Genomic DNA, 134,893 nt, shown 5'->3' on the forward strand with positions numbered 1-134,893 from the left:
TTGATTCCTAGGCTTACTGGACACATTAGCACCCTCCAAGTCTGACTGTGCTCCCTGAGCTATTCCCAGGGAACAATGCTAGGAGAATGCAGCTTGACTCTCTCATCCCTAGGAAGTAGACACATCTCCCTCCATCTGTGCTAGAATCTCTCTGTTGCCCATAATGCACCTTAACAGAATATCCTTCCTCACCCTCCTTCTGTCCCTGTCACAATATCTTTGTTCTGTAGAAAAACAAAATCAATGGGTCAGAAAGGCCCAAAAGATTGTGTATGTGCATCAGTATAACTCATTTAAAGAAGGATTTGTCCAGATTCCAAAGGCCATGTTTAGGAATAGAAAAACAACCTTTGATTTTTACTTAGTTGAGACTTCCCTTTTTCACTCAGTCTAGCTAAAGATCTATGAATTTTGCTTACCTTTTCGAAATACTACTCTGGGCGTCTATGTTAGTCAGCTTTCTTTTGTTTTTGGTACCAGGGATCAAACTTGGGACCTTGTGCTTTCAAGGCAGGCGACAGAACCACTGAGTTAAATCACCAGCCCTAGCTTTCTGTTACTATACCAAAATATCTAAGATATTCAACTTCTAAAGAGAAAAGGTTTATTGCAGCTCAAAATGTTGAGCTTCCACTCCATGATTAATTGTTAGGGGCCGGTGATGAAGCCCACGCAGAAAGAGTGCATGCAGAGCAAAAACACTTGCATCATGGGTCAGGGAGAGAAATGAGAAAAAGAGCAATAGGCCAGATTCCCATAATCCCCTTTGAAGACACACCCCCAATCCCCTAAAGACCTCACGCTAGACTCTTCAACATTCTGGTGCTCCCCAATAGCACCACCCTGGAAACCAAGCCTTCAACACATAAGACTTCAAGACCACACCACAGCATTTGCATGGATTTTTTTATTGCCTTTCTGTGATTTATATTTATTTCTGCTCTAATCTGTACTATTTTCTTCCTTCTGCCAACTTTGTGACCTTTTTCTAGTTCCATGAGGTGTAGATTGTTTAAGATCTTTCTTTTTTCCTAACACAAGTGTTTATTGCTTTACTTTTCCCTCTTAGTTCTGTTTTAGCTGCAGCCCATAAGTTTTGATAGGTTGTGATTTCATCTTCATCTGTCTTAACATATTTACCAATTTCTCTTTTGATATCTTCTTTGACTCACTGATTATTCAAGGGTGTGTTGTTTAATTTGCACGTGTTTGTGAATTTTCCAGCTTTTCTTTTGCTGTTAATTTTTAGTTTCATTCCTTTGTGACTGGAAATTACACTTGATATGATTTCAACCGTCTTAAATTTCTTAAAACTTACTCTGTAACCTAACACATGATCTCTGCTGGGAAATGCCCTGGATACACCTGAGAAGAACATGCATTCTGTTCCTCATGAGTAGAATGTTCTGTAAATCTGTCTGACAGTTCCATTTGTTCTACATTGAGTTCTTACTGGATTTTCCATCCGAATATTCTATCCAGTATTGAAGGTGATATTGTTAAGTCCCTTAAGATTACTGGCCTTTCATCTATTTCTCCCTAGCTCTGCCATGCTTTCTTTACATTTTGGTGCTCTGATATTAGATATGTATATACTTAGAATTATTATTCTTCCTGGTAAATTTTTTCTCTTTTACAATGTTGCTTAGCTTTTACTTAATGTCTACCCATTTGATATAAATATAGCCACCCTGCTGTCCTTTGGTTACCATCTGCACGGAGAGCTTTTCCTCCCCTGTCACCTTCAGTTTGTATATGCTGTCTCTTGGGTAGCCCCTGGAAAAGCTGGACCACTGGACACTTGATCCAACTCTCCCTCTCCTCGGGGAGAACTTGTGATCTGGGGATTTTCACCAAGTCTTGTTTTCCTCATTTTTTAAATTAAAGTAATAATAATGCTGCCTACCTTGTCATTTGTTTGTGAAAATTAAATAAGATGTTTGTGGACATGATCAGGGGATGTTGATTATTTGTGTAAACTTCATTTTTCCATTTTTTTTTGTTTTGTTTTTTAAGACAAAGTCTCACTATGTACTTCAGGCTGGCCCTGAACTCACAATGTAGCTCACGCTACCCTAGAATTCACAGCAATCCTCCTGCCTCAGTCTCCAGATTACAGGCACCACCATCCCTGGCTCTCATCTTTCCAATTTTTTCTGAGTTCAAATGAAGAGTTTTGTAAAAATTCCACTTTGTGAATCAGATACTTGGGAACATTGCCCATGTTAGCCCAGCAGTCATCAAATATCACTTACCTTGTAAGTGCTAAAAGCACAAAACTCTATTTATGAATTTACCAACAAAAATGCAAACTTTAACATTAGCTTACTGGCTGGGATGGGAAGGTTGCAGATAACCATTATCTCTGTCTTCTCTGCTAAGTTCCTGATCCTAGGGGTTTGGTTATCTTATTTTTAGGGTGGTTCTTAAAGAGGACAAGTTCTCTTGATGGAGTAGTATTACCACCAAGGCCAGCTTTCTGGTATTGGCATTGAAATGGGCTCTACGCATTCTCCTGGAATCCCTCACCCTTACAGCTCTGTGCAAGCATTCATCATGATTATGGCAGTATTGCTGATGGTGTTGAGGATGGTGGTGGTGGTGATGGTGATGATGATGATGATGATGGTGTTGATGATGATGCTACCATTTCATGAACACTTGTTATATGCCAAACAAGGTCCTAGGCAAAAATATTCAAAAGACTTGGCACATTTCTCATTTGAGTCTCCCAACAACCCTGGAAGCTTAGCCTGTTATTCTCACTTTACAGATAAAGGAACATATTGAGAAAGGCTCAGAGTTTGCCTAGGATCTAGCCAACTCAGAGTGGTGCTGGACTTTGAACAACACAGTAATAAATGTAGTAATAAATTTAGCCAAGGTAGCAAAAGACTTATATATTGAAAACTACAAAATATACATGAAAGAAATTAATGAAGATATAAATACACAGAAAGATATCCCAGATTCATGAATTACTTACTATTTTTTAAATGACTACCTAAAACAATCTACAAACTCAATGCAATCTCTATCAAAATCCTAATACTATTGTTTCAGAAATAGAAATATGCATCATAAGGTTTCTATTGGGTCTCAAGGAGCCCCCTCCAAAGACAAGTAATCTTTAAAAAGAAAAATAGATTTGGAGAAGGTATAGTTCTGACTATAAAAGCTAATACAAAGCTATATTTATCAAAAAGGTGTGTGGCTGGAATAAAGGCTGACTTCAGACCAACAGAATAGAACTGGAGCTTAGAAATCAATCCCCACCTTCATGATCAAATGTTTTCTGTCCAGGGTGCCAAGACCACTGGGTGAGGAAGGAGAGTCTTCTCAACAGATGGGTGAGAAAGTGAGTCGTCCACCAACACGGGAGTGGAGTTACCTTAGAATATATACACTTACCGTACACTAAATACAAAAATTAAATGAAAAGGGGTCAAAGGCCTAAAAACAAGAGCTACCACTGTTTAAAACTCATAGAAAAAAAAACCTTCAAGGCATTAAAGTCATAAAATTTCTTGCCAGTGACAGGAAAGCCAAGGTATCAAAAGAAAAATTAAATAAAATGAAACTCATCAAAATTTAAAACTTTTTGTGCACTACAGGACTCTATCAAGAGAGTAAATAAGGGAATTCACATAATGGAAGAAAATATTAACAAATCATATAGCTGATGCGGATTAATGGCCAGAATTTATAAAGAATTCTTGAGTCAGGCGGAACACACTGAATCAGCCCACTGCAGACAGGCAGCCACCTGGTTCCACACTACAAAGACACAGAGGACACCAGACCACCAGACCAAGGTACTGAGTCCCGCTGCTCCCGGCCCAGAGGTAGGGGCTTCTGAGCTGCCATACCACTGCTCCTGGTCCAGAGGAAGGGGCTTCCCAGCCACCATCCCTCCCACTTCTCCCAGCCCACAGGAAATGGCTTTTGGGCCACCATCCCTACAGCTGCTCCCGGCCCCTGTCCCACCTCACCCAGCTCAGAGGAGGTAATCCATGCAGGCACTAACATCCCCCCACCCCAGTCAAAATGAGAAAACATGTAAATAAGTCTCAAAACCAGACTTCCAGATCACCTACAGCAACCCCAAAGGGAAATGAGATGGAACACTCTGATACTCAACCACCTGGACCCACTGAACTGGCAACAAAAGGGGATCTGGAAAAAATGAAATCAGAAATAATTTCTCAGATAACAGGAAAAATTGTGCCCCTAGTGCAAGACATGATTAATAAATCTAGAGAGGAGCTCAGGAACATGATGGATTCTTTCTTCGAAAGAATCAACAAAATTGACAAACCCTTAGCCAACCTTGTCAGAAAAAGGAAAGAAAAGGCCCAAATCCATGCAATTAGGAATGAAAAGGGTGAAATTACAACAGACCCAGCAGAAATCCAGAGGATCATCAATACCTACTTCCAGAACCTATATGCCAATAACATGGGCAACACAGAAGAAATGGACAGATTTCTAGATACATATGAATTACCAAAGTTGAATGAAGAAGACCTAAAAATTCTGAACAACCCAATATCAACCAATGAAATTGAAAATGTAATTAAACTTATCAACTAAGAAAAGCCTGGGCCCTGATGGCTTCACTGCTGAATTCTGCAAGACATTTAGAGAGGAACTGCTGCCACTACTGTTTAAACTCTTCAATGAAACTGAAAGGGAAGCAATACTCCCAAATTCATTCCTGGAAGCAAGCATCACCTTGATCCCCAAAGCAGAGAAAGACCCAACTGAAAAAGACAACTATAGGCCAATCTCACTAATGAACATGGATGCAAAAATCCTTAATAAGATACTGGCAAACAGAATGCAGAAGATCATCAAGATCATACACCCTGATCAAGTGGGATTCATCCCAGGGATGCAGGGATGGTTCAATATACATAAATCAATCAATGTAGTACACTATATCAATAGAGCCAAGGACAAAAACCATATGATTACCTCCATAGATGCAGAAAAAGCATTTGACAAAATCCAACATGCATTTATGATAAAAACCCTACAAAAAATTGGAATAGATGGTCTCTACCTCAAACTGATAGAAGCCATCTATGAAAAACCAACAGCCAATATCATACTAAATGGTCAAAAACTGAAATCCTTCACACTCAAATCAGGAACAAGACAAGGATGTCCACTATCACCACTCTTGTTCAATATAGTTCTGGAAACATTAGCCACGGCAGTTAGACAAGAGAAAGAAATAAAAGGAATAAAGATAGGTAATGAAGAAGTCAAATTGTCATTATTTGCAGATGGCATGATACTCTATATAGAAGACCCCAAGAACTCCACCAAAAGTCTTCTAGACTTAATAACCAAATTCAGTCAAGTAGCTGGTTACAAGGTCAACACACAAAAATCAATAGCTTTCCTCTACACCAATGACAAACTCACTGAGAGAGAAATAGGGCAAATAATTCCTTTCACAATAGCATCCAAAAAACTGAAATACCTAGGAATCAACCTAACGAAAGAAATCAAAGACCTCGTCTCTGAAAACTATGGCACTCTGAAAAGAGAGATTGAAGATGATATCAGAAAATGGACAGACATCTCCTGCTCCTGGGTAGGAAGGATTAATATAGTGAAAATGGCCATACTTCCAAAACTGCTATATAGATTTAATGCAATTCCAATTGAGATCCCAGCAGCATACTTCATGGACCTTGAGAAAACAAACCAAAAATTCATTTGGAACAAGAAGAGACCCAGAATAGCAAAAGCAATTCTAGGTAACAGAGACATGGAAGGGGGTATCACAATCCCCAACCTGCAACTCTACTACAAAGCTACTGTAATAAAAACAGCATGGTACTGGCAAAGAAACAGACCTGAGGACCAGTGGAACAGATTAGAAGATGCAGAAACAACGCCAGACACACTCAGCCATCTCATCTTCGATAAAGGAGCCAAACACCCTCACTGGAGGAAAGATAGCCTCTTTAATAAATGGTGCTGGAAAAATTGGGCTTCAACTTGCCAAAGATTAAAACTAGACCTATATCTCTCACCATGCACTAAACTAAAATCAAAATGGATTAAAGATCTAAATATTAAAATAGAAACTCTGAACCAGTTGGAACAGAGGTTAGGTAGAACCCTTGAAGACATCGGTGTAGGAAAAGATTTTATGAACAAAACCTCAGTTGCCCGTGAACTAGCACAAACAATCAACAAGTGGGATCTCTTCTTATTAAAAGGCTTCTGCACAGCAAGAGAAACCACCAGTAGTGTGAAGAGACAACCCACAATGTGGGAAAAAAATCTTCACCTGCTCTTCCTCAGACAAAGGTCTACTATCTCGAATCTACAAAGAACTTAAAAAGATCAGACCTCCCAAATTTCAAGACCCAATCTGAAAATGGGCATCTGAAATGAACAGACATTTCTCAGACAAAGAAGTAGAAATAGCAAATAAATACATGAAAAAATGTTCAACATCACTGGTCATTCAAGAGATGCAAATGAAAACAACGCTGAGATTCCACTTCACTCCAGAAAGAATGGCTGCTATCATGAAATCAACCAGTAACAAATGCTGGCGGGGCTGTGGGAAAAGAGGAACCCTGCTCCACTGCTGGTGGGAGTGTAGACGTGCAAGCACTGTGGAAATCAGTATGGAGATACCTCAAAGAACTAGGACTGGAAGTCCCATTTGACCCCGCTATTCCACTGCTGGGGATCTTCCACAAAGAATTCAAAGAATCATACCACAGTGATATATGTGCGCCCATGTTCATAGCAGCGCAGTTTGTAATAGCTAAAACTTGGAAACAGCCCAAATGCCCATCAACTGGAGACTGGATAAAGAAAATGTGGGTTTTTTTATAAAATGGAGTACTACTCAGCCATAAAAAAATGAGAAATTAGAGACATTTATAGCTAAGTGGATGCACATTAAGGCAATACTCTTAAGTGAAATAAATAGGACACACATGTATAAATACTGAGTAGTTTCTCTGGTGTGAGAAACTGAAAGTGTAAATAAGGACTAAATGTATAATAGGTAATGTGAAATAGGAAGAAAAGGGGCAAAGGGGGAGGAAGTGGGAGGGCTAGGGGAAAGGAAAGAAGGGAATGGGATTAATATGAGAAAATGGAAAAATAGGAACAAAATCTTTGTAAATAGGGAGGACTGGAGGGGTTGAAGGGAGGGCTGGGCAAGGGTGAAAAATAAGAACCAAGAGAGATTATGTAAAGGTGCAAATTTCCAATGATGAATGTCATTATATTGTATACCTAAAATGTACCACTGATTAGAATGAATAATCGATAATGTAAAATAGGAAGAAAAGGCCCAAAGAGGTAGGGGTAGTGGGAGGGGCAGGAGAAAGGAAAGAAGGGAAAGGAAAAATGCTGAGAAATGGGAAAAATGCTGAGAAATGGAAAAAATGGAAATAAAGTCTTTGTAAATAGGGAAGGGTAGAGGGAGTGAAGGGAGGGCTAGGAATGGGGAAAAAATAAGAACCAAGATGCATCATGTAAAGGTACAATTCCCAATGAGAAATGTAATTGTGTTGTATACCTACAATGTACCAATAAAAGAATTTAAGAAAAAAAAAGAAACAATAAATCTAGATAGAATCACCTAACATTTGTTAGATCCTACCATTTTATGTGAAAAAAAAAAAAAGAATTCCTACAAGTCAACAACAGCAACAACAAATGGGCAAAGGATTTGAACAGACATTTCTCCAAAGAAGATACACAAGTGGCCAATGAGCCACACGAAAACATGTTCAACATCACTAATCATTCGTGCCCACCAAAACCTAATGAGACACCCCTGCAACACCCTGGGATGGCTTTTATACAAAAACAAACAAATGAACAGAAAATAAAAAGTGTCGACGAGGGTGTGGAAAAATTAGAACCCTGTACATCTCTGGTAGGAATTTTACACAGTGCAGCCACTGTGGAAAATGTATGATTTCCATTCATCTGAGTGCTTCAGCTCACAGGACAGCATGGCACCATTACTGCTGTGAAGGGGCAACAACACAGGCCCCTGAGGCTTTAGGAAGCCTACGGTGACCCCTTCGGTGGATCTTCATCAGAGCTGAAAGAGATGCCTGTTCTTGATGAATGCTGATGCCATCAGCCACCAGCTCAGATTTGCTTCCAGCACTAACCCAGGTGTTCATAGTGCCAGGGAACTGTGCCCCATAGTAGCCCTACCTGGGGACACATTTCATCCCTCTTAATAACTTAAATCACCTGCAGTCGGGGAGTGTCTTCAAGTGTCTCTTGCCATTCCATCACCCAGCATCTACAGAGTCGGAATTGCAAGCTACTGGTGGGAGTGAGAAAGGGCAAAGTAGAGCAGAGGGAAGCCCCACTGAGAAGGATCTACACACAGGGCAGGAGGGCATGGTGGGGAAAGGGGCCCCTGAGGCTGCCCAGAGCTTCGATGAACAAAAAATCACACAGCTCTGGACCCAAAATCCTGGTGGGAAAAGATGCATCTTCCAGAGGCTCTTTCAGGCTGGGAGACAGCAATGCTGGGAGAAGCCAGGCCCAGGGAGAAATCCAGGAACAGTCGTGGGGAGATAGGATCTGCAGCACCACAGCTGCCCTGCCCTCCGTCCTGCCAGCCACTCTGCCCACCCTTGGCGCAGGGCACCAGGCCAGCTGTCTGCCTGCCAGACAGGGACCGGTTCTTGTCTTCAAGACTCATTGTGAGATCTGACTTGCAGTTGCTTTTATAGTCCTGGAGTGATGAGCACATTGCAACAAATGAATACGAGGAGAGCACCAGGTTGTCAAGAAAAGCGCGTTTATTAGAAGGTGGCAAGGGAGGGCTGGCACTTGGAGAATTCAGCAGCAGAGGAAGAAAGAGACCCATAAAGGAAAGGACGGGCAGGGAAGGGTCTGCAGGAGGCTGGTGGCCAGGGGTCCAGTGCATCTCTAGGCCGCCATATGGGCTGCTCCAGCCACTCGGTTCTCGTTTTCAACCTGCTTTTCTCCAGTGAACCCTGGCCAGCTCTGAGCGCCAGGCCCTGTGTCCTTGCTCCTTTGGTGTCCCTGGGGTCTAGCGCACAAAGGAGTTGCAGGGGCCACAGCGGGGGCGAGGGACACAAGGTGTGCAAGGGGCAGGGGGTGGGCAAGGTGTGCAGGGGTTGGCGACACAGGGCCCGATTGCCTTGCTGCATGTGTTGGTCGTGGCACAGGGATTGCAGGGCAGCCTACAAAGAAAGACAAAGGTGAGCTGGAGGGACACAGATCCTATGCCAGAGAGACCCATGCATGGGAGGCCTCCAGGACTCAGCCTGGCCCAGAACAGGAAGGCCCCCATGCCCCGTGCAAAACAAGCACATTGCTCATGCGTCTGCTGTGATAGAGCAGTGCCCACGGTGCACACAGAAGCTCTGCAACCCTGACCTCTACCCCATCTGTCTGCTGCTAGCTGATGACGTTGGTCGAGTTACTCAGCTTCTCAAGCCCTACCTGCCTTACCTATAGGATACGGAGATGGTAATCCAGCCCAGCTGGTGCTAACATTGAGGCCAGATGAGGGTGTGCAGAGGAATGGACCCTGCACCCAACAGCCAGTACCGCTGCGCAGGAAAGTTTGTATATCAAACAATTCTTGCTCTCAAGCAACTTCACCCATTTAGTGATGGGCCTGTGAGCTCCCTGGGCTCTGACTGGGCCTGACTGTGGGGAGAGCACGACTTCCTTCCCAAGGTGCACACCCCTGCAGAGTCCAGCTGAGCCTCGCACCCACATGAGGCGTCCCCAAAGTCACCACCAGCACCCCACTCACTTGCAGTCCTCGCTGTCCAGCAGGCCCCGGTACGTGTTGATCTCGCACTCCAGCCGCGCCCGCACGTCCAGCAGCACCTGGTACTCCTGGTTCTGCCGCTCCAGGTCAGCCCGGATCTCCGCCAGCTGCGCCTCCACACTGCCGATCAGGCCCTGCACCTGTGACAGCTGTGAGCCGTAGCGGGCCTCGCTCTCGTTCAGCGTGTTCTCCAGCGAGTTTCTCTGTGGGGGACAAGGACGTCAGGGGTTGCTCCATCCCGGCTCCTCCAGGGCCCCGGAGAGGTCCCAGCTTGGAGACCCAAGGCAGCGCCTGGCACAAAGGGTGCCACTGCCTCCCCTCCCGGCCCTGGCTCCCCGCAGGAACCCCAAACGCACCAGGTTGTGCTGGGCCTGCAGCTCGATCTCCAGGGCATTGACTGTGCGTCTCAGCTCGATGATCTCCGCCTGGTAGGACTGCAGCTGCTCCGAGCTTGACACCACCTGCTTGTTCAGCTCCTCGGTCTGCAATAGCCCAGGGAGTACGGGGTCAGACTCTGTCTTCGGGGCCCTGGGGGCTGGGGACCCGTGTGTTGGGAGCTCAGGCGCCCACCTGCATGGTGTACCACTCCTCCACCTCCCTGCGGTTGGTCTCCACCAGGGCCTCGTAGAGACTCCTGGTCTCATTGAGCACACGGTTCAGGTCCACGGTTGGCGCAGCGTCCACCTCTATGTTGAGGTGGTCCCCGAGCTGGCAGCGCAGGGTGTTGACTTCCTGTGGATGCATAAATGCTAGGGTCACTACCCTGAGTGAAGAATGGGCCCTTGGAAAGACAGTGCTTGGATTGGAACCACATTCGTCAGCCCTGATTTTTTTTTGGCGTTTAGGGGAAGAAATGGCTTTGCACAGCCCTAATGCAGCCATGCCGGATCCATTCTACAACTACCGCCCAACACAGGTGCCCAGGAAACCAAGGATGCCTGAATGCTGAGAATATGGATAGGTCTGCTCTCTCTGTCTTCTATCATTGTGAGGTGTGGGTGTTTTTAAAGAAATGAATAAAGACAATCCTCAGCCTCAAGTCTCATTTCAATGCTCTATATCTAAAAGGACACCCTTAGCCTGAGGCTGGCTCAGATGTCTTCATCTTTCACTCCCTGTCTCACCTCCTCGTGGCTCCTCTTGAGGCACAGCAGCTCCTCCTTCAGCGACTCCACCTGCGCCTCCAGGTCAGACTTGCACAGGGTCAGCTCGTCCAGGATCCTGCGCAGGCCGTTGATGTCCGACTCCACCAGATGCCGCAGGGACAGCTCGGTCTCGTACCTGCACAAGGTCAGAGTTAAAGCAGAAACTAACAGCAGTTCAAGACTGACAGGATTGACCCTTGATAAACCCATTCCGCTTGCCTTCCTGCTGCCTGCAAGGAGGAGACTCCGAGACAGAGCCTCTGTCAAGACCCAAAATCAGTCCCCAGATAACACATTGATTTCAGTGCTCATCTATGGCTCTGATTCCTTCACTGCAATCCCCTCCACTCTCCACAGAATCCTTCACACCCAGGAGTTGATGGGTTGTTCAGAAAAGTTGCGGATGCCTCTCTTTACACACAGACAACAAAGAGAGAGGTTGCTGGTGTGGATTCCAAATAACTCACTTGGTCCTGAAGTCGTCGGTGGCCAGCTTGGCGTTGTCCACCTCCACCACCAGCCGGGCGTTCTCAGCCTTGTTGCACAGGATCTGGGAGGCAGAAGTTGCTTAGTGAGGATGGAAACAAATGTGAGCCCATCAGCTTCTTTCTTTTCCATGAAGGGGAAGGGGAAGGGAAAGGGAAAGGCTGGAAAGACAGGAGCAGAGAAGCAAGGTCCCCTTCTCCACCCCCGGAGGAGGATCAGCCCAGCTCCCTCGCTGGGAGACGGCAGCCAGGCCTACCTTCTGCTGCAGCTCCTCGATGGTGCGGAAGTAGGACTGGTAGCTGGGGCACAGCAAGGGCTCCTGCTGCTGGTTGCGCTCCTGGATGCGCCTCTCCAGCTCGCAGTTCTCCCGCTCCAGCTGCCGCACCTTCTCCAGGTAGCTGGCCAGCCGGTCGTTCAGGAACTGCATGGTCTCCTTCTCGCTGCTGTTGAAGGAGCCCTCGCAGAACCAGTTGCAGCTGCCCACATTGGCAGGGATGTTGCAGGCCCCGGGCAGGGTGCAGCCGTGGCAGCTGGGAGGCACGCAGGGCCGGGAGGAGCAGCTGGTGCGGCAGCTCAGGGCGGGCAGGCAGCAGTTGTAGGGCATGGTGCCGAGGGAGGCAGGTGCCGGGCTGAAGATGGATCCAAGCTCTCCACCCCACAGCGTTATGGGGCTCCTTCTTCTGGCTGGCATTTATACACCTTCCCAGAGGGTGTGGGCACAGCGTCTGATGTCCTTTTTCTTTGTACTTCTCCACTGGTTTCCAGACACCCTGACCTTCAGTATGTTATTTGCTTTCCTCAGAAGAGTCCCTCGTCCCATAAAATTCATTACTTGAGCTTCTTGCCCAGTCAGGACTCTTGTGTGGGCAATACACCCATGAAATCAGAGCTCTGTGGTAGACCTTCAGAAAGGCCAAGCCGTCCAGCGTTTGGTAATTAGATGTTGGTCCATCCGATGCCATTCTTTATATCATGTAATCCTGCACACCCACAACCACACTTGTGTCTGGGCCCACCTGGTGTCTCCTGGGAGACACAGAGCCTGGGTTGAGGAGTTTTAGCCCTTGGTTTCCTTTCCCTCTGCTTTAACAGGAGAATCTCCAGATGAAGTAGCATCCCAGGCTGGAGAGGAACGATTGAGGCCAATGATTAGGACGGAAGTTTGGGCCGGGGATGTAGCTCAGTGGTTTCGCCGTCAGCTGCTCAAGCACAAGGACCCAAGTTCAATCCCAGGTACCAAAAAAAAAAAACATTTGTGCCGGACTGAAGTGGGCCATGGATGAAATGAAAAGCTTGAAAGATTGCTGGGGTGTTTTCTAGGGCCCCTTGTTATCACTTAAGACAGCTGCAAAAAAAAAAAAAAAGCTGCAGAGAAGAGAACTTTAAAAGTAGAGGCTCTGATCATCAATGTGAGAACAGCAAAGTTTCTCGGAGAAGAGACATTTTGGAAAAAGGGCTGAGAAATCCACGTAAATGCATTTCAAGGGTCCCAGAAAAGCATCTGAGGCTGACTTGAATAAGGAAGCATCCATCGCGGGTTCCCGCTGGGTGTCCATCTCATCCCAACAGTGAGTGGCTCTGCCGGGGAAAGTCCAGAGAGCCCAAAGGAGCCTGCATGGGGATGACACTGTTTGACCTTAAAACGTCACGTGAATTAATTCGATGTCCATAATATGTCCGGGCCAGGTCTGACATTCACAATGGCTTTAAGTTTCCAGTTAAACCTTCTAACATTTTCCCCAACTCGAAGTGAAAGGGATGCACCAGGACAATGTGTCACGTTCTGTCCCGGGCATCCAGTCCCAGCCCCAAGGGTTCGCATGCACTGCTTTCAAAACTGCAAGCAGAAGGTTTTGTGCCAGAGCAGGGCTGAGATTGTGCCACTGAGCCCAAGGGCCTGGGTGCCCGGAACAGAAATGCTGAGCTGCCGCCAGAGGGGGACTTTGCCAGGCAAGCTGCAGTTGCTTTGGGAGATGAGCACAGGATGAAGATCTGAGGAATGTATAAAAGTTCCATAATGACAGGCACCGCTGGGTACCACCCGGGCTTCCAGAGCTCCTCCCAGCCTCCACTGCGGCTTGGGCTTGGGCTTCGGCTGGGGTCGCCACCTCCCTGATGACTTATGGGCTTCCTTCTCCCAGCAGCTTTCTGGTCATATTTCTGTGGCCTCGGCCAGCTCCCGCCCTGTGCAAGGCCATTATCACTGCTTATTACAATGCCGTTCAGAGGAAAAGCCACCACACTACAAAGGAGCCTTGAACTTGTAATAAAATCAAATTTTCTTTTCTTCCAGCACAACAAAAGGGCAGACAGGCGGGCCCCGAGGAGGTGCCACGAAGACTCTGCAGATGACAGACACAAGACCAGGCAGCGGCTGGCAGCAGGGAGCTCCTGTCTCCTCGTGTCTGCCTCAGATGAATGTGGGTGTGACTGCCACCAAAGTGGAGCCCTCCCTCATGCAGACCTGCAGGGCCCCGCTTCCCTCCAGCAAGGAGCAGCCTCCTCAGCCTGCTTTGGTCTCCGTGTCTCCCTGAGCACAGACTAAGTGCCAGTAGCCTTCTCCAACCACCATGGCCTTCTCCACCGATTGGCCAGTGTTGCCTCGAGGAGCCTTCGATTAGATGCTAAGTCTGAGAAGATTCAAGCGCTGGTTGACCAGAAAAGCAAAAATGGAACTTCCGATGAAGCAGACAGATCAGAGAAATGGAGAAAGGGCTGGGGAGCAGCAGAGATGTGTTTCCTAAGAGAGAAGGACAGAGAAGGAGGAAACCTGAAAGGCTTCTGCGAAGCCATCGCTCTGCAGAGGGGCCAACATGGAGATCACAAAGCTGAGAAGCAGCCAAGATGAGCTGAGCTGACAGACAGCAGGGCCGCCCAGAGTCCCATGGATGGAAGAGGACCTATGGGCCCAGGACCACACGCCAACCCCCAGACACCCCATCTCCCTGCTGGCTGCCGTGGAGAGGAAATGGCACAAGCGTTCAGGTGGAGGCTGCAGAGGACCAGCTGGTGAGTACACCCAGGCTACTACTGTCACTTGTGATAACTCTAGCCTCTTTCTGGGGTTTCCAAAAATCAAAAGACCTGAGTGAATCTGCTGATGAGTTTTGAGGGATGTGGGGCTCCAGGGTGGGAGGGTCCCCGGACCTCACACAGGGTAGGACCGGACGTGGTGTACTTTCTCAATTCCTGGATTGGAATATTGGCGAGACTATTCGTTCCCAGAGAAATGGGGCCACCAGTGGGCCGTCCAGCCCACGCTTCTTCATGCGGTTCACAGTGGGCCAGGGCCCATTGGTGCAGCACCTCCTCCACAACCGGCAGGGAACAGAAACGGAAAATCGCAGTTCTGGTGAAGGCCTGGCTGCTATGGTGAATACAGGCAACCGAGTCCCAAATGTATATGAGAAAGACCCAGAAGGTAAGGGGAGGAGCTATTTAACAGGCGTGAGATGGAAGTTTGGAAATACGTTTGTTTTTAATGTAATTACAAAATCCCACATATGACACGAAGGGCAGCAGTCATTTGCAGAACAACTGCCGTGTGTGTGAGACAGGGTCTCAGGGCAGGGGCCAGGTGAGGAGGGGCACAACACACCCCTGCCCTGCAATAGCTCCAGGTCTGCTGAGTGGACGGGTCCATGACAGGCACAGTGCAATTTACCTGGGTTCTCAACTCCCCAAATTTCCTTCCCTCTCCTCCCCACCCCAGCTTCTTCCCAAACTACTCCTGCCCCAAGCTCCAGTCCAGCCTCTGCTGGGGACATGGCTGAAGTCATGTGATCCTCACTTCTCAAAGGAGGTTCCTCCTCACCCCACCCTTCCAATGGCTCTGATGGGGCTCAGCACCCGACCACGCTGGGAACCTGACGCCCCTCAGCACCTTCTCCTCCGGAAGTCAGGTAGTCAGCTATTCAGAACTGTGGTTCTTGATGCTCTGGAAACCATGGCTGAGCCCTGGCCGTGGCTGTTTGTCAGCCCAGTGGCCTCCCAGAAGTACGTTTTTAGAAACACAAAGGTGGTTGGCAGGTTCACTGGGGGAAACCATTCCAGGGATGCGGCAGGGGCCAGTGGGGGAGGCTTCAGTGCCCAGAAAGCCCTTGGGAAGGAGGAAACAGAAAAGGAGATGAAAAAGGGAAACGGAGGCAGCACAGGTACCTGCGGAGCTAAGGCCCTGCTCTGCCCCTCACGCAGGGAGAGCCCCTGGGGTGGGCGGCTGCTGTGCACCCTGGACTGGCTTGTAGAGGGGTCAAGGCCAGGGCAGGGGCGGACACTGTGAAACCCACCCCAGTGTCTGAGAGTGGCCGGTGTGAAGCTTTATCAGATACCCCTTCTCCATGGGAGCCGGGTCAGGGCGAAGAGCAGTGGGCCAGAAACCAGTGAGCACAGTAGGGTTGTCAGGTGGTTTCTCTGCTCTTCCTCAGAAGACAAAGTGGTTGGCGGGGTGGATTAAGCTTCTTTGGTGAATCCCAGCCTTTAAAATTGTTGGTGACTCTAGAGCAACGCGGTGGAACTTTTCATTGCTCATACCACCGTCGGTGGCACGAATTCTCAGTGACGGTTCCTGGAACAGAAACATTCTTGCTCCCTTGGAGGAGACAAGCCCAAGCAATGGGCCAGTGATGATGCTGTCACCCCACCGACAGCCCCGGGAGACTCCACGTCTCTAACGCAGCGCGGCTGAGGGCAGTTGCTGGACAAAACCACACAAGTCTCTCCTGGCTTCACCACCCAGGAGCTGTGCGGTCTTCACCCGGGCTCCTCGCCTTCAAAACTGGGAGAGAACAGCACTGACGTCCAGGGGTTGCTGTATGGGTCACATGGGTTTATGGAAATCAGCCTCTGTCATTTAGACCTGCACCGGGCTCTGAGGAAGAGCTAGACGGGCGGGCGCGTTCTTCAGAGCCAGTGATGATGGTGGTGACCACAGTTATGACACTGGTGGCAGTGCTGGTCCTGGGGGGCTGCTTGGTGTCCAGAGAGGCTCACACACGCTTTTCACACTCACCCTAAGTGTGTGTGCCTAGCATCTCTCCCCTCTTTACACACCCAGTCTCATCATACCTCTTCTTCCCACTAGAAACCACAGAGCTGTGGGTGTGAACTGCAGGGACCCAGGTCAATCCCCAGGGTCCCCATGTCCCCAGGCCCCAGGAGTAATGGTCATGCTGGGTCTAGACATCCCCTAAAGCCTCAGGCGGTCATAGGTGGCTTTTCCGGAGGTGGCTGGATCTACAGTGTGTGATGCTGGGATTAAGGGCGTGTGTTAATGAATCAGTCCACTCAGCCCTCACCTCGGTAACCTGGATAAGATAAAAGGGGCAGAAAGATGCTGTTCAGGTTCTCTGGTTGCTTCGCTACCTTTGGTCCAGCATGAACTGTCGCCCCTCTGCCATGCCACCCTGCCTTGGAGCCAGCTGCTAATGGACGGGAACCTCTACACACTGTGAGCTAAATAAACCCTTTCCCCTTTAACTTCAGGTGTCAGATATTTTGTCTCAGCCACAAGAGAAAAATAACAAAGACAGTGACTCACCCCCCACCCCATTTAGGAAGAGCTTGCCTACTCTGTCATGGTCCAAGAATAAGTGGGTTTATTTTGCTAGGCACCTTTGAACGTGCTGGATGAAAGGAAGCTACTTAAGTACAGAAGAGGGCAGTCGGGCCAGGTGCTAGATTAGGACTGATCAGGACGGCTCTATTTTTGTTGGGCCTGCCCTTGTGTCACCTGTGCCCAAATGCTCCACCACCTGGGCAAAAGGCAGAGTCACAACAGAGAGAAGGGAGCCCTGGCACCCTCTGATCCTTCTTGCAGGATATCCGGGTGCCCCAGGCAAATCAGCACCATCCACAGGGACAGCAGACCACAGCAGGATTCAGGGGATAAGAGCAGCAGGAGGTGGAACAACCAGGTTCTCAGCTGCTCCTCCTCCTCGGGCCCAAGGCGACAGCCACAGCTGTGTCAGCACAACCACGGTACACCTGTGAAGTTCTCAGCAAGCTGCCTTGACCCCAGCATTCACAGAGCGGAAAGGGGAGGCAAAACCAGCTCCTAGGTTTGCTTTGATGTCTCCACTTCCGCACATGTGGTTTTCACAAGTCCATAAGACCCGGGCGCAGGGAGACCTGGGATGTGGGACTGCGGGACCCTTTCCTACTGTGACACCCTGTACCCTGGAGCCTGTGTGCCCTCAGCAGCCCCGCTGGCAGGGCGGAAAGCCTCAGTTTGAATGTCTCCGAGGGTGGGGACCTCGCTGCTTCCCACCCTTGGCCATAGTAATGGGAAATCCTGGAGCTGTCCAGGGCTCAGCCAGGGCTGCCTACACACAGAGCTTCTGGTCACGCAGCTGTGGCCTGCAAATGCCAGCCAAGGAACAAGCTTGCAACCCAGTGCAAAGAGACCAGTTCAGAGTTCATGTCTTGACGCAGCCCTGGCCTCAGAGCATGGTGTGGTTACATCTAGATGGCCTCGCTCGTGGCGGGGCTTTGGGAAAGTGATTGGACTCTGGGGCCCGGGGCCTCACGGTCAGGAGGCGGGGCCTGGTGGGAAGGGGTGTCAAGGGGGCGTGGCCTGGGAGGTGATCAATGTTGTCTGCAAATATCGATAATTTGTCTTCTTCCTTCCCTATACATTTCCCTTTTATTTTTCGCTCTGGTTTAACTGTTCTGGCTAATATTTTGAGTACTGCATTAAACAGAAGTGGTGATAGTAGACATTGTTTTCTTCTTCCTGATTTTAAAGGGCAAGTTCAGTTGGTAGTAGATTTGCCCTAGTGGGTCTTACAAGATTGAGATAAGGCCCTTCTGTACTTATTTTCTTCAGGGTTTTTATCATGAATGCGTGTTGGATTCATCAAATTCTTTTTCTGTAACTATCGAGATGACCGTGTGATTTTTGTCCTTGCTCCTGTTTATGTGATGTATCACATTTATTGATTTGCCTCTGTTAAGCCAGCCTTGCATCCATGGGATGAAGCCTACTTAGTCATGATGTATGATCTTGTTCATGCTTGGTTGCATTCTGCTTGCCAGTATCTTGTTAAGAATTTTTGCATCTATGTTCATTAAAGAGATTGGCCTGTTACCTTTTTTGGTTGGATCCTTGTCTGCCTTTGGAATCAGGGCAACGCTAGCTTCCAGGAATGACTTTGGGAGTACTCCGTCCTTTTCAATTTTGTTAAAGAGTTTGAGGAGTATTGGTATTAGATCTACCCTGAAGTTCTTGTACAATTCAGCAGTGAATCCACTGGGACCCAGGCTTTTCTTAATATTTTTTGTTAGTGCTTCAATTTCATTGCCTTTTATTGGATTATTCTGGGTTTTTATATCTTCTTGGTCCAGTTTTTGTAATTCTTGTGTATCTAGAAATCTCTCTATTTCTTCCGAGTTCTCCAATTTTTTGGCATACAGGTTTGTGGAGTAGTTGCTAATAATCTTCTGGATTTTCCAGTGTCCATTATAATTTCAACTTTTTCATTTGTAATTACATTAATTTGGGTCTTCTCTTTCCCTTTTTGTAAAATTGGCTAAGGGTTTGTCCATTTTGTTTATTCTTTCAAAGAATGAGCTCTTTGATTCATTGATTTTTTTTAGTCTCACTTTCATTAATTTTTGCTCTGATCGTTATGAATTTCCTTCCTTGTACTACATTTGGGTTTGGATTGTTCTTGCTTTTCTAAGACTTTGAGATGCATCATAAGTTTATTTTTTAGGGTTCACTCTATTTTTGTGATGTGGGCATTCACAGCTATCAACTTCCCTCTTAGGACTGTTTTTATTATGTCCCATGAGTTCTGGTATGTTGTGCTGACATTATTCTTTAATTGTGGGAACTAATTTCTCCCTTGATTTCTTCTGTGACATATTGATTATTCAAGAGGGTATTAATTTCTGTGTGTTTGCATCATTTCTGTGGTTTCTTTTGCCATTGATTTCTAGTTTCATTGTGCTATAATCTGGTAATATGCATGTGATAATTTCAATTATTTTGCCTTTATTTCAGCATTCTTTATAATGCAGTCTATTTAGGAGAAAGTTCCATGTGCTGCTGAGAAGAATGTGTATTCTGTTGTTGGGTGGAACACACTGTAGATGTTGATTAAGTACATTTGTTCAAAACTTTGGTTCAACTGTGATATTTCTTTGATTTTTTTATCTAGTTTATCTTTCTGTCTGTGACAGTGGGGTATTGAGGTACCCCAATATAATTGTGTTGATGTTTATCTGATCTTTATATCCAGTAGTGTTTTTTTTATAAAGTTGGATGTGCCAGTGTTTGGTGCATATATGCTTATAATTACTATCTCTTCCCATTGAATTTTTCCCTTAACCAATAGGAAATGACATCTTTGCCTCTTCTGATCAGTTTTGGCTTGAAGTCCACTTTGCCTGAAAATAGTATAGCTACTGCTGCTTGCTTTCTGGTTCTCCTTGTATGGGATATTATTTTCCATCCTTGATTTCAGTCTATAAATTTGGCAGGGGGTGCTGTTAAATATGTTTCTTGTATACAGCATACCATTGGGTTTTGTTTCTTGATCCATTTTGCCATTCTGTATCTTTTGTTTGGGTAATTGAGTCTATTCGCATTGAGAGGTATTACTGAGAGGTGTTGACTTATTCCTGTCATTGCATTGTTTTCCTGTTGCCAATTTCTTTTTCTTTTCTTTTCTTTTCTTTTTTGCTCTTCTAATTAACTGCTCACCATACCTGGTACATTCATTCTATTAAATTTTGGCATAGTTAGCAGTATTGTCTCTTTGTAGGATATCTTTGGCAATTTTTTGGAGTGCTGGTTTGGAGGTTATGAATTTCTTAAGTGATCTTTGTCATGGAAAGACCTTATTTCTACATCAATTTTGAAAGGATATATCAGTTTTATGGGATATATCAGCCTGGGTTAGAAGTTGCTTTTTTTTCCAGGACTTGAAACACTTCACTCCAAGTTCTTCTGACCTTTAAGATTTGTGTTAAGATGTTTGCTGTGATTCTAATGGGATTACCTTTATAAGTTATTTGTCATTTTTCTTCTAACAGCTTTTAAGATTCAGATCTTGTATTGGACTTCTGGGATTTTGATTGTGATATGTCACGGAAAAGTACTTTTCTGATCATGGCTATGTGGGGTTTTATATTCTTCATTTATCTGTATGTTGAATTATTTCCCCCATTGGGAAATTTTTCTATTATTTCTGTAAATAAGTTTTTGTACCATTTATGTTGTTTTCTGATTTTTCACTAATTCTAATTAATCTTAGATTAGTCTTCTTTGTGTACTCTAGCAGCTGTTGGATCCATTTTTCATATTGTCTTATTGTTTCTTAGCGTATCTCTGAATAATTGGTCTCTAAAACCAGTCCTATCTTCTAATTCCAACATTCTGTCCTCATGTTGGTAGCTTCTGCTGCCCATACTTTCAGTAGAATTTTTAATCTACTGAATGCTGTTTGATACCTTTTCATAGATTCTTTGCTAAACTGGTCAGTTATGTTTTGTGTCATTTTGTTTAGCTCAGCTACCTTTTAATTAGTGTTTTCTGTAAACTTGCTAATCATTTGTTTATTTAGTCTATTATCTGCTTGGTTATATTGACCTTTTGATCTGCTTTTTTATCTCCTCTGTTATCCTTTCAAATAATTTGGTTGTGTGGCTTTTTATTTCCTCCCCCTCAATTTCCCTTTGGGTCAGCTTTGGGGCATATGGGAGTGTTTGGAGGCATTTTGTTGACTTACCTTCTCATGTTTGTATTATTTTTGTTTTGTTTCACTTCATGATGAGGTTCATGGGTTGATTATAGTGGAAGACTTGGTTGCTAGTAAAGAGATCTCTTTACTTAGTGTCTGCTTTTCAGTGACATACTGTGGGTATGACTAAGTACAGGCCTTTGCTTCTGTCCTGAGGTTCAACCACCTCTGTTTATTTAGGAAGGGAGGTTGTATTGTACTTGGCCCAGCAGCCAGTTCTCTTGGAATAGGGCCACTGGATTGTTCATGACACAAAGGAAATCCAGATGGCGACATGCAGAGAAAACCAGTTAATAGCAATAACTACACCCCTTTCACAATAGCAATAAAACCAGCAACAGTAATAGTGTCGAAGACAAACTGAATATTGACATACCCTAAGAACCAGTAATGCACCACCCTTAACCATAGAAAAGGGATCTATCATTGTAGTATGAACACTAAGACAAACAAATTATTGACATAGAGTACATATCTACTAAACATAACAACTGTATCTCCACTAACAATAGAAGCCTATTCAGCAGTAATAGCATAGAGTTAACTAACTAAAAGTTCATAAAGTTTAATGTTTATATTAATAAAGACAGAGGGGTGGGAAACAAGAGAATGAAAAAGGTAAAATTTGAAAAATGAATCAATAAAAGATTTTTTAAACAGAGAAAAAAGTAGACAAAGAATCCTACTGAGTTCAATCCCCTGTGGTGGGGGGCGGGGGGGGAGTAACAGAAAATAACATACAAGAAAAAGGAAAACAGAGTAACATTAAAAAATAGAAGAATTAAAAGGAGAAAAACCCACACCCCCAAAAAACAATGAAGGAAAAGAAATTGATTCCAAAAAATTCCTGTTTTTTATTGAGCAGTTTCTTTCCAGGATCTGCAGTCTTGGAATCCAGGAAGTCACTGTTTTTTCTGTGTAGCTTTATAACCCCAGAGACCCCTCTGTGCATACACCTCGGACTGTGGCAACCACCCACGTCAGGGTATGTCCTTGCTCATGTTGCTAGACGAAGAAAGCAATTAGCCCACTGGTCTCTGCTGGGTGTAGGCAGTGGGCCAGGGGTTAAAGCAGACTCTTGGACTTAATGCCGGAACTTTCAGATCTAGTTGCCTTGGAAAGCTGCATTCACCATGCTGGGTTTCTCACCATGGAACCTGGGGCCTGTGTCCTTCCTGGCTTGAGCTTAAACTTCTCAGGATATCTGTGTCTAACCCACACCCTTTCCACAGCTGTCTCCCCCAGCTCGCTCTCTCATGCAACCACCGTGGGAGGGTGACACTGGAAACCCTGAAGTGGAGCTGTTCTATGGCTCTATCTTAATCAATAAACCCCTTCCCTAATTAAACACCCCCTGACAGTATGGCAGGCATTGCACTGGGTTTCTTCTGCAACTTTAGCCTCCCATGAAGGAGTCACTTTCGGAGTAGAACCTCATGCTGTATTTGTAGTTTACAATAGCCATGGGCTTTTCCTGGAGCTAGTGCTGCTGGTCCAATCCATTGTTTCTCCTGGTGCTGCAGACTTGCTGGGGCTTACATTCTCTCACACCAGATCAGCCTTCTCCATGATCAGGTTGATCAGGTCTGTTGGTTGGTTGCCCTCTCTGCTGCCCCCTTGCCAAAAGGAAAGAAATCACAGAATGGGCTTGGAGTTGGTGGGTGGCTGCTGTCAAGGCATGAAATCCACAGGCACAGAGTTGACCAGGGGAGAATGTCATGGAAATTTTAGGGTTGTTTTCTCGAGTTCTGTGAAGAGTGCTGTTGATATTTTGACTGGGATTGCATTAAATCTGTATATCAATTTGAAAGTATGGCTATTAGACTTTGCCATGAAATGGATATTCTTTTTTAAAAGAAATTAAAGTAAATTCAGTTTTTTCCCCAAAAAAAGCCATCATTGCAAAGTCTAAAACATTAATCAGGCATATTTCAGAAAGGGAAAGAGTCATGATTTCATGTTGTATATGGAGTGCTCAGTTTTAGACAACACTGGTGTGGGCATGCTTGGGGAAACAGGATTAGACTTTAACCCTAATGTTAGAGAGAAGAAGGTAAATGACTTTGATGTTATAGAGGGAATAAAAAGGGCATGGGAGAGGCATGGGATTGAACATGACCTTGCACATGCTAGGCAAGTACTGTACCAATGAGTTACACCAAGAGGGGGTGCTTAAGAAGAGGGAGAGCTTGAAGATTTCAAGGTGGAAGAAAGCACAGCAAGGGACCAGAAAAAACTTCACGGGGTAGAGGATTTTTTTTTTTTGCTTAAATTCTTTTATTGGTACATTTTAGGTATACAATATATAAAAACATTTCAATAACTCCTGGGTCAAAGAGGAAATCCTATGAGAAATTTAAAAGTGTTTTTGGACTGAATCAAAATAAAAATACAATCTATCAACCTGATTTTGCAATTATAAAACAGATGAGAATAGTAGAAGTAGGAAAAACAGCTCATGAATGAACAATGGGGCATTCCTAAAAGATGAAATTATGGCCCTGCATTGGCACCTGTAGGCTAGAGTGGGCAGTGATGAACACTTTGTGGGTCTCTACTCAGGGTCAGCCCCTCCTCTCCTGGCACTGTCCCTTCCCACTGACCCTCTCACTGGACTGAGCACTCCCTTAGCTTGTTTACAGAACAGACACACTCAGCAATTGGGATCTTTCAACTTTTGAAATGTCCTTGTGTTCCTTTGAAATGCACCCATGCAGATTGTCCGTTACATGGGATACTCTATGGCAAAATTTAAATTTTTTATACCTCAGACACCCTCAGAATATCAGAAGCTTTAAAGTCTCCTCTCTTTCTAAAATTCAGTGGCCAGTTGTTCAATAAACCCTGAGAAAGGACAGCTAGCCAGCCTCTGGCCTTTGCTAATGAACACACTGTGTTGATCCATTCCTAGGGTGAAGGGATTCCCCAGGCGGCCCTGAGACAGCTCCATGTCATTTCCTAGGACAGAATCTCCAAGCTGAAAGAGTCTCAAAGTCCTCAAGTCTGGGACCTGTTGGCATCAGTCTCCTCCCTCTAGCTGTCCAGTCTACCATTTTGCAGGATGGCTCATGCCCTCGTTGGGCAGCTCAACCCCTGTGGCTCACAGTTTCCAAGGCTGGGTACAGAACCCTGGGACTGGGAGACAAACCCCAGTCATCTGTGCTGTAGAAGTTTGTGCTATAGGGGACTGTGAGAAAGTCCTTCTTGCAGACATAAAACTACTTCCTGTTTCTTCTGCCTGTTGCTTCCATTTCTTCTTTCATTTGTTGATTGCTTCATTCATGCAATAAGCTTTTACTTAGTACCTACTGTTTGCTCTTTAGCCAATTTATTTCCTAGTTCTCCTCTTAGGGCATATAAGGACAAATTCAATCATTCTGCCACTTGGCCCTCAGCTGTCTATAACAAATGTGAAATTTCCCATTCCTGGTTTTTCATTAACTTAGTTTTAAGTCGCTTGCCATCTTGGGTAGAGTCCTCTTGAAATGGTCCATGTAGCTCCTGTCACTCTTAGGGACATTCTCGGATTTCTAGAGTGGAATTTCTGATGAGTTTAGTTTAAGAGGCTGCCAGTAGATAGCCCTACAAACCTCCTTGCCCAGGACTCCTGTGAACGATGAATTTCTCACCCGCCATGCAGCTGTGAGAAGCCCTCGCCACCCTTCGACCCATGTAGTCAGGAAGACGAGACATCCCTGTTACTACTGTGTGTAGAGGTGGGTGATATTTTCAAGGCTCCAAATATCCAATGTCCATGACCTCTGCTATGTCAAAACCCTTCTGTGGGCACTGTGGCAGGACAAGGGGCCCAGTAAGACATAGGGGACACCACTGCCTCTCAAAAAGCTAAGCCAGGAGACCTAGGTCCTATAACTTGGAGGAAGGAGAGGCCTTGGGCCTTACAGACAGCGGCGAGGCATCAAAGAGACTACCTGGGACACAGAGATGGGGAAAACCTGGGCAAAGAGGAAGAGAGAGTTTTCTTGAATATGACATGAGCACAAAGAAACACTTCAAAGAGGAAATGCACATGGTGGGTTCAGGAGACTGCCCCCAGCTCCGGACCCCAAGGAACAAGTTTGAATGCCACAAGAACGAAGGCCTGAAAAGCCAACCAAGCATTTTTAAACCCCAGGCAACTGAAGTCTGTGCTCATCTGTGTTAAAGAGGTAGCATGCTCCCGTTTTCAAAGTATCTCCCCCAGAGGCTTGAGACCCTCTATACCCTGCACCAGAGTCACCTCACCAAAATGCACATTGCCAGGCCTGGCCAGAGTCTGATTCAGGAAGTCAGGGGTCAGGACCAGGGGTCTGAATTTCTAACACGCTCCAAGTGATCCTGCAGCTGCTGTGGGGCTGGGGACCACAAGGGAAGGACAGATCCCTGCTCCACAGCAGTAGACGGGCATGGTGACACCTGCCACTGGTGTAAATGGACACCAGACAGCAAAGCGACACCTGATGAGTCTAAGAGCAGCCAGTGTCTGAATGGCAGCCTTGACAATCAGCTCTCGTGTGTGGTCCACAGGATGGTGAGAAGTTCGGTTTATTTTCCCAGCTCACTGCTTATCACCAAGGTTTGTTTTATGAGAACATCAAAGATGGGAGAAGAAGGGAGGGACAAAAGAGGAAACCCACACACTGTTAAGCCTATAGGGAAGCGGCCTGCAGAGGACAGATCGAAGTCAAATGAATGAATACTAATTACCATCAACCGTGTGCTGGGAATCAGGCTCAGCGCTTACCAGGCAGCATTTTATTTATTTTTTGTAAATTTTTATTCGTATATGTTTGTAATACACACTTATGATATTCCAGGGAAACTGGTACATATCTTGATCACTTTTACCTGAGCATCTCATTTAATTCACTCTTTCGTTCTCTCTCTCTCTCTACACACACACACACCTATATACTCAGAGTATACACACGCTACCAATTTGACTACCTACTATGTGCCATCCAGTTTTATACTGTGCACTTTACACATAGGCATGTGTTTTAATCCTTACAACCACACTGAAAAGTAATTATGAATATCCCATCGGATCCTATCGGAGACTAAAGAAACTACAGCTTGGAGCGGTTAAGTAACTTGTGAGTGTTCACAGCAGTGGAAAGGAAGCACAAGGCCTGAAATATCGGCCCATATCTGCTGACTGTCAACCCCACATTGTTCGAGGAACTGGAGAGAGGAAGCTGGACACCGAGCCAGGCTGGACAGTAGCCCCCAGGACTTCTATTCAATGCGTTCAGCAAACAGACCCTGCATCCCTGCTCTCGGGCATGTACTCACCTGAAGAGCCACAAATACAGCAGGGGACAGAACAGGGCGCCCTGTAGGTGTTTGGGCAGATGACAGAGATCACCAAAGGATCACTTCAGGAAAATGAGTCTGATGTCCAATTTGGACCTTGAGGGAGGGGACCCTAAATCTCCACTTGGCGGGCTCCCAAGTCTGCAGGGAGGGGAAGGAAGAAAAGACAGGAAATCAGAAGATGTCCCGGTGAGAGATGGACAGGATAGGACCCACAGCACGAAGGACAGGTCTGCCATGAAGGGGACGCGCAGACGGAGGGAGTCCTTGTCCACAGCTCCGCCTCCACTCTCAGCTGTGACTTTCCTTATCCAGAAGTCCTGGTGCAGAGCCCCAGCTGTCATTCAAGGAAGTCTCCCAACACAGAATTGGCAAGTGAGCCATGGGCAGGGATGCCCAGGAAGCGCTGTTCCCTCCTCTGCATTCAGTTGTCTCTGAGAATCGCCTGATAGTCAGGTATGCAGCTTGGCTGCAAGTGGCCCACATCACATATTTGCAGCCCTCACACGCCAAAATCCCCTGGTACATGTTGATCTTGTCCTGAAACCAAGCCCACACATCCAGCAGCACCTGGTACTCCTGGTTCTGCTGCTCTGGGTCAGCCTGGATCTCTGCGTGCTGCAACTCCACGTTGATGATCATGCCCTGCATCTGAGACAGCTGGTGGGCCTCAGTCTCTGCCAGCATGTTATCCAAGGAGTCCCTCTAAGACAAAAGAAAGACCCAACTGTGAGGAGTGAGCCACTTCCCATGGTTCATGTACTGATTCAGAAAGAACCAAGGACAGCTAAGTCTCTGTCTGTGTTGGGCATGATTCCTCCATACATAAGTCAAAAAAGAAAAATAAATGTGAAGAACTCATAGTTCTAATTTCAAAAGTTAGCACAAAGCTCTATTTATCAGAAGAGTGTGGGGCTGGAATAAGGGCAGACTTCAGACCAATAGAATAGAATTGGTAGCTCAGAAATAATCCTCACCTTCATGATTAAATGATTTCTCTGAAGGATATACTACAAAGACAATGATGCTAACAATGCCAAAAGGCCCAAGAGAATGAGTATACAGGCAATCTGAGCAGTTAAGTAGGAGGGGAGAGAAAGGAATCACCAAAAGGAAAATAATGCAATAACAGGGATAACTCAATACCTTTTGGGAATAGTTCTCAATGTGAGTGGTCTCAATTCCCCCATTCAAAAGACATAGATTGGCAAAATAGATAAGAACAAACTCAAAAGTATTCTGTATATAAAGAACACATTTAACCTAAAAAGATGTTCATAGAATAAAAATTATAGGATGGGAAACAATATTCCATGCAACTGGAACCCCAGAACAAGCAGCAGTAGCTATCCCATGTTAGACAAACTGGACTGCAAACTAAAACTGATCAGATGTGGCAAAGAAGGTCATTGTCACTATATATTGGTCAAGGGAACAATTCAACAGGAAGAGATAACAATTATAAACATATATGCACCAAACACTAGCACACACAACTTTATAAAACAAACACTACTGAATGAAAAACATCAGATAAACATCAATATAACTATAGTGCAGGAACTCAATACACTACCACCACACAAAGATCAACTAGACAAAAAAAAAGAAACATCAAAGTTGAAATAAACTTTTCAACAAATAGACTTAATAGGCACCAAAGTGTGTTCCACTCAAGAAGAACAAAACACATTCTGCTCCATAACACATTGAACTTTCTCCAAAAGAGACCAGGTACTGGCCAATAAAGCAGGCTTAAATGCAAAAGAATTGAAATTATCCCATGCATATTATTAGAACATAGCTCAAAGAAACTAGAAATCAGTGGCAAATAGAAACCACAGAAATTTTATAAAAGCATGGAAATTAAATGACAAATTCTTGAATAATGAATAGAACAAAAATAAATCAAGGAAGAAATTAGCTAATTCCTACATTCAAACAATAATGCCAGCACAATATACCAGAACTTAGGGGACACAATGAAAGCAGTCCAGAGAAAGTTTATAGTTGTGAATACTCAATGAGAAAAATAAATAAATAACCCAAATAAATAATCTAATAATGAACCTCAGGTCCTAGAAAAATGAGAATAATTCAATTCTAATAGAAGGAAGGAAATTATAAAGATTAAAGCAGAAATTAACAAAACTGAGACTAAAAAATAAATGAATCAAAGAACCAGTTTATTGAAAGAATAAGCAAAGTAGATGAACCATTAGCCAATTTTACCAAAAACAAAAAAAGAAAGACTCAAATCAATCCAATTAGAAATCCTAAAGATATAATCACAATGGACACTGCAAAATCCAGAAGATTATTAGCAACTATTTCACAAACCTGTACGCCAAAAAATTAGAGAACTTGGAAGAAATAGATTCCTAGATACACAAGAATTACAAAAACTGAACCAAGAAAATATAAAAACCCTGAATAATCCATAAAAGGCAATGAAATTGAAGCACTAACAAAAAATTACTAAGAAAAGCCTGGGTCCCAGTGGAGTTGCCCCTGAATTGTACAAGAACTTCAGGATAGATCTAACACCAATACTCCTCGAACACTTTAACAAAATTGAAAGGGAAAGAGTACTCCCAAAGTCATTCTTAGAAGCTAGCATTGCCCTAATTCCAAAAGCAGACAAGGATCCAACCAAAAAAGGTAACAACAGGCCAATTTCTTTAATGAACATAGTTGCAGAAATTCCCAAGAAGATACTGGCAAACAGAACTCAAGCAAGCATGAACAAGATCATACTTCATGACCAAATAGGCTTTATCCCAGGGATGCAAGGATGGGTTAACATTTGCAAATCAATAAATGTGATACATCACATAAACAGAAGCAAGGACAAAATCACACAATCATCTCAACAGACACAGAAAAAGAATTTGATGAATCCAATATCCATTCATGATAAAAAAAAAATCCTCTGGAGAAAATAAGTATAGAAGAACCTTATCTCAATCTGATAAAAACATTTATGACAAATCTACTACCAGCATCATATTAAATGGGGAGAAACTAAAAACTTTCCTTCTAATTTCAGGAACAATAAAAGAATGTCCACTATCACTACTCCTGTCAAATATAGTACAGAAAACATTAGCCAGAGCAACCAAGTAAGTGAAAGATATAAAGGGGATATGGATAGGAAAGAAAGCAGTCAAAGTATCATTATTTGCAGACTATGTGATCCTCTACATAGAAGATGTTGCTCTCAGTGCAGATGCATTTGATGAAGTGGTGGCCTTCAGTAACTGCTTCTGTTCTTCATCTTCACATTTTTTTAAGAAACCCCAAAAGCTTGTCTTTTAATGCAGGGTGCTTGGTCTCTATGTAGCAAAACAGTTGCAAAGGTTTCATGGCTTTGGTGGATAGCCAGTTGCCACATATTATGCAGAGTGGGCTTGGAGAATGTGAATCACCTGTTGTGATGAACCCATAATTTAAGTAGAATTCTGGTATTTTCTTTTAAATGCAACTTTCTTTTTGTTGGCATCCCAGAGTCTTTCCTAGTCTCAGCGTTAGGTCCCGCCCCCCTTTCAAAGAAGCTCCACAATGATGTTTGTTTTTTACTCGTTTTGGAGAGGGGCTATTAAGACTGTAACTGAGACAAGTGTGCTATGTGGCAAAGAGCCACAGACAGAACGTGCGTGTATGCAGTACGTGTCTGATTCTGGCTTAAAGCTGCTACCAGAGGCAGCTGTCCAATTGAACTACAGCAACTTACTTGCTGCTATAAAGCCTGCCACCAGATGCAGCTGAATTGTCACTTGCCACTCACTGATAGGGTTTTGATGAGTCTCAAGCAATTGACTTAACATGGTCTCAGTCCAGTGAAACCTCTCTGCTAATGCTAATCTGTATCTGCAGCTGCTCCCCAGTACTAGCATCACTGCCTCGGCTCCACCTCAGATCATCAGGCATTAGATTCTCCCCAGGAGCCACAGCCTAGATCCCTCACAGGCACAGTTCACAGTAGGGTTCATGACACACAGAGACACACAGAGACCACGAGGTCTTTCAGAATCACCCAGCAGGTTAGCAGCAGAATTGGGACTCTTGCCCAGAGTTTCTGGAGCCAACTCCTCCAATCTTTTCCATTGTGTGAGATGCCCATTTGTGTGGGTGTTTACTTTCCATGGCTAAGAGAGACTACTACCTAGAGATAGAGTTAGCTTGGCCAGTGGTTCTAAAAGATAGACAACAAGAGCTCTCAGGAGCTTTCTGTGTAGCCAAATGGAGATCACTGTGTTCAAGAGTTTTTTCAAAACCCAAAAAAATAGAATTGTTTTATTATTAATGATTTTCCCAGTTATAGCCTAGAAGTTATAGCCTTTTTTGTCATATTGTAAAAGTTTTCCAAACATAGGAGTAAAAATGTATTCAGTACAATTCAGGGTCCACAAAGCACCTGCGTCCCAGCCACTGTGCCCTGCTCCTGGGCCTTTCAGGAAGCCCCACCTCTGGCCAGGCTTCCTGGAAGAGTAGTTCTAGCCAGGGGCCTCCACTGCCACCCCCCAGAGGAAGGGCAAGACTTTCTAGTGACTCCCCAGGAAAGTTGCATCTTTGAAAACCACATCCTTTCTTTTTTTTTTTTTTTTTTTTTTTTTTGGTACCAGGGATCGAACTTGGGATCTTGTGCTTGCAAGGCAGGCGCCAGAACCACTGAGCTAAATCCCCGCCCTTAAAAAGCACATCCTTTCTTCCCCAATCCCACTCCAGGAGGATCCCTGACACCTACAGGATTTCCTCCAAACATCAGATTTGCCAAAGTTCTCCTTATCTATCTTACCATGGCCCTGCCTACATCTCCCTGTAAACTAAGGTTAGTTAAATCCAAATGTTTCATAGGACGAGGGAGTTCCTCTGAGACCCTCCATATGTGGGACACTCCAGGAGTGCTGGTGCTGGTGAGGCCATGTATTTCCCAAAGTCTACCCCCTGCTCTTTACCATCTATAAGTGAGACGGGCTACTTGGTCGCCCCATCCAGACATGGAAGGTGTTGGCCATCGTGTCCAACAGGGGGCACCCTCCTGGCCCTGGGCTGCAAAGCATGGTTTCATACAAAAAGCTTTACAAGCGATCAGGTGGTCAGGCGGGACTTGGCAAGTTGCAGAGACATGCAGGTATGCAAACAGGGTCTGAGTGCAAGGCACAATATATGCTGGGGAAAGGAGCCTGTGGATGACCCAGAGAGGCCCGGTGCCTGGATTCCTGGCCTGCAGCCCCTGTCTCTGCTCAGCTCTTAGCCACAGCCCAAGATGTAGAGATTCTGAGATGAGTGATCGCTGTGTTTGAAAGGGAGCTTATGTTCCCAGGGAAGATTTACAGCACCTCCTTGTCAGGGAAATGAAGAAGGAGAAAGGGGAATATTTATGAGCCTGAAATCATAATAAACCTCGGTGCTTAGAGAAAACATAAAGAGCTTGGAGAGACCTGCAGGGTTTGGCGCCCAAACACTTGGCTTCAGTTCCCACCTGCTGTTCTGTGCCTGTGAGCACATCTTTCCTTTCCCCGGGTCTCAGACTCCTCGTCTGTAAAGTGGGAGAGGCTGGGCCAGATCACTGGGAAGACACCTTCTAGGCCAACGGTCTAAGGAAGCTGCATCTTCTGGGACCTTCTGTAATGCTGGTCCTGTTCTAACTCTGACACCATTAGCTCCAAGGCCCTAGCGTAACTGAGAAACTGATTTTTCCCCATTTTATCTCATATTACTTAATTAGAAATTAATTATCTCTATGTAGTTAGTGGCTACCATATTGGACAGAACTGAGCTAGGATTCTGGATCCAAAGATCTGCTCTGTCCTGTCTAATGTGTTTATCAAGCAAGGAACGTGGTGGAAACACTTTGCCCAGAAACCATTGCTGCTTGGCACACAATTGCCCTGAGGCCCCCCTCCCTGGGCACTACAGGGCTCTGACACCTTACCCACCCGCCCACCAGGAGCCATAGCAGAACATTCGTGTCTCCACGGTCAGGCCAGCAGCCCTGACTGCCAGGCGGACCTGCAGGATCCTGTCCTGGGAGCCCCAGGCAGCTTCAGATCTAGTCCTCTCTTCATCACTTCTTGGCCAGCCCAAAGGGCACATACTTGATAGAAACATTATCTCAGCTCATTTAGGAAAAGCTACACTCGGGAGGGGGTGGTTCAAAGCGGGGTCCTCTCTCTCCTCGTCCCCCATCATGGCTGATCCTTCCCTGTGTCTCTCACACTGAGCCCGTACTCTTCCTGGCCACTGCTGTTGTCTTGGCTGAGACCCTGTTAGCATCCTCCTCCTGCCTTTCTGCTGCCCGGTCTACGCTCCTCGGCGAAGCTCTCTAAAATACCACTCTGGCCATGTCATCCTTGGGCTCAAATCCTGCCTCAGCCCTCCCACTGCCTTTTGGAGAAGATCCAAGGCCCCCCTCGATCCAATGCCTCCCTCCCATTTGAGTCTGCCCCTCAATCTCTCTCATAGGAACCTGCCACTCTAGCCAGCAGGGCCAGCGAGGCCTCTCGCATGTGCCCAATGGTCCCCTGCCGGCCCCACACAGTACTACCTGCCCTGTGCCCCTAGGTCCTCTTCAAACTCCACAGCCCGAGGCAAACTCCACCAGCTATAAGAAGCCTTTGGGGGCCCCTGAGCGAGCCACCTCTCCCACTCTGTGTTCGTGTTTATTCTTTCTGCGTAGAAACTGGGTGGTGCAGCACGATGGTCAAAATAACACTGCTGTGTGACTAGACTTGGGTGCAAATCTTTGTCCTTGCACATAATCCTGGACAGCTGATTTAACCACCCTTGACTCTTCGGTTCCCCAGGTCTAAACTGGACACAAAGCCAATCTTACAAGGTGGTCGTAGAAACCAAGTTAAATTTTGTAAGATGCTCGACATGGTTCGGTGGACCCTTGACTTATGAACTCAATCTGTTCCCTAGGGCTGGTTGTAACTCAAGTTGGTCAATGAAGGCTCAGGCTCCTCTACACAGCCTTCCAAGTCTCTCTCCTGTACACAGGCAGCTCTCAGAGTCCTTAGAGAGACCCTGGCCCAGGAATTCTCCGTTAACCCCACACAGGAAAGGACGTTGTCATGTTCCTTCCAGAACTCTTTAAGGGTTAAATCTGTTCTGAGACCATCTGGAAGCTCAAGCAACTGGCATTCAGGTCATAACTCAAGACTTTGATCATAAGTTAAAACTAAAATTCTGGTTATAACGCAAGTTGTTCATATGTTGTAACTCGAGGGTCCACTGTGTCCTAAATGCTCAATAAGTGGTCATGATTGCCGTTGCTGGTATATTATTATTATCATTATCAATGTTACCATTGTCTGTGCCCCTTATTGAGGAAGGAGGGGCCTCATGTGCACGTTCTTAGCTCTCCTTCTAGTTCTGCACATCCAGATGTGGGGACCTCCTGCACTTTTGGGCGTCCCCTGAACCTAGCAGTAGCTTGCAAGGAGTGAGACTGCATACGAACTGACGGCATCTCTGGCCCTTGAAGTCCTCAGCTGGAGCCCCAGTCCCGCTAGCTCCTAGCTGTACAACTTTGGGCAAGTCTCTGGGCCTCAGTTTCCTCATTTATAAAGTGAACCGAATAATGACACCTTGCTGGTGGATTGTTGCCAGGGTTACATGAGGCTCAGGGGGACGAGCACTGGGTCAGCCGGCCTCGAAGGCAGAGCCTGCACCTCCTACGCACTCAGAGAAAAGTCCCTGGCTGCATGAACGCATGAATGGATGATACCACTGTGCCAGCTGTAATGAGCCTACGGTGGGTTTATGACAGGATTATTCTCAATTATACCATAGTTTGGCGGAGGTTTCTGGCATAATCATCTGCTCTTCTCTTGATTCTTTTATTGCTTGGCTCTGGTTTTAACTGGATGATGGCATACGGCCCTTTTTCATGAACGCCTCTCAACCCTCAAGGGAAGACAGAAGGGGCGTAACAGCCCACAAAGGATCTGGGCACATGGCTCTCACGCCCAGCTGAGCAGAACCAGGCTATGGCTGCACCAGCGCAAGCGACAAGTGGAGAAAGGTGAACTGGCAGGCCTGTTGCAAGAGGATTTATTTACGGGACATCTAAGAACACAACCCTGCGAGGAGCATGGATGCCCAGAGCCGTCGCCAGACGGCATTGCAGGTGGTCCCGCTTCCAGGCGCCCTTCCCTCTGGGGGCCGCCAGACCCCACGACGGTGAAGCCTCACAGGAGGAGGCACCAGGGACTTCAGAAGTGGCCCAGCACACAGGGCACGCGGACAGTGTGAGGCACGCAGACCGAGCAGGGTGCACTGGGCAGAGCAGAAGGAGCAGGACACGGGCTACAGGGCAGCCTGTGGGGAGAATCACCCGGGCAGGGTCAGCGAGGGCTCCAGGTCAGCGGCCGATCTCGCCAGCCCTACCCCAGACGCCTCCCCGCGGGCCCACAGGCCAGCTTGTCCCCTGGTACCCTCGCTGCGACCTCCCTCACCGTGGCTTAACCAACCCCTCCACCGTCCTTGCCCACCCCACCACTGCCAGCGTGGCGTCCGGCGTGGCCTCCTTTGGTCGCCAAGCCAATCACGTTCCTCCCCTGCCAGGCCTGCGGGGGGAGCCCCGTCGGTGCCTGGGAGCTTCCTCAGTAGGACCTGCGGGTCCTGCTCTGGCCCCAACCTCACCCACCGTCCTGACCCCAGAGCCCCAGCACTTGACCTTCTGCCACTCTTCCGAAGACCACGCTGCCCAGGCCACGGGGCTCTTCCCTTCTTCCCTTCTTCCTCTCCCCTCATGTCTGCTCTTGCCCAAGCGCCCAGCTCACCTGCCACACCCTCCTGGAAGCATGCCCCACCTCTGAACCCCAGTGGCCCTAGGTCCCTCTCCCAGGGCAGCTGGTAACTGTTTGGTGTGGCTGTCTCCCCTCAGGCCCTGAGGCCACACCCAGGACGTGCCACCTTGCCTCCTGACACAGGCCCAGCGCTTAGCAAGAATGTGTTGAAGAAGAGGAAACAACAGACGGTGTGGGAAATACCCACAGCAGAAGGAAACAGCAGACAGGCTGGGGCTCAAGCCCAGGAACAACGCAGATGGAGATCAAATCACTTAGAAGCCAAATGGGCAGCCCGGGCCCCTATACAGCCTGAAACGGATTCATTTGTCTGGCACCAAAAATAAAAAATGTTTTCATCTGGATAACTTAGCATTTTTTTAAGATCCACATTGCCGGCTTTTTTAAATCCTCGAATGAGGCGCCAGCTCCCTGGAGTCTACAGCAGCCCATGATGTAAGCATGCGCGCAGTCAATGCCTGGCCCTGTGCACGTCTGACTTTGCTGCACCTGCCCAGGAGGATAAGATTCTGGATGATGGGCCCGGGGTGGGGCTTGCTCAGCATGCCGGAGGCCCCCGGTTCCATCCCCAGCACCTCTGAAAAAACAGGATTCAGAAGGGCATAGAAGCAAGGGTAAATGTAGCACCGGAAACTGCTACAGCCAGACAGCCCACCGGTGGCCAGAGCCCAGCAGTCTCCTGAGCCCGGACAGCCACACGTCCTGCCCGGCTCCCGGCACAGCATCGAGGGCCCCGGCCTACTTTCCTGACTCGGTTCTCCTCGCTGCCCTCAGGGGTGATCGTCCTGAAACACGGCTGTGAGTGCTCACTGCCTCGCAGGAGAAATACTCCCTGGGCATTACCGTGTGCCGGCCAAGACCAGGGTCCCCGAATCCCCTCCATCATCTCTGCATTCTAGGTGTTTACCACTTGGTGGGGAAATGAAGTGATCTTTCCTACCTGAACAAAACAGCAAGGCCTCTCACTTGCCAATAAAAGTAAAAGGTGGTGGCTCCTCCCACCCACGTGACCTCTGTGTCTCTCTGTAAACGGAGCCACGTTAAGCTGCCTGTTGTCATCTCAAAGTCCCCAAACCTCTCCCGAGTACAAGCCCTGGCGGCCTTTCTGCCAGTCTCGACAACACATGCGAAAAATTTGATAGTGACCAAGTGCCTGCCGCCCTCCACAAGGGCTGCTCCGCACACCCAGAAGGAGTTTGTCCAGAGCGGTCTCCCATGGCCAGATTCAGGGTGACAGCCTGGCCTTTGCAGAGCGTGCCCACTTCCCCACGGCTTCTCATTCGGGACAGGGGTCCAGGCTGATGTCCCCGGACGGTGGATCCGTCGCTTCCCGTCACCTCCCGAGCCCTCGCACACACGCATGGAGCCACCCCCAGCCACTCACTTGCAGTCCTCGCTGTCCAGCAGGCCCCGGTACGTGTTGATCTCGCACTCCAGCCGCGCCCGCACGTCCAGCAGCACCTGGTACTCCTGGTTCTGCCGCTCCAGGTCAGCCCGGATCTCCGCCAGCTGCGCCTCCACGTTGCCGATCAGGCCCTGCATCTGGGCCAGCTGCGAGCCGTAGTGGGCCTCGGTCTCTGTCAGCGTGTTCTCCAGGGAGTCCCCCTAAGACGAAGGAAAGACCCAGCCCTGACGACCGGCTACTTTCCACAGTCCATGGCCTGGTTCTGTGTGTGTGCTTTGGGCATGATCCCAGCTTCCTTAAGTCACTCTTTGTCACTGGGTTTCCATGGAAACTGAGGAAAGACTGAGTGACTTGCTCAAGGTCAGACACCTGATATATGTTTGAACTCAAGTCCTAGGTCTGGTTCTAAATCCCATCTCTCTTCTATAACCTCAATCTGGCTCCGGGCTTTGGATTTGAAGCTCCCCGAGGGCACCACTTAAGACTGCTTCTCAACCCTGGCTGTACATAAGCCCCAGACCCAGGTCCCGTCTGCAGAGAATTTGGTTGTTTGTCCAGAGAAGAACCTGGGTATCAGGACTTTTTCTGTCTCTATGGTGATGCTGAGACCTGAGATTTGGAAGGGCAGACTATGTAGAGAAGCGGCCTGCTTACAGAACACGTTTGAGAGCGTCCCCCTGACCCACAGAAGAATCTGCGCCCTGGTCCTTTTGTCTCCGAGCTGGCTCTTGGGACAACCCTCCCTCCGGGGACGTTAGTGGGGAGCGTCCACGGCGGTGAGACCCGGCCTCCCGCCCTCCCTGAAGGCCTGTTCCTGCGGTACTGCCTCGGACCCAGAGTGAGGAGACGCTCACCAGGCTGCTCTGGGCCTTCAGCTCGATCTCCAGTGTGTTGGCCGTTCGCTTCAGGTCGATGATGTCTGACTGATAGTTCTGAAGTTGCACAGAGCTCGTGGCCACCTGCTGGCTCAGCTCCTCCGTCTGCGGGGGAGGACAGAGATGGCTGGGGAGCCTCTCTGGGGGCCCTGAGGAGCCAGGAGAGGACAGGCGCCCACCTGTGTGCTGAACCACTGCTCCACGTCCCTGTGCTTGGCCTCCACCACGGCCTCGTACTGACGCCTCATCTCCTCCAGCATGCTGGCCAGGTCCGCTGGGGGCGCAGCAGCCACCTCAATGTCCAGGTGGTCCCCAAGCTGGCTTCGGAGCTCAGCCACTTCCTGAAAAGCCACAAGACCCGGGCAAGTGAGAAAATCGCACACTCTCAGCTCTCCTCCAGGGAGATGAAACAGGCGACAAAACAGGTGCTGACGATCTCGGGGTGCGGGGGGCGCTGGATGGTCTCCCAGCTCCAGTGAGACCCCCCGAGACACCCACCGCCTGTCACTGGGGCGGGAGCCAGGAGAGAGGCAGGCTTGGTGTGGCCCACATGGCTGAAACGGGAAACCCATGCCTCGGCTTCACTGTCGCCACCCAGCCTGTTCATCTGAAGGAGGCTGGCAGCACGGGACTGCCCTGGCTTCGAGGCCCTGGTGAGAGCGGCCACTCCCCAGGCGTAGGCGCCCATGAGAGAAAGTTGTCTCCGAGGCCGCCTGCGGGTGCATGCGGCTGTCTCATTAGCGGCTCCTGGTGCGGTGCCCAGCTCTCTGGGGGAAGTGGGGTGAGTCATGCACCCAAGGGCACCCAGGGAGTATGGCTGATGGGCTGTTGCTTTGTGCTCAGCCCCAGGAACCCAGCCAAGATCAGAGACGCGTGTTCATTCAGATCCCAAGCTGAGAGGCTGAGCGTTGACCCGGGGGAAGAGGAACAGACAGCGCAGCCCTGGTGGGCTGTGGGACATCTGCAGGGGATGGAGACAGAGACAGCAAAGCGCTACCCTGTGCATTTGGAAGACAGCGACAAAGCAGAGCAAGGATGAAAGCAGAGAAGAAGAAACCACTGCAGACAGGCTCTCTCCACTCTCCCTACGCTGCACGCGAGGGGCGCAGGGCAGTGACCGGAACTGGGTCAAGTCCCAGGAACAGTAAGTGGCAGGCCTGGGATCTCCAGCCACAACTCTCCAACCCCAAACCCCATCTTCCTCCCACCCGGCCCCCGGGGGCCACCCCAGCTTCACTTCCGGTCTCACCTCCTCATGGCTCCTCTTGAGGCAGAGCAGCTCCTCCCTCAGCGACTCCACCTGCGCCTCCAGGTCGGACTTGCACAGGGTCAGCTCGTCCAGGATCCTGCGCAGGCCGTTGATGTCCGACTCCACCAGCTGCCGCAGGGACAGCTCTGTCTCGTACCTGCACAAGGTCAGAGTCAGCCTGCGAGGGCCAGAACTGCGCACGGAACCCAGGGAGGGCCTGGGGCTGCTGCACCTTCCAGTGCTGCTCCTCGGTGAAGCTGAGAAAGCCCCCCGAGACTGTGGGGAGACGCCCCCCTCGGGCTCCCATCCCCTGCCCAGACTCACTTGGTGCGGAAGTCGTCGGCAGCCAGCTTGGCGTTATCAATGTGCACCAGCAGCCTGGTGTTGTCTGCCTTGGTTAACAGAACCTGCAGGCCAAGATCCACGGAGGGAGTTAGTCCAGGACACAAGGAAGGAGAAAGAACCCAAAGAGGAGAAGACAGTCGCAGAGGCAGCCCTCTTCGCTGGAACTCCAGGACAGACAGACAGCCACCTCTCCCTGGAGAGCTTGAGACAGACTTGTCAAGCACCAGGGGACAGCCCAGCCTCTGACCTGCATTGTCTCCCTGGGTCCTCTTGACCACCCCGTTAGAGAAGAACCATTATTACCCCATCTGCACACTTGGAAACTGAGGCCTGGAGAATCAAAGGGACTCCCTGAAGTCAGCGGCTGAGCAGCAACTTGGCCCAGCGCTCTGCCCACATCAGGAGCTCTGGAGTGCTCAGGTTACCAGAGAACCTCAAGCCCTGGGGCTGGCTCAAGGAATTGGCTCAGATCCGGAAGGCCAGCCAGGCCAGGGCCTCCCAGCATGTGCTGCTGCTGGCCCGCACCTTCTGCTGCAGCTCCTCGATGGTCCGGAAGTAGGGCTGGTAATCAGGGCTCTTCCCCATAGGCGGCTGCTGCTGGCTGGCCTCCCGGAGGTGCTTCTCCAGCTCCTCATTCTCCCGCTCCAGCAGCCGCACCCTGTCCAGGTAGCTGGCCAGGCGCTCGTTCAGGAACTGCAGGGTTTCCCGATCATTTTGTATGTAGGAAACCTCAGGCCACCGCGTATAGGAGCCCATGGAGCTAGAGAGGCTGCTGGGTGCTGGACCAGGAGCTGGACAGGTGGCTCTGGGGGAGGCAGCTGGCTGGTGGGCAGGCGGGGGTGAGCAGAGGAACACCACCCACAGCTCGGGCCAGCAGCTTCCGCTGGAGCAAGGCAGCTCTCAGCAGAGATCGGCAAAGGTTTGGATGCAGAGCTGGGTAGGCTTTCTCCTCCACCACCACTACCAGGATGTCTGCAGCCCCATCCTGCCTCGCCCGTTTTATACCCTTGGAGTCAGCAGACTCTCACTAGAAAGTCATCCTGGGGGGACCGTGATGTTTACACTCAGCCCCAGAGGAAGCTGTTCATTAATTTGTAATTTGGTTTCCAATGAGAAGTTCCTCTCCTCATAAAAGAGCCCAAGCTTGTCATTTGGCTAAAGCAGGACTCGGGGCTCCTGTCCTTGATCACCGGGTGAGAGCTTCCTGACACATCTTCAAAAGGTCAGCTCCGTGTCGGGGCCCTCATTACTGGGCCGCCTCTCCCCTGCCCCGGGGAGGGCAACCCATCCACCGAGAGGCCACTGCCCCTTAACGACCACAGTCCCTGTGGGAAGAGGCCCGACCCTGAGCAAGGAGTCCACGGGTGACAAGAGAGGTGCAGCACCGACAGTGGCATCGGTCCAGGAGGACAGGAAAACCACCCCCCAGGCGCTCAAGGTGTCATCTCCCACCAAGGGGAACAAGAGACAAATCAGACGCCTGAGCCTCGGTAGTGCGAGGTTTCTCTTACACGAGAAGCCCAAAGTATAAATAAAGAGCAAAATGAAAGACAGACGATAGGAAGCAGGGAGAGGTCTTTTGCAAAAGGGAAGAGGGCCGAGAGATGGAGGGGGGAGAGGGGGGACCTAAAAAGAATGAAGATGTGTTCTGTGCTCGCACCAGCTGCCCACGAGGAATCCAATCATCGTATACAGCAAACATGAACTCATAAAAATTTTTAGAGACGAAGACACAGAAAGAGAACCTAGGAATCGGGTCATCTCTTCACTGGATAGCACAGAGACTCTGAGAGCTGAGGCCACTCACCTGAGAAAGCAGGTCAGTGTCAGGCACACCTCCAGGGGACAGGCGTGGCATCCACTCAGGGAAGCCCAGAGCTGTGGAGGACCAGGGCCTATGGTCTGGGAGCAGGCCGGACCCGACCGCTCTTCCCTCCTGCACTGGTGGACGGGAGGCTCTCAGTGGGGCCCCAGAGGCCAAAAGCAAAGTGCATCAGCCCCTGATGGAGGCCCGGGGCCAAGCTCAGCCAGGGGACAGCACGTGTACAATCCCAGCTGAAATCCAGTCCAGTTGGCCTGCAAGGAAAAACACCACGCACCCCTTTCATGGCTTAAGAAAAGTCAAAGTAGAGACACTCGCTGCCTTCTAACTTGCCCCTTGACCTTGGGAAAGTCACTTTGCCTCTCTGGGGTGGAAAGATGCTTTGATTCTCTGGGCCTCCGTGTCTTCATGATGACGGAAAGGATTTAATTACAGAATCCCTCACTTTGGTTTCCTGTTCCAACCGTGATCCCGGTACCTTTGAAAGAAGCTTCCGATATTAAAAATGGAAACAAAACAAATAAATGAACATAACAGTAGGAAGGGGAATTAGGGAAAACAGGTACAAATCAGAATCACACACGTGCATTCATCTATGTATATTTATGTACGAAATAACCTCGGAGATGAGTATAGAAGTCACTTCCCTGGTCACTTCCCTGAGACAAAAATTGCATGTTACAGGCCGGGGAATATAGCTCAGTGGCACTGGGCCTGCCTTGCAAGCACAAGGTCCTGAGTTTGCTCCCCAGTACCAAAAAAAAGAATCGCATGTTACCAAAGAGAAACGAACTGAAGGGCCGGGGATTTAGCTCAGTGGTTCCGGCACCTGCCTCACAAGCGCAAGGTCCTGAGTTCAATCCCCGGTACCAAAAAAAAAAAAAGGCAATGAGAAACAAACTGAGAACAAAAAACTGTCTTTGGAAATAAAAATATAACTGAAACTTAAAATTCGGTTCAAAGGTTTGAACTTAAAAGAGCGAAAAGGCGGGTGCAATGAGGTCTATACACGTGGTCCACGGCGCCAAAGCTCAGGCCTGTGACAGTCGCCCTGAGCCCTCCGCTCCCAGGTAGGCAGCCAAACTGACTCCACCGAACAAACGAGCCTGCAACCCTAGAGAGCCTTCGCACATCCCAGTGCAACCCCCTGAGGCAGCTCGACTGGTGGCCAGAGCAGGCATGAGCCGTTTCTGAAGGTCTCCAGGTCCTCGCATTGGGCAGGCAAGGCCAAGAACACCTGGCCACATGGAAACTGGGTCAGAATTGCATAGCACAAGTCCGAGAAATGTTCTCGACAGGCAGGGTGACACTCGGCCTGCTTATTTCCATCTGGAAGGAAGCTGGGATGGGTCTGGAAGGGGCTTGTGCCACCCAGAAAGCCATTAGGAAGCGTGTGATTTACACAAAACTGACCTCACGGGGCCGTGTGTCAGGGGGGCTTCACGTCCTGCCAACCGTGACGTCCCTGCGACCGGTCAGAGCTGGGACTCGATACTGCCTCAGCTCGTTGCCTGTCCACCCTAGCTGGCCTGCTTTGCCTTGCACATGGTTGCTGCCTGGAAGGAAACCACAGAAGCGAAATTCCAGACATGGAAAGTGTAGCTTCGATCCAGGCACCCAACTGAAAGAGTGAACGTGGACCAGTTTCCAGATGCCCATGGGACGCTCAGCTAGGCACTGGGGACATTATAGGACCGGAAGTGTCACGGTCTCTACCTTTCTCAGGAGGAATCAGAGACACAGAAAACAACTGTGACCTGCTGGCACTCCTGTACCCACTGAGCGGGGCCTGGGACTCGAACCCAGTCTGGCTCCACAGTCACCACCCCTTGGGAGACCCCAGGTGTTCTCGATGCCCTCAGCATTCACCGAGGTATCTCATGGGTGGACGGGTGAGGCACGGACCGATGTGGGTGCTCCCGGGACCTCAGCCTGAGTGTGCTGTGTTCAGAACACCCTTTCCAAACGGACATGTCCCAGGCATCCCAGCAGGGAAGGGCGAGGGTGGACGCAGCTCGCTAAGCCAGCACTGAGGACAGCCCTTCCCCACACCAAGGCCCTGACTCTGCCCCTCCAGGGTGGGACAGGCCGGCAGCAGCAAGTGCGCCTCCTTCCTGGCGCTCCTGTGCAGGGCAGCCCTGCCCCTGGTGCCCGCCACACTGCCTGCACATGTCAGCGCCCGTAGGGGGTTTGGGGAGGGCCTAGACTTCCACCCCCACGTCGGGAGCCTGAGCCCCAGCAAAGCCAGCCAAGCTGGTCGGAGAAGGCGGAAGCAGGGGCAGGGCTCGGCTGCCTGGGGCAGCCCCTTTCCGACTCCATTCTGCACCTCACACTGTTACGGCCTCTGATGTCACCAAGGCCCCCTCGCAAGTGTCCTTGGCATCACCGAAGTGCACATGGCCGGGTGGCGATGAGCAGGCCTCAGCTCACCCTTGTCCCTTCCACCAGGACTGGGAATCGGCCTTGTCTGTTTGGAGAGGACATCTGGGCACAAACAGAGCCCACTCCTCTGCCTGTCACATGCTCATCAGGTGCCCAGTCCCTCAGAAACATACAGGGTCCCCCAAGGGCAAGAACCCTTGGGTTCTGAGTGCAAGTCCCAAGGGCAGGCGCACTGTCTCCTGTGAGTGATAGGAAGCCGGAAGGGCTTCATGATCAGGCTGCAAGGAAAGAGGGGTGATATGAATGTACCCCAGAAAGTACCCTGAGAACAGACACTACACCACGGTGCTCACAGGGGCCAAACATGGGACCTGAGATGCTTCCCGTAGTGCTGACCCAGTCGAACCAGTCCTACTCTGGGGCCCCAGGGGCCAGGCACACCAGGACTGGTCCCACCTGTCACCACACCAAAAACCTGGAGAAACCAAGCAGTGTCACCATCGGCCTCTGCCCACCCAGATCAGGGACGTAGTGACCTTGTCGTCTCCAGGGTCCACTTAATCAGCCAAGTCACCCGCTGACCCCAGCCTGGACACAAACCAACACAGGAACCATGTGACCCAGAGCAAACGCACTTTATTGTTCCACCAGCAGGAGCCTGTGCTGCATATCAAAGTCTCCTGGAACACCCAGGAAGCAAAGCTGACCCAGGAGCCGGCAGAGGGCAGAGACCCTGCGCCTCTGAAAAGCTGGGGAGTCTTGGCCACCAGGGCAGCCACCTTCATGCCCGGCTCCGAGAAACTGCAGTGCGGATCTGCAGCGAGCTCTCGCAGGGCCTGACCTGGGCTACAGATGGAGAGAGGAGATTGGGCTATGAGTCGGGGTGAGTAGAAGCCAGGTCCAAACCTGGACACAGGGGCCTGGGCCTTCCGGGTCAGCTGCTCTCAGAAGCGGCCCCCCGGGCAGGGCACACAAACAGGGCGGGGGCTGCAGGTGGTGCGGACGGTGCCGGGACTGCAGGAGGCCGGAGGCAGACAGGGCAGGCAGGACTTGGAGGGCACGTGGTCAGGGCCACATGGGTTGCAGGGGAGCCTAGGAGAGAGAAAGAGCCAGATCACTGCGATTTCCGGCTGCTGCTCTCAGTGTCTCCAAGCAGATCCCAGAATACCCAAACTGGGAGGCACCTTAAAGATCACCTAGTCCTGCCCCTTTGTTCTGTCAACAGGGGAAACAGACGCAGAGAGGAAGGGGTCCGGCTGGAGTTGAAGGATGACACCGACCAGGATCAGAGGGCCTCCCGGGCCCATGCCATCTCCCCAGAGCTTAGGAGGCCGCAGGGACCCTGCAGCAACACTCACTTGCAGTCCTCGCTCTCCAGCAGGCCCCGGTACGTGCTGATCTCGCACTCCAGCCGCGCCCGCACGTCCAGCAGCACCTGGTACTCCTGGTTCTGCCGCTCCAGGTCAGCCCGGATCTCCGCCAGCTTTGCCTCCACATTGCCGATCAGGCCTTGCATCTGGGACAGCTGCGAGCCGTAGCGGGCCTCGGTCTCCACCAGGGTGGACTCCAGAGCATCTCTCTGAGAGGGCAAGGGTCACGGAGGAGGAGGACTTTAGACCAGGAGGGAGTAAGGAGGAGCTCTGGTTCTGAGAGAGGCTCAGCATCTAAGGACAGGAACTCAGAATCACTTCAAACCATGACAAACCACTGTGAGGTGTCTCATTTGCAAACCCGCCTCTGTGGCCAGCTGCACCCGGAGAGAACTCCTATTTGTGGCACCTTGGAGTAGCTGACCACTGCCCCAAGAGAGGAGCCCCAGCTGGCACGTGTCGGTTGGTCTGGGCATCTTCTCTTTTCCCACTGGGCACTTGTGACTGGGCTCGGCCCTCACCCCTGCCTGGTTCGGAGAAGGCCTGAAGCCCCAGCACTGAACCTCTGGCGCCTACCTATGGTCAGAGCGTGGAGCTGGGGGCTGTGCACCTCGGGGCTCACCATGCTGTGCTGCGCCTGCAGCTTGATCTCCAGGGCATTGACCGTGCGTCTCAGCTCGATGATGTCCACCTGGCAGTTCTGCAGCTGCTCCGAGCTCGACACCACCTGCTGGTTCAGCTCCTCAGTCTGCAACCACACAGAAGACCTGGTCAGGGGCCTCAGAGGCTCAGCCCCAAAGATCCACAGAGCTATTTAGAATCAGGAGTCCAGAAGGGTTTCGTCCCCAGCCCAATTCAGTCCTGGCGTCCTCACTTCGTAGAGGACAGCATCCGGCCCAAGGTGGCACGCTGAGGTCTGAACAGCACGCCTCAAACTAAGGTTTCCTGGCTCAGCGCCAGCGTCCATTCCGTGCACCCCAACAGTGCTCTGTTCCTACCTGGGAGTCGAACCAGTCCTCTGCCTCCCGGCGGTTGTTCTCCACCAGGGTCTCGTACTGGCACCGCATCTCATCCAGAACACGGTTCAGGTCCACAGGCGGGGCTGCGTCTACCTCAACATTGAGCCGGTCACCGAGCTGGCAGCGCAGGGAGTTCACTTCCTGCACACAGACCAAGGTCAGTCCTAAGTTCCCAGGTGGCTGCCTCCCATGCTCACCCACTCCCCGTGCCCACCTCCTCGTGGTTCTTCTTGAGGCAGAGCAGCTCCTCCTTCAGTGACTCCACCTGCGCCTCCAGGTCGGACTTGCACAGGGTCAGGTCATCCAGGATCCTGCGCAGGCCATTGATGTCCGACTCCACCAGCTGCCGCAGGGACAGCTCAGTCTCGTACCTGCAGGCACAGAACGGGAAACCTGCAACTGCATTTCCTTTTGTACTTAGCCCCCGCCCCAGACCAGCCTGTCGTGGGTCCTCTGCGCCTCAGCACTGGGTGTGGGCACCCCAGGTCCGTAAGGCCCAGCCAAGGCGAGTGGGCGCTCACTTGGTCCTGAAGTCATCTGCAGCCAGCTTGGCATTGTCGATCTGCACCACCAGCCTGGCGTTCTCTGCCTTACTGCACAGGGTCTGGGGACATAAAGAAGTGGCTTTAGCACACACAAGGACATTTCTGCTGCTGGGAGCTCCCAGAGCTGGCAGGTGCTGCCCCCGGAGGGAGGCGCTTGCAGGCCCTGGACTCCTGCAGGCTCATAGGCAGCTGCAGGATCAGACTGTGGACCTCCAAGGTCCCCCTAAAGAGGCCATGCATGACCTGTAGCCCGAGCTGGAGAGAAGGCCTGACCTGGTACACTGAGGCTCCTTCCTGCCTGCCTTCCAGGCCACCTGGGGCCCAAGGCAGGTCATTGCTGACAGCAATCCTCCGGTTATAAATGGTCCCTCTCCACACCTTGCTGTGACTTTCAGGGGCTGGGGCCTGGGCAAGAAGGAAACTTAGGGGAAAACTGCCCTGCACTAAATGCATCAAATCCAATATTTGCACCTTTAAAAAACTGAGAAATTAAAGCTTAGAAAGTAGTCAGCAGTGCAAAGGTCACACAGCCAGCTGGCTTCATGGAATGCATACTGAATCTCTGGCTCTACTCATTATCCTTGGGGCCAGTTGAGCAACCAGAGCCCTGGTGTTCTGGTGTGTCCTCCAGCAGCACCAGGCTCCCAGGCAGCCAAAGCCCCCCTGCCCCTCACCTTCTTCTGCAGCTCCTCGATGGTTCGGAAGTAGGACTGGTAGTCCGGGCACATGTAGGGCACCTGCTGCTCACACCACTCACGGATGCGCCTCTCCAGCTCCGAGTTCTCCCGCTCCAGCTGCCGCACCTTCTCCAGGTAGCTGGCCAGCCGGTCGTTTAGGGACTGCATGGTCTCCTTCTCGCTGCCCGTAAGGACACCCTCCCCGAACCAGCCCCCAGCCATGCCGTAGCTGGTGGCAAAGCCTCCGACAGGGAGGCAGGGAACAGGGAGGCAACCAGCAGCCCCAAAGCTGCTTCTGCCCAGCCCTGCTGGGCACACGGAGAAGCTGTGGAGCCCATGGGGCAGCTTGCAGGAGCTGCTGGAGTACACGGTGGCCACGCGGGTGGAACCCCCAGCAGCCCCTCCAGGGCTCTTGAGGGACCCCGTGGAGAAGCTGGCCTTGAGGCATTTGGAAGCCATGGCCACAGCCGCTGGACACGAGCGGAGCAGCAAATGTCTGGCACCAGACACCCTGACACAGAAGCACTCTGGGCCGGGATTTATACCTCCACCCCAGTGGGCGTCGGTTGGGCCTTACAAAGTGTTTTCTCCTCATTAAAGTTAATCCCACTTTCTATCAAAACCCCTCATTAACCTATTAGTTAGCTTCCCGAGAACATTTCCCGCCTCATAAAACGGGAGCCCCGTTGGACGGGTCACTCCCACTGCCCGTGCTCCTGGGAAGACGGAGTCTCCTCAGTTCTTCAAAGGGGCCTGTCATCAGGGCTGCACCTCAGCCCCCTCGTCAAGCTGCGTGCGAGTCCCCACCATCCTGCCTTCTCTAGCTTCATCCCCTTTGATGGGCTGGCTGGGAGGGAAGAGCAGGGGATAGGGGACTTTCAGCCTTCGTGAGCTAAGCGACATAGAAGGCTCTCCAGCTGGCCCGGGAGACCTGGCCAGGGTGACCCATCCTCCCAGTTTCCCCAGGACTGTGCTGGTCTTCATGTACTGTAAGGAGCCTTCCAGCCTGGGCCTAAACAGGCAACTGGTCAACCCCAACACATGGCTGTTGGTGGACAGATCCCTCCCTGGCTAGGAGGTCCGTTCTGGTGGTGATGGAGCCCTAGCTCCAGCCAGAGTGACTGGAGGCCTATCCATCGGGCACCTCCCCGGGTGACACCTAGACCCGTATCTAGCAGGGCATGTCTTCCCCAGCCCTGGGTGGGCAATGGAGAAGTTTGCAGGCTAGATCCTGAGGAGAGGGGACAGGGCTTTGAAGCACGGGTACAGAGCCTGCCCTTCCCAGTTGTAGCTCTGCCAGGGAGGGAGGTGGCCGACCAGGGCCTGGACAGCTTGCCAAGGCATCTACCAAGGGCCTCCTGCGAGTGGGACCTGCAGGAGGCTCTGAGAGCCCTGTGGGACTCTGGTCCCACAGTTTGGGGTCCTGTGACTCCAGCTATCTTCCTGTAAGGACAGCGACTGTGTGCTGAGGGCCGGCAGAGAAGCAGGCACTTAGCACCTCTCACCCTTTTCCCTTCATTCCCAGAACAGCTCTGCTCGCCTGAACTTAGGATTCCCATTGTGAGCCAAAGGGGCCGAGACGCAGGGATGGTGAGCACTCACTCAGGGCCCCCGGCCAAGCCTGGAGTCCTGTCCTGGCTGCTGGACTTGACAGAGGCTGCAGAGAACAGCAAGGGCGTGACGGGGGCGGGCGTCACACCCACTGGTGTCCCGGAAGACACAGTACCAGGATGACAGCTGAATTTGTGGGTTTCAATCCCAGCCCTGCCACAGACTGACCGACTTCACTTCTCTCTGTTTCCTCTCTGTGAAGTGGGAAGAAGATAAGAGGCCCTGCTCCCTAAGGTTGCCACAAGGACTGAGTTTGGAGAATCTCAAGCAGCGTCTGCTCCCACTACATGCTCCCTGGGCCAGCTGCTGTGCCTTCCGGTCCCCACGCCAGTGCTGTCTTGTTGTGCTGAGCCGCTGTCACTAAGGTGTGTGGATGGGCTCCGGGAACACTGGCCACTGGCCCCTGGCCAGGTGCATGGTCTGGGGGCCCGCAGAGACAGAGCTCTCATGAGTCACCTTGCCCTTCCTACACCTGGACCTGGTGTGCCAGCACTGGCCCAGCATAATCCTAGGTCCCGTGGCTGCCTCCGTGCAAAGGACACAGCCAAGCCCAAAGCCTGGCTGAACCCTGTGCAGTGTCTGTGTCTCCCACCCTGTGGGTGCAGCGTCCACCCGGCTCTGCTGAGCTGAGGCCTCCTGAGCACTTGCACGCCCCACCCTGGGGCCATAAGACAGCAGGAAGGCTAGGGAAGCCTCACGCCCTGTGAGTGCAGGGGACATGTGGGATCCTAGGCAGGGCTCCACACTTGTGTTGTGCAGAGGGGATCCAGGAGTGCTTGACTCTGAATGCTCAGTCTCGAATTCAACAGCTTCCTGAGACCCATATCACTGATGGACCCAGTTCACAGATGGGTAAACTGAGGCTTGTGGTGTTGAAGGAGCCTGCCAAGGTTGCCCAGCTAGCGGACAGTAGAGTCGGCAGAATAAGCACCTGGTCAGGTGTGCTGTCAGGTCAGCCCTGCACACCCACCGCAGCCCCGATGTGGACAGAAGGGTGCAGACTCCCGCAGGAACACCCAGCGCTCCTTCCAGCCTTCCGGCTCCAGGCTCAGGCCCATACCCACTGCCTCTGGCCCCAGGCCCAGCCAGTCCTCCTCCCTGGAGCCCACTGTGCCCTCCCAACACCGAGCACCATGGCAGTGACTGGTGGGGTCCTTTGTCCACTGGTCAGCTGGATCCTCTGCCTGTCTTGCCCTTCTGCCCATCTTCCCAGGACACAGGGAGGGGCTGCCCTGGGGACGGACTGGGGCTGCTTTTGAACCCTCTGTGCTGCCCAGCACAGGGCTGGGCTCCTAGGTGTTTCACAGTGAGTGTGGCAATGAACACACAGCTTGCTCGTGGTAAATTGTGTTACGCAAAGAAACAGAAGTGTTCTGAGACTAGAAAGGGAGAGAAGGAAGGGAAGGAAAAAAAAAACGAGTAAGGATGGGTGAGAAAAACAGTCTTAGGGCCGGAGATTTAGCTCAGTGGTTTAGTTGCCTGCTGCGAAGGCGCAAGGACCCGAGTTCGATCCCTGGTAACAAAAAAAAAAAAAAAAAGAAAAGAAAAACAGTCTTCCTCCTCCTTGTCTGGCAGCTCGAGGCTCTGAGCCCGGGAGGGACCAGGCATCTGTGCCATGAGCAGAACCTGCCCACCAAGCAGATCTGTGGTGGGGACAAATGCCACCTCTCCTCGGGACACCACGCCATCAGCTGACCAGAGCTAAAGGTGTGGCTAAAACTTCTTGATAGGATTTTTTAGATAACATGATTTTAAAAACATGTAAGTAATGTTCTTAAAGCTACAGAGCACCCTGTTGATTGTTCTGGTCTAATTCTACTCTTTCTTAGCATTCTTTTTAAAAGAACCAAATCCCCTACCAGCAAGCACGAACACCGTTTAGCAAGTTCCGTAATAACTTTCCTTCCAGATCTTTGCACTCTGCTCAGATGGGGACTGGGCTGTCCACAGAATACCCCATGGACACACTCGGCCATGATCTACTGTAGCCTTTGCCCTTTATCTGCCCTTCTTTGACAGTTTCCATCAAATCCCAGCCCCCTAAAGCCTTTGATCTTGCTCCCCCTCTATAGAGCCCCATGCCTCCTGGCCCCAGTTCCTGCCACGCCCAGCCCAATCCTGGATCGGGGAAACTGGGCCTGTTGGTCACCATGGATCCAGCTGCTCTCTCCCCTGCTGAGCCTGGCAACAGTTAGCCCGGGATTTGCTCCAAGTGGAGTGTAGAGCACACTGCCTCCCCTTTGACCCATTCATGAGTGAGATATGTGGATGAGTAAGATGTCACTTCCAAAGAGGACTAAAAAGATCAGCCACTGTGAAATCAAGTCACTTGGCCACTCTGGGGAGATTTTGTGGGATGCAATGCTTCACACCCTCTCTCTGCTGACATTCCGGAAACTGGAGTCAAAGACTCCAAAGGCATCCCAGGACCGATGCAGGTGCTCAATACAAGTTGGAGCCATGGGGCTGCCCTTGTGTAAGAGCCTGAGCGTCCTCTGAAAACTGTAGGGAGCCTGAAAAGTGACAGTCACGATTCCGCCAGCCATCTGCCCACGCACTTTGGCAGAGTGAGCCGTCCCAGACGGACGGAAGGCTGAGTCCATCTGCGCCCTGGCTGATCCCCCAAGGTGTGAGGTTCTGCACATACCCAGCCTGCACCCGCTTCCCTGAGCCAAGGGCCACAGCTAAGGGCCCAGGGCAGGGGTGGACAGAGAGTGCAGGGCAGGGAGGAGGACCACCAGGACAGGACTCCAACATCCTGCCTCATGCAGAGCAGAGCATGGCCACCCGGTGGGGCTTCCTGCTCCCACCCCGAGTTCGGGGACTTTTCATTTAATACCAACACTAGCACCCACCACATCTGGGGCCACACTGTCCCATTGGAACCTCCCAGATGCCCCATTTCTGGGCGGAACCACTGAGACCAGTAGAGTGCCAGGACATGAGATACCCTACAAGCGGCAGAGCCCGCCCCATGCAGGACGCGTTCTGCCTGCACCCAGCCTCCCCCTGGGGCCCTTTGGCCACACTGCTGGCTGGTCCAGCAGGAGGTGACACATCTGGGCCAGGCTTTCTCGTGGCAAGGCCTTGCTTGGCCTCCAGCAAGGGCCCAGAGGCAGACCTAGATCGCTGGGTGCTGGCCCGGCCTCCCCACTACCCGCTGTGTAGCCTGGGTCAAGCCACCAACTGCTCTGAGCCTCTGTTCTCACCTGGAGAATGCGGTGGGGGCAAAAGAGCCAGCCTGGGGCCCCAGACTTCTCTGGTCAGGGGGAGCCGGAGAGCGACTCAACCCCGACCTACAAGGCGAGGTCAGCAGAACTCTGGGCACCGTTGCCTCCCCGCACCCCATGTCTGACCCCCGCACCCCGCAGTCCCCACTGTGCTTCACTTCCAGGCCAGCATGTTGGGAATGTGAATTCCCTGGGCCCCACGTCCCTCCTGCCTTGGTGGCTCCACCTGGAGTTCAGCCCTCTGGTGGTCCTGGGAACTGTTCCCCCCTTCCAGGCTGTCCCCACGTGGGGTAGCAGGGATGCAGGAGCTGGGCAAGGGAGGAGACAGCGGGAAGAAAGGAGAGGCGGCTGCTGGCTGCAGGAAGGGCTCCCAAAGGCGGGCGCCCAAGGCAGGGCCCAGCTGAGGGCTGTGGCCAGTGCCCAACCAGAGAGGCTGGGGCCTGCGGGTCCCCACTATTAAGTATTTAGAATCATTCTGCCTCTTCTTAGCACACCAGGCCAGAGATGACATTCTGAAAGCAAGCCCACAACCTCAGGCAACCCCACGGGACTCCCCGTCAACGGAACACGAGAACCAGCTTTGCTTTGCCAACAGAACACACTTTATTGGGTACACATCCAGGGGAACCCGGTTTTGCGTGGAGTAAAAAGCACAGTTAAGACCAGAAACAACACAAGAAGAATTTTGGTAGAAAACCCAGCTAAGCGAAGGCCCCTCTGGGGAGAAAGGTGGGGTCGTTTAGCAGCCAGGAGCCTCGGGGAGTCCTCCTGGCTGGGGGCTGAGGCCGCAGGGGTCACAGCGGGCGGGGCAGCACGTGCTCCCGGGAGGACAGCACCTTCCCGTCTCTGATCTCCTCCGAGACGGTCCGGATGTGGGTGCTGACCTGGGGGTCCGGTGCACAGGGCCCTGGCTGGGTGTGGGGGCCCCTCACGGAAGGCTTGCGCTCTGAGCAAGGGTGGGCGGGAAGCCTGAGGGGAGGAAATCATGCAGGGTTGCCCTGGGCATTGAGACCCTGGGCTGAGACCCACGCGGGATAAATTGAGGGGGTCGCGCGCACGCCTGGGTGCAGGGCTGAGAGCCAGCTCAGCGCATGTCAGCCTGCGAAATCCCAAGGGAAGGGTGTGGCTGGGGGGGGGGCTGGAAACCCCAAGCAGCACGCTTGCGTGGCTCAGGACCTGGCGGGGTGCTGGGTGCGTGAGTCCCTGAGCACGGGGAAACCCCAGGATCGCAAGGAATTCCAGCAGCTTTGGCTCCAACCCTTTCATTTTCTGGACAAGCACATCAGAGTCTGCCTGGAAGGCTGAGTCCAGCCGCCCCAGTGGCCCCCGGCACCCCCAGCCACTCACCTGCTGTCCTCGCTGTCCAGCAGGCCCCGGTACGTGCTGATCTCGCACTCCAGCCGGGCCTTGGCATCCAGCAGCACCTGGTACTCCTGGTTCTGCCGCTCCAGGTCACAGCGGATCTCCGCCAGCTGTGCCTCCACACTGCCGATCAGGCCTTGCATCTGGGCCAGCTGCGAGCCGTAGCGGGCCTCGGTCTCCGCCAGGGTGGACTCCAGGGAGTCCCTCTGCCATGGAGAGAGGAAGAGCTAGGCTGGGAGGGAACCCCACCCAGACGCCCACAACCCCACCCAGACGCCCACGACCCCAGAATCTGCACGTGACTTGCAACCTGGCCCCTCAACAGCCCCCATGCTGGGGCTGGATGGTCACCAAGGCTGCCAGGAGCTGCGGCAGCCACCATGCAGAGACACCCACCATGCTGTGCTGGGCCTGCAGCTCGATCTCCAGGGCGTTGACCGTGCGTCTCAGCTCGATGATCTCCGCCTGGCAGCACTGCAGCTGCTCCGAGCTCGACACCACCTGCTGGTTCAGCTCCTCAGTCTGCGGGGCACAGGAGGGTCCAGGGCACTGTCAGACCAAGCACCACCCCTGCGTGGGGAGCTCACCCCAAAAGCTCAGCCCCACCTGGGAGTTGAACCAGGCCTCCACGTCCCTGCGGTTGTTCTCCACCAGTGCCTCATACTGGCATCTCATGTCATCCAGAATCTTGTTGAGATCCACCGGCGGGGCAGCGTCCACCTCCACGTTCAGTCGGTCCCCAAGTTGACTTCGGAGAGCATTGACATCCTTCGGGGGTGGAGAGCCAGGGGGAATAAGATGGTGAAAAGCATGCCCGGTGCAGGGCTCAGCCCACCTGAGGTCCAACTCGCCTTCCTCATGCTCTCGGCACCGTGGGCCAGGGTGATTAACTTCTCTGAGCACAGCTGGGTGGCATCAGCCTCACCTCCTCGTGGTTCTTTTTGAGGCACAGCAGCTCCTCCTTCAGCGACTCCACCTGCGCCTCCAGGTCGGACCTGCACAGGGTCAGCTCATCCAGGATCCTGCGCAGGCCGTTGATGTCCGACTCCACCAGCTGCCGCAGGGACAGCTCTGTCTCGTACCTGTGACCACACAACCCTGCCAGTCGGCACCGAGAGCAGCCACACCGGGCAGGGCCCGACCCCACTGCCAGCTGTGGCCGGCTTTGGGGTCAGGAGTCTGGTGGGCCTCTCCCTTCCTTGGGAGGGGCCCAGGGCCCATGCCCCATACAGCTCTGCCTGGTCGTCCCCCCACCAGCTCCCAAAGGCACAGAGGTGAGGCAGGGGCTCAGCCGACCCCACTCACTTGGTGCGGAAGTCATCTGCAGCCAGCTTGGCATTATCAATCTGCAGGATCAGCCTGGCATTCTCAGACTTGGTCAGCAGGATCTGGGGGACAGGAGGCTTCCCGTGAGCCAGGGACAGCCCAGCCATCCAAGGGCGAAGGGGAGGGGACAGCCCAGCTCTCAGAGCTGCGCCCCTGTTTCCTGCCCTGACACTGGACCCCAGGGCAGAGGGCCCTCGGCCCCAAGAGGGCCATCACGAGGACACCAGCAGTCATCGATCCTGGCATCTGAGGCTTCCAGGGTGGTGCGTAACAGGACAGGCAGACCTGGGCTTGGGTCTCTGCCCTCAGCGCCCAGGCTGCGTGATCTTGGGCAGCCTGCTGAAGCTCTCGAGTCTCAGATCCCAAGCTCCCTCTGCAGTGAGTGAGCCCAGGAACACGCAGCTCTCCAGCAAGGAGGCAGGGAGGGTCTCGCTCAGTGCCGGCCCCCGTGAGGCTGGTACACGTCCTCCCCTCCCTGCAGCGGAGACGGGGCATGGTGGGCGGCAGGGACAAGGGAGAGTCCCGAAGCCACACACACACCTTCCGCTGCAGCTCCTCCAGCGTCTTGAAGAAGGCCTGGTAGTCGGGGCAGATGTATGGGATCTGCCCATCGTACCACTCTCGGATCTGGCCCTCCAGCTGGCAGTTCTCCCGCTCCAGCTGCCGCACCTTCTCCAGGTAGCTGGCCAGCCGGTCGTTCAGGAACTGCATGGTCTCCTTCTCACTGCCGTTGAAGGAGCCCTCGCTGAGCCAGACCCCGCTCCCAACCAAGCCAGAGGGGTGGCCCCCAGCGGACAGGCAGGAGCCAGGCAAAAAGCTCCTGGGGCCAGAGAGGCCCATCCTGAAGGAGGAGATGGACCCCACTGCACCAGCCAGCCCAGGGACCCTGCAGGAGCCCCCAGAGCGGAAGGAGGACACCCGGGAGAAGTTTCCTGCCGTGCCGCAGAAGCCCCTGCCCGAGCCAGTGGAGAAGGTGGAGGTGCAGAGCTGAGTGGCCATGGCGCCGCTAGAGAGGATGTCTGTCCGTCTGTCCCTGAGCGCGGAGCTGGGGCTCTGGGCTCCTCGGCCTCTCGGGAGCACTTTTACACACTCTGTGGGGTGGTGGCCTGCTGCACGCCTCCTGCTCTTAGCAACGCCGTTTCCCGTTCTGGAAAGCTAATTTCATTAGAGTGTGATTTTTGCTGCCCTTCCAGAATTCCTCGCCTTGTGAAAAGGAAAAAAAATGTTGGATTTGGTTTGCTAAGTCAGGACTCTCCGCTGTTGTTGTCGTTTCCTCTCAGAAACGAATTTTATTGCCTCTTCAAAGAGTCTGGCCCAGATCCCATGGGCCGGGAGTGGCCTCGCGGGTGACATTTGGTCCCTGCCCTCCCACCTGCCATCCCTGGGGTGCCCCATCTGTCCCTCCCTCCCCCCATTCGTGTCCCCACCCTGCCATCTTTGCCTGGGCCACTGCGGAGGTGGAAAGGAAGCCGCGGGAACTGAGCTCTGTGTGCACCTGCAGTGCGCCAGGCTCGAAGTCCCTTTGCTTATGTTTCACCGCCGTCCTGCGAGGGTCTCACAGTCCCCGCCTCGGTGAGGAAACTGAGGCCCATCCCTGGTGGCTCAAAAGCTTGCTCCGGGTGCCCAAGGAGTGAGAGGCAGAGTTTCAGCCGACACCAGGGCCATCAGCACCAAACCCTGTCTGTTCTGCTGCTTTGCACTCAAATCTGGGCACCCAGAATCCAGGGACAGGAGCCCGAGGTTCGAATCCTGGCACTGCTGATCGTCGTCCCTGGGGCACTAGGCATACCACCTCTTTTCTGTGCCCCCTCCTGAAGAGAGCATCACCCTGTCCCACCCGCTCCACCCGGATATGAGGAGGATGGAACAGGACTTTAGAGGAATAAAAAGAAAATAGAGCGCTTCAGCACCCATCAGTACTGCGGAGGCACTGGCCAGCGAAGAGCAGCCTGGGGTGTCTCTGATGAGTTCGTGTGGGGCACAGAGAGTCGCACGTGGGCACTGGGGCCGTTTGCCCACCGGGCACAGCATGTTGAGGAGGGCACCCCACGGCCACCCCTCCCTGCATCCCAGAAACTCAGCCTCCCGGGAGCCCCTGCCGCTGCAGACCCTGGCAAGGCCGGGGGCCAATTCCCTGTGGCCCTTGGCTTTCTGAACCCCTGACCTGGTCCCTGCCCAGGTCACAGAGATGGCCAACAGCAGGCTCTTCGGACAGAGAGGGAAAGAAAAGGACAAAGCCAGATCCTGCAAGAGAGTTGTGCAGGAGAGGGAGGGGGTGCTGAGCGAGAAGGACCCCAGTTACACCCCGTCCTCCCGCCTCGAAGCGTGGGCTTTCCCAGGGCCCGGGAGCTGGCTCTCTCTCCTCTCTCAGACTCAGTGGGCGAGGCTGGTGTTATAGATGCGTTTACGTGCTTCTGAAGCTGTAATTTGCCAACCTCTTAAAAACACTTTATAAGCTTCTCTCGCCGATTACTCAGGAGCACTGGCTCTGGTGACCACGCCTGGCCAGTGCAGTGGGCACCTGGACAGCCGGTGACGCTGTCCCCGGGTCTGCCGGGCAGCCCTCCTGGGACGGGACAAGGGTGCTGAGCCCCTTCCTCACAGCTGCCCCTCCCCCACTTTCCTGGCTTCTCCCCCAGTGCGGCAGACCCAGGGGCCAGGAGCTTCCTGATGCCGCCCATGAGCTCTAAGATGCGTGGCAGGACCCAGGGCTCTACCACCTGACTCCAGGAGCCACTTCTCGCCCCAGTTGCACAACCAAACCTGTCTAGAGTTGGTGATATTGCACACAGTGGAGCCCTACTCTGCTATAAGAATGATCAGCTTGGGCCGGGGATTTAGCTCAGTGGTTTCGCCACCTGCTGCGCAAGCACAAGGACCTGAGTTCGATCCCCGGTACCAAAAATAATTAAGTAAGTAAGTAAGTAAGAATGATCAGCTTGAGTCACCTGTAGGGCAATGGATGCACCTTGAGACCATAATGTTAACTCAAACAAACCAGACTCACAAGCTTAAATGGAGCATGGCTTCTCTCATATGAGAAATGCAAAGTACAAATGAATTACAGAGCAAAATACAAGACAGATGATAGGAAACAGAGAGACAGATCTTTTGCAAATGAGAAGGGGACCAGGACATGGAGGGGGGAGAGCAGAACATAAAATCTACAGTGTGTTCTGGACCTGCACTAGCTCTTCACGGTGAATGCAATCACTGCATACAGCAAACACATACTAATAAAAATAAAAATTTTAAAATAAAATTGTGTTATACAGAAACTGAAAAAAAGAAATTGCCAGTGTGCCGAAGAAAAGGAAAGGTGGCAAAAATGCCCCCAGGTTCGGCCGGAGATGTAGCTCAGTGGTGCCGAACCTGCCTCGCAAGTGCAAGGTCCTGAGTCGGATCCCTGGTACCAAAAAAAAAAAATAACCCCAGGTGAGAATCTCTGGGCTCAGGCAGAGACGGGGCTGTGACCTGAACTTCTCTGTCCCACTGTGTGTCCCCACAACGAGGGTGGAGCCCACTGGTCGGAGACAGTTTCTCGGTTCCCTCAGAGCCTGGCCCGTCTTGGCCAAAGGCTGCATGCTCACGTCCCTTAGGCAGGTGTGGCCGGGACTTGAGGGTCACAATTCCTCCTCCTCCCCCAGCCCCGCAGCCGGGGTGGTCACCGGAGGCAGTGAGGCCACAGGGACCTGTGCTAGACCGAGTCAGGCGGACCCAGACTTCCAGACAGGGGCTTGTCTTCCGGGAAGGTTTCTGATCACAAGCTCAATGTTTTTGGTTTGCTACAGAACCATTCAGAGTTTACATTTCTTCTTACATAAATTTTGTTAAGTTAAATGTTCTAAATTGTCTATTTCATCAAAATTGTCAAATGTATTGGCATGATGTTAGTCATAGTATATGTTATACATAGTATTTTCTTTTTATTCCTCAAATGTCTGCAGGACTCATTTCTGATTCTCTCTCTCTCTCACCAATTTTGCTCACCTTTTCAGTTAACCTGCTTTTTGGTTTTGTGATTTTTCTCTATCGCCTATAGGTTTTCAATTTCATTGATTTTCATGAGAGAGACAGAGAGAGAGGACAAGACTCAAGGGTCGGTCACTCTCACCTGGGACGGTACTAGGGCCCCCCGACTCCTGGCAGCCCCGTCCTGGTGAACACCCCAGTGGTCAGGGCTGAGGGAACCAAGGTGCCCATTCATAGGTTCCACCTTGAAATAAGATGCTGCTGAGACCCCGCTTTCTCCCCTCAATCAAAAGTGCCCGGCCTGTGGGTCCAGGACCCTGGGCCCCTCGCCTGGCCCTACTCCAGCTCCCAGCACCTGTCCTCTCTGGGCCCGGAGCCCCCATCTGAACAAGGAAGGCCCCAGGTGCTGAGTGGGTCCCCTCCATTCCAAACACGGTAGGAGCAGGGGCTGGCAGCTGCCTGGATGCGACTCGCTCACCATCCCCAGGACCTGTGGCACATGTCACAGCTGAGTTCTCTGCTTTCAAGGCACCCATGGGCCTCAGGGTCCCCCTCGGCCTCCTCATGGCACAGCACAAGAACAGGGATGCAGGCCCCCCTCCCGAACCTGGCTTTGCCCTCCGTGGGCAGAGTGACAGCAGAGACCCCTCCCCAGGCTGTTCCTGAGAAGGGTCGTGGAGAGCACTGGGGAGGCGGAGCAGACGTCCCAGCACATCCAGGCTGATGGCATCTTGGGCCGCCTAGCTGGAGACTTCGCTTTGCAGGAAAAGGAATTTATGGAGCCCGGGCTGGGTGGCAGAAGCAAAGGCCTGGGTGAGCCTCTATCTTCCCACGGTGAGGGGAGCTCATGCCGCGGCCTCAGGGTTGTGAAAACCAAGTCAAAAAGAGGCTTCACAGACTGGAATACATTCCACGGATTCAAGGGATCGAAACTCCTGAGAGCCCAGACTACCGGAGCCACAGCTGACTGCTGATTCCAGGGCACAAGCCACCTGCCTGGTTAATGGGATGGCATCTGAGAAAGACACCCACTGGAGAGGGAACAAGGGCTGTGCCCAGAGGGTGCTGGTCTCCTTGGCCAGGACTGTCTCGAGGCTCCTGAACTCAGGTGCCAGTCCCAGGCCTCAGAGGGTGCCCTCTGCCCACCTTCATCCCATCCCTGGGGGAGGGAGCAGAAGACACACTGCTGTACAGACAGGAGGACCCTGGCTTTGCCCAAGCCCATCCTGGCAAGCATCAAGTTCAAGATCAACTGCCTTGTCTGTGTTTCCACTTTGTTCAAAAGAAGTCCCCACCCTCAAGTACACTTCCATCGGAAAGCCAGAGTTCAGTCTGGATGAAGCCCCAAAACCAAGCCTGAGTCTTCTTCTGCTACTCTGTACCAGCCCTTCGATGCCCAACCAGGCATAGGGCGTGGCCTGGGAGGAAATGAGTTTCCCAAGCAAAGTCTCCCTTTGCCTGCTTCTCTGGGCTTTGGTCAGAATGTGCTGGCCACCAACCCCACAGAACCCCAAAGGCAGCAGAAGGAGCGGCCCAGACAGCAGCCCATGGGCAGCCAGGCCACCTGCCAATGGGCACCACTGGCCACCGGTCATCCTAGAAGGCCAGTGGCTGTGTCCCTTGGAGCAGCCTGCTGGCTTAGGTTTCCTCTGAAAAGCCTCTTAGGCTTTTGTCATACAACCACACACAGCCCCCCACAAAGGCCCACTTGAGAAATGCTGGTCCGCGTCCTAAGCTGTTCACACCCCACCCAGACCCACCCAGGACACTGGGGTGCCTACAACTGTTACTTCCCCCCCCCAGGTACTTTTTCCCTGTAACAAAAAATCTGTTCAAACTGCAAAGTACCTGGAGTTCCTAGGCCCACCCAGTTACAATGTATCCATGTCACTTGGTTACAATATATCCATGTTGCCCAGTTACACTGTACCAGTGTTCCCTGGTTACAGTGTATCTGGGTCGAGTAAGCACATCCATCCTGTCAGACTCCTGCACCTACAAGCAGTGGCAGGTCCACCGAGCTGGAGGAAGCCACAGGAACAAGAAGACTCACCATTAAGACATCTCCAACTACCCATTCAGTATTCCCAGAGTCTGTTCAGGCAAGGTCTCAGTCTGATGCTGAAGGCTCAGGGCCATTCACCAACCTGATGAAAATAAGGTTGCCAGGTTCAGCAAATAAAAATACATGCACTATTTGGGACATATTTATACTAAAATGTTATTGGTTGTCCATGGGCAATGCCGGTTTCACTGGGCATCCTGTGTGCTGCCTGTCAGCCCTCAGTGAGAAGGTATTGCTGCTTCTCTCCCTCCTACTATTGCCTGTCACCATGACTGGCTGCCTTGGGGACAGATATATCCTGCTTCCCTTGACAAACTGTGCCTTTCACTTCTCTTCCACCCTGTTCTCAGCAGCTACCATGTCTGCCTTTCCAGGCCCAGGTAGCAGCACTGGGGGCCAGGTTATCCTCCCTCTGGTCCTGGCCACCTCAGGGAAGTCTCACCCTGCTCCAGCTGCTTCAGGCAGAGTGACTGGGACCTTCGGGGCAGGATTTGGCAAGTGTCTGTCTGCTTACTTCCCCAGCAGCCCAAAGCCCTACCTCCCCCTCCTCAGTGTCCGCAGACCTCCCAGGCCCAGGACAATCTTGAACATGCACTAGGAAATGACAAGGCTCCTGCACAGGGGTCCTGGGAACAGTTGATGAGGGTCCGCCGTGGCCCTGAGGGGTGGGTGCTCCTGAAACACGAGATCTCAGAGAGGCCTGTAGGCCTCAGTGTTGCAGCACAGTGGCCCTGGTGTGGCCTCGAACACGGGGGACCTTGAAATGCCCACTTAACCCAGCCCACAGTTGCTCTGGAAATCACACCGCTCCTCAATGACAAAACCATCTTCTCTCCCTTTTGGGCGAGGCTTTAGCAATGGCCCGGGGCTTTGAGTCTTCTCCAAAAAGCTGTTGCCACAGTGGATGCCCAGAAAGCCACTCTGTCCCCATGGGAAGCTGTACCTCTTCAGTCCTCTGGTGGCCACGCTCTGCGGTCCCCAGCCAGGGCCTACTGCCCTCTCGCTGCGGGCAGCTCCTCCTGCCCCGCTGCACTAGAGGGTGGCATCTTCAAGAGTCCAGGTCCCCCCTCCGAGCCCATCCTGGCTCCCCAGGCCTGACTTCATGGCCCAGAGGACCTGAGCCTCCTCCCTCTCCCGTGCACTCCGAGAGCCCGTGATTCGCAGGAGATGCGCGCTCAGGCCCCTGGGAACAGGTACCTCAGCGTCAGGCGTCCCCTTGAGCCAAGTGTCACTTAATGGAACCCTAAAGTGAACTCCCCTGACACTGATGTGATCAGACCCTGCAGCCTGCACTGGCAGGGCCCAGGGTGCGGGTGTGGTGGGCCCGACTTCCTTCCCACAATCGCGCATCCACAGCTGGGCCGCAGCCCATGGGTTTGCTTTCAAGTAGCTCTGGGTGCTCAGATGAAAGACACCACAGGGTTTCATGATGAGTGCTCATAAAAACAGGCCGGAGAGGGCAGCCAGACCCTTGCCAGCTCCCCAGTGCCCGCCTTGACGGGCGCTCCACCCACCTGTCCCTTTTCACGCTGTGGGGGGATGCCCAGCTCTCCCAGGTCCCCCAAGAGCTGCTGAAAGGGGTGCCCCCCTCGGCCTGCACCACACCAGCCCCCAACAGCCCCCAGGAGCAATTCAAGATGACCCGGGTCCCAGGCGGGGAGGGAGGAAGGGCTCCAGGGGGACCCAGGCGCTGGAACCGCACCCGCCCACTCCTCCACAGCCCTGCTTCCAAGGAAGCCCCAGGCACCCCATCTCATGTGCTGGGTCTTTAGATCCTCTCTGCTGCCACCCAGAACAGAGGGACAACAGAACTCATGGGGCCTCAGGCTGGGGACAGAGAGGGCCTCCTGTTGGCCCTGGGCCCAGGCAGGACCAGATCAGGCCCTGCCCCTCCATGCTGGTGCCACAGGTGGCCAGACACTGACCTGCTTTCTGGCGTGAGTCTGCCCCCTGCAGGGCCCAGGCAGGACAAGCAGCCCCACGGGACGCTGGTCCCTAACCAGGGCAGGGCCTTGGGGACCTCGAGGCGTCCTTTGCTCACCGTGAGGAGAACCCAGGAGCCTGTGAGCTGTGGCCACCAGGCACAGCACCTGCTGTACTCCTGGCTCTGCTTGCAGAGCCTGACCTAGCGATGGGACCCCCAGGCACCACAGGACCCCCTGTGTGATTCCTTTGTCCCCCGAGCACTGGGCTGTGGGACTGAGCCTCGTTCTCCCTGGAGCACCTTGGAATCGGGGATCCCAGCTCCCACACCAGATGGAAGTCCCTCAGCTGATCGGGGCCTCCGTCTGCAGGGTGTGGAAAGGGCGCACAGTGCCCTGTGGGCTTGCAGTGAAAACGAATTCAGCCACAGAAGGAGCCTGTAGAGCACACGGTGCTGGGAATGGTGTCCCCTCCCCTCCGCCCTGGTGTCCCCTGCCTGGCACTCTGGCATCCACACTGCTGACACAGGTGACTCAGCTGCGATGGCCCGGGGCCAACTGCTCAGGGCTGCAGCACAAGGAAGCTGGGACAACCAGGCAGGGGCGGTGTGGGCCCAGCAGGTCTGATAACTCTGCTCTCAAAGGCCACCCCTGGGGTGACAAAGGGAACACAAGGCCTCTCCCAGCTCCCAGGACAGAAGGCAGGGTGCCACCTTCTCGGCCCTGCTCTCCCGGGGAGACCTCAGATGCCACCCGGCTTCTCAGCGCCCTCTCAGGTTTGGGGAAGGGTCTGAGGCCAAAGTGCCCACCAGACCGAGGGTCCAGCTGCCCTCTCACCCCCAAGAGGAACCTGCTCCAGCTCAGGAAGTGGGCAGGCCACACCCAGAGGGTCTTGGCTGGGAGGGGTAAGGCCTGGATCAGGACGGGGCAGCTCGGCTTGGAGAACCAGGCCTCACTGTCTGGGGCTGGGGCTCCTTTTCCCATGCCCTCGGTGCAGGGTGCTTGCTTGGTCTTTTTACTTCCTGTAGCTCACGCCTACTTGTTCCTCATTTGCTATGTCCACTCAGTGCCCGGGGCACCCTGGGCATGAGGATGTGGGTGAGCGCTAAGCTATCCCTGCCTGAAGAGACACCCAGTTAGAAAAGAGAAGCAGAGAGGTGGTGAGCAGAGGTGCTGTTTGCTGAGCACTTACTTTGTGCGGGGGCCACAAAGGGAGGCGGAGCAGAACCAGGATACGAGCCAGGTCTGGTGCTAGCAGACACTGCCTCTCGCTGGGGTTACTGGACCCACTAGAGACCGCCTCCCCCAGGGCCTAAAACCCTGCTGAGATGGCCCCTGAGCAGCAGGTCCAGGTCCCTGTCCCTCTGTTCCTCTGAAGAGCACTGGCTGAGCCCTGTCTCCAGCGGGCTGCTTGGCCCCAGATGCAGAAGTCACCCCCTCCCTTGGGGCATGCTGCCAGTGTTGGGGTACACACAGTGAGGGCCGCCTGCCTCCGCCTGAACCTTCAGTAAGAACCTGGTAAACAAAGAGGGGTACGGAGAGGAAGAGAAGCGGGAAGGTCGGGTCAGACTGAGGTCATTCATGGAACAAGGCCCCCAGACTGCAGCCTTGTGCCCTTCTGGGTGCAGGATGTTGGGGTGCGCTGGGGAGGTTGGTGCAGGAGGCAGGAAGGACCAGACCTCCAGCTCCGAGCCAGTGAGGAGTCTGGGCCTTCATGGCCGGCAGGGGCTGCTACTGGGGCGATTGGAGCGCTCGACCCGAGGGAGTGTGGGTGGAGGAAGGGCTCTGGCACCAAGGCAGGAGGCCAGGGAGGAGCTGTGGCACCGTGCTGGCGAGTTTGGCCTAGGGGACATTGCGGCCACTGGGCGCCCTCCATGGGAAGGACTCGTGCAAAGCAGAGAGACAGAGGGGGCCAAGATGTCGCCTGCCTCTGGCTTGTATATGCAGGTTGTCCAGCGAGAGGATGAGGCAGGAAGGTCTCTGGACTTGTGGGTTTAGGAGGATTTGTGGGTCCTGCACCCTGTTAGGAAGCCGAGAGGGGCTCCACCGGGGACCCAGGCTTGGGAGCCATCAAAACACACGGGTCATTGGACCCACGGAGCCGTCGGGATGGCCCAGGGGAGGGTGGGGAGTCAGGAGAGGATGACAGCAGTAGGGCAGGTTCTGGGGGCCACCTGGTGTGCAGGGAGTGAGCCGCGCCGGGCCAGTGGGACTCAGAGAGGAGTCAGGGTTGGATGGGCTGAGGCCCCTGTGAGTCCTAGCTGGTTCCCCAAGTGGGCGGAGCAGCACGACCTTGGGTGGGCTGCAGGACGCAGGGGTGGAGGCCTGGGCCGCCGGGAGCCGTCAGCCTGGAGGGGGCGCCCTGTATACGACTGGGGCGGGGTCCACCCCCAGGGCGGCCCTCCTCTCCCGCCCAGCGCCCCCTGTGCTGCCCCCACGTTTCCCGGCCCCGGCCTCACTGCACCCCGCTGCTCTCGGCCTCTGCTCTGCCCCTGTAAGTCCCGCTTGTCCACACTGGCTGGGACCCTTACCCGGGAGAGACCACGCCCCTCCCCGCCACGCCCACACCAACTGCTCAGCCGGCGCCCCCCCCCCGCTCCCCACGGCCCACGTCGGGGCCCCTCCAAAAGCAAGCCCGAGTCCGAAATTCACTTGCAAGCAGGCGGGAAGCTTTATTGGATTGATTATCTATTCCTTTCGGAAGAGGAGCAGGGGAATCTCCGGGGCGCAGCGGAGGGCCAGCGGGGGAGGGGCGGGGTGTCGGTCCTCAGGGGGTACCCGGGCCGCTGGGGGCCGGGCCGCTGCAGGGGAGCAGAGACCAGACGCCTCTCCGTCCCCGGTCACAGACAGCGACTGCCAGGCAGTTAGAACCGGCGGACCTCAGACACGCGCCGAGGGGAGGCGGAGCCGGAGACGGAGACGGAACCGGAGGCGGAACCGGAGACGGAACCGGAGACCGAGGTGGAAACCGAGGAGCTAGAGGCGGAGGTGCTGCTGTAGCTGACGCTTCCTGGGGGACAGAGGAGACGAGGGGTTCTCAGGCCGGAGAAGACCCACCTGGGCCCGGGGGTGTGTGGGCGGGAACTCTCTTACTGTCCCCGGGGTGACTTCCTCCCCGACAGCCTGGTGGTTCTTGGGGGCGGAACCGTCAATTTGTGAAGGAAACTAGGGGAGCCGTGGCCACGCCCATCCTGCCCCTCCGCCCTCCCCCACTACCGGCCCCGCCCCACCCCTCCAGGAGCCCGGAGGCCTCGGGAAGCTGTTCCTACCTGTAGGGGAGGCCGAGACAGTCAACCTGGAAGGGCAGAGAGAGCGGTGAGGAGAGGGAGACAAGGCGGGCCCACCGCTTGGAGCCCCGCTTTGGACAGGGCCTGTCCGCCTGCCGGCCTGGCTGGCTGTCTTGTCCCCAGTCCCTCTGAGAGCCCTCGGGAGAAGCCACTAGTGGCCTCCAGTTCAGGGCATCTCCAGAAGCTCGGACCTCCCCTGCGGTTCCCTCGGCCCCCACCCTCCCGAGCCGGCAGGGACACCCGGTCTCCGCAGATGCTCTGCAGAGGAGCTACACCGCCGTCCTCAAGGCCTTGCCTAGTTGAGCCTCGTCCAGGCCAATCACTTCCCAGTACAGATGGGGGACAGGCACCGGCCCGCAGCCCCCCTGGGAAAGACCTGGGTCTGGCTCCAGGGACCGACCTGGCGTCCTGGCCCTCCAGCAGGCTGCGGTAGGTGGCGATCTCCTGCTCCAGCCGCGTCTTGATGTCCAGCAGCATCTTGTACTCCTGGTTCTGGGACTCCATCTCACTGCGCAGCTGGGCCAGCTGCTCCTCAATGCTGCTGATGAGCCCCTGGATCTGCTGCAGCTGCAGGGCGTAGCGGCACTCGGTCTCTGCCAGCGAGCTCTCCAGCCCGGCTTTCTGGAGGGACAAAAAGGACCAAGTCACATAGAGGAGTCAGTGGGCCAGAGGGAGTCCTGGAGGCAGGGCTGCCGGGCACAGGCGGCCCTACCATGCTCAGCTGCGACTGCAGCTCAATCTCCAGGCCCTGCAGCGTGCGCCGCAGCTCTGTGATCTCCGTCTTGCTGCTCTGGATCATCTCCGTGTTGGAGGCCACCTCCTTGTTCAGCTCTGCACTCTGGAAGCCAAGCGAGAGAAGGTGAGCGAGGAGTGCAGCTGGAAGCCCCCCGCCCCAGAGCCACATCCGCCCGCAGCCCTTACCTTGCTCTGGAACCAGGCCTCGGCGTCCCTGCGGTTCTTCTCCGCCATGACCTCGTACTGCTCCCTCATCTCGGCCAGTACGCGGGTCAGGTCGACGCCAGGGGTAGCGTCCATCTCCACGTTGACCTGGCCCACCACCTGCTTGCTGAACTCCTTCATCTCCTGCGGGGATGGAGAGGAAGGCTGTGAAGCGCCCCATCTCTCTTCGGCTCTGATTGTCCCTTCTTGCCCGATGTGATCTACCATGTCCCCTCACCTCCTCGTGGTTCTTCTTCAGGTAGGCCAGCTCCTCGTTCAGGCTCTCAATCTGCATCTCCAGGTCTGTCTTGGACAGGGTCAGCTCGTCCAGCACCCTGCGCAGCCCGTTGATGTCGGCCTCCACGCTCTGCCGCAGGGACAGCTCATTCTCATACCTAAAATATTAAAATTGTGTCGAAAAAAAGCAAGAGCTACTGCACATATCCCTTCCCCACACTCTGGGCTCTGCTTGTCTCCAAGACCTCCCTCCCCAACACCCCAGTACCCGACATCACACAGCACGGATTAGAAGGAGAAACAACCAGGAAGGAAGAGGAGAGATGTGAACTCACTTGAGCCTGAAGTCATCTGCAGCCAGCCTGGCATTGTCGATCTCCAGGATGATCCGGTTGTTGTCAGTGGTGGCTGCCAGGATCTACAAAATGCAGAGGAAAGTGGCCTCTGGAGCATGCCCATGCTTGGGGAGCAGAACACAGGCAGGGCTGTTCCCCCATTTCCTTGAGCATGGACAAGGTGGCTATCCCTGGGCTTGGTTCCTCTTCCGTAAGGTGAGGGTGGGGCAGCTCTGCTCTGTCACTCCAGCGTTTCCTGTCTCAGGATGGGGGCCCCCAGATGTGCCTTCCAGGAGAACCATACCACTGAGGACATCTCTGGGTGTCCGCAGCCTCAGGCCTGCCACCTCCCCAGGCCACTATCTCCTTAAGATCAGAAGGGACTCAGTGTCACCTATTTTTTAATAATGTTGCTGGAGCTCGCCTCCTAGCAGAGCATGGGGAAAACCCAGCCATGGTTCCCATCCACTTGTCCAAAGCCCAGAAAGTTCACCCCATGTAGCTGGGGCTCAGGCCAGGGTAGTGGATTCTGATAAACTGGTGTCCCCGAATGAGGGACAGGCCGCGCCCCAGGCAGCAGGCCCTGCCCTGCCTGAGCCTCTGTTTCTCCTCCACTTAGCTTCACCAATAAAGAACAGTTTCAGCGGCTCCCTCCAAAATAAACAATCATCCCCAGAACCATGCATGAACAGGTCTTCCCTTCCCCGTTGATCTGAGTCATTCACGGTGGCTTTCCAAGCTGCCATGTCCCCAAAGAGCCCAGTGGCTTAGGGTTACAGAGATGGAGTCATTCATCACTTGGAAGCCATAAAAACTGTTGACCTGAGAAATAAACTCCGTGAACAGGAGTAACGGGAGCAAGGCAATTTGGGAAGTTGAGGCATGAGAAAGCCCCTCAGGAGCAAAGCCCCTCAGAAGTGGACTCGGGACTTTGCCCTACAAGAAGTGTCATTTCCAGCCACGCCACGCCGGTCCCCTGAGCTCACCTTGACCTGGAGCTCGCCAATGGTGGTGTAGTAGCGGCTGTAGTCCCGCTCCGGGCTGGCCGGGCTCTGCCTCTGGTACCAGTCTCGGATCTTCACCTCCAGGTCGGCGTTGGCCGCCTCCAGCGCACGCACCTTGTCCAGGTAGGAGGCCAGGCGGTCGTTGAGGTTCTGCATGGTCACCTTCTCGTTCCCAGAGAGGAGGCCACCATCGCCCCCGCCAAAATCACCGAAGCAACCACCAAAGCCGCCTCCAAAGCTGCTACCAGCCCCTCCGCCAAAGCCGCAGCTCATGCCTCCCCCATAGCCTCCAGCAGATCCTCCGGAAGCGAAGCGGGAGGAACAGGTGGAGAAGCTGCGCCCTCCTCCCAGCTGGCAGGAGCCAGACCCGAAGCCACCTCCGTAGCTGGCAGAGGAGCTCTGCAGGCGACAGCTCATGTTGGGAGCGAGATGGAGAGCAGCAGCAGACAGGAGCTGAGCTGAGCGTGGCCAGGCCGAGGACAGTGGCTCTTCCCCGGCCTGGACACCTTTTATGCAGCCTGCTCAGGGTGGGACATCTCTCCTCCCCTCTCCACCTTCTGACTCGGTGCCAGGGACACTCCGTTTCCCACGAGGCCAGTTACCTCGGATCTCTGGGGTGGGTTGTGTCTTTTGGGGTGGCTTTTTTTTAATCCTTAACAAAAGGGATGATTCAGTGGGCGCAGCGCTCTGCCTGAGTCTGCCCTTTGACAGTTGAATTCTCCCCTCTCGCAGGCGCTCTCTGCAGGCCCCAACCCCACCCCAGGTGAGTGTGGAGACGGAACGGAGCACAGGGGTCTGCAGGCAGGGTGTCTGGGAAGGTCAGGGCAACCCAGGCCACCCTTCTTTCTAGCTCTCAGTCTTGGCTGGAATGTCCTGGGGCCCTCCTAGCACCTGGTTTCTGTCACGCTCGGATGACAAATGTTGATCTTAGAGAATCAACTGCCTTGAACATGTTCAGGCTGAGAAAGAAACAGCCCCGAGACAATCAGAAAAATTCACAGTAATGGGGACCCTGGGGACTGAAACAGAGCAGGGGAAACTGAGGCACGGGAAGGGGAGGTGACCCTGTGAGGTCTGAGAACCCTTACCTTCACCCACCATCTCATCTGCTCGGCAGCCCCGTGAGGTAAGTCCTCTCTCACCCCACACTGTACGGGAGGGCTCAGAACCGAGCCCCAGATCAGTTCCTCTTAATGTGAAGCCTCATTTTAAGTGTGTTTTTCGTGCAGTAAAATGTGTAAATCACACGGACCCGGCCTGACACAGTCTGCCTGTGCGGGCCGTGCGTAACCTGCACTTCCACATGTGCCGAGCTCCGCGTGCAGTGCCTGCCCCATCACCCACCCTGTACCTGGGGCCTAACGCCCTTCCAGCCTCTGCCCCCAGACCCCTGCAGAGCTCCCAGGCAGGGCCACACGTGACAGTGTCTGGAGACACTTTTACTGTGACCACCGGGGGAGGCTCCAGGTACACAGAGGGTAGGGACCCTACACAGGGCAGACCCACAACACAGGGTTTCAGGCCCAGAGTCAGTGGTGCTGGAGCTGAGAGGCCCAGGCCTATCTGGCCTTGGTTTAATACTCTGCGATGCTCACTGCTGGAGAAACACAGCCACGGGGATGGAAGGCCTCCAGGGCCTGAGCAGGGCCCTCCCATGACACCTGTGAGCTCCGACTCAGAGGCCGCACAGGAAGATGTGGCCCAAGACCTGGGCCAGGGTCTCCACTGGGGACCCTGGGATATGGCTGGGACGCTCAGGGACTGCGTAGTGACATTGCCACAGGAGGCCACCATGCAGGCGGAAAAGAAGGGCAGAAGAGCACTTTCCAGGGCTGAGCAAGGAGCACCGAGGCCTGGGCTCCCGGTTCCCATTCGGGCCCAGGGTCTTCGAGGCTCTGGTCTGGGCAGAGATGGTGAGGCGTCCTCCCGAGGCTGCCCTGGAGCCCCCTTTGCTGATTCAGCAAGGCCAGGAACGAGATCCACATCAGGGCTTTGGAGCGCTTAGTGTTCTGGGCAGGGAGGCAGGCCTGTGTCCACCCAGTGGGTGGGTGCCAGTGGGGGGAGAGAGCCAGGGCAACCGCAGTGCCCGAACAAGGCAGAGGCCAGGCCTTGGCTGACCCGGCCCTGCCCAGCCTCCTGCCCTGAGCAGATGGCTCCGCGCCCTCCCTCAGAAAAGGTGTGATTCAGCCCAAAGCAGCAGCTCTGGAGGATCAAACGTGACAAGGAGCTGATTAATGGGACCTGCCAGGCCCAGAGTGACAGGGCCCCATGTTCCCGGGGCTGAGGAGCAGGTTAGGGCCAACGCCTCTGCTCCGGGAGGAACAATGCGGCCAAGCCTGCAAAGCCAGGCGACAAATTCTGTGGCCATGACCACTCCTTCCCGGGTCAGGCCGGCCTCGCCCTCCGGAGCAGCCACACCTTCCTCAACCCTGGAGACCCCTGGGGGGACAGAGCCGGGCACAGACCCATCCTGGGGGACCCATTCCTACTCCCCACTGGGGACAGCGGGGTCAGAGCTGGCTTGTCTTAAGCTTTCCGCTCTGCTTTTTGGCATAATAAGACCAAATTCAGTCCCCTCACTGGTGACCTGGAAAGAGAGGGAACCTACATTGCTGGTCTCACAAGAGGAGGGGTTTTTTAATCACACAAGAAATACCAGCAAGAATCAACAAGAATGGGATTATATCAGACTAAAAAGCATCTATGCAGCAAAAGAATCAATCAGTAGTGTGAAGAGACAGCCTACAGAATGGGAAAAAAACTTTGTCAGCTACTCCTCAGAGGATTAGTATCTAGAATATGCAAAGAACTCAAAAAAATTAAACCACCTAAAATTAAAGGCCCAGTCAAGAAATGGGCAAGAGAAATGAACAGACACTTCACAGAGGAAGAAATACAAATGGTCAACAGATATATGAAAATATATATCCCATCTCTGGCCATTAGAGAAATGCAAATTAAAACAATGCAGGCCAGGGATTTAGCTCAGTGGTTCTGCCGCCTGCTTTGCAAGCTCAAGGTCCCGAATCCGATCCCTGATATCAAAAAAAAAAAAAAGCTAGATTCCATCTTACTCTGGAAAGAATGGCAATCATTAAGAAATCGAGCAGTGGGCCGGGGATTTAGCTCAGTGGTTTCACCGCCTGCTCTGCAAGCACAAGGACCCAAGTTCGATCCCCGGTACCAAAAAAAAAAGAAAAAAGAAATTGAGCAGTAACAAATGCTGTCCAGGCTGTAGTGAAAGAGGAACCCTCCTGCATTGCTGGTGGGAACGTAAACTACTACAACTGTGATGGAAATCAGTATGGAGGTTTCTCAAAGAACTGAAATTAGAAATTCCATGCGACCCACCTATCCCCCTGCTAGGTATCTTCCCCAAAGAGCTTAAGCCATCCTACTACAGCGACACATGCATGCCAATGTGTATAGCAGCACAACTCATAATAGCTAAATCCTGGAAGCAGCCTGTGTGCCCATCAACAGATGAATAGATAAAGAAAATGTGGCATCTGTATATAATGGAATACCACTCCCTATAAAGAATGACACATTTGAGACCTTTGTAGGCAAATGGATGCACTTGTAAAATATGATGTTGAGTGAAATAAACCAGATACACAAGCTTCAATACCTATGGTATCTCTCATTTGAGTGAGGCAAAGTACAAACTAAGAAAATGATAAAGGATGGGTAGAAAGGGACAAGGGGATGGGTCTCTTGCTGTAGGAAAGTAGCCCAAGGGAACAAGGTGAGGGGTGAGGAGAGGGAAGAGGAAATAAGAAGAATAAAGACATGCCACGTACAGGAACCCAGCAGCCCCAATTAATGTAAACATTTTATCCCATAACAGGATCTAAGGCAAATAAAGTCAAGAGGAATGAAAAATGTGACCGAGGAACTGGAGGGGGGCTGGCAGAAGGAGATTTTAAAAAAGAAGAAAGAAACATGCAACATGTACATGTAGCCACTGGCCAAGATGACAGTAAACTACATGAACTGCAAAAGTACAAGGAAAATTTTTAATTTTTTAGAAGAGGAAGGGTTTTTATCTCCGTATTTTAGATGAGACGGTCACACAGGAAGGCAAGTTGCTTGCCTAAGGACACCATGAAATCAAAAAATCCACCTCTGGCTGCCAGGTATGATGGTACAAGCCTGTAATCCCAGCGCTCAGGAGGCTGAGGCAGGAAGATCTCCATGCGTTTGAGGCCAGCCTGGACTACATAGTGAGATACTGTCTCAAAAAACTTTACATCTGGCATCTGGCTCCCTCTTCCCCATCTCCTGGTGCCTGGGCCTGACCGCTGAGTGTTTTATTTGGTGATACTGATTTGCTATAAAACACATCTATTTTGGGGTCTTCGTCCTGGGCTCCTGGCCCAGGGCTCCCCAAATCCTTAGTAATTTCCTAAGCCACAGAGTGCTGAGAACATCTTTTGTTCTAACATTTGCTCTTTGGCCTCAGGGTTCTGAGCCCCTTGGAATTCCCGGCTGTAACTGTTCTAAGGAGGTGGCTCTTAGTGAAGGCCTCCTGGTCACCTGATAACCTCCATCTCCCCATGCCTCCCCATCCTCCAGGAACAGGGAGGGGCTGGAGACGGAGACGGCCCACAGCTGAACCCTGGAAGGGGATCGGGACCTGGGATTGCGGCCACGTCGGACAGGAGCTGCGGCCGGCCGGGAACTCACTGCCGGCCACTGGCAGGGGAGGTAGGAGCCCCCCTGAGGGCTGGGCTCGCCCTGGGGTCAGGATGGAACTGATGTGTGGATTCCCCACCAGGGTCAGAGGATTGCAGATGTAGGGAGAAACCCACTGGACAGGTCACAGAAGTGCTCCAATTCGACTGTGGGCAGAGAGGAAGAAATGCAGTCTGGTTTTGCAGAAAGATAATAAAAAATTTAAACGCTCATTGACATTCACTGTGTTAAACACTCTACATGCAGGATCTTATTTCAAAACAGCCCTATTATGTTTGTATACCCTTTTTTTTTTTTTGGTACCGAAGATCGAACTCGGGTCTTTCCGCTTGCAAGGCAGGCAGCGGAACCACTGAGCTAAATCCCCAGCTGTATACCCTTTTATCAGACGAGGGAACTGAGGCCCAGAGTTCAAACACACCGTCCAAACCTGCCAGCTCAGCTGTGTCAGAGGCAAGGGTCCAGGTCTGCATCTGACAGTGACGGCACCAGCCCCACCCAGCCAAGGGCATCCTCTCGGGTCCCCCAGCACCAGCACCCCAGGCCTGGCCTGTGGACAGTGCTGCTTCCTGCAGGGCCAGCCCGAATGCTGTGTTGAGGGCTTTGGGAGGAACCCACTCAGCACTGCACATCAGAGCCAGGCACCCTGGGAGCCCCATCCGCATCCTCCCTCCCTCCCAGGGCTGCAAGGGGCCCCGCTCAGGGTGACCTCACCCCCAAAAGGACTCTGGATGCCCACTGGGCAGGGGTCTCTCTGGAAGCAGACCCTCCCCACACAGCTGACCTGGGCCTTACGGGCAGCCCCTCCGCTGCGAGACACTGCCTAAGTCACTTCAATCCGGCCCAGAGCCTCGAGCCCTTACACGTCTGCTGTCCCCAACCCTAAAACCTCTTAGTCATCACCAGGCTCCTCAGAAACCCAGTGAGGTCAGCAAAGGCTGCAGGTGAGGCGGACCTGAATTTCAGTCCCCCCTCTACCACCGCGACCTTAAGTTATGCAACCTTTCAAAGCCTCCCTGGCTGCAGCTGGAAAACAGGGATTAAATGGGTGGGTAGCTGAGCTCCTCAGTACCTGGCACCGGGACAGCACCCGAGGGCTGGTGACCTCCCTGTCACCCAGGGGAAACACAAGCTCAGCATGGTGGATGACAGTCCCAGAACCCTTTGGGACCCCCCTGCAGTGACTCACAACTCGGCTCCCTTCAGCCCGAAGCCAGCAGGCGCCCGCAGTGACCACACGAAGGACACTAGTTCATTCCTATCCTAAGCCTCCCGTGTCACCCTCGCTCCTCTGAGGACAGCATCTTTGCTGAATAGAACTCCAAATTCTGCTCAGGGCACAGGGGAACCTAATGACTGTCTGAGCGGTGGTTTGAGGGCCTCTGTCTCCTGCAGGCAGGTGAGAGGGAGGACTGGCAAACACGAGTGACAGCCAGGGGTCCCCCCCCCCGCCCCCGGCTCAAAGCCCAGGAGAAAAGCTGTCATGCTGAACAAATCCTCCCTGTGCTGCCCATGCAGGTGGCCGCCAAGTGTGCACACACCCGGGATTCTGAAGAGTTCAGAGCCGAGTCTCGGCAGGGCAAAGCCAAGGAGAAGCAAGCTCACGTATGACTGAGCACCCCCGGTGTGGATTCAGCAGCACCCACTCTGGCGTTGTCACAGACCCGGACAGAGGGTCTCACAGAGTACCTGGCAGTCACCCTGTCCCGCCAAGTGGGAAAACTGAGAGCCAGGAAGGGGTGGGGCCAGCCGAGGTCCTCAGGGAGACATGGCAGGCCTGTCCTGCTCCACTCTGGATGCCCAGCTCGAGCAAGGGACAGACACGCCCTCTCTCTGAGCTGCCGGCTTCCCAGATTGGCCAGAAACCGAGCCTGGCCTCAACCCAGGCGGTGCAGAAGGTGCGCAGGCTCAGCCTAGAGGTTTTTAAGGGCTCAGCAGGGCATGAGCCATGCTGGGGTGCCAGCAGCTTGCTCCAGGATCAGGCTGGCAACCTCTCTCTCCTGGGACCCCGGCAGAAACGGGCACTTTGGGGACACGGGAGCAGCTCCCCTTCCTACCCCATCTCAGGGTCTGGGCCCCAGAGAGGGGGGTGTGGGTGTGGCCTCGCTGTCCCCACTGCAGATGCTATTTTTGCAAACTGAGCAGCCGCCAGGCCACCAGGGGCTTGGAACAGAGCCAGCCGCTCCAGGACAGGGGGGCCTGGAGGCTGATGAGAGCTGGAGCCCCCCGCCCCCCAGGAGGCAGATTAGAGGCATGGGGGACGCTTCTGGTGCAAAGGCTGGTGGGAGGCCCTGGAACAAATCAGCAGGTCTGCTAAGAAAGGGGTGCAGGGCTGGGGTGCAGCTCGGCAGGGGACAGCGCTGCCGTGTGCAGGTGCGTGTGTGTGTGTGTGCCTCTGTGTGTGTGTGTGTGTGCACATGTGTGTGTCTCCCTGGGCTCCATCTCCAGCACAGGGAGGAAGGAATAGAGGGGTGGAAAGGGGAGGGAGGCACGGAGGGAGGGAGATCTGGCTTCAGCAATCCCCTGACACCAAAGGAAAACTGGGATCTGGGTCTGAGACCCATCTGGGACCCCTGACCCCATTTCTGGCTGTGAATTCAACCTCTCCAATCCTCAGTTTCTGCCTCTGTAATTCACACCGGCGGCCACACTCATGCCACAGGCTGCTGGGAGAGGGACACGATGCCCTGTGGATGCCCAGCCGAGGCCCGAGTTCGGGGACCTCAGTGAACCCAGGAGACTCATTCTCAGTCAAATCTCCCCGTGAGGAACCGGTGCTGCCTCCTCTCTGCATTCAAGGAAAGCAGAGGCCTCCCCTGCTCTTCCCAGCAGGGCTACCAAAGCAGCTCTCCCTGTGTCCCCAGGCCAGCCAAGGCCTTCGCAGTGCCCCCTTCCTCCTCCCTGCCCTTCCTGTGCGTGAACACGATGCTCCAACAGGCCCAGTGCAGGCGCTGGGACCGGGAGGGTGGTTGGTAAGGAGCTTGGGACAATCAGGGAGGGCTTCCTGGAGTCGGCGTCTCCCCTCGGGCACTTTAAGTGCTCTGGGAGGAGGTGAGGCTTCCGCTCTACAGGGGGCAGAGATGGGACCTGGCGGGCCACCTGGTGGTCACTGTGCCTGGAAGGAAAGGAGGGGAGGTCCAAGCAGCACACTGGTGACAGCAGAGCCAGGCAGGCCCCGTGTGGGCTGCAGAGGGCATGGCTAGGGGGCCCAGAACCAGCCCTGCTCCTGGGCTCAAACAAGTGTGAGGCCCGGGCACCCCTGCTGCCTAACAGTGTCACCTGTCACCTGGGCCAGTCCTCAAGTGTGGCTCCAGGGCCCACGTGGACACACATGCCCAGCACGGTGCCGGCCCCACTCCTTGATGCAGTCCCTCCCTGGGCCCTTAATTATCAGCCATGGTGTTCTGCTTGCGTGCACTAGCTGGCCCTAGGGACCCGACCCGCCATGGGTCAGGTAGAAGAGCAGGTCACTCGAGCAGCGCTGGGTTTGCCCCAGACTCCAGTGCCCTGCGCACCCCAAAGAATGAATTCCCTCTGGGGAGACATCAGTGTTTGGACCCAGGACCCCCACCAAGAAAACTACACTCAGGACCAAGGGACATTTGCAAAAGGAAAAGCAAATCTCTATTGTGGGAGCAGGCATGGCACACATGAGCCACAACCCAAGACGGCTGCTTCTTGCACCCCAAAGGCAGTGGGGAGACTGGGAGGGCAGAGAACACGGAAAGCCATCAACCAGGGAACCCAGGGACCCGTATCAGCCGGCTGCTCTCTGAAGACAGGGACGAGTTTGCTTCCCAGCCCCTCTGGCCAATGGGGACCAGGCTGGCAGTGGCCGGGCCTCCTGTGCCCGGTGCTTAGACATCTCTCTTGTGGGAGGAAACCACCTTGCCATCCACCGATTCCTCAACTTTGATGCGGAAATTGCTGCTGCCACCGCCTCCCAGGGCAGCTACAGAAAGAAGGGGCACCCTTGAGCCTGTGGACACCCCCCAGTCTCCCACCATGTTTGGGACCCAGGCTGGGTTCTGAGAAAACTGGACAGCAGCCTTCAACAGCCACTAGCTGTGTCCTCCAAACTGCAGGAGGCCAGGTATAGAATTACTCAACTGCTACCATCGCCCGTGTGAACCAGGGGCCAGCTTTGGAGCTGCACATGAGCCTGAGCAATTGTGGGCTTCTCACCCTCGGGCACGAAGGTGCCTGAGGAGAGCCCAGCCCTGGACAAAGCCTGCTCACCCTGCAATGCTGTCGAGCCGTGACAGGCTCCCCCTGGAAGGGTGCACCCCGGGAAGGGGCTCCCTGCCCCCAGAGAGGCCTGGTCTCTTTCCCTTCTTCCGAATCCCACAGCTCCACTCCCCAACCCGCCCTCCTGGGAAGAGGGAAGCCTTCCTACCTTCCCGGGTGCCAATGCCAGCCATCCTGAAAGAGGGGAGCCGATGTAAGCAGAGGCCCACAGCACCATCCCCCTAAGGGAGCAGGTGGGTGCCCATACGATCCCCTCCAGCACCCGCAGACAGAAGGATGGTCAGGAGCTCCCTGTCGGAGCTCTAAACCCTGGAGACCACGCCCCCAGGTGCCCCGTGGCAAAAGCACAAGTGGGAGGGTGATGACCGCCCCAGGGGACAGCCAGTCCGGACCCCTCACTCCTAGCTCAGTTCCCGCTCTGCTGGCTGAGCATCCCCATTTGGCGGCCCTACACCCTAGCCCCAGGCAGTGCCTGTGCCCTACTTGGCGTCCTGGCCCTCCAGCAGGCGGCGGTAGGTGGCAATCTCCTGCTCCAGCCGCGTCTTGATGTCCAGCAGCATCTTGTACTCCTGGTTCTGCGCCTCCATCTCACAGCGTAGCTGGGCCAGCTGCTCCTCCAGGCCCCCAATGAGCCCCTGGATCTGCTGCAGCTGCGTGGCGTAGCGGCACTCGGTCTCCGCCAGCGAGCTCTCCAGCCCGGCTTTCTGGTGGGAACAGAGTCACAGGCAGACACATCAGGCTGGACAGCAAGCTGCAGAGGGCACGGGGTAGGAGCTGGTGGGAGGCGGCGGGTACCATGCTCAGCTGCGACTGCAGCTCAATCTCCAGCCCCTGCAGCGTGCGCCGCAGCTCCGTGATCTCCGTCTTGCTGCTCTGGATCATCTCCGTGTTGGAGGCCACCTCCTTGTTCAGCTCCTCGGTCTGTGGGACACACGTGTGGCGTGAGCCCCAGTGGAGTCCTCAGAGGCCCTAGCGGGGACCCCGGGGGGTGCCGTGGGCAGGGCAGGGAGCAGCCCACCTTGCTGAAGAACCAGGCCTCGGCGTCCCTGCGGTTCTTCTCCGCTATGGCCTCGTACTGCTCCCTCATCTCGGCCAGCATGCGGGTCAGGTCCACGCCCGGGGCCGCGTCCATCTCCACGTTGACCTGGCCGGCCAGCTGGCTACTGAACTCCTTCATCTCCTGCAGGGCGGGAAGATTCGGTAGAAAGGACCCGGTCGTGGCTCTGTCAAAACTCGCGGTGTGATCTCGGCACACCACGCCCACCCTGACCTCTGCCCCTCATGGTGCAGGAGAAGGTTTGCTCACCCAGGTCCCTCCAGTGTGCGGGCTCTCCTGCCCCTGACACAGCTGGTGTCCACTCAGGCAGCAAAGCTCACAGCTGGCCCTGCCTTGGTGCCCCAACTATGGGGCAGTGGCTCGGCCCGCTCTTCCCCTACACCCGCAGCCCCGTGCTGCCCACCTCCTCGTGGTTCCTCTTCAGGTAGGCCAGCTCCTCGTTCAGGCCCTCGATCTGCATCTCCAGGTCGGTCTTGGCCAGGGTCAGCTCGTCCAGCACCCTGCGCAGCCCGTTGATGTCGGCCTCCACCGTCTGGCGCAGGGACAGCTCATTCTCATACCTGGGGAGAGAAGGAGGCCAAGCTCAGCAGGGGCAAGGCGGGCGGCTGAACAGGGGCGGGGAAGATGAGTGGAGGGGTGACCCCGGCGGGGCAGTGGGCGCCTCGGAGCTCACTTGAGTCTGAAGTCGTCAGCGGCCAGCCTGGCGTTGTCGATCTCCAGGATGACCTGGGAGTTGTCCATGTCACCGGCCAGGATCTGTGGAAGGCAGGGGCTGTGCCCAAGGACCACGCCGCCCACAGAAGCCTGGAGACCCCAGCCTCACCCCCGGCGCCCAGGATGCAGCCTGGCCCCGGCCACCCTCGGCGTGCCCAGGGCAGCAGCGGTGGGAGTCCCCGGGGGGCTGGTGTGCACTGGGGTGGGGAGCGGGAGCGCTGACAAGGGTGCCCTCGGGACCCCCTCCAGCCTCGGCGAGCTGGTGCCATGAGTTCCAGGAAAGGCAAGGGAGGTGCAGTGTCAGGGGTCCCCAGGTGTCCCCTGCATCCTGGCAGTGCTTTGGGCACAGGGGACATCTTTAAAGGGCTAAAGGGCGAGGCTCGAGGTGCTGGCATGCAGGGAGCATGAAGCCCGGTCCTCCTGCCGGGGCGCTGTAGGATCCCCCACCCGTGCCTTCTCAGCCCTGACAGGACCCCAAGCCCCTCCCTCCCTACACCGCTGAGCAGAGCAGCTGTGCATCCCGAGTGCAGCGGTCGCAGGGCAGGAGCCATCGCCTGCGCAGGAAGGAGTCCCGGCCAGCCGTCTCCCTGCCCTGGAGCCACCTGCACCCCGAGCCCTGTCATCGAGGCTCACCTGGTCCCGGAGCCCTTCGATTTCCTTGAAGTAGCGGCTGTAGTCCCGCTCCGGGCTGGCCGGGCTCTGCCTCTGGTACCAGTCGCGGATCTTCACCTCCAGGTCGGCGTTGGCCTCCTCCAGCGCATGCACCTTGTCCAGGTAGGAGGCCAGGCGGTTGTTGAGGTTCTGCATGGTCACCTTCTCGTTCCCAGAGAGGAGGCCGCCATCGCCCCCGCCAAAAAAAACCCCACCCAAGCCACCTCCGAAGCCGCCTCCGAGGCCTCCGCTAAAACCGCCACCCGCCCCACCACCAAAGCCGCAGCTCATGCTGCCCCTGTAGCCTTCTCCGGACCCCGACATGAACCTAGCAGAAGAAGCCGAAATACTGCGGCTTCCACCTCCGCCATACAGGCTCCCCCCACCAAAGCCGCCTCCCCCGGCCCGGAGGGAGCCCCCTCGGGCAGAGCCGCCCCCGAAGGTGCAGGAAGAAGTCTGCAGAAATGTGGTGGCCATGGCCAGGCAGCAGAGCAGTGGGTCTTCCTCAAGCACGAGAGAGACACAAGCAGGAGGTGCACTGGGCGAACCGAGCGCAGCAGCCTCGCCCCGGCCTGGGGCTCCTTAAGTACCCCTCCGAGGGGCTGTGGGCGTCTCCTCCCCTGGATCTCAGCCAGCCCTGCCCCAGAGCACAGCTGCCTACACACCTCCACGTGGCTCCCTGCAGTTTTTCTTTTCTTCTTCTTTTTTTAATGCAACAAAAGAAATGATTCAGAGTTAATGGCACTTTGCCCTGGGCCATAGATTTAACACTTGGATTGCAGGTCCCTGGCTCTCCGAACCTGGTGAGAAAGGGCCCCTTGCTAGGCGCTGCACGGTCCCCAAGCCTCCGCCCATCCCTGCCCAGTCCCGTCCGTCCGTTACAGCAGAGAGGCCGCCCTGGCTGCCCCGCCCGTGCGCCTCCCCGGGGGGGCACAGCTGCCCGAACTCAGGCCCCGTCCCTGCCTGAGTTCTTCCGCCCTAGGGCCCGCGGGACCCCCGGGGCAGGCAGCTTCCCCACTGCTGCCAGCATTCTCCTCCCGCCGTCCGCTCCTGCTCCCCAGCTCCAGCCCTGCGGCCCTGGCTGGCTGGTAAACACCTTGGGGCTCGGCTGATAGGGGGCTGATGGATGGGCCCCCATCTGCCAGCTGCCCACGTCCCTGAACCGCTGCCCACGCCTGCTGGGCACGTCCGGGCAGACCTCGGCAGGTAAGGCTGGCGGGTCCCAGGAAGCCCCTGCCTTCCCGGAGAGGCACGCGGGGCATGTCGCAGCTCAGCAGGGCTGGATTAAGCCCGTGCAGCAGGCTGTGGAGGGAGGCGGCAGGGAGGGCCACGGCCAGGCGGAGGGCACGCGGATCCCGGAGGCCAAGGCATTGCATCTTTGGATGGAGACTGTTCCTGGCCCGGGGCTGGGTAACGAAGGAGTCCCCCAGGCTGGTTCAAGCCTTGCCTCTGCTGATGACAGAGCAGGGGACTGAACCCAGGTTCTTCACACTGAGATAGGAGCTCACTAAATCACCAAGTTTCCCAGGCTGGATCAGACTTGCAATCTTCCGGCCTTGGCCTCCCAAAGTGCTGGAATGACCGGCCTGCGCCTCATGTCCCCAGCTGAACCTGTGGTATTTTAAGGCTCAGCTTCTTCGTAGGATGGGGCAGTCAGCTCTCACTTCCTGGCAAGACCTAAGGCCCAGGGGCCCGTCCTGCTCTGCCACCTCCTGGCTCCCCGTTGACTGAGGGGGCGATAGTGGGAGGCTAGTACAGCTCCTGGGATTTGGAGGACCCTGCCAGGAGGGGCTGTGTCCTGGGACATCAGAACGCACCCTGTGAGCCTTCTGTGTCCTTAGGCTCGGCTGCATCCCTGGTCCATAGCTGACTACCACTGAGCAATACAGGCATTCTTTGGCGGGGTGGGTGGGGTACCAGGGATCAAACTTGGGTCCTTGTGCTTGCACAGCAGTAGGCGAAACCACTGAGCTAAATTCCCGGCTGGGCATTCTTTTTTTTTGGTACTGGGGATCAAACTCAGGACCTTGTGCTCGAGAGACAGGCACAGGCACCACTGAGCTGCATCCCCAGCCCTCGGGCGTTCTTGTTTTGAACTCACTCTGTAGCCTCGAACTCGCAGCGATCCTCCTGCCTCAGCTTCCCAAGTGCTGAGGTAACAGGCATGAGCCATTACGAACGCCTGTTTTCATTGTTATCCACCACGTGGAGCAGCCCCTTTCCCCTCTAATCCTGCAACGCAGAGGACGACCCCTGCCCACATCGCACAAGGAGCAAAATCAGGACTCAGAGCGGGGGATGGCACAGCTAGGAAGGGACAGGAGACAGGTCTCGCCCCCCACCTGAGCTCCCGAATCTCCTCTGGGCCTCCGTAAGGGTGCAGGGAAGCGGCCACAGGTGAGGGCCGGGCCCAGGCAGTGCGGTATTGTCTGGCGGGTGAGAGGGAAAGAAAAATAATCAAACCCAATCAGCCAGCGCTCATTAGGGCTCTGCAGACACCGAGGCCCCAGCAACTAACACAGGGGCGACTTGTCCTCCTTGTCACCATCACTGAGAGGAGGCTGAGACGCCCTCCACCTCTGCACCGGACTCTGGAGCTTTCCCTCCACTTCCAAGCACAGGCCAAGGACAGCAGCTGCCTGTGGAGCCCAGTCCCAAGCCCTGGATTTCAGTTCTGCTGCAGGGAAGCTCCAGGCCAGGGAGGGCCAGGGCCTCCTCACTGGCGCCAGGACTCTGCCTCACAGGCAGACAGGTGCCCCGTCTGGGCCTCCCTCCTTACCGGGGCCTGGGCAGCCTCTCGGCCTGGTCCTGCATGACAGCAAGGCCCTGCACACTGACCCCAGCCCCAGGCCACCGTCAGCCCATGAGCTGGGGACGGAGGGCATGGCCCGGGGCCTCGCAACTGCCCTCAGTCCCTCCTTTCCCACACACCCGTGTGCACGAATGACGGCTCCCCTCTGGAGCCTCAGTTTACCAACCAGCAAAAATGGAAATAACCCTGGCCCAACTGACTCCCCAGGACAGAGCCAGATGGCAGGCAGGAACTGCCCTATGCACTGGAAGAGCCGTGAGGACCAGAGACCGAAAGACCCTGCCCCAGCTCCCGGCTCTGCTGTCCCAGAGCTCAGACTCAGCTCCCAGGCTGAGCCGAACAAAGCCTGGCTTCATTCCCACACCTGCCCCACCTGTGCGGGACCCAGACCCCGCCTACCGGCCCGCGGCACATTCCAGGGCCCTGGGGCAGAGGGGAGGTTTCAGAGGCGACAAGGGAGCCTTTCATGCCAGGGACCAGGCACCCTGGACAGTCCCGGCCTGGCCCCCACGGCTTCCTGAAGAGGGAAACAGCCGAAGGGGCCAGGGAAGGGCTGGGCTCTCGGGTCTCACCTGTGACCAGCCTGAAATTTGGAGCCAGCTAAGGCTCCTCAAGGGGACCCACAGGGCAATGGAGGAAATAGTGCCCCCTTCAGGCCAGCACAAGGTGACAGGAACCAGGCACTGGTGCCCCAGAGCTGTCACAGGGAAATGCCTTTTATTTATTTTTGCCATACTGGGGATTGAACCCAGGGCCTTCACTCCATCTACAAGGTCTCCCTAAATTATGCAGGCTGGGTTCAAACTTGCCATCCTCCTGCCTCAGCCTCCCAGAATGCTGGGAGTCCAGGTGTGCACCCCACCCCCACCTCACCCCAGGTCATGGGGAGTTCGGCAGCCTGGGGGACGCCCTCCTGCATAGGCCTCTTATTTACCCCAAGGGCCCTGCTGTACCAGGAAGCTGGGACTTGATTCTTCTGCTGGCACGGGGCGGCCCAGGCGAGCCAGGCCAGGCTGCAGGTCTGCGTGGGAGGCCTGGGTCACAGCTGGGTCCCTGTCCTGGCTCCAGACCCAGGCATGGGCTGGTGGGTATGGGGAGCTTTTGTGTTAGCTCAAGCACAGGGATACCCTCTCCAGACCCAATCCCCCTGGTGAGTGTAGAGCCATGCCAGGAGGGACGCCCCGGGCACCCCAGTGCCAAGCCAGACTGGCACAGACCATGGACACCTTAGGGACCACCTGGGCAGGGCGGCACTGTGAGCAGAGAATCAGGAGACTCGGCTTCTTGTGTTGCCTGTGCCAGAGTTACTACCCACCTTGGACAAGTTACTTGATCTTTCTGAGCCTATTCCCTAATGTATAGAATACAGCTCAAAGCACCTTTTAGGGTTTTGATTAAATGGCATATAAGTGTGCACCATTTCTCGCGCACACACATGGATGTACAAAGGAAACTGAGCCTGGATCCATTTCAAACCCCACCTTTGCTGTGTATTAGAGCAGTTACGCACCACAAACCACTTCGCCTCCCTAAGCCTCAGTTTGTCTATCTGTAAAATGGAAGCAATAAATCCTAACTTCATGGGTTAAATAAATGAAGACTCATTGTGCCAACAGGAATTGTCACGACAGGGAAAGGTAGGGGGCTCCTCTCTTCCTTTTCCCAGGCAGAGACAGGGTGGAATTTGGTTCAAATCAAACCTCCATGGGGCCAACGCCTGACCCATCTCTCAGAGGGCTGCAATAATAATAATGCCAGTCCTTCCTCCTTGGGCCATCAAGTTTTATTGGCAGGTAGCGCGGGGCAGGGTCAAGGGAGCCAGGGCGACCCTTCAACAGGAGGGCAGGGGCCCAGCACCCAGCAGGGCTCAGAGGCCCTTGGGGCCAGGCAGGCTGTTGTAGTGCGCGTCCTGGCCCTCCAGCAGGCTGCGGTAGGTGGCAATCTCCTGCTCCAGCCGTGACTTGAGGCCCATGAGCTGCTGGTACTCCAGGTTCTGGCGCTCAGTGTCCGCGCGCAGGTTGCTCAGCTGGGCCTCGAGGCTGCCGATCAGTGCCTGGATCTGCGCCAGCTGGACCCTGTATCGCTCCTCAGTCTCAGCCAGGGTCCCTTCCAGGGTGGCTTTCTGCGGCGAGGGAGGGAGAGAGGGCGCTGTGGCGCAGCAGAGCTGGGTGCCCAGAGAGGGCTTGACCAGGCCACCAGCCAGGCTGCCCGACTTACCATGCTCAGGTGCGTCTGCAGCTCGATCTCCAGGCCCTGCATCGTGCGCCTCAGCTCCGTGATCTCTGTCTTGCTGCTCTGGATCATCTCTGTGTTGGTGGCCACCTCCTTGTTCAGCACCTCGGTCTGGAACGAAGGAGCAGAGGAAAGGATGAGCAGTCGGGGCTTCGGGCAGAGGCGCCAAGCTCCCTCCCTGCCACTCCCCAGGCTGCCTGCTTGTCCTCCTACCTGGCTGATGAACCAGGCCTCCGCATCCTTCCGGTTCTTCTCAGCCATGACCTCATACTGGCTCCTCATTTCGCTCAGGATTTTGGTGAGGTCGGTGCCCGGGGCGGAATCCACCTCCACACTGACCTGGCCAACCACCTGGCTCCGCAGGGCACTGATTTCCTGGGAAGATGCAGCGGAAGTGGGCATGTCGGGGCCAGAACCTGGGGGGCCCGGGCTGGGGGCCAGCCTGGCCATACCCCAGCTCACAGGGCGTTTGTGCTCAGGGATCAGCACCAGGGAGCGGCCAGACTGGGCCCCTACGGTCCCCTGCAGGAACCGGGGAGCCATGGGCATCACCAGGGCCGCTCTGAGGGTGGACAGAAGGCCCCACTGCCCACCTCCTCGTGGTTCCTCTTCAGGTAGGCCAGCTCCTCCTTCAGGCCCTCGATCTGCATCTCCAGGTCCGAGCGGGTCATGGTCAGATCGTCCAGCACCCTGCGCAGCCCATTGATGTCGGCCTCCACGCTCATGTGCAGGTTCAGCTCCGTCTCAAACCTGCAAAGGGACAGTGGTGGTCAGGCCAGCGCTGGTGCTGCACCTCTGTGCCCTACCCCCCCCAGGCGGCGCTGCCACTCACTTGGTCCGGAAGTCATCAGCGGCCAGACGGGCATTGTCGATCTGCAGGACGATCCTGGAGTTCTCAATGGTGGCGCCGAGAATCTGGGAGCCACAGGTGGGAGGGAGGTTGACACCAGCTCTCCGCACTGGGACTGCCCACCCAATCCCCAACGGCCTGCTTTCTGCAATCAGCCTGTGCCCGGGAGCTGGGCAGGGCCAGGGTGGGGTCAGCAGGGAGCCCTGTGCCCAGGGGCACTGTGTGCCCGGTGGGGGGGGGGTTTCCCTACACCAGAATCTGGACAGGAAGGGCTATCCCCTCGGTCTGCATCCCTCTCCTGGCACAGTCGGCCTCAGGGAAAGGAGCCCAAAGTGGAGACCCCGCCCGTGCCAAGCCCTTGGACCTGGCTCTGTTCAGCCTATGGGTGCAGAGCTGGGGCCCTCCAAGCCCGCCCCGTCTGAGATTGTGTGGCCTGCAGGGAGGTCGGTTATCCCAGCTCTCCCTGAGGGCAGGGCAGAGTCGCAGCTCACTGTTCCACCCCAGGGTGGCCCCACGGGGTTTAAGGAAGCAGACGGCATCAAAACCAGATGGGGCCACCCGCGGCGGGGTAAGAATTGCCTCCTTCCTTCCTGCCTTCCTTCCTTCCTTCCACTTTCTTCGCGCATGTGTACCGAGTAAATGAAGGACCGGGGGACAGCGAGGAGGGCGGGGCGTGAGGAGGCGCTGGGCCCTAGGGAATGTGTTTCCTTTCTGTCTGGGAATGATTGCTGCTATTGGCAGCGGGGACTAAACTCCTGCTGCTAGGCAAGCAGCCCTCGCCGCACTACACCCCCGGCCCATGTCACGGGCTTCTCACTGCAGACCACAATTTAAAAATTGTGAAAAGCACTAATCTACCTGGGGTTTTGGGTTTGGTTTTTTTTTTGTTTGGGGGGGTTTTCGTTTTTTTTTTTTTGGTTTGGTTTTTTGAGACAAAGTCTTACTATGCAGTCCAGGCTGGCCTCGAACTGGAGGAGATCCTCCTGCCTCAGCCTCCTGAGTAGTGGGATCACACGCGTGTGCCCCCCCCCCGGGTTGCTGACCCCTCTGGCTCTCCCTCTTCCTGTGTGGGTGGTGGCCGTGATCTCCCTTTGGGCAGAAGGGCCCCTGAGAGCTGTGGCCAGGGCCCCAGGGAGCCGCTGCTCCTCCCTGTCCCTGGGACTGCGGGGCAGGTCTACCGGAGCAAAGATGGCCCTGCCCTGTGCCTCCTTTGCCCTACTTTGGAGGCGCATCGCCTCTCCCATTCTGCCTGCCAGTGTGTGCGTGTGCACGTGTGTGCCCGTGTATTTGCACTGGGGATTGATTGAACCCAAGGTCTTTGCACTGAGTTACGTCCCAGCCCCTTTTATTTTATTTTGAGCCAGGGTCTCAATAAATTCCGCAGGCAGAACTGGAATTTGCCATCCTCCTGCATCAGCCTCCCAGAGTGCTGGGATTAAATTAGTCTTCAGCCCGGGGGCTGGGGCGGGAGAAGAGCGCAGGCCCCTCCCCACCCTTCCCCGCTCCTGGCCCCCACCTCTCGACCTAACCGAAGGCGCCCGCCCACCTTGTCGCGCAGGTCCTGGATGGTCTTGAAGTAGTGGCTGTAGTCGCGGGCCGGGCCCGGGCCCTGCTTCTGGTACCAGTCGCGGATCTTCACCTCCAGGTCGGCGTTGGCCGCCTCCAGCGCGCGCACCTTGTCCAGGTAGGAGGCCAGGCGGTCGTTGAGGTTCTGCATGGTCACCTTCTCGTCGCCGCCCAGCAGCGCGTCTGTCCCGCCCATCCTGCCCGCGAAGCCGCCCCCGAAGCCCCCCGTGGCCGAGGACACGAAGCGCGCGGAGGACACGGACACGCCGCGGCCCCCCGAGCCGCCGTGGATGCTGGGCGCACGGAAGGCGCCCCCCGCCCCCAGGCGCACGGAGCCGCCGCCCAGGGCCCCGAAGGACGAGGCGGCCGAGGACTGGCTGCGGAAGCTGAAGGAGGTCATGCCGAGGGAGGACACGGAGACCACGGAGGACACGAGAGGCGGCGACAGGGCCTGAGCTGCGCTGCAGGAGGAGCGAGGGCGCCTTTTATGCCGGCCTGCGGGGAGGGTGGGTTCTGCGGAGATCTGCGGCCTGAGGAATGGGCAGACTCCGAGTGCAAATTTGGGCGCTGTCCATTGGTCACCTACGGGCCCTGCCCGCCTCCGCGCGCACCTTTGCCCGCCCCCTCGAAGCTGCAGGGCGCCCGTCCCGTCCGGATCCTCACCCCATCCCACACCCCCAGGAACCGATGTCCCCGCCTTGTGACCCCGAGCGGCCCCTCCTTGTGAGCTGCACCAACCCGGGCCCCAGTCCAAGCCCCAGAGCCCTGGAGTGAGTGCCCCAGCTGGCCTGGCCTCCCCACACAGCCCCGCCCCGCCTGCGAGGCGACCCCTGGTGCTGCCCCGCGGCTCTGCACCTGGGCCACCTCCCCAGCTCCAGCGAGCGCCCCCACCCCGGGCTGACCCGCCCTGGTCCCGGAGCCTGCTCACATTCCTCAGACCTCTGCAGGGCCCTCCCGGGAGGAATCAGCCCGGGGGAGACCGGGAGCTCCCCAGAAAGGCATTTAGCACCCACCAGGCAAAAGGGGGCTGGGCCGGCAGCGCTCCAGAGCCCTCTGAGGAGGAGTTTAAAGACGCCCAGAGCCCAGGGCCTACGGGGCCCTCCCAGCCATCGGAGCCATCTTCTCCTCTCCAAACAGCAGCCAGCCCTTGTCTGTCCCCTCCAGACACCCTGCACCCCTGAGGTGGGTTAGGGAGACAGGCCAGTCACCACCACCACCCCCATCCAGGCCTCAGATTCCCCCCATTCCCTCTGGTGTGTTTATGATCGCCCAGGTCTCCTGTGGCTACGTCCCCTAACCCTTGATACCAGTCTGAAAACTGAATCCCTGAAGAATTGTCTTCCAGCCACCGCCTCACCCAGAACAATGGGCAGGCCGCCTCTGCTGTGTGAAATAGAAAAGCAGCTGCAGGAGGAGGGAAAGTGGGCCTGGGGCACCCAAAGGGGGAGGGGGACCCGGGGGCCGCCAGGAAAGCTGGGTGCGGCGGGCCTGGGCTTCAGGCACAAAGGTTGTGGTGAATCACCCCTTATCTTCGGGTGGGGCTGTCTCTGAGGAGCGAGGTGGCCAGAGAGCTGCCAGGGGCCGGGCATCTCTGTTTTATGGCCCCAGGGGAGGGTCTGGAGAAGGGAACAAAGACCAAGGCCCCAGTTCTGCTCCAGAGATTAAGGCTCTGTCTCCCTGAATTCCGAGGAGCTTAGTCCTAGGCCCACCCAGGCCGGCTCAGTGGGAAGCACAGAGCAGTGGAGCTGGCGCTGTTTACCAGGCCTCCTGGGGTTCTCACACAACCCAGGGAAAGGGTGCCCCTAGGCCTCCCTACTGAGGAGGAAGCAGGTGACAGCCAAGGTTTCCGCAGGACACTCTGCAATCCTGAGTGTCCTGAAGCTCTGCTCCTCTTCCAGGGAAGTCACAGCCCCCAGACACCTGCCTAGGTCCCCCTCTCCCGAAAGACCTCGTCCTGCAGGTTCCTGGGGCCGCCCAGCCCGAGCACTGTGGCTGTGGGTGCTTCTCCGACACAGGTACCAGGAACTCAGAGAACAGCCGCCCCTGCCCAGGAGGTGAGGGAAACCCAGGCTTCCAGCTGCCACCTGCCACCCCCTCATGCCACCCCACTGGCCTCTGCTCCTCCTCTGTTCCAGGAGGGTAGGACCAGGGGCCCCTTCCAAGCCCTGAGTTCCACGAAGCTGGGGCTGCAGAGGTGGTGACAGGGCATGTGAGCCCCAGGGAATCCCAGATCCAGGAGGACCTGGCTCAGCTTACATGCCGGGTTCTGCACACCCCCAGCACCACAGGACCCCTATGGGAGGAGATGCCGGTCCTGAGAGCAGCAAGCACCAGCTCCAACGGCCCTTCTGAGTGTCCCTACAGACTCTGCTCTGTTATTTTCACAATAAGTAAGATGGTGATGAAGAGGAGCCCAGCCTCACGGGGAAGATAAATGGGAGGGTGCTTATGCAGGGTCAGTCACTGTGCCTAGCAAACAGCAGCACTAGAGTGAACGTATTGTTTATTGTATAATATTATTAGTGCTAAACAGCATGTGGTTTTCACCATTACAAATATTCTTCGTTGTTTAACTAGTATTTCCCCAATGTACTGGACCATGGAATCTTTTGTCTGGGAATATCTATTCAGGTCCTACAAACTACAGGAAATTCGGGTCCAGACCAAGGATACCTGGAGAGATAAAGTGACTTCCCAGGGCCAGCCAGGGACAAGCTGAGTGGAGCCTCTGGGTCCGGTGCCTTCTGGTCCCCACTGGAAGTACACAGAAGCTTTTGGGGGAGGGGGTGTTGAGACCACAGCCAACCACTACTGTGCAGGCCGCTACACTGAACTCTGTACCCATTATTTCGGTGACTTCTGTCAGTTGGGTGTTATTGGCCCCATTTTATAGTCAAGAAAACTCAAAGGTTTCCACTCAAAAGGCTGAAAAGATTAATAACATGGCTGAGGTCCCACCAGAAGTCATGGGCCCGGAGTCCAAGCACAAACCCTAACTCCCGAAGCCACTGCCCCAAATCTGTACACTTCTCTTCCGACCTGACAGCAAGGCATCCGGTGGGACAAGCAGACAGCAACACCCGGGTGGGGTCGGTCCAGGGGCCACGCAGCCTCCGTTCCTGAGAGCTCACCCAGCCGAAGGGACCGACTCGGGGATCCAGCACAGCAGAATTACAAGCTGGAGGACAGAGAGGGAGGAAGACCCCAAGATCTTCCCTGTCCGTAAATTGGTAAGCCCTTCCCTGGACGCCACCCTCCCTGCAGCGACCCTCAGCTTGAGGTCACTGCGTCTGTGTCCCGGGGCTGAGCACCCAGCCCTCCTTCCTCGGCCCAGACCAGTGGTGTGGGGCTGCAGGAGCAAAGGCACGCTGTCCTTCCCAGAGGCTGCCAGACTGTGGGGTGACTCAAGGGACAGACAAGTTATAACCACACAGAGACGGAGTCACTCTGCCACTTTCACGAGCCTCCTCAAGCTCCGAAATGGAACGTGCCAGGAAAGAAAGGTGAGCCCCAGAGTTTAGGGGCACAGGAAGAGGAAAGGAAGGGAGCCTGTGAAAAGAAGCAGACTCTCCGTGCCCCCAGAGCAGCTCAGGAAGTGGGCGCCAGCAGAGAAGAAGCAGAAGTCAGAGGAGAAGAAGTCAGAATGGCTGGAGTTTCTGCAGACAGCACCAAGCCCCCTGACCAACCAAGGCAGCCAGCTCCCTGCGTCTCCCCAGCCCAGGAGAAAGGAGATTCACCATTCCCAAGCAGACTGGCAAAACTAGTTTGCTAATAGCTCGCTTTGGGGAAAAGGCAAGCAGGGAACCCCTCAAAAGGGCTGGGGGAGGGGGAGTCATACCCACCACTCGCGGGTGATTTTGAAAAGTTCACACTAACCGCCAGCTCCGCTCGCCATATCAGCCCCAGAGAAGCCCTGCAACAAATTCAGGACGACACTCAACTGGACGTTCAGGCGTGGTGGTGCATAATTCCAGTGCTCTAGGAGGCTGAGGCAGGAGAATCACTGCAGATTCAAGGCCAGCCTGGATAATTTAGTGACTTAATGAGACCCTATCTCAAAATAAAAGTTGAAAAAAGGCCTGGGAATGTAGCTCAGTACAAAGACTCTGGGTTCAATCCCCAGGGCAGGGTGGGGGGTGGTGTGCTCTTTGAAGCATTGTTTGCAATAATGAAAGGACAGAAACAATGGCTGGTGGGGGATGGTTAAGTAAACGGCAGAACAGGCCAGTAGGGTGGAGCAGAAGCAGAACTCAAACAGGGAAAGTCAACAAACAGCTGCAGGAAAAGCCCCGAGAGCCAGGTGCTGGCCAATAAAAGTGGCCGGACAGGGGCCGGGGATTTAGCTGAGTGGTTTCGCCGCCTGCTGCGCAAGTGCAAGGACCCGAGTTCGATCCCTGGTACAAAAAAAAAAAGTGGCAGAACAGCATTCCAGATAGTAGGGTAAATTCACCTGGGCAGATGCTGAAAAGATGATTTCTTTCTCCAGGTTCGTGTGAATCTGCAGTGGGCCCTGGAAAGGGAAGGACACACACTGACAGACAAGAGAGATTTTCTCGGGAGAGAGGCTAGGGCCGGGGATGTAGCTCAGGGGTTCTGCCCGCCTCCCAAGCACAAGGTCCCGAGTTCAATCCCCGGTACCAAAAAAAAAAATTCACCCTTCTTGGGGAGAGGTGTAAGAGAACCTCGGGAGAGACGCTGATGGAAGGGTAGGTAAGTGTGATCCATCTGGTTTTAATTCTTACAAGAATGTATAAACGCATTATCTGTTAATTAGAAGCAAATGATTTCTTAAGCCATACTGTGGGGTCAAGGTTTAGAACTGGCTGGAGTTAACACTGTCATGGGCCTCCGCACCTCACATGCACCACTGTGTCCCCGACTCTGCCATCCATAACCTGACCTGGGAGAGGAGACAGGGAGTTGGGATGGGAGAACCAGAGTTAGGGCAAGGGAGACTGTCCCCAGTCCTGGTCCTGGGGGCTGCAGGAGGTTTGAAAGCAACTGAAAGCATTTTGAAAGCTCCATGACTTTCACCTGGGGGCAGGGTCCCTCCCACTCTGGCTCCCCCAAGATCAGGAGCTTTGGGGACATCTGCAGCTGGCCCCTCCGGAAGTTCCCGCGGTGGGCAGGTGCATCCGCACCCCGGGGACAGAGCTGGTCGCTGGGCAGAGTGTACCTGTGTGGGCCTGCAGCCAGCAGCCACCTCCTGGGCACCTGCAACCGTGCCTCTGGGGATGCTGTGAAATAACAGGATGACCCTTAAGGGCAGTGGGACTCATGGCCACCACATGGGTCACCATACAGAGCTACCGGGCAGGGGCATTTAGGAATCAGGTCTGCCCCTGCCTGCCTGGGGCATGGACAGCAGCCCCCGATCCTGAAGGGCCAGAAGCTGCTGGCCAGGGAGGGGCAGAGAACAGGGGCCGGAGGGTGGCAGAGCTGGGGTGGCTTGGGGCCTTCAGGTCATCCGTGTGGGGCTCCGGGGAGGAAGTAGTGTGGGCTCAGGCTCACCCTGAGGTCGGTAGAAAGGCATTTCCGTCAGGGACATGGTGTGGTCAGATTCACGTGCTAGGAATTTCTGTGAGTTTGGGAAGGGAAGGGGGTAGTGGGACAAGGGAAGTCGACAGGTAAGGCCGGGGCTGAGGATCTGGAGCAGTTGGAGGGCAGGTGGGTGGGAAAGGGCAGGAATGAGAAACACTCTGTGGCTTGGTGACTGGTGATGACAGAGAACCGCTGTGTGCCCAGAACCCTGGCCAAGCCCTGGGGCGTCTCCAGGAGCAAGACCCTGCACCCCACACTGGGAAGGCCCAGCTCGCTGGTGGCCAGAAGGACACAGCTGGCCAAGCCGTACACAGCAAAGGCCATACTCAAACCAGCGTCACCGGGACCCTTGACCATCTCTGTCCCCTCCCTAAAGTGGAGCCCAGGAGAGGGGGCAGGGCGGGTGGCTGAGTCAGGCTGACCCTGAGCTCCTCCACAAGTCCTGGGGAGGAAAAACCAGCCTAACCAGAACCCGAGCTCGCCGTCAGGGAGGGGAGAGCCTAGCACTGCGTGGACAGCGGCCATCCAGGGAGACGGGCTGTCCCTAGGTGCCACATTCCACACCAGGCAGCAGGCCTGGGACGTGAGGAGCCTCAGGCCCTGGCACACAGCTGGGAGCCCCGCCTCCCCTCCTGCCACTCTGTGAGGGGCCATGTGGACCCCTGCCTGGCAGCCACAGGGACAGATCCAGGAAAGAGGAAGGGAAAGCCACAGGGCTGCCTCTCAAGCTTCTAGGAACGGCTGAAAGGTTTGCTGAATAGAGGAAGAAAGGGGAAAGCCCTTCTTTAGAAATTAGCAGATCATTTGAGAAGGGAAAGTTGCTTGTACCACTAAACTCCCGAATCGGCCTCCACAAGTGACTCTGGGCCTTTCCGTGTGGCAGATGCCTTTGGAAACGGGACCCTCAAAGCTGCCGCCCAGCAGGGAGTTCAGGGCCAGGGCGGGGCAGCAGGGACAAGCTCTGGGGACTTGGGATCCCTGGGGTGCCGAGGGGCCCAGGAAGAGGCCCCACCCACCCGAGGTATTAGATGCAAACCTCGAAGTCAGGCTGCGCAGGGCCGGTACAGGAGCTGAACTCAGGGGCTGGGCTGCAGCCTCACAGGAGTTGGGTTTAGTTCCCAAGTGAAGGAGCCTGGAGCTGAGGGCTCCAGTGAAATGGGGCGAGGCTTAGATACAGGATGATCCAGGACCTCCAAGTGATGCAAGGGAAGTATTATGACTCCCAACCTGTTAGGTGTCTGGTAGGTGGAGTTCATGTTCTCTAAAATCAAAGAATGCATTCTAGGAATACCGGAGGTTAAGAGTAGGAAATATTTATTGAGGGAAAGATAGCTTCTGCCTAAGAGAGACAGAGCGGCCTGGAAGGTGGGTGGCTGCTCACCCTGCTTCTCAAGGGAGTTTTGTGCGCAAAACCATGAGGTGAAGTGGGTATAAGGCAGGACAAAACTATATGGCTCACCCATAAGATTACGAGTATAGTGGCTTGGGTAATATTGATTAGATGGCGGTCAAATGGGGAAGCAAGTCACATAGCAAGCAAGGACTGAGCAAGGATTTCCGGGAAGGAATGGGCTAGGGAGGTTCTCATCCCCACCCAAGGTGATGGAGGCCTATTTAGAATGTCAGTCACTGCTGTTCATCCCGAGGGGGAATGTGGGGGGAGTCCCTTCTCCTGGTCCTGAAGCCTGACCCTCAGTGAAGGGAACTGCCGCCTCAGCTGTGATATGTTCTTATCGTCTTCCTGGACTCTCAGGCCCAGCCCTGTTTAACTGCCTATCATATCTTAACTAACTCAGCTTTATAATACCAGGGTCTCCGGCTGCCCCCGTCCTGCAGGACAGGGCCACCCCCTCCTGGGCCCGCCTCAGGAGGCAGAACTGAGCCCCACTCTCTGAGCCTGAGCTGCAGGTCTGCCCGCCGATCCTCCTGGAGACAGGCCAGAGGCTCCTTCCTCCACCAGGCTCTGCCCTCGGGTTGGGCAAGGAGCAGGAAAGCGACCGTGACCAGGACTGGCATTTTCTACATTTCCCACGAAGCCGCAGCAACCTGTGTGGCCTCTGATCAGCCAGGGGAGTGTTTCTACATTTCCAATTCCGACTCATCCCCGGTGGCTCTGGGCCTTGGGGGAGGGCGGCCGGCTGAGGGGGCGGGGAGGAGGGATTCAGGACACAGCTGAGAGCCCAGAGACAATGGGAGGGGGCAGAACCTCCCACTGGCCGCTGGCTGAAGCCTGCTGTAGGCTGAGCATTCCCCAGACAGGGATGGCCGGGCCTGGGAGCTGGGGGAGAAGAAGCCTGTGCCCAGGGAGAGGGCAGCTGATGCCCAACCCCAAGATGGGCCGGGGAGCCAGGGGCTCTTTGAGCAGCAGACAGAAGGATGCACTCCACACCCCAAAGACACGCACACCGGAGACCAACAGAGGAGGGAACCCCGGGCTTGCTCATCACCCCACTTCTCCATGCCAGGTCCTGTCCTCACCAGGCACTGAGCAGCGGCCTCAGTCCCAGGGAGCGGACACAGGGCCCAGACATCGATCGCTCCCTTCCTGCCAGTCATTTATGCTTAGTAAGGGGCAGAGCCGGGATTTGAGCCCAGGAGGTCTGGCCCCACTTTCTTGTCTCGCCACTGGATTGAATGTTCTTTTCCTGCAGAGACTAATGAATTTTCAGCCAGGAAGTGACAGGCAAAGCACCAGGTGAGTCAGCCAGCCACAGGGTGCCCCAGAGCTGGGAACAGGAGGAAATCACCTAGCTGGGGCGTGGCAGTGCTGCTTTGTTCCTCCCCCTGCCACCTTGTCCCTCCAAGAACAAAGGACTGTGGCCACCACCCTGTCCCCGGAGCTGACCTCCAGCCCAGGCTCATTGTCTCGAGACAGCTCTGACCCAGCCACTCCCTGTCAGGGACTCCACTCTACCTGCAGGGAGGCAACCGCCGGTCCTCACACCCCTGGGGCGGAAGCACCAAGGAAGGGAGCTTGGTTAAAATGCCACTTCCTGGACCCCACTTTTGTGGAGGAGCTGGCATTTTTATTAAGTTCCCAGCAAGCACAAGGCTCACTGAGGCTTGAGAAAAGCTGGCCCGAAGCATGAGGTCCACTGCACACCTCTGCCAAAACCATGTAGCGGGTGTGAGAAAGACACCAAGACAAAGCAGCTCGAAGAAGGCGAACTTTGGGTAGCCAAACCTCCATGTGGCCATGGCCATGGCTGAGCCTGACTCGAGAGACCCAGCTCCAGTTTTGCCATTTCCATCCAGGTAACCTTGGCTTCCATCAAAGCCTCAGCTGGTCCAGAACCATCTGGGTCTGGGATTTCATTGAGCAAGTTGTCCTGCCAGGGTTTCAGGGTTATGGACAGAAGACTCGAGACCCCTGGGCCAGAGACAAAGAGCTTTAGCACTCACAGCAGGGCAGGCAGCTTGAGCTTCTGTTTGCACTGAATGCTCTTGCCCCAAGGTACCCTGGGGAAAATGCAAAGCTTGACCCTGGCAGCTGCTACATTTGAAAGGCGCTGAGGACCCCAGGTTGGGGAGTCCAGGCTCTGATGATGGGCCTCAGCAAAGCTGTCTGATCTTTCTCCAGGGAGAAACGCCATCATTATTTTACACAGCAGTAAACCCACCCTCCCCTCCAAGGAGGTCTTCTAGGGAGCATCCTGAGGAGACAAGCCAGAGGAAAAACCGAAGCTGCCTCCCGTTGCCAGAAAGGCTCATGGACTGTGAGAGATCTCGACACAGCGGGATCATCAGCGCTGACCTCCACGGAGGTTAGAAGCTTCAATCTGATAACAGGAGAGAAAGTTCCTGGAAATATGAGGGATTATTACGGAGGAGATAAGACAGGGAGGCGAATAACTAGAGTCAAAGATGGAAAGTGGTAAACAGGAGCCTCTTACCACACTTGTGCAAACAACAAAGCAGGGGAAATACAATTAGTGTGCACCAGAAGCAAAAAACTTTAGGATATGTAAAGAGCTCTACAAATATCCACGAGACCAACACAACCTGGGGAAAAGGACAAAGAAGACCAACAGACAGCTCCCCCTAAAGGGCCTACAAACTGCTTTTATTCTCCAGTACCCAGGACCTTCACATCGAGCTGCCTCCCCAGCCCCGTGCTTATTTCTCAATTATCTTGGGACGAGATCCCACTAAGTCGCCCAGTTTGGGCTAAACTCTCAACCCTTCTGCCTTGGTCTCCAGGGGTGCTAGGATTATAGGTGTCCACCTGGCTACAAATTACGTTTAGCTGTAGGAAATGTTCAACTTTACCCTCAAGAAGAGGAATGGCAAATTGTATTACCGTGAGATCTCCTTTTACATTTGTCAGATGGGAGAGATGGAAAGGTTGCTACTTAGCACTGGTGGGGAATACGGGAAACTGGCCACTCCACACCTTGCTGGTTGTGGCAAAATCCGCATAACTACGTGAATTCCCAGTACTCAGTCTGCCGCCCCATTTCTCTCATGGCTGCTTATCTGTCCTGTGCTTCTTCCAAGTGTACAAAATGACACAACACACTTGGATGTTCACACCAGATGCTATTTATAGCAGCAAGAGACTGGGAGTGCCTAAGTATCCCTCATGGGACGCACCTGCGCAGTGGGACCCTGTGTGGTTAGGGAAGAGGGGTCCCATGCATATGATTCCAAGAGGAAAGATGTTTTACTGCATGCAAAAGTGAGATGAGGAGCAATGCACACGAAGGCCACCATTTGTGCGTGCACACACACACGGGGGGGGGGGGGGTGGAGATGCACTGGGGTCTTCAGCAGGACGCAGGAAAAAAGGGGCAGCAGAGGGGGGCTGGGTCCCAAGGATGGAGAAAGGCTGGTGTTTTGCTGTACACGTTCTAAATTCTCTGTTCTATTATGCACGCATCACCCCTCCCATGCACATGTGCGCACATGCGCACGTGCGTGTGTGCGCACAGTGCATTTGTAACAGCAATCTTCACTGCTTAGCCTGCCGAGGAGTTTGGACGTGATGAGACTGGGTCTTAGAAGGGGCTCCCAGCCTCAGCCCCGTGGATCTGCTGGCGGTGCCCCCGCCCGGTGTCCCCGCTTTGCCCAAGGCCAGGCCAGGGGACGTCACCCATTCCCTCCTCCCCTCCTATGTGGGGCTCTGAGCCCCAACCTGTGCTGGGTGCAGAATACAGAGCTGAAAGAGACCGGGGCCCTTCTCAGCAAGCTCCCAGCAGGGCTGGAGAGGCAGCGGAGGGCAAGGGGCCTCTTCCGGCACAGGCTGCATCAGAGGCCAAACTGCAGTAGGGCAGTTAGGGTTAATAAATGACCGGTGGCCAGGCAGTGAAATGTGCCTCACCTGCTTTGAGAGACCTTTGGCAGCAGGCTGGGCGTTTAAGTTCCCTGTGACGCCTGGGTGAGCAGCAGCACGCCCCCAGGTAGCCCAGGTTTCAGCTTGGGTGGCCCGGCTGTGATTGACAGGGCCACACTGACTTTACAGCCCTGTTCCCCAGAGGGCCAGCACTCCCCTCTCAGTGCCTCAGTTTCCTTGAGCACCACCTGGAGGATCAATGGCACGTGCACATCCGGCTGGCCCAGCCCAGCCTGGGGGCAGATGTGGATTTCTATAAAATGTCTTGTGGGTGGCACATGCATATCATCTCAGCTACTCAGGAGGCTGAGGCAGGCAGATCAAAAGTTCAAGCCTCAGACCGGGGATTTAGCTCAGTGGTTCTGCCCCCTGCCTCGAAAGTTCAATCCTCAGTACCAAAAAAAAAAAATAAAACCCAACAAAAGTTCAAGCCTAGCCTGGGTAACTTGGAGACTTAGCAAGCCCCTGTCTCAGAAAAAGGGGTGCGGCACGGTGATTGAGCCCTGGCCACGCACGCAAAGCCACAGAGAAGAGAAGGGTCCCATGGGAGCCACTGGCTGCTGCCCCTGTGGCATGGGGAGGAGGGGGAGGGGAAAGAGCCGGGGCAGGGTGTTCTGGGCACCCGGAGAGCTGCCAGCAAGGACCTGGCACTGATCAGGCGAGTGCCCTTCCTTCAGTGCCTGGCCCTCAGCCCTGCCCCATCTCCTCCAGTGCTGGCTGCAGGGCAAGGGCCCCCAAGATGGAGAGCTCTCCTATGTGTGTCCCTTACATGGCAGACTCTGCCATGGGGAGCCCAAGGTGATCACGAGGTCCTCATGAGGGGGCAGAGGGGAGACCACGGGAGCAGAGGCCATGCTGGGAAGGAGAAATCCTCACTGCCAAGATGCAGGCGGCTCCGGCACTGCAGGGACGAGGAAGTAGCTTACGCTTTGTGCAGACTTGGAGATTTTAGCTCCAGCTGTGGGCCAGGGCCCTAGGAAGTGAGTCTGCGGAGCTTTATTTTGTTTTGCAGTGCTGGGGATGGAACCCAGGGCCTTTGCACTGAGCTGCACTCCAGCCCCCCCCCTTTTAAACTTTGAGGCATGGTCTCGCTAAGTGGGCCAGGCTGGGCTCGAGCTTGAGATCCTGTTGTCTTTGAGCCCCTTGGCGGTTACCTGTTACAGCAAAAAGAGGAACTCAGGTAACAAACACCAGCCCCTGCCGCCCAGCACCCTGCTCTGTCCTCCCTGAGCAGCAGAACCTGTCCTGGGAGCCGTCTTCTCCCTGGCTTCACCACGGTCCTCCCAGGAGCCCGAATGTCCATATCCGAATGTCCTCTGGCCTGATGGGCTTGGATGTGGCCAGAAGTCTGCAGGGACAGCGGCACTGAGCCCGGGGCCCGGGGCTCTGTCCCTTTCTGTCTGGGAGCCTCCCCCACCCCCCAGTTCCAGGCGCACAGGGAGGAGAGGGGCCTTGACACCAGCACCGGGGCGAACAGGACCCAAAAGCAGACAGAACAGCTCCCCATGGGGGCTCTGCTCCCCACTGGGCTGGGATCCAAGCGGCACTCCCTGCTCCCAGCTGCCCGGGTGGGTGCGGCTGGTGGCTGGCGGCTGGCCAGGCGTCGGGGCCTTCCTCCCCCTGCGACGTCCGACGTCCGTGCCTGGTGCTGCCAGCCTCCACTCTCCTTCCGGTCCCACCGGGCTGAGCCAGGCTGGTGGGTAGTGAGGCAGTGAGTCACCCCACAGCCCCCTCCAGGTCCAGAGGATTAAACAATATGCCAACACCACGTGGCATGAGATGGGCTAGAAGAAATAAAAACAAGGCCAAAAGGAGGCAAGGAAAATCATAGTTTTAAGAAATAAAAACTGCAGCTTCAGGGCAATTGCCCAGTTTATGGGTTTATCACCCCCCTCCTCCCAGAATGCAGTAAACCTGGCTAACTCCCTTTCACCCCAGACTGGGCGCTGGGGCTCCCTCTTCCCTTGCCTGTGGTCCTCTTTCACTTGGGGATAGACCACCTTCCCCACTCACTACCCGTGAGTGGACCGTGGCCTCACCCAGGCCGGCTCCCTCTCCAACTGGAGGTGTCAAACCGAGGCATCCTGGAAGTTCTTTATCCACCAGGAGGGTCAGCAAACCCGCAAACTTACTCTACCAAGCAAGGTTAGGTTCCCTCTTTCCGCCTCAGGGCAACTTCCCACCCAGCCCAGTGATAGCTGGAGGCCGGCGGCCAATAAAACAGAGGCCTTTGTCCCCAACCTGCCCGGCCCCTTCTGCCGGTGCAGGACACGCCCAGGCTGGGGTGAATCAGCATCATGGTGCCCCCTGGAGGACGAGGGGAACTGACGCCACCTTGCGGCCGGGTGGGCTACCAAGTCCCGAGCACCCTGACCCGGCCAGGCCCACCGGAGAGCCATCCCAGGCCAGGGCTGAGTCACACAGCTCCTGGCCACCCACCGTGGCACAGGGGTTCGGGAGGAAGAGCTGAACACCTGGAAGAACAAAGATCCCTGAGTATTTCACTTTCCTGACACTATTGTGAATGGTATTCTTTTCCTAATTTCTTTCTCAGTGAGTTCATTGTGTGTGCAGGAACGCTGTTGATTTTCGAGTGCTGATTTTGTCTCCCTCCACAATGTTGAATCTGTTTATTAATTCTAGGAGTCTTTTGGTGGAACTTTTGAGATCTTCTAGGTAAAGGACCGTGACTCTGCAAATAATGTTTTTTGTTTTTTTGGTACCGGGGAACAAACTCAGGACCTTGCACTTGCGAGGCAGGCAGCGGCACCACTGAGCTAAATCCCCAGCCCAGCTCTTCGAGTAATGATAATTTGATTTCTTCCTTTCCTATACGGATACCTCTTATCTTTCTCTTGCCTGATTTCTCTGCCTGATGTTTTGAGCACTACAATGAACAGGAGTGGTGATAATGGACACCTTGTCTCGTTCCTGATCTTAGAGCGAAAGCTTTTACCTTTTCCCCACTAACACGCTGTTTGCAGATTGTCGGATTTCAGGCAGTAAGCCCCTTCTACACGTTTTCTTCAGGGATTTAAAAATAGCCACAGGGGGGCGCTGTAGCCTCAGGGGTGAGGAAACCAGGTAAGGGACCCGGAGACACCTGCCCCTGCCTCCCAGGACCTGCCCAGCTGGAGAACAGGACGGTTCTCTCCAGGTGGAGTTCAGCAGGACCCTGTGGGGGCAAAGCTGTGGGCCCCTGGGCAAAGTAGGAGCAAAGCCAGCAACAGCCCCGAAGGGCGCTAGGGCAGGGAGCCAGGCCGTAGGGTGGAGTCCAGACTCGCCTGCCCTCCTGCGAGCTCTTTGTCCTTAGACAAATCACAGGACTCCTGAGAACCCCAGCTTCTCCTGGGGCCCCATGATGGGGGGGGGCACAGTCTGGAATAGAGGCCACTTTGCTGCCCCAGAGCGGCCCCGCTGCCAGTGGCTCTGTCAGGCCTTGGCAGCTATGTCCCTCCCCCCCAGCCCAGCCCCACGGTCACCCACCTGCTCCGCCTGCACCCTCTCCCCCTGGCCGCCCCACCCAGATGCCTCCTGGGTGTCCTGTCTCGCTCTTCGATTTCCCTGAGCCCACGAGCTGGACTCCCTCTTGGTACCACAGCCCTGACTGCATCCTTCGCGCTTCCCAGGCCAGGCAGGCTTCTCCCCTGGAGCTCTGAGCATCTCAGGTGCAACGGGAACAGAAAGGGGATTTCCCGTTGTTGGACCCAGGAGGAAACAGGGCAGCTTCGCCCTGTGACTGGGTGCTGTGACCCGAGAGAGAGGTTGGAGAGCAGAGTGGCCCCGCGGGAGGAGAAAGCTTGGGGAGGCGGGGTTTGTTTGGGGTTTTATCAAAGGCAGATGAGTTTCAGGGCAGAGGAGGCTCCACCATCCCCGCTCCTGTATTGGCTGCGCTGGCACCCGCGTGCCTGGTGGGCGCTGACCTCAGCCCTGCGGAGGAGCGACTTGCCGAGAAGCTCGCACAGCCACTGCCAAGCCACTTCCCACGAGGGCTGGGTCCTCTCAAAGCACAGGCGCTCGGTCAGGTCAGGCAATGCCCGGAGAGAAGCAGCCTCGGGCTCCAGTCCAGGCCCTGTCGCTTGGAAGCTCGTGACCTTGGACAAGTCCCTGAACCTGCGTAAGATTCAGCACCCCGAGACCTGGAGAGCTTCCCCACACTGTGGGTAGAGGCGTCGATGAAGCAGTAGCAGGCGCGCCAGGCCCCCGGCAGGAGCTCAGCTGATGCAAGCAGGAAATGTGCATCTGTGACATCTGCCATGTGGTCCTCATGCTTAGCTTGGGGCACCGCAGGCAAGGCCATGAGGACATCGGGGGGACCAGGGTATGAGGACATCGGGGGGACCAGGGTGTGGGGACAGGACAGGCTCTGTCCTGGTGGGTGCTAGGGTCGGAGACCCTTGGAGCTGGGAGGTGAGAGGACGCCATCCCTGTCCTCGAAGTTCCCTGCCCACTGGGAGGGCCGGTCTGGGGAGGACACCCTGGCCCCAGGGCAGCGCCCCAGCGTCACCAGTGTCCCACTGTGCAGTCACAGCCCACCTCATGCTCAAGGCCGCGCGGAGTTCCACAGTGAGCTACATTGCCAGCCCTTTTGATTTTTTATTTCGAGATAAGGTCTTGCTAAATTGCTAAACTGCCCAGGCTGGGCTTGAACTTTCCATTCTCCTGTCTCAGCCTCCCACGGTGCTGGGATTACAGGCCTGTGGCACCAGGCCTAACAGAAACTGTTTTGTTTGGGGTTCTCTCATATGCGTGGACACCCCAGGAAACATACACTGGAAAAATCCCCAGGCTCCAACAATTAAGGAAGGGGCCCTGGGTAAGACTATTGGGAAGGTCACCCCAGGAGCCAGCGCCCCCACCCGCCCACTCTCTGCCCCTGGAACTCGGCCGTTCAGTGAGGATTTTGAGCTTTTTCTTCTGTGTTTACCCAAGGTTCCCATCGGGCTGCCGAAGTCCCTTTGCTGGACCCCTGCGTGTGCTGGTCATGTGGAGGTGCGGAGGGAGGGAACCTGGCTTCACTCACACCTGGCCTGGCACCGATGATGCTGGGAACAGAGCTGGAGGAGGCCCAGGGCAGAGACCTCTGAAGAAGGCACCTCCTGGGTGTCCCGGGGCCCAGAGTCAGGGGGGACCTTGCACGCTAGTTCCCTTGTTCCTTCCCCTACCACACACATGGGACCTCCAGGGAGGGAGCCTAAGCCGAGGCCCCTGGTTGGTGTCAGCCCCCGGCAGAGAAGAGCACTCCGTGAATATTGTTGAATGAATGCACGATCGGTCAGAGGGAAGGGTTCGAATATGTGTGGGTGCACAGGACTTTCTCCCCGGACTCTGCCAGCCTCTCTGCCCTGTTTCTCTGGCTTTACCATCTTTGTGTGGCTGGTTCATTTCCTGGAACTTCCCTTTGCATTTGGGTAGAATCCCCTGGGGGCGCTCAGCCTGGGAGGAGGAGCAGAGAAGGGGTGGATTCCACTCCTGCTGGGCCCGAGGACGAGGACGAGGACAACGTGGAGCCGAGGCTGTGAATCGTGGCAGCCTGGATGGGCAGGAGGGTGTACGGCAGGCATCAGCACCGGAAGGATGGGGTGGGGCCTGAGACTGCCACGCACCCTCATAGCCTGTGGTCACCCCCTTCCCACGACCTCTGCGGTCCCTGCTTTGTGAACAGACCAGGACCCAGGGGCGGAGACCAAGGCCCAGCTGGATTTCCATCTGCATGGTTTTCCTTTTTTCTGTTTTACTGGCACGTGTTCACAGTGCACAGCCTTTGCATTGTCTTAGGGGCCGGGCCACGCACTCAGCAAGTCCTGCTGCTCCTTCTCCGTCCTCCCCTCCCTCTGTCTCGGGACCCTCCCCACCAGCGAAGGCCTGACTCCCCTACATCAGCCCCCCTCCATGCCTGGCCGTCTCCCTCCTCCGCAGGCCTCCTTCTCTCCTGGACCCCGACCCCACCCCTTCCACACAAATACCTCCCGCAGAGTCTGGCCCACCCGCTGTGCTGCTGGTGCATCTCCCTCTCCTCCCTCCGACCACCCTCTTCCGCTCCCTTCCTCTCTCCTGGCTCTCCCCCACATCTCAGACACCACCAGTAGCAGAACAGTGCAGCCTAGCAGAGGTGCTGGAAAAGGGTGAAAGCAGAAAAACAGGTTTTCCTGTTTAGGACCATGTACGCTTGCATCAGTGGACGCTGTTCTCACCGGAAGGCACGCACAACCATCTTGGTCACTTCCATGCGTGTGACCCAACCTCCCGAGCTGGAGCTCCCTCGCCTGTCCCTCGGGGTCCCCCGGGGCCCACTCCCCAGGCTCAGACCCTGGCCTCTGTGCTTGGGATCTGTGTGGTCTCCTGGCCAAGCCATTTAAGTCATCAAAACAAGTTTCTTGGTGTAGAAATGAAAACAGCTGCAGAGCCCTGACAGAGCCCACCTGGGCTGCATCCGGCCTCACCACCCGGCCCTCCCAGACTCACCTGCCACAGCACCGGATTTAGCACTCCCCTCCCTGTCACATGATGACCTTTCTCAAGATCAGTGCGCCTGGGGTCTTCGTCACCAGTCCCCTTACAGAAGCACCCAGGTTGCTGTCTGACGGGGTGGCCGGGAGGGGGTGTGTGTGCTCAGGGCCACGAATCTTAGGGGCCACCTTAGGATCCCACCCACCACCCAGCTATGTCCTCCCACAGACTCCCCTGGGTCCCCAAGGGCCTCGGCTGCAGTGAGGCCACAGCATGGACTTCCAAGTCCAGGTGACAATGCACAGCGGCTCCCCTGCCTCTTTGTCTTCAGAGAGCTGCCTCAGCATCTGGGCCAAGTACAGGGAGTGTGGCTGCCCAAAGCGGCCCCAAGGGAGGGGTCACGCTGAGTCTCCAGAGAGACCCAGAGTGGGGGGGGGGTTGTGCCTGGACACAACGGGGGGCAAGACTGAGCTGACTGCAGCCCTGGCTGTGAGCCACAGGGAGGCTGTGCGGAGAGAACCCACCACTGCCAAGCCCCAGTAAGACTGCAGATTCTTGGGTCAAACACTGTTGTTTTGGGCCTCTGAGCTTTGGGATGGTGTGTCAGTCAGCTTCCGCCTGTTGTGACAAAGTACAGAGATACACAACTACAAAGGAGGGAATTTTGCCAGGTGTGGTGGGGCACACCTGCAACCCCAGCACTCAGGAGGCTGAAGCAGGAGGATCCCAAGTCAGAGGCCAGCCTGGGCTACCTGTCAAGACCCAGTCTCAGAAAGAAAAAGGAGTTCTGACCCTCAGGCCCTATCAGAGTCCTGGAGAATCTTGTGGAACGTTCTTTACTCTTTTGTAGCACCTTATTTATGTTGAGAGTTTTCAGCATCTGTGAGAGCTTTGATACATAAAGCTCACATCTTTGTCTGTTCTCCTCCATACGAGCACATGACCTGCAATAGCCTTGCCAGTTAGGGCTTCACCGCTCCTTACCCCAGCAGGAGTCTCAGTCCCCAGCTCCGGAATCTGGGCTGCGCTGTGACTGCCCTTGGCCAATGCCACTCGGCCAAAGCGACTGCTCAGCCCTAAGCCCCACAAGAGCGTCTCTGGGACACTGCTGAGCTGGCGGAAGCCGAGCGTCACACAGTCCACCCACCTCCATCCCCAGCCAGCTTCCAGCCAGGCCCACACGGACCACCCGCCTGCCCCGCTTGAGGGCCAGCTGCAAACAACAAGCCAAACTCGCGATTATTTTAAGCCACTACGTTGTGGGCTGCTTTGCTACAGACAAAGGTTCACTGATAGAAAAGCTGACCGTTTAGTTAATGAATTTAGTTTGTCCCCATGTTCACAACACCACAGGGCTGTGATTCCATGTCTCGCTGCCAGCGGCTTGAACCACCCTAACCCTAACCGGGGCCTCCAGGAGCCAAACACCAGCGCATCTCTGATGAATGTTCAAAGTTTCCAAAAGACTGACTCCCTGGTTATTCTGGTCTACTCTTGTAGTCTGGCTTCACTTATTTGGAAGGAAAGAGAGACAGAGAAAGCGAGAGAGAGAGAGGTCTATTCTTGCACCTACCTGCTTCTGGAGGTCATCAGTGGTGCCGTGGTACGGGGAGCAGTCCTTCTGGAAGACCTTAGGCCCCTGTTTGTTGTCCCACTGCTGGATCTTCCTCTCCAGCTCACAGTTGTCCTGCTCCACTGATGCACCTTGTCCAGGTGGGAAGCCAGCCGGCGACTGAGATGCTGCATGGCAGCCCTCTCATCAGTAGTCAGGAAGCCACAATTGCCACCACCGAGCCTCCACCAAAGGCCCAGGCCCACCAAAGCCTCCACCAGTACCACCACCAAGTCTGCTGCCACCTCCTCCAAAGCTCCCGCCCAGGCACTGAAGCCCCCCACCCAAGCTGCTCCAACAGAGAGGGAGCCACCTCTCCCTTGCTGCAGGCCCTGGAGCTGCCCCCACCGAAACCACCAGCAGAATTGAAGCCCCCACCTACACCCCAGGCCCCAGAGGAGGCGCTGAAGCTGCTGAAGGAAGAGCGCTTGCTGCCCCCACAGCTGCTGCAGCTCTGATAGGACAAGAACTGACGGCAACTCATGGTGCAGCCTGCTGCTGCTGCTGCTGCTGCTGCTGCTGCTGCTGCTGCTGCTGAGCTGTCCCCAGGCCCGCACTCTTATACCCCTGGCCCAGTGGCACACCCAGGTGTGCCAGCCCCCCCAGACTCCAGGAGGCCTGGGATTCAGGGGATTTCTGGTGTGCTTTGGGTGGGGCACAAGTCGGTGTTTTACTACAGTCCCGAGATGTGGAGAGCAAAGCATTTTCTTTTGGTATTTTTTAGTCCTCTCATTACCAGGGGAACATAGCACCTGTCAAACATCCTGTTTCAAAAACCAGAGCCGGAGCCAAGAACCGTCAGGACAGGGACCTGTCCTTCTCTAGTTAGGAGTCAAACCCTAATGGCTTTGTGTCCTTTCTCGCCCTTCTATTGTGGGCAAATGATTCTGATTGTCTTTTTTTTTGGTAGTAGGATAGGATTTCCTTTACAATATATTCATTGAAATAAAAGCTGAGCTGGTTTTCCAAAACATGTTAAATATTTAAATGAGTGGAATCAGGGCCAGGGATTTAGCTCAGTGGTTCTGCCGCCTGTCTCGCAAGCACAAGGTCCCGAGTTCGATCCCCAGTACCAATAAATAAATAAATAAATAAATAAATGGGTGGTATCAAATGCTAACTAAATCATAAAACAAGAAGTAGGCAGAGCAGAGGGTCCTGAAGGCACTATGGCTGATACACAGGCGACTCTCCTGCCCAGGGTTCTCAGGGGCACCTTGATTCCCTCTCCAGCTTCTCGAGGTGCAAAAGCTTTTCCCAGGGTCTTGCCAGGCCTCACTGCAAAGCCCGAACCTGCTGGATGCCCGTCTGTACTCTTCTCTGCCTGCTTCCTGGGCCTCCCCCCAAGGCCAGGCCCGGTTGGGATGAGACCAGGCCCGGTGCCTGAGGGGGAGCAGCTGGCAGAGACTGCGGAGCTGGGCAGCTGGCCCCCGGCCGTTCTCTAGCCCCACCCCAGCCCCAAGCAGCAGGCTCTGCCCACAGCAGCCCCCCAGTGCCCAGGGCACCCCCAGGGTGGCCCCTCCCAGCCTTGCCAGGCCGCCCCCTGGCTCTCCCACCTGGGGCCTAGGAGTCTCCACAGGATGGGAGCCCAGACCCCGCCCTCCACTGAGCGTGGAGAAGGCACTGCCCGCTCCCTCATCCGGCCACCACCACCCCCGCCGCCCTCCTGCACCTCTGCCTGTCCTCTGCTCCTCCCTGGGGACCCCAGGGGCACAACTATGGAGAGAGCAGCTGCTCCGGGTCAGAGGGGCTGGATGCCTGCTGGCCCCACCCAACCCATGCCCCGGGCCTGGCCTCAGTTTCTGCAGGGAAGACTTTTCGTGCCGAGTGAGCAGGGGCATAGATACGGTGCAGGAGGTGGGTGTCCTCCCCACATCCCATCTCCACAGCCCAGGCCGCACTGTGCCTGCTGCTAGGCACTGCTTTCTGTCCTCCCAGTCTCCTGCATGGCGTGGGGCCAGTGGGGTCAGGGCTGAAGAGGCAGAGAGGGGCCTGAGAGGAAGCCAGGAGCTGAATCCCTCTGCACGGTGCCCCCAAACAGGAAGAGGTCTGTGCCCCGTGGAGGGCAGGGGACACGGGGTCAGCCCTGCCCCTTGCCTGGACTGGCTGCCTACTCTACACTGCTGTCTGCCACTGAGCCTCCCTGAGTCGCTCTGCAGTTGTGGGGGAGAGCAGGCTGAGTCATGCTTCTCTCTCCGCAGCCACCCCGGCAGTGCCCGCTGCCCGCTGCCCACTGGCACAGGGCTGGGGGTGACCACGTCTGCCTGTCAAAGCCGATTCTTTCTCACACAGTAGTCCTTGGCCAGCACCCCACCCAGCCAGACCCCGCCAGACCCAGGGGCTGAGTCCCAAGGCAAGATTCTCCCCCACATTTGGGGGAAGTGGCCTCCCGGCTGCACCTGTTTTGTTACCGTCTGTTCAGGTCCCTAACTGAGCATCTACTGCGGCTGGGCACTGCCCTGAAAAGCAAGGATGCAGGTATGAGCAAGGCCTGGCCCTCTGTGGAATAAAACAGATCTCTAAATAAAGGCAACTGACAGCTGGTAGGGAAGCGGGGAACACACAAGGGATGTGCCTGACCTGGGGTCCGGGACAGTCTCCTGAGAGACACTGTGAGGAAGTAAGATGTAGCCAGGAGCAGCGGGAGGGAAGAGACTCCCAGAGAATGGACAAATGCCCTTCGGGGAGGCAACAACCTGCTTCGGGGTGGAAGCCCAGCTTAGCTAAACACAGTTACATCAACTTCACAATAGATCCTGGAGGGGAAACAGTCCTGCCCTCCTGAGATTGCTGTGAGTCTGGTGTGGTTTTGTCCAGCACCCGGTGGGACAGTTTCCTGGCTGCTGCTGGCCCTGAGTCTGCTCCTCAACTTCCTCTCGGACCATCTGGGTGACCTAGTTCTTGGGTCCCTTGCTTATTCTTAGTCTACTGGACCCGGGCAGGTGGGAGCTGCAGAGGATACCAGGCAGAGAATCGCAGCTCCTTCACGCCAGGAAGCTGCAGGCTTGGCCCCTTGCAGCCTGGCTGAGCTGGAGCATGTCAGAACCCTGGAGGACCAGGCTCAGGGCGGGGGGCTTACCGCTGGCCCGCCTGCCACCCCACACTCCACACTCAGAAGGTGGAGACCCTCCAGATTGCACTGGAAGGAGGGAGAGCCCTGGGACTCTAAGAGGCAACCCCTCCTGCATCCACTAGACAGTGCTACAGAGTCGCTTTTCCCAGCTGTTGTTTCGGGGAGAGGACACGGCCCAGGTCCTGAGTGGGGTGGGGTGGCCTCCAACCCTTGGGGACCAGAGGTCAGCCTTGGGGACTGGTGGTCAGCAGGACTCAAGTGTCAGATGAGGACTGCTCCCCAGATTCCAGGCCGCATGGAGCAGGAGGCTCACGGCTCAGCTGGGACCCTGGTCCCTGGGCACAGCATCCCCAGGGGTGTCACGAAGCCCCTCTTCCCAGGCTCCTGACCCAACCGGGACCTGCCCTTCCTAGTCCCCAAGGAACCCCCTCAGACCTGTCCTGCTCCAGCTGCCTGCTTCTCCCCCTGCTCACTGGGGGAGCACCCAGCTCAACCTTTCCTGCCCCAAGCCTCATGGAGAAGACATCCAGAGCTTCAGAGGGTGTCGGTAGGGACCGAGAAGCCAGCGTCATTTTGTCCCCTTGCTAATGACACCCCCCCCATGCCTCTATCCACTATCCGGAGCACCATGCTCAGCTCAATGCCAAGCTCTGCCTTGTGAGGTCATCTCTCCTCCTTTGCCCTGGGTGATGAAGCTGCTTGTAACCCACGGGGTGAAAGGAATGTGGGTCCAATACCTCACCCCAACTCGTCAGAGCTGCCTAGCCAGGGACTGCGGAAGCCAGGGCAGGATCTGATTCCAAAGCCCGGGTCTTCAGCCCTTTGCCCAGGGTCTGTTTCCACCCCATTCCAGCCTCTGCACTAGAGGCCCCTCGAGGCTCCTCCCCTTCCCACTCCTTTTCCGGCCCCCCAAAGGGATCAAAAGACCCTTCCCCACCAAAGGGAGGCTCCGCAGTCCTGGCTCTTAGGGTGCCTTTCCTCACCAGACCCCTCTATCAGCCCCAAGAAGCGAAATTCATTGTCTCTTTTGTGCAAGTGAGGAGACTGGAGCTCAGACTCCAAGGCAGCCAGAGCTAATGCAGAACAGAGCCGGAGCTGGAACCAGGCAGGCCACTCCCAAAGCTCCCAAAGGCCCTCCGTCTGCATGCCTGGTGTCAGTGCACAGCCCCTCCCATGAACGTGCAGTGCTAGCCGCAGCGTGGGCTCTGTCCTCACTCCCTGTCACACGCGTGCCAATTCAGGCTTGGAGGCAGCAATCAATGCACCCCAGGGCAGCTGGATTAGATTCACTTCTGGAAAGCTAGTGCCAGCTCAGGGAGAACAGCCAGCCTCAGAGCACCAGTTCTTATTCAAACTTTGAGTTCATGGGTCACCCTGAGGGGACTCAGGGGACCCCTGAACCCCACGAATTGTATGCAAATGTGGATGCTTATTTGGAGATGGGGCGAAAGAAGAAAATCTAGAGCTTCCATATAGGTCAAAGGGTTCCCTGATTACAAAAGAGGGAAGGATCTTTCACCTAGCACAGTGCCTGGCCCTGGAGGCACTCGGTACCAGGTGCACAGATGGGTGATTGTCCCTGTGTGCTTGGGGAGACCACAGGTGACCTGGTACACCCATCCATGTGTCTTCTGAAGTGGTGAAGCCATCTGGGAGGAAGCCCAGTCGGCCCAGAGCCTTTCACCCAGTCCCTGAGGGCACAGCCAGGTGCCATGATGAGGGCCCACGCAGTGCCGCCCGCCCCCCGCCCCCGCAAGGACCAAGGACAGGCAGAGGCGGCCTTGTGCAACTCAGATAAAGAAGCTTTATTGACTGCCAGGAGGGAGCAAGGGTAAAGCGGGGCCTGAAGCTCGTGGGAGGCCGGGCAGGGCGTCTTGCGGGGAGAGGTGGGTCCACACCAGGGCCCTCCTGAGCCTGCGCGGTGCCGAGCAGCCCTAGTTCTTGGTACGCAGGACCTGCTCGTGGGAGGACACCACCTTCCCGTCGTGCACGTCCATCACCTTGGTGCGGATCTGGCGGCTGGAGGAGGTCACTGGGAAGGAGGGAGAAAGGGCGTCACCAGAGCTGGCAGGAAACAGGGTGATCAGGCGTGGAGAGGGTGCCCTCTCCCCCAATTACCACTCTGCACACTGCTGTTACCCAAGCTCGGAGCCCGTCACAGTTCAGACTGCAGCTCCGCTCCCTAAGGTCCGGGGCAGAGTCTGCGTCTTCAGACCCGAGCTCCCTAAGAACCCAGGACCCCGCCTCCACCCAAAGGACCCCAGCGCACTGGCGGGTCCTGGCCTAAGAGCCGCATGGCGCTGTCCGCGGTGCTGACCGCCGTAAACATGGGGTCCACACAGGTAGAGAAGTGCAGGTGGGCAGCCCAGCCCAAGCGGGGTTAGGACAGGGCTTCCACCACCCAGAAAGGTCAGAAGGGTCTCTAGGAGAGCACACTGTAACTCAGCCGCTGGAGAAGTTCCTGGCCCGGGCTCTGGACATTCTGGGCCCAGGGTCCAGGCTCCATAAGGAAGCACATCTTACCATCTCTGGATGACTGGGAGCCGGAGGAGAACTGGGCTGAGGAGAGGCTGTGAAGACAGAAAAGGCAGAACCATTAGACACCCGGAGGGGAGGCAGGGAAGATGGGGCCCCCGGATGGGGAAGGGCAGGCACTCACTGGGCGTCCTCGCCCTCCAGCAGGCGGCGGTAGGTGGCAATCTCCTGCTCCAGCCGCGTCTTCACGTCCAGCAGGATCTTGTACTCCTGGTTCTGCTGCTCCATCTCGCAGCGCAGCTGGGCCAGCTGCTCCTCCACGCTGCCGATCATGTCCTGGATCTGCGACAGCTGCAGGCAGTAGCGGCCTTTGGTCTCCTCCAGGCTGTTCTCCAGGGATGCTTTCTGTGAGCAGAGACAGAGGACCTGGGGTCACTGGGTGGGCCCTACCCTCTCTGTCCACCCCAGGCCCACCCCGGGCTCAGCCAGGCGTCCCCACCATGCTGAGCTGGGACTGCAGCTCGATCTCCAGGTTCTGCACGGAGCGGCGCAGCTCGGAGATCTCAGTCCTACCGCTCTGCAGGGCCTCGGTATTGGTGGCCACCTCACGGTTCAGCTCCTCCGTCTGCACAAAGAATGCCATTCACACCAGACAGCCCCAAAGGCAGGGCACCCATCTGGGCCCTTCCTCTGCCCATGGCCCCACCTTGCTGAAGAACCAGTCCTCGGCCTCCCTGCGGTTCTTCTCCGCCATCTTCTCGTACTGGTCGCGCATCTCGTTCAGGATTCGGCTCAGGTCCACTCCGGGGGCTGCGTCCATCTCCACATTGACGTCCCCGCCAGTCTGGCCACGCAGGGCCAGCATCTCCTACACCACAGAGGAGACAAGGTCCATGGTGAGGGCCCGGGCCCGACCGCTCCCCTCCCCAAAGCCACTCCACCCTGCTCGCCCAGCAATGCTTTGAACTGCCTTCTCCTGTCAGCGCCCACCTCCTCGTGGTTCTTCTTCAGGTAGGCCAGCTCCTCCTTCAGGCCCTCGATCTGCATCTCCAGGTCGGCCCTGGCCAGGGTCAGCTCGTCCAGCACCCTGCGCAGCCCGTTGATGTCGGCCTCCACGCTCATGCGCAGGTTCAGCTCTGTCTCGTACCTGGGGAGACCCAGGAGTAAAGGAATGAGAGGCCCTTCCGGTCCACACAGGAAGCTTTGCTCTCTCCCCTCAGCTTCCCAGAGCTGGCACCCAGGGCGCGGTGTCTGAACATAGTGCTCATTGATTGCTCAGATGAGCGCATTCCTGGGGCTCTGGAAACAAGGTGATCATCATGCTGCAGGACTCGGGAGGGAGGCGCGTCTAGCTGCAGCCAACCAATAAGGCTCCGGGCCTCCAAATATGACCACGTACTTCACTTGGGGCAGGGGCAGGCAGGGCCTCTCCCTAAAGCAGGGCTTCCCAAACCTGGCAACCTATTAAAAATAAATGAACCAGGGCTGGGGATTTAGCTCAGTTGTTTCGCTGCCCGCTGCGCAAGCACAAGGACCAGAGTTTGATCCCTGGTACCAAAAAAAAAATAATAATAACTGAACCAAAACTCCAAGGGTGGGGCCCAGGAGTCTTACATTTTACAAGCTCCCAAGGGTTTCTCTTGGCACAAGTGAACTCTGTTTGGGAAAAGCGCCCCACCTCAGGGAGCCTGCATGTGTTGAGCCCCACTGAAACTCACTTGGTGCGGAAGTCATCCGCGGCCAGGCGGGCGTTGTCAATCTGCAGCAGGACGTTGGCGTTGTCCACGGTGGCCGTGAGGATCTGCAGCATGGAAAGAGACATCAGTAGCCAGGCAGCACTGCAGCCCGCATGGCCTGTCAGGCCCTGTTCTTGCCCAAGTCCCCTGCCTAAGGGACAACCCCAAGATGCCCACCCTGACCCAGGGCTTCAATACGTGAGGGGCAGAAGGGGCACAGAGCCTGGACCTGGTCTCCAAGCCTCGGCGTGGGTGGTCCCAGCCCCTGACTGCTGCAGAGCCCAGAGCCTCTCAGGGCTCTGCATCCCTGCCTGCCGCCCTAGACCAGCCCCACCCTCAGATCTGCCCTTCCCAACCTGAGGCAGCCCTTTGGCTCCACATGGCTCTGCACACTTCCTTTGCAAGGCCACAGTGCATGAGGCCTCAGGTGGGATTTTCCAAAAGACAAGACCCAGCTGGCAGCAGGATTAGAAAGAGGAAGCAGTGGAGGAGGAGGAAGACAGAGGGCCCTGCACCAAGTCTCTCGTTTCCCTAATCTCTGCACAGCAGCAGAGCCGCACGGCTCGGCCAGGGCTCCTGGGGTGCAGGGCACAGAGGGCACAAGCCCACCAGGGCAAGGTGTGGCTGCCACTGACTGCGGCTGTGGGTTTCCTGCGCCCGTCCGGCCCGTGCCAAGGCTGCTGGGCGTCGGCCACAGCCCAGACTAATGAGCTAATGAGCGGTTTGTGCTTCTCAACAGCCCGTTACAGCCGGCTCCTCCCCTGTGCAGGAGAGCAGGTAGCTGCCTCCTGCACCCCCGAAGCTCAACTGCTTCCCCTGCAGATGTGGGGGCAGGAACTGCTGGTTCCCCAGAATCTGGGGGTGGGAGTGCAGGACATGAGCGGGCTGGGCAGGGGAGACCGTCTTCTCCCCAGCAGCTGTTGGGGGTCTGGGACCCCCAGAGAAGGAATTGGGGTTCGAGTCTGCCCTGCCTGGAAATCTAGATGTGCCAGGGGCCCGGGGCATCTGCTGCTCTGAAAGAGGGGTGACCGAGTGCCACCTCTGCCTCCCACCTTGTTCCTCAGGTCCTCAATGGTCTTGAAGTAGGGGCTGTAGTCTTTAGTCTCAGCCGGCCGCTGCCTCTGGTACCAGTCGCGGATCTTCACCTCCAGGTCGGTGTTGGCCTCCTCCAGGGCGCGCACCTTGTCCAGGTAGGAGGCCAGGCGGTCGTTGAGGTTCTGCATGGTCACCTTCTCGCTGCCAGCAAGGAGGCCACCATCGCCACCACCAAAGCCACCTCCAAAGTTGACACCAAGGGCACCACCGTATCCTCCACCGAAGCTGCTGCCGCTGCTAAAGCTGCCAGCATAGCCGCCCACCAGCCCGCAGGCTCCCCCGGAGGAGAAGCGGGAGGAAGAGACCGACAGCCCCCCGTAGGTGCTGGGGGCCAGGATGGAGGAGACACGGCTGGAGCCGCCGATGCCGCCTCCGATGCTGCCTCCGATGCTGCCTCCGATGCCACAGGAGCCCTTCATGGAGGTGGACGTGAACTGGCGGCTGCAGGTGGCCATGGTGCCTGGGAGAGAGGAGAGGCTTCAACAGTGGTCGCTCAAGTGGCAGACAGAGAGAGGAGGTGCCGGAGCACAAGGACGTGGGGCTTTAAAGGCTGGGGAGGGGCGGGCCTGGCATTTTCCATTCCCCTGGGCTTTCATCACCCTCGGGCCAGCGCCAGCTCCCTGGCAGCTCCCTCTCCCGCCCCTGCCCCATTGCGTCTGTCATATTTTACTGGAAACTCATTGTTTGGGGTGTTTGGGGCTTTCTTGTCCCGCCAGCGTGATTCACCGGGAGGTGCAGGCCTGCAGGCTATACTTTCCTTCCCATCGGCCCCCGGAGCTGCGGGACCCACACGGGGCTCAGCCAGTCACAGAGCAAGGTCTGCAGGGACCCTGGTGACCTGCTGGCATCCCTGAAGCCAGTGCCCCTGCAGGTGACTGACACCACCCTCACCACCAGGAGAGGCGGAGGGGCCCAGCCTGCCACACTGGTGTCCCTGACGCCTTGTCCAGACAGCCCTGCCCAGGCCCTAACACCTGCCAGGCCTTGGGGACAGGGACAGGGCGTGGGCTGCTCACTGTGGCCAAGGGCAGGCCCCACAGGCACAGCCAGGGACCTCGGGAAAGCACAGGGAGCCAGGTGAGCCCCTCCTGCCTCTGCCATCTACTCCCAGGAATCCCTTTGCTCGTCAGCAGAGTGGGGTGAAGCCTGCCCAGTGTGCCCGCTGCGGCCTGTGCCCAAGGGTTTGTAACCGGGTCCCACAGAGTCTGCCTAGCAGGGCTGCGGTCCACAGAGCCCTAGAGGGGCTGAGGCAATAGCCCTGCAGGAGGACTTTTATTGGGTTTGGGGGATTTTTTTGTTTTGGATTTTTTGTTGTTTGTTTTTTCTTTTCTTTTTTCAGTACCAGGAATCGAACACAGCATCTTGGTCTTTTGAAGCAGGCATCGCTCCACTGAGCTAAATCCCTGGCTGTTGTTTGTTTTTTGAGACGGGTCTCGCTATGTCATTCAGGCCAGCCTTGACCTCACTGTGCAGCCCACGCTGACCTTGAACTCTTGGTGACCCTCCTGCCTCAGCCTTCGGAGTGCTGGGCTGACAGGTGTGTGCCGTCCTGCCCTGCTGAGGGGACTTTCACTCCCAGCCCCCAGTTTCCTGTCAGACCCTCCACCCTGCATCCCTGCTGGGGGCGGAACTGGCTCAGGCACCCACACCCGAGTCCTTGTGGGATTGACCCAAGGGGTCTGGGAGTTGGCAGGGCCACGCCCAGGCTGTGGGCAGGGTGGACAGGGTCTCGGTGCATGCAGCTGACCCTGACTTGGAAGCTGCACACCCAGACCTCAGCTCCCCAAGCAGCCCCTTCCGGCCCCGCCCCAGCCCCTAGCCCAGGACCCGCAGGCGGGGCGGGGCGGGCGGGAGCCGAGGAATGCGGTCGTGTCTGGGGCTGCCTGGCCGGCCCACCTCCCCGACAGGCCCCGACAGCCCGCTGGAGGCTCAGGGGCCTTTGCAGGATCAGCCGCTCCCGGCGTGGAAGCAGAGCCTCCGCCACCCCACCCGACTGCCACGAAAACCAAAGCGAGGCGCCCCCTCCCCCAAGGCTTAGCTGAGACAGTCTCAAGGCCTGGGGCTCCCCAGAATCTGCAGCACCCAGGACTCCCAAGGATGTGAGTAAGCCTCCTGGCCCGCTCCGCCTGCCCGGACAAACCCACACCCTGATCTCCTTCCAGGCAAGGGCCCCACCCCGCCCAGCCTGCAATTCCCCAGGACAGGAAGCAGGGACTTTGGCTGAGGGTCGGGCCAGGGTCCTCACTGTGGGAAAAACGCCCCATCCAGAGACGTGGGGGAGCAGGAACACGGTGTGGAGCCCAACCCCAGCTTCCCTGGTGACCCCCTTCCTGCCTCCTTCTGCAGGGAACAGGACAGAATCCAGGAGCCCGGGGCTGTGAGGGCCTCTGCTCCCCCATCCCGTTCAGCGGCCCCCAAAGAGGGTCCCGGGCCTCCCCTCCTCTCCCTCCTCCTCCTCCTCCCATGGGAGTCGGGAGGTCAAGATGGCAGCGACAGTGACAGATGGACCCACATTCGCTGTCTAAGAGGAGCCCTTTGCCGGCCCTTGCACCTGGACCTGGGCCCCGGCATGGACACGCTGAGCCCTGCAGACACCGACAGACAAGGGACCAAGGGACCTCAAGAGGACGCAGAGGGCCCGCACCCCGCCTTCCCTGGTGCGCCTGGCAGTTTGAGAACCAGCTCACTGGGGCAGAGGGTTGTCAGGCTGGGGGGACATCGGGGCCAGCTCTGCCCCACCCTGGGCTCCCGGGCAGGCTCTGCCCCGGCAGTGCCTCCTGCGGTTAGTGAGTCTCCTGCTCCACCCCAGGTGGGCAGCCCCATGCCAACCCAAGCAGGGAGCGGGCAGGGCCGGGCAGCCCCCCACATGGCCCGCACTGTGCCACAGGGGTGGCATCTAAGGAAGGAGGAGTCCATCCCCGCCGCTAGGAAGCCCACAGCCTGAAGAGAGGGGACCCCGCGCCTTGGCATCATTGAGTCAGGAGCCGCCTCAGAAAGGCACAGTCCTGGCTCCAGGCTGCCGCACCCAGGGGCGGCAAACTGGGCCCCCACAGTCGGGGTGTGCGGGCCCCGGGGGCGTCTCTCTACCTCTGCCAGCGCCCAGCGGGGTTGCGGCAGAACCCCAAGCCCTCCTCTGTTTCCCCGAGTCCTTTTCTGTCTCTCACAAGGCCCTGCAGTGCCCCCATCCAGTGCAACCTCTCCTGTCCTGCACCAGTAAGGTCCTGTTCTGAGGTTCCAGGTAGACTGGGGCTGGGAGGATGCCCCCGGCGCCCCCAGCCACAGCCTGGCGCCATGCCCGCAGCCAAGGCTGAGACGATGTGCTGACCATGGACGCCCATCTGGGAGCAGCTTTGGGCTCAGCACATTCAGGTGCCAGGTCGGGCACAGTTCCCATCCGGGCTCTGGGCTTCCCACCATGCACTTCTCTGGCTCCTTCAGCAGTGGACAGTTGCTCTGGGAAAGAGCACTTTCTACTTCTAATTTCTTTCTCTTTTTTGTTTTTCTGAGACAGGGTTTTACTACATAGCCCAGGCTGCCCTCAAACATGCGGCGATCCTCCTGCCTCAGCCTCCTGGGTGCTAGGATCACAGGCGTGCCCCACTGTACCAGACAAGCCCTGTATAATTTTCAATACTTATTTTCTTTGGGTTTTTTTCAACACCTGTTCTCCACTCGGGTACTTGCTGTTGCAGGGGCTAAGTCTTGATCCCATCAGCATTCATGTCCCCCCACCCCGTGATGGCTCCAGGTTTCTGTCCTTGCTGACCTTGACCCTGGTGAAGGGCACTGGCTGGTGACCTTGTGCGATGTCCCCCACTTCGGATTTTCCCATGATCACTCTGAGGTTCTCATGCATTTTACCAAGAAATCCACAAAAGCAGCACCGGCCTCCGGCAAGCCCCCGCCACACGGGCAGAGAACCCACGTGTCCTGTAGCCAGTGGTGTCCACCCCGTCACTCCTGCAGGCGGTGGCTGCTGCACTGCCCTCTGGCTTTCCCCACCAGACTCCTTGGGGAAGACGCTCGCAGTCCGTGCACAAATCCTTGGGTTTCACCCACTGCTTCATGCATCTGTGGCAGGGAAAGCGCTGCTGCCCCCGCTGGGCTCAGGAGGTCTGCTCTGGGCCCCTTGGTGGACTGTGGCTCCGGGAGACAGACACTCGGGGAGGTCCGGGCCTAGAGAGAGGAGGTGGCCGCCCCTCCTCCAGCCCAGGCCAGGCTGCACATCCCATGCCCGCTGCACTTGGCTCCTTCGGTCTACAGCTAGAGGCCAGGGTTCCCTGCCAGCCACGGGCAGGAAGTGAGACTCTGGCCCCTGCCTGGCCTCCAGCTCTCCTGCAGTCATGCACCCTCCTTGGCCCCTGGCCTTGCCCGCCTCTGCCCTCTGCAGGCGGGATTGCAGCACCTGCCCAGGCCCCTGGTGCCCTTTTCCCCCGGAGAGCTCTGACGCCACCCCCTGGTTTCCCAGGCCGCCGGGCCAGGCGACCTTGTGCCCCCCACAGCTGAGCTGAGTGCTCCAGTGTCAGTGGCCTGCTGAGCCCGGGTCAGCCTGCACAGCCATAGCATCTGCTGGCACCGCAGCCAGGAAGCTGCTCGGTCAGGATCCAAGCTTCACTTTTCAACGTCGGGGCCCCTCCTGCTAGAAAGTCCCCAAAAATGGGAGCCCCTGGGCCCCGGCAATGGAGGATCGACCTCAGCCTGCAGGCAGGAAACACGGGCCCAGAGGAGGGAAGGCACGTGTCGCCGCCACACGGCCTGCCTCAGAAGTAGCGAGTGCGTAGCAGTGTCCCCCGGGGTGCTGAGCTGGGCAGGGTGAGAACACCCAGGGGTCCGTGTCTGCACCTGGGAATCACATCAGGTTGTTAGCAGCATGAAGGTCAGGTGGTCGAGGACCAGCAACAGACTGGCTCCCCAGACAGGGGCAGTAGGGCTCGAGTTCTGCAGCCCGTGACCCATGACGTCCCAGAAGTGAAGTCCCGGGTGGCTCCTTTCGGCCCACGCCTCCCCAAGCACCCTTCAGCCTCAGCCTGAATGTCCACTCCTGTCTTCTTCCTCCTCAAGTCCCTCGTGTTCTTCGGGAGCAAGCATCTGCTCGGCACATAGCTGAGAGGGGGTTCCTGTTGGCTGTGGGACATAAAGTGGATGCTCAGGGAAAGATGGAAGACAGAGGGAGGAAAGGAGGGACTTCAGGGTCCAGGAGGAGGAGGGGAAATGGAAGACAGCAAGGAAGATGGAAGAGTGGATGGATGGAAGGATGGATGGGTGGATGGGCGGATGGATGGATGGGGGATTGGAGGGCAGATGGGCAGATGGATGGATGAATAGGAGGGAGGAAGATGAAGTAGGAGACATGGATGGAACAGTAACGAATGGATGGACAGGGATGACTGGAGGGAGGGCAAGTGGCTGGTGGGCAGAGGGTGGATGGAGCGCAGAGAAAGGGCAGTCAGCCCAGCCAGGTCAGAGTGGGCAGCCTTCCAGAGGAGCCCTAATCATCCCAACCCTGCGGGTGAGCAGATGCTAAGCCAGTGAAGGACAGCAGCCTCCATCCTGAGGAGCTGGGGTGCTGAGGGGCACTAAGCCGGGATGATGCTGTTGGTGAGTTTGCAAAGCCACCCTGGTGTCCCTCATGCCATGTCCATACCTGAAGGTAGAGACCCAGTGCAGAGCCCCCCACCGACGAGCTGGGGCAGGGCTGCTCAGGCTCCCTCCCCCAGGGGCTCCCATCTCCAAGGGCACCCAGTCCTCTCCCCTCTGTGACCTGAGCCCCAACAGCCGGCTGCGGTACCCAGGGGGCACCAAGTGTCTCCCCCACAACAGGATCAGGGGGCTACTCGGGTCCGCTGGGGAGACCTGTCCCATGTGATGGTGCAGGGCACCCAAACCCAGCGCCTTCTCTGTCCCCCGGCTGAGGGCAGGGGCAGAGGAGCAGCAGGTGGGCAGTGGCAGCAGAAGGCTTCCTGGAAGGGCGAGGGACTCAGGTGGTAAGAACGGGAAGAGCCTGCAGGGTAGACCGGGGCAGGCGGGGCTGTGGGAACCTGAGTGGGCGGGTGAGTCCTTGGCACCCAGCACCCAGGGTGCCGACTGTGTCAGGAGTCCATCCTGAGAGCCATCCGCAGCCAGAACCAACAGGACCCGGGGGACGAGGACTAAGCTTCCTCCTGTGCTGGATGGCGGAGCTCCCCACCCCCACCTGGGGGGCTCCAGCCCCAGGAAGGAGCCGCAGGGGTCCCAGGCCATGTTCTCCTGGACAACCCAGCTTGCTGACTTCCTCCCCTCTTCCCCTCTCCAGATTCATGCAGGAGTCCTGAGCCCTGAGCCGCCCGAAACACTTCCCGGACCTGAGTTAGTTTTCATTAATTAGGTGGGCACCAGAAAAGGTTAAACAACAGCCAACCAGGAGGGAAGGGGAATATGCCTTTTTAATCATAAATTTGTTCTAAATTGTATGGATATAAGGGATGTATAGCAATCATAAGTCATCCAGTACTCTATCAAGCCAGGTGTGATTCTGTAATTCCAGAACCCAGGAGGCTGAGGCAGGAGGATCACCTTGGGTTCAAGGCCAGCCTGGACTACATAGAGTGATCCTATCTCCAAAAAAAAAAAAAAAAAAAAGATTAATTTGCATTATTATAATTGTTCACCATGTTCTTTTTTTTTTTTTGGTACCGGGAATCGAACTCAAGACCTTGTGCTTGTGAGGCAGGCACCAGAACCACTGAGCTAAATCCCTGGCCCCCATGTTCTTAAATCTAGACAATCAATAAAACAACAAATCAAGCCCAGGGTGCAGTGTCTGACTTTGATGGTGTAAATGCCCGATCATGCTCAATGGCAAGCAATCCCGGCGAAGTGACTTGCCTTGGAAATGAGAAGAGACAGGAGCACGCGTCACACAGCACTCGAAGCCCAGGGATAGAGCAGCCGTACGCGCTGGGCATGATTCTGCGTGCCTGTAATACTGGTACTCCGGGAGGCTGAGGCAGGACGATCACAAGTTCAAGCCTAGCCTGGGCAACTCAGTGAGACCCTGTATCGAAATCAAAAATTAAAAAAGAGCTGAGGATGTAGCTTACTGCAAAGGCTTTGGGAGGGCCAGGGATGTAGCTCGGTGGCACCTGGCAAGGTCCTGAGTTCTATCCCTGGTTCAGTGAAAAGAAAAGAAAAGAAAAGGCTTTGGGTTCAACCCTAGTACCAAAAAAATTTTTTAAAATAAGTCATAAGTTGTAGGGAACAGGGGAAGGGGACGTTACTAGGACCTGTGCAGTGAGCCCTAGTCTCCTGCGAGCCACAACAGCACAAGGCGAATTAACTTACTATACAGGAAAGGTAGGAAAACGAGACTGAGAAGAAGCTGAGCTTTGGCCGGATCCGGATCAGCACTGCTCTAGGCAGCAGAGACAAAAGCCCCAGGTTTACCGCACTTTTATTCAGTACGCGAGGAACAAACGTAAAGAATGACTTGCAGAGTTCAGTACCTCACCCTGGGATAAACAAGCTGTAACAAAAGGCTGGGGGCGGCAATCCAGGAAGGGTGCGGAACTGGAACTGAGTCGGTGAGGATCTGGTTCCTCCCCAGAGGCCTCCCGCTGGTGCGGCCTTGTCCTGGAGCAGCGCAGCGTCACAGACCGGTGAGGGCTCAGTGGTGACCGGAGCTCAAGGTGGAGTCATGTCCGGAATGCCATAGCTGGGCTGCAGGCAGGGGAACTAGGCCTAATCAAATGATTTTTCCCTAAAATTATGTAGCATTGCTCCTGAAAATAAGAGGCCACATGAACACCGATATTAGTAAAATAAATTGGAAGTAATGAGTTTTGCGTGTTTATTACCTGTTTTTAGGATAATGTACTTCACTCACACAGTTTAGTTGTGACCGTTGGCTGTGTTTACCAAGCAGCTTGCATAATTCCTGAACCGTTAACGCTGGCTCTTAGGTCTAAGCCCGGTCCTTGAGCCGTGGGCCTGAAGTCCCAGCCCTGGACAGCAGGCCAGCCGGGTGGAGGGGCGGCGTGGCCGAACTGGGGCGAAGGTCACGGTGATAACAGAACCAGTTTTCAGGCGGCACTGGGGGCGCTGGGGGGACAGCAGGGTGGTGGAGGAGGGACCCCGCAAACACACACTCCGGAGTGGGGTCTCCCGGTGGGCTGAGCAGCACCGGCTCCAGCACTGCACCCGGCCCAGCTGGGGGCACAGCCGCCCTCTGGACACCACACCCAGGTTCTCAGGTCGAATCCCCTGACAGCCAGGCTCGGAGTCAGCCAGGAGCTGAGCGCTCAGCCACTCGGAGTGAAATCAGGACTCAGGAAGCCAGGTGAGGCAGACTCGGGAAGGCGAGGACTGCATGTTTTCTGTGGTGTGTGGACTCTGGGGGGAGGGACGAGAAAGCTGAGGGAGGCTGAGGGAAGAGGGGCCTCGGGCCGGGTGGTCCAAGCGTTGTGTGCTGTGTGCTTGTAGTGTAAGAATCTGCCAGCGGGAAAGCCGTCCGTCTGCTGCAGGACGACAACAAGGAAAACGCCCTGGAGCCCCACCCACAGGCTCACGACCCAGGCTGCTGCCAGTCCCGCACATCCGTCCGGGGCACAGTGGGGCTCCTGGGGGCTGTGAGTCTCCCTGTGGCCACTGTCTCGGTCATGTGTGTCTCTCCCAGGGTCCCGTGGCCCTGCCTGCGGGGGACATCGGCCAAGGCCGGGGGCAGGGGGATGGGGGCACCCTCCCTGCGCTCCTGTTCCTCCTGCAGCCCAGCACACACCCGGCCCCAGCTGGACCCTCGTCCCTGGGGACTGTCACCCCTCCCAGAAGTGGCTCAGCCTCCCCAGCCTCAGTTTCCTCCCCTGTAGCATGGGAGAAGTCAGGAGTGGGGATCTGGGGGCGGCTGGGGAGTGAACACAGCTGTCCAAGCCCGGCAGGCAGGAGCAGGCTGGGCCTCTGGGAACTCCGCAGAAGGGCTGGGAAGGAGTGGACAGCACCTACTAGGCCCAGACTGTGTGCTCTCTCTGTGCCTTCGATCCTCACACAAACGCCTTCAAGTTCACAAATGAGGAAACTGAGAGCCAGAGAGGCAGTGGAATTGGCCCAAGTTCTTGTTCAAGTCCAACCCCAGCCAGGCGCAGTGGCGCTCACCTGTAATCCTTGCCACTGGGAAGGCTGAGGCAGGAGGATGGCAAACTCAAGGCCAGCCTGGGAGACTTAGGGAGACTCTGTCTCAGAATGAAAAAGCAGGAAAGGACTGGGGTCGTGTCTCAGCACTCCCGAGGTTCAATCCCCAGTACTGGGAAAGAAAGAAAAATGGAGGGAGGGAGGGAGGAAGGAGAGACAGAAGGAAGAGAGTCCAACCCCAGGGGGCCTTGCCTCTGTCCGGCTACCCCACTACCTTCTGCAAGGGACTACCAGCCTACTTTCATTGTTTTTTTTCTTGGTACCGGGGATCAAACTCGGGTCCCTGCGCTTTCAAGGCAGGCGGCGAAACCACTGAGCTAAATCCCTGGCCCTCTACTTTCATTTTTTAATTGTGGTTATAACTTTAAAACCTTATAGTGCACATTTGCCGTAATAACGGTCACATTCGTGAGGGGTCTGCAGGTGTGCAGGACGTGGCCTAACTCCTCTTAGGTCCCTCTCCCGCCTGACTCCTCCCATCTCTCTGCCCCTTCTGTATCGCTAAAGATCTCTCCCTGCATCCCACCACCTAGCTTCCATTGTGCCCCTTATTTACACTTTTGGTTATCACTTTTAATTTGTGTAACCACATTATTATCCGAGCACAAAGCAAATTTAAAATCTATGTTATGATAATATAATACTGACAACCCAGAAGATCAGTACGAGCAATCTGTCTTTAATTAGGAAGTGGATCTGGTTGGTATTGGGAAAATTAACTGATTCCTTGGTGCTTTGTTTGATTCCTTCATTCATATTCACACGTGCACAGTTTTGTGCATATGTACAAGAATGTGTACTCTGGTGTCTTCCTTTCCTCTTTTAGGGTCCCCTCATCCCCTCTTTCTGCTCCCATTGCTCACCCAGCCTCCCACCCCAGGGTGATCTGTGTTAAGAGAGTCGCACACCCCAGTACTCAGGAGGCTGAGGCGGGAGGACTGCTGTGAGTTCAAGGCCAGCCTGGGCTACAGAATGAGTTCAAGGCCACTGAATTACATAGTGAGACCCTGGCTCAAAAAACCAAACAGAGAGAGAGGGAGGATGAATTCACATGCGTGTCTCCTACCTCTGGTGGTCATGTCATCTCAAACACACGCTACATGCATTTGCACAAATGAGGAAGAAGGGATTGGTTCTTTTGCACCCTCCATGCGTTTCTCCCTCCCTACAACCTGCAGAAACCCCCTTAAGCCCAATTTTGGGACCATGATGGCCACTTAATTCCATAGTAGGAGTGGGTCATGATTTCTACAACCCACACACTACCAAAAAAACTGTTTTCCATTCTCTGTCTCTATGAGTGACACAGCAAAAAATACCCTTGCACAGAGCCCCTTTATAATGGCCTTTTATTTCTATTACTGGCACATTAAATGAGGCCCCTTAAATAATTTGAAGATTGCCTTTGCAGTACAGTTTGTTTGTTTGAGACAGGGGAGTCTCCCTATTAGTTTAGCCTGCCCTTGAACTCACTATGTAGCCCAGGCTGACCTTGAACTGGCAGAGATCCTCCTGCCTCAGCCTCCTAAGTGTTGGGATTACAGGCATGCAGCACTACACCTGCCTCTTGCTATACATTTATACATAATGAGGGAGGCTGGAACGTGATCTAGGAGAAAGAAACTCGGAAGCTGGAACAATGGATGCATGCTCTCCTTTTCTGTATTTCTCTTTCATTGTCACATTGTTCTTATGATCAATAAGAGCTAGGAGGAAGGAAGGCATCGGTTTCCGGGAAATCGTGCTTTGTCTGGAAGAGAAAGGGGGCCCCCTGCAGCCGGCAGTGTGAACAGTGAAGGCGGAAATGGGGTCACCGCTGCACATCCGCATCCTTGGCCGCGCCTCCCTTGGTCTGCGCAAAGCAGGGTTTGGGCGGTCGGGGTCCGGACGCGAGCTAACGGGGCGGCGCTTTGGGGAAGCCAGGCGAAGAGGCCCGGACAGCTCCACGCAAACCTGGAAGAGCAGGACCCCAGTGCCGGCCCTGCTCCCGGCAGCTCCACCGGCAGCGCGTGTGCCCAGACTAGGTTGCTGCGCCGAGCAAAACAGATTTAAGCTGTTTGTCTTGCGGGAGCCGCCAGAAGCCCTGGGCCGGGGAGGGCGGCAGGCGGCAGAGCAGTGGCAAATCTCCAACCCCCGGAAGCCAGCCTTTTACAGCTCTCGGGAACAATGGGCCCAAAGAGAGCAAAACCTTCCAGCGCCGCCACTCATTCATTCACATCAGCAGATGCGCTTTACAGGCGTCATTATCTCCTCTGCTCCTGTTTCAGTGCTGAAGGAAGCAATTATGTAAAACAGTTGACACCAGCATCAGCAGGAGGAATTCCAGGGTGTGTTCAAGGTAAATTCCCAGGCGCCCGAGAAGAGTCCTCCACTTCCCTGGGAGGGAGTGGGAAAGCGGGCCGGCAGCAAAGGCAGCCTGGTCCGGCGGGGGTGAACCTCAGCTTGAGAAATTCAGGCACAAAGGCGTCTCCAGATGGAAAAGCTGGTGCCCTTCTCCAAAGGAACGCACGTTCCTGCTTGGATGTTGTCCTTTAAAAGAAGTTGTGAAGTGTTTTGTGTCATTTGTTTGTTTGTTTTGTGTCTTTAAAATATAGCAAGGAAACCGGGCGTGGTGGCTGTGCCTGGAAGCCCAGCACTCTGGGAGGCTGAGGGAGGAGGATCAGAAGTCCAGACTCTAGAGATTCCTCAAAAAGCGAAAAGTGGAAATTCCACGTGGCCCTTTCCTAGGTGTCTTCCAAAGAGTTGAAGTCATCATATTGCAGGGATACACGCACACTCGTGTTTACAGCCGCACAGTTTATAATGGCTAGCTGGAAGCAGCATACACGTCTATCCACAGATGAGTGGACAAGGAAAACGTGGCGGTTACACACACCGGCTTACGGAAAGGCAGGCGAGGCATTCGCAGGTGAACGGATGCGACTTAAGAACACCATGCTAAATGAAACCAGTCAGACACAGCTCAAATATCACATGGCTTCTCTTACATGAGAAATGTTATATAAAGAGCAAAATGGAAAAGATAAATAGGAAGAAGGAAGAAGTTCAAATTCTTCCCCCAAATTATGTATTCTATTGTTCTAAAATATTTCAATATATATGCGGACTTGTTTCATTTATGATAAAAAGCTTATCTTAGTTCATTGAAAATAAAATTTGTGTTATTATCAGTTTCTTTTTTTTTTTGGTACCAGGGATCAAACTCAGGATCTTGTGCTTGCCAGGCAGGCGTGGTGCCGCTGAGCTAAATCCCCGGCCCAGTTTCTTACTTTTTTGTAAGAATCTTTTTGATTTATATCTTATACCTGATCACTCTTATTTTTATTTTTTTCCAGTACCAGGGATCAAACTCAGAACCTTGCGCTTGCCAGGCAGGTGCAGTGCCACTGAGCTAAATCTCCAGTGATTTATGTCTTGTACCAAGTAATACTTTGAAGATAATGATAAACAGTGTAAAAGCTATTGTTATTCTCTTACTTCCTGGTTAAGGGAATATGCTTTATTGTCTCATAAAATAAAAAGGGAAAAAGTTCATGCTCAGCCTGGGCAATTTAGCGACTTAGTGAGACCCTGCCTCAAAATAAAAATGTAACAAGGGCTGGGCATGTAATCTGAGAGGAAGGCCCTGGTTCAATCCCCAGGGCCAAAGTGGGAGGAGAAAGAGAGAGACAGCAGGCCAGGTGTGGTGGTCCACACCTGTGATCCCAGCACTCAAGAGGCTGAGGCAGGAGGATCACTGTGAGTTCAAGGCCAACCTGAGCTACATAGAGAGACCTTGTCTCAAAAAATTAAAAAAAAAAAAAGACAGACAGCATTGAACAGGAGAAATGTGGTTCCAGTTCTCAGGGAATTCTGCTAAGTAGCTGTCAGACACTAAGTAAGTTCCTTTCCTTTTCTTTTGTCTCTTAACTCACTTTCTCCTCCTAATGACTTAGACCTTCAGGATGAGCAAAGGCTGGATGTGGAACTATTCAGGAGGCGGGGGGGAACTGCATTCAGGTCAGGCTGGCCACTGTGTGCTTTGGAGTGTGCCGTGGGAGACTGGGCTGGGTCCTGAGAGAGAGGAGCCTTGAATGACAGGAAAGAAACCCGCATTTGATCTCATGGGTGCTGAGGAACCAAAGAAGGTTTCCGTGACAAATGAGAACTCTCTGCATCCAAAACCATCTCCAAAATCAAAAGCTGTCTGTTCTCAGTGTGCCTGGAATCTGAATGCCCTAAATACCGTTTGCCGCCCACCCTGAAATCATGCAAGAGTTCAAGCCCAAAGTCAGGCATTAATGGTATTAGAAGAGAAAACTGAACCCAGCCACAGTGGTCAGAGGTGAGGCCTCTGGACAGGGTCAGCGTTAGAGAAGGTCATTAGGGAAGAGCCCCTGTGATCGAATCTTGGTGGCTTTGGAGGAAGAGAGACAGAGACCAGACCATGCAGGCACACACACACATCATCTCCTGCTGTGTGATACCCAGTGCACCCTTGGGTTCCACCAGCAAGGTCATCATCCCAGAATCCAAGCCAATGGGCCCGGCCAGATCTTGACCTTGAACCGTCCAGCACCATGAGGAAAACAAACCTCTTTTCTTTATAAAGCTACCCAGCATCAGGTGCTTCACTATAGTAATGCAAAGCTAACTAACACAAGTCTCCCTCTCCTGTGTGTCAGGGGGAGGTCTTTCCCATGGGACTTCCCCAGAGCCCGCCCCTGGGAGGTGTTCACTCTGCAGGCACAGACTGCTCCTCTCAAGCAGCTCACAGATAGGTAGTAGCAGCTCCAGCCCCACTCTGCATCCTGTGTCTCACATCTCCCTACTGAACCTCTCAGGAACATGTGCACCAGCCGCTTAGTAAGCAGGACGACCGTTCCTCTGATAAGGGGCCTCCCCAACATCAGCCTTAAGAGTGACAGATGAAAAAAAAAAAAGTAACAGATGAGTCCATTGACAAAGCTGTTTGAAAGACAATGCCTGACACTGGTGAACACACCCATTTCCCCTGGCAAATTGTGCAAACAGACAGGACTTCTCATCAAATCAGTTTGGCAATATAGATCCAGAACCTTAAAACATTTATATCCTCTCACTTAATAATTATACCTCTGGGGCCAGGGATTTAGCTCAGTGGTTTCGCCGCCTGCTGCACAAGCACAAGGACCCAAGTTTGATCCCGGTACAAATAATAATAATAATAATAATAATAATAATAATAATAATTATACCTCTGGGAATTTAGCCTAGGGAAATAACACAAAATCGCTGTGAAAGTGTTAGGCAGAAAGATGTTCATTGCTCTTAATAAAACAAGAAAGTATTTCTCTTGTACTATTAATAAAAAGTTGAGGCTGGAGGTGTAGCTCAGGACAGTGTTCCTCTAGCATGTGCAAGGCTTTGGTTTGATCCCCCGCACCGAAAAATTGAATGCATAAAGCTATAGATATTCAGTGTAACTGCATTTATAATTGTAGTACAAATAAGCATATATATAGCCGGCCATGGTGGCGCACGCCTGTAATTACAGCACTCAGAAGGCTGAGCCAGGAAAATCGCCATGAGTTTAAGGCCAGCCTGGGCTACACAGTGTTCATACTTATGAACAAGAACCTCGTCCCAGCATACCAGTAGATACCAGGTATGCTGGGATCTGGGATTTGGTCTGAGTCATAGGCTCACCCTGGTGTCTGGGGGACACGGGTGCTGATCATAAAGAGACAGGCCTGTTTGCTGAACAATCAACAATGGCTCTCCATTGTAACATGGTGAATCAGGCTCAGCAGCCTTGAAGGATGAGTACAATTTCACCACGTCAGCCAGGGAAGGACTTCAGGTTAAACTGGCAGGTGAAGTGTGCAGTCTGGCTTCACTTGCTGACATGACTAAGATCCCTGGGAATGGATAAAATCCACGTGGACAAGGGGCAGGAAGGAGATGATAGCAGCAAAATGTTGGAGCACGAAAGACACAAAGAAAAATCAGTGGTTTCCCAGAGGGAGGCCGGGAGTCGAGCAGACCACGCAGCAGAAGCCTGGAAAGTCACACAGCCAGGGGCACCGGGCATCAGCAGCCAGGAGGGCTCCATAGTTCCTTGCTCCTGCTCTGGCCCAGCCAGTTCTCCTTGAGCCCAGGAGAGACTGGAGGTTTATTCTGGAGGATGCACCCCAAGGGACTGAGCCAGAGGCCCCAAGCAGGACGAGGGTGGTTTAATACCCCCAAATCGTCAGTCTGCAGGGTAACTGAGCCCCTGTCCTCCACACAGCTTCCAGGAGGCAAACAGCTTCACCGTCCGGACAGCAAGCAGCAAGCTCTGGGAAGACACCAGCCAGGTGAAAAGGCCTACAGGTGCCCACACCTGGGTTCCTCCCGTGACAGCCGATTCCCTGACTGATTATTCTAGAGTCCCCTGTAAGACCCAGAAGCACAGTCCTTCTTACCACACACACACACACACACACATGTGCGCATGCGCGCACACACAGTCAGTCCCTTCACGACTTGCTCTTAAACATGAACAACTCTCAAGAATCACCAAACATTTGAGGACAGATTCTGGCATAAAAGATGCAGACAACACCCTGGGAGGCTGAGGCAGGAGGATGGAAAGGCTAAGCCCAGCCTAGGCAACCTAGCAACTTAACAAGACCCTGTATCCAGTTGAAAAATTAGAACGGGAGAGGTAGCTCAAGGTGAAGGCCCTAGGTCCATTCCCTAGTGCAAAAAATGAATAAATAAATAAGGACACAAACAGGATAAATAGGACTCAAAGGAAACTGAGCTGACGGTAAACATGGGATGGTCAGAGCCATGAGGAAAAGGCTCAAAGACACGCGAGAAAACATAACCATCTTAAAACAGGAACAAGTGACTACTGAAAAATATTCAGAACTCTGGAAGGTTAAAAATACAGAAAATAGGGCCGGGGATTTAGCTCAGTGGTTCCGCCACCTGCCTCACAAGCACAAGGTTCCGAGTTTGATCCCCAGTACCCAAAAAAATAAAAAGGATTTTTTGAACACTCTTAAATAATAGGCTTACATGGCAAAGTTAGGGAAATCTCTCAGAAAGTGGAAAAAACACAAGTTGGAAGAAATAAAAGGAAAAAGAGTTCAAAAAAAAAAAATGAAGGGAAAGAATCATGGCAAAAGACAATTTGCCTGAGTGGAAGTCCTGGAGTCCCCAAGTTGGCAGGCTCTGCTGGTGTTTGAGCCGATGGATGGAGACCTGGTTGAGTCAGTGTCCCACACATGGCTCTCCAGCCTGCCAAAGAGAGAATGCAGAGCTTCCGGGGCAGAGTGGAAACAGGATGGTACAAAGGATGTACAACTTCTCAGAGCAACACCAGATGCCAAGACCCTAGAAACAACACCCTAAATCCTGAGGGAAAACAACGGCCAGCCTAGAATTTCACACCCAGCCAAACTATCTCTCACAGTCTCCGGGTCTTTCAGACATGAAAGATCTTGAAAAAGTCAATCCCTGCGAATCTTTTCTTGGAAAACTGCTGGAGGGTGTGTTCCACTAAATGAAGGGAAGAGGGAGGCATAGGATCCAGAAAACTGTGGAAAAAAGAAGTGATGCCTAGGATGATGGCGGAGGCTCCCAGGGTGACAGGCAGGCTGCAGGTCCAGTGAGCACCCAGGACAGACTGGAGCAGGAGGACAGAGGGCTGCAGAAGGGGCATCCTCAAGAAGCTGAACTGATGGCCACCCCATGTGTTAATTCACTAAGAGAAGATATAGTGCAAGGGCAATGGCAGACACCTATAATCCCAGCCAGGCGGGAGGATTGCAAATTCGTGGCTAGCCTGGCCAACTTAGCGAGCTCCCATCTGAAAACGAAGAACTAAAAAGGGTGGATAGGTGCACCTCAGTGATTTAGCATTTGCCTAGAATGCATAAGGCCCTGAATTCAATCCTTAATACTGTATTAAGAGGAGAAAAAGAGGAGCCAGGCATGCTCGTGCAGCCCTGTAATCCCAGCATTCAAGAGGATGAGGCAGAAGGATCATAAGTTCAAGACCAGCCTGGGCTACATGGTGAGACTTGGTCTCAAGGAGAGAGAAGGAGACAGAGACAGAGACACAGAGAGACAGAGGAACATACTTGCAGCACTGAATTAGGAAATAACAAATGACAGGTACATAGAAAACTTAAGCAGGGCCGAGGATTTAGCTCAGTGGTGCTGCCGCCTGCCTTGCAAGCTCAAGGTCCCGAGTTTGATCCCCGGTACCAAAAGAAAAAGAAAACTTAAGCAAATTGAAAAAGATATATTTGTTCCAAGGAAACGTGGTTTAACTGTGAACAATATGGAAATAGTCACAGTAATGTAAACATTAAACATTTCTCTAACCAAAAATGTGAATATAGAAGAAGGTGGGAAGAAAGGAAAGAAGACAGGATCGAGGAGGGATGGTGCCGTACGTAAGAGGTCTGAATGCCCATCTTGTAGCCCAAGAGGATAAGCAGTTAAAAGTACAACGTAAGCCAGGCGAGGTAGCACACACCCATCATCCCAGCACTCAGGAGGCTGAGGCAGGAAGGTCAATGAGAGTTTGAAATAAAACTGAAAGATGAAGAAAAGGTCCTGTAGGCCCATTATGCAGAAGTAAGGAGGTGAAGACCAAAAGAAACGGGTTGAAAGGGAAAGGCGTGGGACCCGGCTTGGAGATGGGTCTTTCTCTACGCACACAGGCACGAAGGTTCTGGTACTGCACAGACGTAATGCTGTTGTTTTTGATTTCAGGTTTTAAACTATGGGAGGCATCCAGGAAGAAGGAAAGGGGCCGAAGAGGTGTGGGCCACGCAATTGGCCAAGAAGGCTGACTCACGGCCCCAGCAAGGGCAGAGGCGAGGGCAGCGGCTGACCTCACACGGGGGGAGGGAGCCACAGTGGGCTGCAAGCTGACCTGGACCACAGTCCGGTTAGCGGGCTCCTGGGGCAGACATGGGTGTGGCAAGAGCCCTCGGTAGTGGCGGGCTGTGCCCTCCGTCCGGGAGAGAGGAAGCTGCTGAGGAGGGGCTGCTGAGTCCTAGGGGACTCACTGGCAGAGGAGACAGGACTGACAATGCACAATGCGGAAGAGGGCGGAGCTGGTCAGGTGCGGAGGAGGAGCAGGCCGGGAGAGGAAGGCCCAGTTCCCGGGGACACAGGGACCCCTTCCCCAGGACAGTCTGTCACCTTCCCCTCCAGCACCAAAGCCACTGTGTGCAGTGCAGGAGGCAGAGTCGCTCCCGAGCTCAAGTTCTGAGCCTGTGGGTGAGACACGAGTCCGCTTCCTGTCTGAACGCGTCTTCACCAGGTGCTCGGCCTCCCTGACCCCCTGAGCCCGTCAACCCCAGATGAGCTGGGGAGGGAACGGCAAGAGCCCCTTGCGGGTCCCTTCCTGAGTCCCAAGCTCCCCAGTGGAGGACCAGAAGTCTTCCCCAAGACCTCCAGGCTCTTCTGAGACAGCCTCCCTCTGCTGCACCCTCCAGCTTCCAGAGTCTCCCTGCCAACTCCCCCCACGTCAATTCCAGGACAAGACACTGATCCGTTTGCATCAACTAGAAGCAGCTTTATTAGCCCGGCACCAGCGGAGGGGAGCGGGGAGAGCGGGACTGTGCAGGGATCAGGGTCCGCCTCCGGCCCTGTGGGCGGCTGAGGGCTGCAGGCGGCAGGCAGCAGGCGGCTCAGTTCCGGGAGCTCTGGACCTGGCTGAAGCTGGCTGAGCTCTGCTCCTTGAGGATGGGCCGGGGCTGGCGCGAGGTTGAGGATGAAGACGAGGACGAGAAGACTGTGGAGACAGGAGGGGGGTGAGCAGGGCTCTGGGGAGAGCGGCTGCCCCAACCCCGCAGGGAGCCAGGATGCTCACCTTCCCTGGACGAGTAGGATTGGCCCCCGGAGATGCTGCAGGGAGAAAAGGGGGTGTTAGGGGTGCGGGGAGCGAGCGGCGGAGGAGGGGCCGAGGGCGGGCACTCACTGGGCGTCCTCGCCCTCCAGCAGGCGGCGGTAGGTGGCAATCTCCTGCTCCAGCCGCGTCTTCACGTCCAGCAGGATCTTGTACTCCTGGCTCTGCTGCTCCATCTCGCAGCGCAGCTGGGCCAGCTGCTCCTCCACGCTGCCGATCAGGCCCTGGATCTGCGACAGCTGCAGGCAGTAGCGGCCCTTGGTCTCCTCCAGGCTGTTCTCCAGGGATGCTTTCTGTGAGCAGGGACAGAGGGGGTTCAGAGGAGGCAGCCATGCTCGCCCCTCCAGGAGGATTTCCCACTGAGAACACGGGGAGGGCTACTCCTCCACAGGGGCCTTAGTTTCCCCACCTCTGCCGTGGGTCTGTTGTCCCTCTGGCCCCACTTCCGGGGACGGGGCTTTTCTGGGCCTTCCTACCATGCTGAGCTGGGACTGCAGCTCGATCTCCAGACCCTGGAACACCCTGCGGAGCTCTGAGACCTCGCTGCGGCCACTCTGGATCAGCTCGCTGTTGGAGGCCACTTCCTTGTTCAGCTCCTCGGTCTGGGATGGGAGTGAGGAGCGTGAGGTCCACAGCCACCCCCGGGCAGCCTTGCTGGGGTGCGAGGCCCCAGCCCCACCTTTCTCAGGAACCAGGCCTCGGCCTCCCTGCGGTTCTTCTCCGCCATCTGCTCGTACTGGTCGCGCATCTCGTTCAGGATGCGGCTCAGGTCCACGCCGGGGGCTGCGTCCATCTCCACACTGATGTCCCCGCCAGTCTGGCCGCGCAGGGCCAGCATCTCCTGGGAAGCGACAGGGGGCAGTCAGATGGGCGAACCCCTCTTCTGGCCAGGGCAGATGGGTGACTCCCCCCAAACCAGCCTGGCCTCCCCAAAGCCAGCAGCGCCCACCTCCTCGTGGTTCTTCTTCAGGTAGGCCAGCTCCTCCTTCAGGCTCTCGATCTGCATCTCCAGGTCCGAGCGGGTCATGGTCAGCTCGTCCAGCACCCTGCGCAGCCCGTTGATGTCGGCCTCCACCGTCTGGCGCAGGCACAGCTCGTGCTCATACCTGGGGCACAGAGTCGGAGCCTCAGCCCGGTCCTCGTGGTTCCCGAGGACAGAGAGGCTGCTGGCCCTCAGGTCCCCGCCCTCTGCCCTCCACCGAGCGCCAGGGCCTCTCACTTGCTCCTGAAGTCATCGGCAGCCAGCCTGGCATTGTCAATCTGCAGGATGGACTGTGCATTCTCCATGGTGGCCGTGATGATCTACAGCAGGGACAAAAGGACAGGGTCAGCAAGGACCCTGCTGCTCCGGGGCGAAGAGTGGAGAGGGGGAAAGGAGCTGCCCAAACCTGGGTGCCACCCAGC

The 134,893-nt window shown here is 55.3% G+C and overlaps 9 protein-coding genes and 2 long non-coding RNA genes across 19 annotated transcripts in view; 2 read left to right on the forward strand and 9 right to left on the reverse strand.

Moving 5' to 3' along the window:
* Window positions 1–8,800: 8,800 nt before the first annotated feature.
* Window positions 8,801–12,130, reverse strand: LOC147821061 (keratin, type I cuticular Ha1). The gene is made up of 7 exons (XM_087202629.1): window positions 11,711–12,130; window positions 11,436–11,518; window positions 10,948–11,104; window positions 10,394–10,555; window positions 10,180–10,305; window positions 9,806–10,026; window positions 8,801–9,224 (listed from the first exon to the last, which is right to left on the reverse strand). Exons 1-7 carry the CDS (start codon window positions 12,056–12,058, stop codon window positions 9,071–9,073), a joined length of 1,251 nt encoding a protein of 416 aa, XP_087058755.1. The 5' UTR covers window positions 12,059–12,130; the 3' UTR covers window positions 8,801–9,070.
* Window positions 12,131–31,081: 18,951 nt separating this feature from the next.
* Window positions 31,082–44,195, reverse strand: LOC101726336 (keratin, type I cuticular Ha2). The gene is given in 11 exon segments (XM_087202218.1): window positions 31,082–34,841; window positions 36,717–36,937; window positions 37,592–37,717; window positions 37,792–37,953; window positions 38,862–39,018; window positions 39,186–39,268; window positions 39,732–39,986; window positions 39,988–40,212; window positions 41,014–41,084; window positions 43,867–43,885; window positions 44,118–44,195. Coding segments are annotated over 11 exon segments (1,503 nt in total). The 3' UTR covers window positions 31,082–34,735.
* Krt35 (keratin 35) lies at window positions 44,030–47,528 on the reverse strand. Its single transcript, XM_004859401.2, has 7 exons — window positions 47,019–47,528; window positions 46,321–46,403; window positions 46,014–46,170; window positions 45,779–45,940; window positions 45,403–45,528; window positions 44,769–44,989; window positions 44,030–44,502 (listed from the first exon to the last, which is right to left on the reverse strand). Exons 1-7 carry the CDS (start codon window positions 47,478–47,480, stop codon window positions 44,355–44,357), a joined length of 1,359 nt encoding a protein of 452 aa, XP_004859458.1. The 5' UTR covers window positions 47,481–47,528; the 3' UTR covers window positions 44,030–44,354.
* Window positions 47,529–52,444: 4,916 nt separating this feature from the next.
* On the reverse strand, window positions 52,445–55,834 carry Krt36 (keratin 36). Its single transcript, XM_021240320.2, has 7 exons — window positions 55,091–55,834; window positions 54,530–54,612; window positions 54,150–54,306; window positions 53,831–53,992; window positions 53,621–53,746; window positions 53,210–53,430; window positions 52,445–52,831 (listed from the first exon to the last, which is right to left on the reverse strand). Exons 1-7 carry the CDS (start codon window positions 55,547–55,549, stop codon window positions 52,657–52,659), a joined length of 1,383 nt encoding a protein of 460 aa, XP_021095979.1. The 5' UTR covers window positions 55,550–55,834; the 3' UTR covers window positions 52,445–52,656.
* Window positions 55,835–65,156: 9,322 nt separating this feature from the next.
* On the reverse strand, window positions 65,157–68,728 carry LOC101708719 (keratin, type I cytoskeletal 13). Its single transcript, XM_004859398.4, has 8 exons — window positions 68,294–68,728; window positions 67,308–67,390; window positions 66,974–67,130; window positions 66,718–66,879; window positions 66,509–66,634; window positions 66,197–66,417; window positions 65,779–65,804; window positions 65,157–65,519 (listed from the first exon to the last, which is right to left on the reverse strand). The coding sequence occupies exons 1-8, from the start codon at window positions 68,726–68,728 to the stop codon at window positions 65,374–65,376; spliced, it is 1,356 nt and encodes a 451-aa protein (XP_004859455.2). The 3' UTR covers window positions 65,157–65,373.
* Window positions 65,340–73,188, forward strand: LOC110344808 (uncharacterized). Its single transcript, XR_015447780.1, has 3 exons — window positions 65,340–65,497; window positions 65,748–73,021; window positions 73,092–73,188. It is a non-coding gene; the product is annotated as an uncharacterized LOC110344808 (long non-coding RNA).
* A 1,863-nt stretch (window positions 73,189–75,051) lies between these two features.
* Krt15 (keratin 15) lies at window positions 75,052–80,442 on the reverse strand. The gene is made up of 8 exons (XM_004859397.3): window positions 79,662–80,442; window positions 78,988–79,070; window positions 78,718–78,874; window positions 78,276–78,437; window positions 78,053–78,178; window positions 77,741–77,961; window positions 77,406–77,431; window positions 75,052–76,961 (listed from the first exon to the last, which is right to left on the reverse strand). Exons 1-8 carry the CDS (start codon window positions 80,154–80,156, stop codon window positions 76,867–76,869), a joined length of 1,365 nt encoding a protein of 454 aa, XP_004859454.1. The 5' UTR covers window positions 80,157–80,442; the 3' UTR covers window positions 75,052–76,866.
* Window positions 80,443–84,256: 3,814 nt separating this feature from the next.
* Window positions 84,257–88,524, reverse strand: Krt19 (keratin 19). Of its 2 annotated transcripts, none has more exons than XM_087202447.1 (8): window positions 88,447–88,524; window positions 88,153–88,316; window positions 87,120–87,600; window positions 85,556–85,638; window positions 85,317–85,473; window positions 84,937–85,098; window positions 84,709–84,834; window positions 84,257–84,613 (listed from the first exon to the last, which is right to left on the reverse strand). In XM_087202447.1, the coding sequence occupies exons 3-8, from the start codon at window positions 87,537–87,539 to the stop codon at window positions 84,359–84,361; spliced, it is 1,203 nt and encodes a 400-aa protein (XP_087058573.1). In that variant the 5' UTR covers window positions 87,540–87,600; window positions 88,153–88,316; window positions 88,447–88,524; the 3' UTR covers window positions 84,257–84,358. The 2 variants fall into 2 exon arrangements, with proteins under 2 accessions (XP_087058573.1, XP_087058574.1); XM_087202448.1 differs by having other exon boundaries at window positions 87,120–87,634; window positions 88,447–88,521.
* Window positions 88,525–110,928: 22,404 nt separating this feature from the next.
* LOC101707650 (keratin, type I cytoskeletal 14) lies at window positions 110,929–114,908 on the reverse strand. The gene is made up of 8 exons (XM_004859395.3): window positions 114,411–114,908; window positions 113,341–113,423; window positions 112,613–112,769; window positions 112,329–112,490; window positions 112,122–112,247; window positions 111,807–112,027; window positions 111,671–111,717; window positions 110,929–111,179 (listed from the first exon to the last, which is right to left on the reverse strand). The coding sequence occupies exons 1-8, from the start codon at window positions 114,906–114,908 to the stop codon at window positions 111,082–111,084; spliced, it is 1,392 nt and encodes a 463-aa protein (XP_004859452.1). The 3' UTR covers window positions 110,929–111,081.
* Window positions 114,909–115,094: 186 nt separating this feature from the next.
* LOC147821063 (uncharacterized) lies at window positions 115,095–123,209 on the forward strand. Of its 8 annotated transcripts, none has more exons than XR_015447787.1 (5): window positions 115,095–115,990; window positions 116,399–116,552; window positions 116,800–117,829; window positions 117,965–120,817; window positions 120,977–123,209. It is a non-coding gene; the product is annotated as an uncharacterized LOC147821063 (long non-coding RNA). The 8 variants fall into 8 exon arrangements; XR_015447788.1 differs by having other exon boundaries at window positions 115,095–115,530; window positions 115,903–115,990; window positions 116,361–116,552; window positions 116,800–120,817; XR_015447786.1 differs by having other exon boundaries at window positions 116,800–120,437; window positions 120,746–120,817; window positions 120,977–123,208.
* Window positions 123,210–133,119: 9,910 nt separating this feature from the next.
* The window catches only part of Krt16 (keratin 16), a 2,652-nt gene continuing 878 nt past the window's right edge, over window positions 133,120–134,893 (reverse strand). The window contains exons 2-8 of the mRNA XM_004859394.3: window positions 134,709–134,791; window positions 134,439–134,595; window positions 134,169–134,330; window positions 133,966–134,091; window positions 133,562–133,782; window positions 133,454–133,488; window positions 133,120–133,375 (exon numbers count right to left, since the gene is read on the reverse strand). Coding sequence (XP_004859451.2) covers window positions 133,272–133,375; window positions 133,454–133,488; window positions 133,562–133,782; window positions 133,966–134,091; window positions 134,169–134,330; window positions 134,439–134,595; window positions 134,709–134,791 — 888 coding nt within the window. The 3' untranslated portion in view covers window positions 133,120–133,271. The remainder of the gene's footprint in view (window positions 133,376–133,453; window positions 133,489–133,561; window positions 133,783–133,965; window positions 134,092–134,168; window positions 134,331–134,438; window positions 134,596–134,708; window positions 134,792–134,893) is intronic.

This window comes from Heterocephalus glaber, unplaced genomic scaffold (assembly GCF_053883595.1).
Source record: "Heterocephalus glaber isolate CG9 unplaced genomic scaffold, H.glaber_assembly_v1.0 deba00001773, whole genome shotgun sequence".
Lineage (NCBI taxonomy): Eukaryota > Metazoa > Chordata > Mammalia > Rodentia > Bathyergidae > Heterocephalus > Heterocephalus glaber.

What these genes read in the sequence shown, in the direction of transcription:
- LOC101707650 (XM_004859395.3), bottom strand. Translation starts at nt 114,908, where the DNA reads ATGGCCACCTGCAGCCGCCAGTTCACGTCCACCTCCATGAAGGGCTCC. An exon ending in CTGGAGGGCGAGGACGCCCA is followed by an intron (nt 111,718 to 111,806) that starts GTGAGTGCCTGC and finishes CTGTCTTCACAG; the next exon opens with CCTCTCCTCAGCCCAGTTCT. An exon ending in CTCCCAGTCATCCAGAGATG is followed by an intron (nt 111,180 to 111,670) that starts GTAAGATGTGCT and finishes CCTCCTTCCCAG; the next exon opens with TGACCTCCTCCAGCCGCCAG.
- Krt36 (XM_021240320.2), bottom strand. Translation starts at nt 55,549, where the DNA reads ATGGCCACTCAGCTCTGCACCTCCACCTTCTCCACTGGCTCGGGCAGG. An exon ending in TCAAAAAGAACCACGAGGAG is followed by an intron (nt 53,993 to 54,149) that starts GTGAGGCTGATG and finishes CCACCCCCGAAG; the next exon opens with GATGTCAATGCTCTCCGAAG. An exon ending in CTGGACAGCGAGGACAGCAG is followed by an intron (nt 52,832 to 53,209) that starts GTGAGTGGCTGG and finishes TCCTCCCCTCAG; the next exon opens with GCTTCCCGCCCACCCTTGCT.
- LOC147821061 (XM_087202629.1), bottom strand. Translation starts at nt 12,058, where the DNA reads ATGCCCTACAACTGCTGCCTGCCCGCCCTGAGCTGCCGCACCAGCTGC. An exon ending in TCGAGGAGCTGCAGCAGAAG is followed by an intron (nt 11,519 to 11,710) that starts GTAGGCCTGGCT and finishes TCTGCCTCCCAG; the next exon opens with ATCCTGTGCAACAAGGCTGA. An exon ending in ACCGACGACTTCAGGACCAA is followed by an intron (nt 11,105 to 11,435) that starts GTGAGTTATTTG and finishes GACCTTGTGCAG; the next exon opens with GTACGAGACCGAGCTGTCCC.
- Krt35 (XM_004859401.2), bottom strand. Translation starts at nt 47,480, where the DNA reads ATGGCTTCCAAATGCCTCAAGGCCAGCTTCTCCACGGGGTCCCTCAAG. An exon ending in TCGAGGAGCTGCAGAAGAAG is followed by an intron (nt 46,404 to 47,018) that starts GTGAGGGGCAGG and finishes TTATGTCCCCAG; the next exon opens with ACCCTGTGCAGTAAGGCAGA. An exon ending in AGGACTGGTTCGACTCCCAG is followed by an intron (nt 45,529 to 45,778) that starts GTAGGAACAGAG and finishes GTGTGGTTGCAG; the next exon opens with ACTGAGGAGCTGAACCAGCA.
- Krt19 (XM_087202447.1), bottom strand. Translation starts at nt 87,539, where the DNA reads ATGACCTCCTTCAGCTTCCGCAGCCAGTCCTCGGCCGCCTCGTCCTTC. An exon ending in TCCAGGACCTGCGCGACAAG is followed by an intron (nt 85,639 to 87,119) that starts GTGGGCGGGCGC and finishes TGTGGCTCCCAG; the next exon opens with ATTCTCGGCGCCACCATTGA. An exon ending in GCTGATGACTTCCGGACCAA is followed by an intron (nt 85,474 to 85,555) that starts GTGAGTGGCAGC and finishes GTCCCTTTGCAG; the next exon opens with GTTTGAGACGGAGCTGAACC.
- Krt15 (XM_004859397.3), bottom strand. Translation starts at nt 80,156, where the DNA reads ATGGCCACCACATTTCTGCAGACTTCTTCCTGCACCTTCGGGGGCGGC. An exon ending in GCTGACGACTTCAGACTCAA is followed by an intron (nt 78,875 to 78,987) that starts GTGAGCTCCGAG and finishes TTCTCTCCCCAG; the next exon opens with GTATGAGAATGAGCTGTCCC. An exon ending in TGCAGTCGCAGCTGAGCATG is followed by an intron (nt 77,962 to 78,052) that starts GTACCCGCCGCC and finishes TGTTCCCACCAG; the next exon opens with AAAGCCGGGCTGGAGAGCTC.
- LOC101708719 (XM_004859398.4), bottom strand. Translation starts at nt 68,728, where the DNA reads ATGAGCTGTCGCCTGCAGAGCTCCTCTGCCAGCTACGGAGGTGGCTTC. An exon ending in TTGGCGAGCTCCAGGTCAAG is followed by an intron (nt 67,391 to 68,293) that starts GTGAGCTCAGGG and finishes TGCATTTTGTAG; the next exon opens with ATCCTGGCAGCCACCACTGA. An exon ending in CTGGAGGGCCAGGACGCCAG is followed by an intron (nt 65,805 to 66,196) that starts GTCGGTCCCTGG and finishes CTGCCCTTCCAG; the next exon opens with GTTGACTGTCTCGGCCTCCC.